Genomic DNA, 144,179 nt, shown 5'->3' with positions numbered 1-144,179 from the left:
CTTCTCGTTCTTTTATACCAATGGCAAAACGCTAGACCACATATTTTACTCGTGTAAATTTTTTGACAGCTTCCTGGACGAATTGCATAATTTCTACAAAGATTTATTTTCCTTAACGAGAGACCTAACTTTCATGATGTACTTTTTGGAGTCAAAGATGATAAGTTATATACATGATTATCTCATACTTACAGCAAAACGACCATTCGGTACTTACTAGCAAAATTGTCAACTTACGAAATGAAAATGAATGATAGGAACAACAAGTTTAACGAAATGATCACCTACGAAATTATTCTAGAAAAAGACAAGTTAAAGACACCTACCACCAACGATATACGATAATAGCAAACTGTACTGTTAAACCTTTCTGACAAGCACTGTAACTCTCCTTACGTTTACCTGAACAACATTTTCGAAAATAAATAAAATACATTAAAATATCGACAAATATTATTCAAACAATTGCAACCATAAACATACACTGTGTGTAGTCTAACGTCTGTTGTATTTCTTAATGTTGCTCATATTTTAGTGTGTGTTAATAATATCAAAAGTGAGTTTACACAGTAGGTTTTGTTGATTCCGTATGATAGCTATAATCTATGACGTTGACAGAAAAATGTTTTTCTTCATTTTGCGGTTATTATGGAAACGAATTTGTTTACAAAACAACTTGCCATGGAGTTATATCATTCATATCATTTAGGAAAAATTAAGTTGTTTCAGTATCAGCTCGCGTACTTACTAATTGAATCATATCTTCACATGACGAATATTTACAAGATATAGCAATTCTTTCAAAACGCGGCTGAACAGCGTCCGCCAATACAGGTTCTGTTTAGGTGACTACATACATTAAAGCTTTAATATGCAAAAATCATTTTTTTTAAGTTCAGGTCATGAATAATCCAAACCGCGAGTAAAGAAAGCGTTCAATTAATTTTCTTATAAAAATCAACCGAAAATCGGGTTCCAGCGGTGGGACGGCTGTTTCACACAGGCCGCATATTGCTTAGCGCTATTCGCTTATCAGCTCCATGGGTTGATGGCATAACAGAGGTCATAGCCTAGTTGTTATGGAAAATAATAACTATATCTAGTATTTATTACTAATAAATACCACAGGGTGAGCAGTGAGTCCCCTGGGGTGGGAAAGGGGTGGGGAGGGATATGTTTCTGTGCAAAGGTTTACTTTATTTGATTTTATTAAAGGGACAAAGTCGGCCATTTTTCATGAATTTTGTTTGATGCAAGCTACTACTTATATTGTTTGACATGTTGAAAGATACTGAATGAATGGGTTACCATGCATATATTAGACCCCAATTTTCAACAGATTAAATGAAACCATCGCGAAAATGAATTAATGGCCTTGACCATTAATTCATTTTCGCGATGGTTTCATGTATCGTGTCTAAAACCGGGGTCGAATATATCCATGGTCACCCATTCATTCAGTGTTTTTCGACATGTCAAAAAATATAAGTAGTTTCTTGCATCAAACAAAATTCATGAAAAATGGCCGACTTTGTCCCTTTAATTTTTACTGTGGTATTTCAAATAAAGATTTCAACTTTAAACGTCTGACTGCTTTCTTTTATTACAACAAGTATGTAAATTGATTTTGACTGTGGTATTTCAAACAAAGATTTCAACTGCAAACCGTCTGACTGCTTTCTATATTACCTACAAGTCCTTATCTCTTCTCCAACTGGTGTATACACCACTGCAATTGCTCCACAAACATTGCCAACTGGCTAATCAGCTACTCGTATCAGCGGATTAATTGATTAAGTCAAAACCACAGCCGTCACACATGTCGTAAAATAATATCCAATAAAGTTGTCTATCAAAAAATATCCAAACTCTTTTTCTGTACAACATGTGAAATTTTCAGCGAACATACCATAGAATCGTATTATTTACAGGGGCGTTTGCTTATTATATGCAGCGTACGATATTGTAGTAGGATGATTGTTGGAAATGCTACGTTATCAGTAAAAAGAAACTAAGGCTTATGACCGGAATCGATAATATATTTGTTTTCGATTTGTTTCTTCACTTTTGACAACAATGTCTTTTACGCTGTCACTTTGGATTGTTTCATGATGACGTCCACTTCTTTGCACATGCGGCATATTTACAAACGGCGACAAAGACAGAGAGTTGAATTAATTGTTGACATCGGTGAAACCTACCAGAACAAAGAAAAATATATCTTCATAATACATTTTACAAGAACTTGAATGTAGCAGCATGAACAATATGACGTTATCAACATGTTGAGTTTACACAAAATACGAGAAAATAAAAACAAAGGCGGTCAAACATGTTCTTATGAATTTTTCATAATAGCAACCAATTGACGCTGTATCAATTTGGTTCAGTTTATATCTCAACAAAATCAATGTTACGCATTTACCTTACAGCCATCTTGACGCAAATCGCCTGTATTTTCTTCCATAAGGAGACATCCATGTTTTTTAACACTGATGGTAACATATAAACTTTGAGAGCGATCTACACCGTAAAAGAAAGAAACTATAGGAGCGGTATGCAATATTACACAATTTATGAGAAAAATACTTTCACTCATTCGGAACGCATCCATCTATAAAATCAATCAAGTTGAAATCTGACTTCTACGTGCATTGCCATATACGTTCCGCTACGTTGTTTGATATTTGTAATCAACACAATATTTATGCTACCTCATCAAATACTCTAAGCAATACAAGTTAGTAAGACTCACCATTCAAAAATCCGAGGCGAAAGTTGTAACTTCCTGTCATGCTTATCTCAGTTTCAGGAATAAAAATATGACTACTCATTCCGTTGAATGCAATCTTGGTTTCGAATTTGCAGTCTGCAGTAGGTGTTGGAGAAATAAATTCCAACATGCAAAGTGTTGAATTTTCCATTAGATGTACATTTGAAGCCAAACCAATATGGACAGCATGCTGCCCTCTTAAGTCCTTAGGATACAAAAGAGTAAATAAATAAAAAATGCAAAATGTTATAAGATGAAGAGACGAGAGATGAAGGAGACATAAAGTATGGAAAACATGTGTCCCAGAACAATGTATATTGTACTGTTTCGTGAGTCTCAATACTGTTTTTTACTTGCGACAATTTCATTTCATAGATGATAGCTGATCACTAAGGCATATATGTATGTGTTTGTGTCTATACATATTATACACACACACACACACACACACGCCACACACACACACATATATGTATATATATATATATATATATATATACATATATATATATATTATATATACATATATATATATAATATATATATATATATATATATATATATATATATATATATATATACACCAAAACTTGTTTTTATCTTCTCAGAGTGGTAAAGTGCTCGGTGCAGGGGTGCAGAACAATATTACAATAAATATGAGAACACATCAAGTATGTTTGGTACCTATTACTCGAGTTTCACGCATTGACGCGATCGGCAGATAGGTAGATTTTATTTTGTGAAATTTGCTTGAGGTTCTTACATATAAGTATCAGGTTGGGTCAAACCATTTGGTGTGGTTGGTTGGATTGAAATTTGACAAGTAAAATTTGTTTTCGTGTCGGCACTTGGAGACCAACTCGGAACGCTTGTTAAAAGGCTAGATTCATCTGCATTGATTATGAATAGCTTCTCTGTAAGGCAAAGGTTGCATTTCTTTGACACATTGAGTAACTGCTTGCTTTCGATAGGATTGACCATGATATATTAAATGGTTTGTCCGGAGATTTCAAGTGACAGACATATTTTGACAATTCTGTGCTGTTGGCGTATGCCTTACTTCGGAAAGATTGGACATGATTTGCATATCATGTTTTAAATGTGTTGTCAGTTAGACCGATGTAATGTTTCGCCTCATTGCATCGCTTCTAACAGTAGCTTTATAGATTATAGATTTAGACTGGCAACCCCCTGGAGTGGGTAATTGGTCTTGATGCAGCATATACATACGTCAGTGAGTTTTCTATCATTGCGCTGGTTGACCCGTTTGTTGTGTGATTTTATAATACTGTCCATGTTCTGCATGCAGCTTTAGCTTAATTTTACTGTATTTCTGTTAAGAACTTTGTGTAATTTACAATCTTTCGGGAAATGTTTCTAAAGAAGACAGAAGAATTCCTTTCCGACATTGGTTTTCATACTCTTACTTTGATAATTTAAAGATAATTGCCTTCTAATAATGTTGTATATACATTAATATTTAAGCAGTAATTTTTAGAATTAATTTCAATGTCATATCGGACTCTATGATAAATTGGTTGGCACATTGCACGATTTGAACTAATTTGGCATAATTGGATGGTGAAGTGATGTCGGTATAATCTACAATTGTAAACCCATCTGTTTTATTTTTACGTTATGCACTTATTTTATGAGTAATTTGTAATATTGCAACATTCAGCTGTAGAGCACCTTACACTTTTGAGGAGTTTGAAAAAATGCGAAAGTCCAACTATCTCAAATAAATTCCGATCGTGTTTATAAGACCTGTTATATGACAACTCCACTTTTCAAATGCACATTTCTAGTAGTATTGCGTCATCTACGATGATTTAATCTGAAATAATTAACACAATACTGGTGTCGAAGCCACAAAATATTGACTAAATTTACTATATATACTGCGGCAATTCGTTAGCGACTAAAATATATGCCACTAGCATGTCCGGCAACTGTTTTCGGAAGATGAATTATAATATAGAAAATACAAACGTTTCGACCACAGTTTCTGACAAACGAATCAATGAAGTTGACCTTGAATGTAGGAACATTGAATGGGGAAGGAAAACACAGAAAAAAGGACTTTCATATGAGCGTCTCTAATTAAATTGGGCAGCTGTACATGTATTCTGTTAATCTACCACAAATGCTCATCCAATTGACAGAGAATTCTGATCTTAAACAACAGCTACAATGACGGGGTTTTAGCTAGGATAACTTAGGCAGAATTTTACTTTTTCCCGCTATCGACTTTCGGTTTCATTCTTTAATAATACATGTAATTAGACAAGGTTTTCGCGGTTATGAATCTTTCCTTTATACCGTTCTGATCGTCTGGCAACGTTCGTTTGTAATTCAAGATTCTTTCATTTTAAAATGCAAATGCAGTGCCTCGTATTGAATGTGTTTTTAAAGTCCGTTTAAAATGGTTACCTTTCTTGAAATAGGAAGATAAATCAGCAAAGAAACTGAGTTTAGCTTTTGATGCGGGTTTGTTTTGCGTGACATATATGTTGGGGTTCATTGTTCTCTGGCCAGCAAAATCTACAGCAATCAGATCATGTTAATACCAAAATAAAAACTACCTGTGCTGTGGTATTACCTTACCATACTATTGCATCAGAAAACATTTTAGTATATTTCCATTCACATAATTCATACCATTCATTAAACGCACATACTTTATATTTACGTTTGGGGAACAAGTTAGGAGACAGATAAACTTTGACCCCAACACAGCTATTTGTTACATATATGATTTTTAATACAATGTAAGATTAATGCAAAACATGTCCCTTCAATGTATATAGAGACCTTGCTTATTAAATTGCAAAAGCAACTGCAATTAGTTTATCAGCTAGGGAGTCCTTCGCACCAATAATGCCCATAGTTGTGTTTGGCTTGGTGCTGATTAAAATCATTCTCCGAAACTCATCAATTTTTATCTCTTTAGAAGAAAACAACTTCTAAACTGTGAATTGTATATTAAATAATTGACAGTTTAATTTAAATCAACGTAAAGAATGAATAGAGAGTCTGAAATTATACATGTAACATGACTCTGAAATCATGTATGATATAAAAATATAATGTTCAAAACAATTGGAAATAACTTGGGATAATGGGATTATGAATTTATGTCGTTTTAATCTGCAAATGTAACTCATCTGCTTTTCTTTTTATGTTTTATACTTGTTTTTAATAGTAATTTGTTATATTGCAACATTCAGCTATAGAGCACCTTACACTTTTGAGAAATTTGAATGATATGAAGATCAAATTCTCCCAAATTTATCGTGTTGTTCATAAATTCACAAACGGTAAATTTTATAGTGATATTTTAATAAGTCGGTTGTCAGACCTTGGTGTTTCAAAAAATGCGCTTAATTGGTTTCGCTCATAACTTTCTAACCGTAGCAATTGTGTTGTTCTCGATACCACTAAATCATGTTTCCGTCAAATTGATACCGGGGTTCCACAAGGGTCAGTTCTTGGCCCTATACTATTAAATGCATATATATATCCTTTTGGGAAATTAGTTGCAAGTCATGGTTGCCTGTATAGTTTTAAAGCCGATGGTTCTTCATTATATGTGTCTTTTAAGATCAATGAAGCTTCTGTGACCTCTAGCAATTTTGAATTATGTATTTTACAAGTTAGGTCTTGGATGTCTGCAAATTTCCATTGTTTGAATGATGATAAAACTGAATTTGGAACTTTCTCTGCATCTTTCAGCAATGCCTCGGATGATAAAATATTGGGGATACGGGTCGGTGACACCTAGATTCCTCTTCAATGTCAGGCAAAGAGTCTTGGATATGTCCTGGATTCTGGTCTTACGGTGTATTCCCATGGCAACAATATCTGCCACTCAGGTATTTTTCACATACAATGCATTGCAAATATTCGCAAATATCTTTGTAGATCAGTCACGGAACAGTCGATTCACGCTTTTGTGACATCTCACATTGATTCATGTAATCCTCTTCTTTATGGTCTTCCGAAATACTCTGTCAATTGCATAACGTATTCAGAATATAGCTGCCAGAAATGTAACTCGTTCAAGAGTCACTGAGCATGTCATCCTGATTTCGTTTCAGTTGCATTGGCTGCCTGTTTCTCAACGTATTGTTTTTAAGATTCTTATCTTCACCTATAAATGTATCCATTCATTAAGTCCATGTTATATTTTTAGTATGGTTAATTTGTACGTCCCAACCCGTATCTGAGGTCTGCTGACCAAACGGGTCACCCAACGCAATGATAGAAAACTCACTGACGTATGTAGTGCCGCATCAAGACCAATTGCCAACTCCAGGGAGCTTGGCAGTCTAAATCAATAATCTATAAAGCTACTGTTACAAGCGATGCCAATGAGGCGAAATATTACATCGGTTTAACTGACAACACATTTAAAACATGATATGCAAATCATGTCCAATCTTTCCGAAGTAAGGCATACGCCAACAGCACAATTGTCAAATATGTCTGTCACTTGTTATGTAGGTCATTTACCCCACACTCATCATGACCTGAGTTCAATTAGTCTAGAACATTCCCAAGGTCACTGCCCTTGGACCTCACAACCTTGAATTCAATTAGTCATGTTTGGAATGTTCTGGAAAGTTGATTAGTTGTGTAAGGGAGATAATTTTAGAACAGTAATTAGCATGTCAATAAAAGTTCTAGATTGTTCTTATATGCCTTTATAAAAGGGACGTGCACAGCTTCCAGTCAGACTTTTGGGATCGTGTCTCTTGTGTGTTACTAAACTCCAGCAGTGTCATTCTCAAGACTTTTCAAGACCTTCACTGCCAACGCTGGATTTATACTGTGGACTTTGTGCAGCTTCAAGCCTGCAGCCAAAGGACTGTTCATTCATTTGACTGACTGTTACAACTCTGAGACTGGAGCTTTGCCGTCCCAGCTGAGATAAGTAGTCTGTACACTTTTAAAGCTTGTACTCTATCCCTGACTTAGCAATAAGTTTTATTTTCGTAATAAATTTTGTTTAAACGTTAACTACTGAGTTCACCCTTTTGTTCGTTTTCTCTGCACGTAACAAATGGGGGCTTGTCCGGGATACGAATATTTTGAGCCGTTTGACAACATTTTGACAGCCTTTTCAAAACTACTGTATACTGTGAACTCAGCGAAATTCAATCATGGCGGAATTCAAGCCAGACGAATTTATGGATGACCTTGATCAGGACACATTTAATTCCCTCAGAAAAGACAACCTCATAGCACTGGCAAATTCCTTAAAGTAGATGTCAAAAGATCTATGCGCAAGCGAGAAATTCAGTTCAAGATTGCAAAACATTTAGTTAATTCTGGCCATTTTGAAGAGTCTGCCTTAAAAGATTATGAGCCTGAGTCTTCCTTCGAACTCAAAAAATTAGAATTAGAAATACAGGCAGATTTGGAGCTTAAGAAATTGGAATTAGAAAAGGAAAAATTACAAATGAAAGGCAAAGAATTACAAATGGAAGAAAGACAGAGAGAAAAGGAGAGAGAATTGGAAGAACATCGACTACAGTTAGAAATGAGACGTTTAGAGCTTGGACAGTCAGGAAAATTCTTCCCTTCAGACAAGTTTGACATCACTAAGCATTTCAGGTTAGTTCCCCCTTTCCAAGAAAAGGATGTTGATAAATATTTCCTCCATTTTGAGAAAATTGCTCAGAGTCTGAATTGGCCTAAGGAGTCCTGGTCTATGCTTTTGCAGAGTGCTTTGGTGGGTAAAGCCAGAGAAATTTACATTCAGTTGTCAGTAGAGCAGGCTTCAGATTATGATTCTGTGAAGGAATTAATTCTCAAGGGCTATGAGTTGGTGCCTGAAGCTTACCGTCAGAAATTTAGGGATTGTGAGAAGGCGAAGGATCAAACTTATGTTGAATTTGCTCGAACAAAAGAACAACTGTTTGATCGTTGGTGTTCTTCTGAAAAGGTCAGTCAGAATTACGAAAAATTACGACAGCTTGTTTTGATTGAGGAATTTAAAAGGTACATTCACAGTAAAATCAAGACGTTTATCAATGAACAAAAGGCAGATACATTAGAGGTTGCTGCACGTTTGGCCGATGATTATTCATTGACACACAAATCTTCATTTCTCAGCAAACCATCCCAGTCCTTTTCCTACAGAAACATGCAGGTAAATTTAACTCCTCCTTTTCATCCAAGAATTTTTCAAAGGAGAGTAGGAAATCAAATGACAACAGTTCACAAAATTCAAGTAACACTTCCACATCATCAGATCCCAAGTCTCAATCTCCTTCTGACAAACAGTTCGGTACACTTTCTTGTAATTATTGCAAGAAAGACGGCCATTTAATGTCAGAGTGTTTCAAATTGAAAAGAAAACGTGGAGGTCAAAGTGGTCAAAGTGGATCTAAGCCAACCGGCTTTATTTCTTCATCAACTCAATTAGAGTCTAATAATGTGTGCAACACATTTTCTGAGGTTAAACCCCTCTTATCCCCAATTAATGAGGTCAAGGTCAATTCTTCTCAAGATAGCATTATGGGTATTTTCGAGCCATTTATTCATAATGGTTTTATATCACTTTCTAGTGATTTCTCTTCCGCTACCCCTGTCAAAATTTTAAGAGATACCGGGGCTTCCCAGTCTCTTTTGTTGGCAGATACCCTGCCGTTTTCTGAAAAGTCATTTTCAGGTTCTAAAGTTCTTATTAAGGGGGTAGATTGCAATGACTACATTCCTGTTCCTCTCCATAATGTCTACTTGTCTTCGGACTTTGTTTCTGGACCTGTGGCTTTAGGTATTAGGCCTTTTTTGCCTTTCGAAGGGATTCACCTTCTTCTTGGAAACGACCTTGCTGGGGACAAGGTCATCACTAATCCACTTGTGACTGATAATCCTAGTTTAGATCAGGATCCAGAGCCAATTGAACAAGAGATACCCGATTTATTTCCTTCGTGTGCAATTACTCGAGCCATGTCAAAGAAAACTTCCGAGAATCAAAATACTCTCAAAAATAATGTCACAGATGTTGACTTAAATGACACCTTTCTCAGTCAGGTGTTTGACACGGATCATTCCGTTATCCCTCGTGGATTTGAAACTTCCAGTAAAACTTCTGCTGACCAAGTCAGACATTTTCTAGATCAAATCTCATTGCAGAACAACACAAAGACCCAGATATTTTGTCTTTGTTTGACAGGGTAGATGATGAAGGTAAAACTTCAGATAGCTCTGTTTCCTATTATACAAAATCTGGTATTCTCATGCGTAAATGGAGACCTCCAGATGTTTTGGTTGATGACGATTGGGCTATAAAACATCAAATTGTGGTTCCAAAGCCCTATCGTGCTGAAATATTGCGCCTGGCCCATGAAACCCCCTGGGCTGGTCACTTAGGAGTCAGGAAAACTTATCATAAAATTCTCAGTCACTTTTATTGGCCTAATCTCAGGCAGGATGTAGCACATTTCTGTAAAACTTGTCACACATGTCAAATGGTAGGAAAGCCAAATCAGACCATTCCAAAGGCCCCTTTACAGCCAATTCCTGCATTTCAAGAACCATTTAGTAGGATACTAATAGACTGTGTTGGGCCCCTACCAAAAACAAGATCAGGAAATGAGTATATGTTGACAATTATGTGTACATCAACCCGGTTCCCAGAAGCCATACCACTGAGAAACATAAAGACAAAGACTATAGTGAGAGCTTTAGTCAAATTTTTCACTTTATTTGGCCTCCCTAAATATGTCCAGTCCGATCAAGGCTCCAACTTTATGTCTGGAATTTTTCAACAAGTAATGGATCAGCTAGGCATTAACAGTATAGGTCATCCGCCTATCATCCAGAAAGTCAGGGTGCTCTTGAGCGATTTCATCAAACTTTGAAAAACATGATTAGGACCTACTGTTTTGACACAGAGAAGCAGTGGGATGAAGGAATTCATTTTTGCTCTTTGCTGTTAGAGAGTCAATTCAAGAGTCTCTTGGTTTTAGCCCATTTGAGCTTGTATTCGGACATACAGTCCGTGGCCCACTTAAGCTCATTAAAGAGAAATTCCTATCAGACGATGATGATTGTCTGAATATTTTGCAATATGTCTCAGATTTTCGTACAAAGCTCTCTAAAGCATGTGAATTAGCCAGAGAAAATCTTGAGTCATCTCAGCAGTCAATGAAAACCAAATATGATAAAAACACCTCAAAACGGAAGTTTGAACCAGGTCAAAAAGTTCTTGTTCTACTTCCAATTCCTGGCAAACCACTCCATGCTCGTTACTTTGGGCCATACCTAATTGATAAGAAATTGAGTGATTTAAATTACATCATAATAACACCTGACAGGCGAAAACAAAAACAGCTATGTCACATAAATATGCTTAAGCCATATTTGGATAGGGATAATCCTACTATAACTCAGCCTGTCAGTGCAGTCAGTTCAAACCATTATGAAGATAGTGATACTGAAACTGACTTGAGTGAAAATACTCTAAACTCAAAGCTGGGCTCGGTCAAGCTTCAGAACTCAGAAATCCTGGAGAAGCTGGAGTCTACAAAGTTGGCACACCTCCAGCCAGAACAACAACAACAGGTGAAAGAACTGCTCCACGAATATAAACACCTGTTTCAAGATGTTCCAACGAGGACAAACGTCATCTATCACGACGTTGATGTTGGGGACAGTAAGCCTGTAAAACAACATCCATACAGACTGAATCCAACAAAAGCAAATATCTCCAGGAAGAAGTCAAATACCTGCTGGACAATGACTTTATTGAACCCAGTAAAAGTAACTGGAGTTCGCCGTGCATACTTGTTCCCAAATCAGATCACAGTTATCGTATGTGCACGGACTTTAGGAAGGTCAACACTTTAACAAAGACAGACACTTTCCCAATCCCGAGGATTGATGACTGCATCGACCGAGTGGGAAAAGCCAAGTATGTGACAAAATTTGACCTACTGAAGGGATTTTGGCAAGTCCCTCTGACGGATCGTGCTCGTGAAATATCCGCCTTTGTTACACCAGACGGATTGTTTCAGTACAAGGTGATGCCATTCGGAATGAAGAACTCTCCGGCAACGTTCCAACGGATGATCAACGACGTCATATCCGGGCTAGACGGGTGTGCAGCTTACGTTGACGACGTCGTCCTGTATAGTGACACCTGGGAGGAACACATCAAGCTCATGCGGAAGTTCTTTGAGAGACTGAGTAAAGCAATGTTGACTGTCAACCTTGCCAAATCTGAGTTTGGTTGGGCGAGGGTAACTTACCTCGGACATACTGTAGGACAGGGTGAGGTAAAACCTGTTGATGCCAAAATCAGTGCCATTTCAAGTTTTCCCATACCAAACTGCAAACGACAACTGATGCGCTTTCTCGGTATGGCTGGTTACTACAGAAAATTCTGTCCAAATTTCTCCACAATTACTGAGCCTTTGACTAACTTACTTAAAAAGAAAGTAAAGTTTGTTTGGTCAGAGCAATGCCAACAGGCATTTGATACACTTAAAGCCATACTGCAAAGTGCCCCAGTGTTGTCTGCACCAGATTTCACTTTGCCATTCAAATTAGCTGTAGATGCTAGTGATACGGCTGCTGGTGCTGTTTTATTGCAAGAGGATAGTCATGGTATAGATCATCCTGTTTGCTATTTTTCACGCAAATTTAACAAATCCCAGAGAAACTACTCTACAATTGAAAAAGAGTGTTTATCTTTGATATTAGCTTTACAGCATTTTGGAAGTTTATGTTACTTCTTCAAATCAGCCAATAGTGGTTTATATTGATCACAACCCTCTTGTTTTTCTGCAGAAATTTAAAGGCAAAAATCAGAGATTGCTAAGATGGAGTTTAATGTTACAGGAGTTTAATCTTGATATTAGACATATCAAAGGCAGAGACAATTTAATTGCAGACTGTCTCTCTCGTATTTAGAGTTTATTGTGTTCACTTTCAAGAAATTTTACTTTAGAAAAAAAAAAATTTGAGTACTTAAATCCTTTTCAAGATTACATTTGTAAAAGAAAGATTTTTCTTTGAAAAATTTTCTTTTTTTGAAGAGGGGGTGTGTTATGTAGGTCATTTACCCCACACTCATCATGACCTGAGTTCAATTAGTCTAGAACATTCCCAAGTCACTGCCCTTGATGACCTCACAACCTTGAATTCAATTAGTCATGTTTGGAATGTTCTGGAAAGTTGATTAGTTGTGTAAGGGAGATAATTTTAGAACAGTAATTAGCATGTCAATAAAAGTTCTAGATTGTTCTTATATGCCTTTATAAAAGGGACGTGCACAGCTTCCAGTCAGACTTTTGGGATCGTGTCTCTTGTGTGTTACTAAACTCCAGCAGTAGTCATTCTCAAGACTTTTCAAGACCTTCACTGCCAACGCTGGATTTATACTGTGGACTTTGTGCAGCTTCAAGCCTGCGAGCCAAAGGACTGTTCATTCATTTGACTGACTGTTACAACTCTGAGACTGGAGCTTTGCCGTCCCAGCTGAGATAAGTAGTCTGTACACTTTTAAAGCTTGTACTCTATCCCTGACTTAGCAATAAGTTTTATTTTCGTAATAAATTTTGTTTAAACGTTAACTACTGAGTTCACCCTTTTGTTCGTTTTCTCTGCACGTAACACACTTAAAACTCAGGACATACCATTTAATATATCATGGTCAATCCTATCGAAAGCAAGCAGTTACTCAAATGTGTCAAAGAAATGCAACCTTTGCCTTACAGAGAAGCTTAGATGAATCTAGCCTTTAAAACAAGCGTTTCGAGTTGGTCTCCAAGTGCCGACACGAAAACAAATTTTACTTGTCAAATTTCAATCCAACCAACAACACAAATGGTTTGACCCAACCTGATACTTATATGTAAGCACCTCAAGCAAATTTCACAAAATAAAATCTACCTCTCTGACGATCGCGTGTATGCGGTGAAACTCGACTTTATGTATTCTCATATTTATTATATATATATATACAATTATATATATATATATATATATATATATATATATATATATATATATATAATTTCCCATATTTATCCCAGTATTTTCACTTGTGTGACGTCATCGAAGGCGAGGGTTTCCCCTAACATAGCGGCAGTTTCCCTCCGAGCCTTTCGTGTGACGTCATCGAAGACGAGGGTTTCCCGAGCCTTTAGGCGAGGAGGGATACTGCCGCTATGTTAGGGAACCCCCGTCTTCGATGACGTCATACGAGTAAGAAATACTGGGAGATTATATTTTTGTCACATGCATAGACCAACTCAAATTTATTCCTGATAAAAACTACTTTTCCGTGCGATGTAATTTGGACCTTTATTGTGTCTGCGTGGCGGATTAAGTTGTTCGGCTTCAGCTGATTCGGGTCACGGACGCGCGCTCTCGGTGAGAATGCTGAAGTTTTCTGAACGGTCTTTCTCTGTGGGATATTCTCGCAAAATTTGAATGGATATAGTGAAAGGACGATGATTAGTATCGTAAGATGCAGCATTTACGTGAAGATAAAGTGATACTGACAAAAATTGCTTCGAAATTTATAGTGGCCGTGCAGTACACATCGGCGATTGTTTTCCCCTAGTCACTTGTACTGTACTGCATGATCGAATAATGTGATCGAATACTCGATCATGAAGTCGTCATTTTCTTTTCGCCGTTTCAACATTATGTCAAATCTTGACTTTTAGAACAACATGTGAATAAAACCCCAATTAAACTGTACATCACATTGTTGTGTGTCGTTACTTATGCAACGTTAGTGCACCTGTGAAAATTAATAAATGACGTGGAGTGCGATGCAGTACCAACATCTTGACCGATCGCGTTCCCAGCTCATAATGTTTGAAACTTTTGAGGGTTGGCTCTATACTGCGAACTTTATGAATGGATCAAAATAATGAACTTAACATTAAACAATGCAGAACAGCGAAACGTTTGATATTTTCCGCTTCATGTTCATTCGGGCCAGCTATTCGCTTGTGTCATGTATTTATCTGTGAATGCACTTCATCTCGTACCGTGGCTCGAATCGAGGAGTACACGCACTTGATAAAGCCCCCTACTGGAATTTAACGTCAATTAAATCCTCAGCCGATGCTAAAAGTTTTATAAGGTGCTTGTGCTCGACAGCATTTACTTGTGTATTTTTGTATATTCATTTCTTACTCTTCGGTTATAAATTATATAAATTCGTCAATTTTGGTAGGTGACTGAGCGATTTACATATACTTCTACAAGCAGAGTTTTCAATTTTACGAGATTTAGAAACAGAGAAACTGTCACTATCAACGTAATCAATATGTGAAGCTTTAGCTTTTTATATGTTTATGATAACCTAATTCCGCCAAATTTCAGAAGAACCCAAGCTTATTCTATTTTCATCTAGAAGCTAGGCATTCATACTGTCGACAAAAAGTCGATATCCTATCAGTACAGCAGTAGAAAACAGTTCCGACCGTATTACCGTACTTCTGACGTCAGAAGTAGGAGAATAAGGAAATCCTGTAAACCGTATTACTATTGTGTGATGTCACACCGAGGGAATAACAGGGTCTATTTATGTTATATATATATATATATATATATATATATATACATATGGAGCACTATCATTCCAAATAATACCTTGTATAATAAAACAATCATCTTGGCATTACGCTTTACTTGATTGGAGACATGAAAATGACAATTTAATGCTCACTGGCACTTAAAATTATGCCACAGGGCCTCATAAGTGCCTATTTAAGTCAATATTACAGCGTTTTTCTTTCTTTTTCAATGTTACAAATAATCCAGCTGAAGAGCACAACACTTGTGTAGCTGTCTTTTGTGTAGCGTGTATTGGCATGTATAGTGCGTCCTCGTAAATGTGACCTTTAGTTCCCTGACCTCTAGGCTCTAGCCATGCCTACTTCCTGCCCTGCCCTCGCTATGCTTACTGTACTATTATTACAGTAAACACAGCGACGTCTGTACGCATGGCCAGTAGGCATGGCCAGAGGAATTGGCTAGAGGTCACGGAACTAAAGGTCGTATTTAAATATGATCACATTCCCCATTGAGGGCGCACTATACATGTCAATACAAGCTACACAAAAGACAGCAGCTGGTTTATTTGTAACATTGAAAAAGAAAGAAAAACGCTGTAATATTGACTTAAATAGCCACTTATCAGCCCCTGTGGTTATACAGCAATATAATGACTCGAGAAATTTTTTAGCATCAAACGTCTTATGTTTCATTAAAAACCCCGATGCTTCGCCTTTTGAAGGGCACTGGAGACATCATATTTGGCTAAGAGTGTTATGTTCATTAACAAAGTCTACTCACTTATTTAACTTCTTACGTAATTACCTACTTACCTACCTACTTACTTACTTACTTACTTACTTACTGACTGACTGACTGACTGACTGACTGATTGACTGACTGACTGACTGACTTACTTACTTACTACTAATACTAACTTATTTAAATTTTTATCCGTTAGCTTGCTTGCCAGCTTACTTCCTTACTCACAACTCACTCACACGATCACTCGTTTACTTATTTTTGATAAATACTTGTTGCAAGTGTTGTAATGGCTTCTTCATAATAATCTACAGCATCGCTACAGAAGACAATCGTTTGTCTTTTGATTTGTTAAAGTATATGCAGCTTGCATTGATATTTATTGCATCTGTATTTTTTCCAACGACTGAGAAATGTGATTTATAATAGCGTATATAACATCTATATGGCCTAATAATCTTACATTAACTTGCCAAGAGTAGAATGTGACCTCTTCTTCAGGGTCGTAATGGCCGACGATAGTAACTGCATCTTCCGGGAGAGTAGATTGTTTACCAAGCCACACCTTCAGATCTTCTTTCATATCATGCACTTTGTTATAAAAGAATAAAAATGCCCCTTGTCATTTAAATGAATTGGCAAAGTCGACACAACGTTGTTGGTAAACGTATGAGACACCTGCTCATCTTGTTCCGTAGTTATACAATTTTTTTATCACGTTTTTTTGTTTTTTTATTCAATACAAAACTGTAACTTAAAGGCAAATTTTAACTTAATTACTTTAAAGGTTTAATCATATTAAAAATGTATTACAAACATTCACAGGAATAAATCCCAGTTTTTTTCGATTAAAAGTTTCAACACAATGGCATATTCAGATAGTAAATGATCGTATGGAACTGTTCGTACTGAATTATCATTGAATGCTACCTTACAGTCACTAATTGTTATGTTTTAAATGTATGAAACACATTTGCGTCGGTACTAATCTTTATCAATATTGCTTTAAAATATATAGCTCTGCATGATTCCTTGGAAGTAAAGTACATGCAATTATAAGAATTACCTTCGACATCAGTGCCGTTCAGAAATTCAGGGAGAGGCTTACAAAATCATAGATGAGGCCTATCTCTTGCGTCACACTCAACACGCTACTGCCGAATCTGAAAGACTTTGAATCACATTCAAAAGCTGTAAATAAATCAACTGGGCTAATCAACTAAAAATGCTTTTCTTTTTATACATACCTCAAAACGTTAAACATAGTAGTAGTAGTAGTAGTAGTAGTATAGTAGTAGTAGTAGTAGTAGTAGTAGTAGTAGTAGTAGTATAGTGAGTGTGAAATTGAAGTAAATGGTTTAAACTCAGTACAGCTTGCGACTCATTACTGTTATGACAAATCGAGAGGATGTGGTCCAGTAAAAAAATTCTTTCAAAAGCCAAAGTATCTGCTACTTTATCGTGTTTTCATTCTAAAACAATCGCTAAATTTCGCTATTACTGGCTCTGTATGACCAATGTTAGTAATATAGCCTGTCTCACAGTGCGTTGACATATCTTGCCAACACTGATCAAAGAGTACCATGAAATCATTTCCAAAGTAATAAGAAAAGTCGCGTTTTTACAGTACTCTCACTGTGTTCTATTACAACTACCTAAAATAATAAACTATAATGTTACTATTTTTCTGGTCAGTGAATACAGAAATGTCAGTTTAACTTACAGCTTATTTTACTGACTACAAAAATAATGTCGAAATTATATGTAAAGTGGTATATATGTGCCCGTATTCTACGTGCGCCACGAGGTATTATGGTGCACGTTCAATCAAGTAATTTTAGTAATTTAAAGTGGCACTCCCACTTGGTAACAATTTTAAAGCACATATTTTTAATGCAACGTCGATATTTGAGGTGGCGACTGCGCGCGGATCACGAGATATCGATAAAAACATGTCCTCAAAAAAGTTAAAGTTTGAATTCCGGTGGCCCACCTAAATTCAGCTTCCGAACATCGAACGTTCGGCACTGGGGCCATTGTCAACTAAGCTATGGAGTACGAGTCTACGCTTACGCTGCTGTATGCCACAGTACCACTAGCGTCGGTGATCGGTCATGCCCCCCGGGGAAAGCCGAGTCTTACTGACTCTGAGAAAAAACGGAAAACAAAGTTTGATTCCACCAGAATTCGCATAGGTGACTAGCACAGTTACGTGCGGTTGATATACAGCGGCCGCCAAGTGGTATGCATAGACGCATACCACGCGCGCGGCGTACTGTGCGGCAGACGACAAAATGTAGTCATCGGAGGCGGCTAATATTTGACACCTAAAAACTGATGTTTATGTGGTATTGGTTAAAAATATAGTACAACTGATTTAGAATAATGAAAACGACAAAAACTAAGGAGAAATTTTACAAAACTTACCTGAGGTAATGGCATAATGCTGTATATAAAGTCTTTGCAGTGGGAAGTAAATTAATTGCGTCGTTCGAACTTATTGTAGACTCCCTAGAATATCGTCAATCAGCACAACAACAAACCTTCGGGGGATTTCGGGTCAAAATCAGAAACGATCGTAAAACTTCGGGATGTGAAAAATACGCTCGGGAAATGACATGTTTTTATCGATATCTCGCGGTGCGCGCGCTGTCGCCACGTCAAATATCGACCTTTGGCATTAAAAAAATGTGTTTTAAAAATGTTACCAAGTGGGAGTGCCTCTTTAAGGCATACATTACCGCTACAATGCACACACACTTCTCATAACAAGATTACAAAACCACTAAAATACATGTTAGAAAATAAGTTCTAAAGCCTTTTGAAAAGTTGCAGATAATGGGGTGGTTTCCCGAGGGAAATAGTCTTTCAAAAATACCCTTTGACGTCACTTTTGTCGATTCTGTTGGGAATAGACTTATCTATTCCCCCGTCACTTGACTATTCTGGCGAATCGCATCACGGAATGAGCATGTGGCGTGTTATAATAAGTTCTATGATACTCACGATCAGATTCAGGACCGTGTCGTGAGTTGTATTCCCAAGAATAGACTCTACAGATGGAATTTCAAAACCACTGTGGTCACTCAATGTGATGGAGGAATCACACAGTTCCCACGCAGTGTCTTTCTCAACATGTAAAGTGAGGGATGTTGTCTTTAGAGTGATAGCCCCCCCCCCTACCGGGCTCTGTTTTCTTCAAGATTATGTAGAATTCCATGTGAAACTAAAAGCACTTGGCAAAATGCTTGATATACAACATATATATACACACACACATGCACTGATTCTGTACATGTGTCAAATATGTTAAGTATACACGTATGTATAGTAACAAATGCAAAACTACAGTGTACATTTGGTGTGCAAAAATCTGCATTACGTATACTTATGATCTGCATAGACATACGCTACACATATTAACGTATTTGAATGTTCCATATACAAAGATATACAATACGTATTCAATCAATATTGTGTTCTATATACATCAATATACGTAAATATACTGATCGTATATCAAGCATTTTGTCCAGTGAAGTGCGTGGAAACGGGTTGTAGCGAGTACGTAGCATTCGTCTTGCGATTTGAAAGACATAGCTTTTTTATTAGTGGTAAATTGCATTTATATATTTCTAATATAAAGTTTCAAATAATTAAAAAACCCTTCGTAAATACTTTTATCCCATGAACAAACATAACTTACATGTGTTCTGTTAAAATTACTTATGTTCCCATTCGTTATGTTGGCTATTCTCTGAAGAACAGATGCTGAAAGTAACAAAAGAGACCATTTAGAATATCACTGCAGCTCAAAAATTACTGGATAGTCAAAAGAGATGGAGTTGCAGTCGTTGTTTGATCAGAAAGAAAAATTAAAATGCAAAAGAATTTCAATTCACGTTTTCGTTGCTATGAACTGTTTATCATAAATGCATGTTGAGACAGATGAAACTCGGTTCAATAATCATAGAAATGTCAAATAATTCTATAATACGGGTAAGGCCCCTTGCCTTCATGGCGAATATTTGAATTTGTAATTAAATTACAAGAAACCTCATTTACTCCAAGAGCTGAAAGAATAATAAATTCTACACTCACCATCACTTGTGTGACTTGTGGTATGAGGTTTGGTACCTGTAAGGTTGTGAAAAGGAGCACTAATTATTAATGGTTTATACGGCCAATGTGAGCAGACAGTGGAACTGACAAGCGAAGACAGCAAGACGCTTAAAGGGATTTACAGAGATTACTGGTACGGAAGTGATAACTACATCAACTCAACTATTTTGAAGGCAACAAAATTAGCTGATACCGATACATGGCCAATTATACTTCTGAATGAGAAAGAGAGAATGGCGTTAGAGGTAAAATCCTCAGATTATGACCAAATTATAGTCCTGCATTAATTCAAATGAGTCTGTCACATTACAAATCTCATTTTGAAATAAAATATTATTAAAGTAATGATGTTGGTTGTCGTAGAAAATATGAAGAGTTTAAACTCCTGAAGATGAAAAGAAAATCAAACGAAGATCGGTGAACCTTTAAAATTGCATTGAGTGAGTCAAACTTACCCAATGTTGTTTGTGTTTTAGTATCTAGAGGAAAAACCTTAGGAAGATTTAGTGAAATGTTTCGGTTTCATTTAAGGAATAACGAACTGTTTTTAATATCTGCATGGTAGTTTATGTCATAAGGCGTATTTTTGTTATAATGTGATTTGCGTCCCCCTATCACGTCATATCTTTAACGATAGAAAGGAATTCGGGTGAAAATAACCAACTTTCAGCTGTACAACATAATCATTCTTTCTGTTTTTAGAGAAATATTCAGTTAAACGCCGCTTACGTTCAATGAATATCAAATAAGACCATACTCAGACACATTGTGGTCAAGCATTTTGCCTTCCTGATGATTTCCTTTAAATTCTAATCGATTAACATTCCTCTAAATTTCACCAGTTTTACACTCATAGCGGACAGAATACTAGACAATACACTTGCTTTCAGTGGTGTTATTAGTGGTCTGAAGTGTGGTTCCTGTGAAAGTTGAAAAGGTCATTTTATAGATCGTGTATAACCAAATTAATATGGACAGACAAAGTGACAGACAGGCGAAGACATACAAATAGATGGTTTAAAAGAATTAACAGAGGTTGATTGCTTGGGAAATAGTGACATTTCACGAAGCTATGTCGCATTGTTTTTCAGGAAACGGATTTTCCTTTTTTGTATCATTAATTCAGCTCAACTGTATCAAAGACAACAACAGATAAGCTGATACTGAAACAAAGATAAACTATACTTCTGCTGGAGACATGGGGAATTGCGTTGTTATAATTCTCAGATTATGACCAATCACGGGCCGGTATTAATCCACCTGAGTCAGTCATATAAAAAAGTATATATGTTTGTCAATTAAATATTTTTAATGTGCCAGAGTTACCAGTCACATAATGGTTTGCTAAAGCTTCTAAATACTATAAAGGCATAATTCTTTGCAAAAAATTAGAACGAAAAAATCGAATGAATATGAGTGCGCGGTCAAAAATTGCATTGAGTGACTCAAACCTGCCCAATATTCTCTGTGTTGTAGCATCTGCTTAAGAGTAAAAACATTCGGTAAATTTGGTAAAATCCCAGGTTCTCGCATTAGTGGAGTTCCCCTCCCAGTCAAACGCTTGGCCAGTACGATGTTTGATTTCTATAACATTGATTACACAAACTGATCTCAACCTTTTGTCACATTTTGCTAATCCTGCAAACAGAGTTTATGCAAGCTTTTGATTGACGGTCGGTTCAAATCGCTAACGGTCATTGATTCCCCACCACAAACGCTTGAATTTCCTAAAAAATTGTCTTCCAGTCGCGTTAGACTTTGAATATAACCACAGAGTTCGATCGGCAGCAACTTCGCGCTGACCGCTTGGTAGTCTGTCTGTGTTTTTGCGGCCGGGGAAACTAAAAAGTTGCATTTTCTGGAGCGTGTGCCTGCGTGTTGCCTGTTTGATGTCCACTTACACAATGAACGCCGCCATAACTTTGCGTCCTTTTAAAGGGAGGCTCCGCCTTTAAGTTTCATTTATGGAACGACGTACATATTTTTAATGTCTATAGGTTATGTCATACACAATCATTCTATCTGCTTTTACAGTATTCTGTAATATTTGCTAAAGATTCGAACTCTCAACCTATTCATCGATCAAAGAAACTATCATGATCGATCGAATCAACATGACTACATTAAGGCATCTTATGCAGATTATTCAATAACCAAGGTAATTGCTACAACTTTGCCAACAACCCCTCAACGCCGTTTAAGATCATTGAATATTGAACGAAAACGCAACTTAGACACGGTGTGGTCAGACGCTTTTCCTTCGAAATGATTTCTTTAAAACTGCAATCGATAAACCTGCTATTTTAACACTCCCAGAGCTAGCAGAATATAAATTCTACACTAACCATCAGTTGCTTGAATTATGGTCTGAAGTGTGGTTCCTGTAAAAGTTGAAACGGCGTACTCTTTATTCATAGATCATGTATAGCCAAATCAATTTGCATAGACATGGGGAAAAGGCAGGCAAAGACAGCTGAAAGGTTAATAAATTTATGGCTTAGGAATAAGTAACGTATCACTAAGTTATGGTGCACTAGTTTTATACTCAACTGTACCAAAGGCAGCAAAAAATACGCTGACACTAAGACATAACCAAACTATACTTCTGATGAAGGTAGAGGAATAACGTTATGAAAATCCTCAGATTATGTCCAATAACAGTCCTGTATTAATCAACCTGAGTCAACCACATAAAAACGCCTGTTTCAAATATGATATAATATGATACATATTGCGTTGAATAATTCATACTTACCCAATGTTGTTTGCATTGTAGTATCTCCTTTAAAAGAAATAAAAACGTATGAAATTTAAGCGAAGTGGTCATATTTCTTTTACAAAATGATGTACGTCTTTTTTCATGTGTGTAGTTGATGTCATACAGTGTGTGATCGTCTTCCCCTATCACGTTATGTCTTTGACAATTTTTAATGATCGTGCATTTCAACGTTAAAACGAGACCTCAGATTATTTTCAATAATGCACTGAATTTTACAATACCAGTGAAAGTCAGTATTAAATGTTCTAAAAATTGGCCTACCATTGACAATTTTACATTTACTTTCAGCTTCTAGAATCTCTGACGGTGACAACTCCTTCTCATATATTTGCACACATGATACCATGGCAACAGTGTATCTGTCGTCGAATTCTGTTTTTCCCATTCTTGCTTCGTAATTGGTAGCGAGTTCTATGATGCCAATGTGTAATGATTGCAGTACTTGATCCATTTTCCATAAAGTAGCATATCCGGTTACTCTGTTGTAACTGGCTCCAATAAAGTGCCATTCATTCAAAGAGAGTGCGTTCGCAACGTACAGTTCATCAGTGAATGCTAGGGTTCCACGTTGGCAGAACCGTGCAAAGACACCTTCATTGCCTGCAAATATATGAACTCCGTAAGCAGCGCGATTGTATTGGAAAAGTGGACCGAAGTTTCCCTGTGGGTATACGTACATCAACATAGTTATCGAGAATCGTGTGTCGTAGGCACCATTGTTAGGGAATTCGATGTAAGATTTCTGTGTACCTGTGAATCGCAATGCTCCATTCAACGTACCACCGGCAGTCGGCTCCATACTAAGTTCATCTCCAGCAGTTCCGTGATTATCATTCCCGGAAGTATCCATCAACTGATCTTCGCTGTCGAGGGGCCAGAATGCCACTGGATCGGGAAGTTCTGAATAACGTAACAAATTAAAGTACTGGATGATGTGTAACAATAGTTATTGTAATAGTTAATCTCTCGCACATGGACACACATGGGAACAGACAGACACATGTATGACACACATGATGTTGATACACACATACATACATACATACACACATACATACATGCATGCATGCATGCATGCATGCATACATACATACATACATACATACATACATACATACATACATACATACATACATACATACATACATACATACATACATACATACATACGTAAGCTGCTCTTATTTACGAGGATAAACCAGCTTACATTTCACTAAAATATGGTTCGTATAGTCAACTGATATGGCTACACTAATGCGGTGGTTTTGTTCGAGTAATAAAATCCAAAATCCAAAATCCAAAGTGTGTCAATGAGTATATGGTATTTTCGAAATGGATCCTTGACAGTAGCCTTTGGTTAAACGGTTTTTTTAGCATTTGCTAGAATTCTAATGAAAGTTTGCATATATTAGGCTGATAATGATGCATAAAATGTTTATTACGTTGGCTTAATGAGGCCGAGGGAGTTTATTTCATACCTGTAATTTTTGCATGTCTGTAAGTTCTGTAGTTTAGGGAAATAATTAATAGGGATACTTGTTAGATTCAAGAATGCAAAATTTGGATGGAAAGAAGGATTTTGACACAGGCTGAAGTTGTAGGTTCAAAGGTCACTAAACAAAATATGACAGGCCTGAAAAAAAATATTATAGGCATAAAAAATCTTACAGGTATCAGAAAATTAAACACGTTTGAACTAATAAAGGATAATTGGATCTTCACATTTTTCAAATTTCGCAAAAGTGCTTGGTGCCATATACCTAAATGTTGCAATGTTACAAACTACTCATAAAAACACGTGTGTAACTTTAAAAGAACAGCAGATGAGCTTACATTTGCAGGTTGAAACGACCTTTCTTCACCATCCAATTATCCCAAATTAGTTCTAATCGTGTTATCACAATACAAAGTAAATATTTACTCCTGTGGCCTCATTAAGCCACCGTAGCTTATAGCTGTTTCTGTCAGCCCTGAAGCTAATTCATGCCTGTTGTTTTGGGAACATATTACTGGGTTGCTTATGAGTCAACATTTCGCTTGTAAGCACACCCGGCGTTTAATCTAGTTTGGTGTTTTAGCCATTGGGATTCCCTTAGTGGGGCATCCAGGCGTTAGAGCTCCCATGATGATCTTGACAGTGAAAGAGTTAGTTACAAAATATGAGGCTTAACAGCACTTTTGGCAGAGTTTTTGATACCAAAGCAGAGCTAGGTAAACTGCTATTTGATAAGGAGAAACCAGTTTGCATTATCACTAAGACTTTGTTAAATTTAATGGTTTCGATTGCGACAGAATAGCTCTTCTCGGGCAGAGAAAAGTTCCAGTCGAAGGCAATTTATAATTGTTATCTCAGTTGCTCTATGTCAATCATGTGGCGATCATGGCAATTTTGTATAATAAATTAAAATATTCCATGATAGTAATAAAAGCCTCTAATATAAAAGAGGTACTGCATATTTGTTTGTTCTTTTGTTCTCTTGTTCAGATTAATGTAATTAGATCCAAAGTGTATTTAGAAGCAAAGGATGCCATTTCTTCAATAGCTATTACTTCACATAGGTTATTCTTCAATAGCTATTACTTCATGTAGGTTAATACAATGCCAGTTTTTCGCGAGTGGTTTGAAAATGACAAGCGGATGGGCATTGACAGCCTGTTACAATAGATAACGTGCGATATTGGGTTAATTGTAATTATTTGCATGCGGCATTCCATTCAAAGTCCCCTGTTCATATTTGTCATTCTGTACATATTGTATTTTTCATTTTTATTATTGTTTATTAATGTTGTACTGTTTGTTTGTTTGTTTGTTTGTTTGTATTTATTTTCGCGGAGTCTGTTATTTGGCATTGGGCCTTTTGACCCGTCAAAATAGATAAATAAATAAATAATAAATTCACATGTCAGGTTTCAGCATATGCAAAGTTTGTGCGATTGTTATCAATAATTATTTCAATGGGCTCTAATTATTCAACGACTTTTATTCAAAATGACAAATGTCTTTAAGGTAATTGCTTCATGATAATATTGTATAGACATTGATGTTTGAGCAGTAATTTTTATAATTAGTTTCGACGTCATATCGGGCTCTATGATAAATTGGTTGGCACATTGCACGATTGGCACTAATTTGTGATAATTGGATGGTGGAGTTGTGTCGGTATAATCTGCAAATTTAAAACCATCTGCTTTTCATTTACGTTATACACATGTCTTTATGAGTAATCTGTAATATTGCAACATTCAGCTATAGGGCACCTAACACTTGAGACATTTGAAATAATACAAAGATCCAATTATTTCAAATAAGTTTCAAGCGTGTAACTAGGACCTGTAATAAGCCAAATCCCCTTTTCCAATGGTCATTTCCAGTAGTATAATGAGTCATCTTACATGATTTCATCTTAAATAATTAACACTGGTGTCGCAGCCTTCAAAATGGACTAAATTTATTACATTTACTTAGTCAATTTGAAACAAAAAATGCTACTAACATGTACAGCAACATGTTTTCTGAAGATGAATTAATAGATATTAGACACAAATGTTTCGACCACAGCTTCTGACAAACGGATAAACAAAGTTGACGTTGGATGTAGGACAGTTTACTTGGGAAGGGAGACACTGAAAAAGAATTTCATATGAGCGTCTCTAATTAAATTGGGCATTATGTTATTCTGCCACTAATGATCATTCTTCAATGTTACATGTAATTAGACAAGGTTTACGCGGTTATGAATCTTTCCTTTTTACCGTTCTGATCGTCTGGCAACGTTTGTAATTCAAGATTCTTTCATTTTAAAATACAAATGCAGTGTCTCGTACAGAATTTCTTTAAGTCCGTTTAAAATGGTTATCTATCTTTAAATAGGAATATAAATCAGCAAATAAACTGATTTTAGCTTTCGATGCGGGTTGTTTTGCGTGACGTATATGTTGAGGTTTCTTGTTCTCGGGCCAGCAAAATCTCCAGCGATCAGATCGTGTCAATACCAAAATTAAAACTACCTGTAGTATTACCCTTACCATACTATTGCACAAGAAAACAGTTAGTACATGTCCATTCACATAATTCGTACCATTCATTAAATGCACATACTTTATATTTACGTTTGCGGAACAAGTTAGGAGACAGATAAACTTTAACCCCAACACAGCTGTTTGCTTTATATACGATTTTCAATACAGTGGAAGATTAATGCAAAGCATGTGCCTTCAACGTATATAGAAACCTTGCTTGTTGAATTTCAAAAGCAACTGCAGTTAGATTATTAGCAAGGGAGTCCTTCGCACCTATAATGCTCATAGTTGTGTTTGACTCGGTGCTTATCGCCCCTATACTGATTAAAATCATTCTCCAAAACTCATCAATTTTTCTCTCTTTAGAGTAAAACTTGCGAACTGTATCAGTAAATGATAGTCTAATGTAAAGCAAAATAATCAAGAGAGTCTGAAGTTATAAAATGTAAAATGACTCTCAAATCATGCATGATATAAATATATGATGTTCAATACGATTGGAACTTTATTTTTTGATAACTTGATAGGAAAGTAATGTCGGTTTAATCTGCAAATGTAAGCTCATCTGCTTTTCTCTTCTATATTACGCACTTGTTTTTATTGATAATTTGTGATATTCCAACAGTCAGCTATAGGACACCTTATACATTTGAGAAATTTGAACAATATGAAGATCCAATCGTCCGAAATTAGTTCCAATCGTGTTGATCATAAAATCACAAATGGTAAATTACATACTATGAGGTGAATTACGTGCATTCAATATATACTCAACTATGCACAGCACTAGAGAAACTTGCTCTTGCTCTGCAAAGTTAAGATATAAAGAAGCTTCCTGTGAGTATGAAGAAACTATCACGTTTCAAGCATCAAATGTGTATAAGGCACACCCAGCGACGATATAATACTCGATTTTGACCAATTCACGACATATGAAGTGAACTGGTCAAAATCGAGTGTTAAACATCATTTGGTTTGGTTTATTGCTATTAAATCATAACAGTGTATTGAAATTTTCGAAATGATACATAACAAAGGATTTTTATTCTTGCCAAGAGCTCGTGCGTGTGCAAACCATCATATATCGTGAATAGACCACGGTTCTTTTCACGTCTTTACCAATCAGGCGATATAAGGTTTTATATAATGCCAGTATATTAATGGCGCAAATACAGCGATCTGATTGGTCATGACGTGAAAAGTACAGTGGTGTATTCGCCATATAGCACAGTTGGCACACGAGCTCTTTGCAAGAGCAAACATCCGTTTTGACGTCCCATGCCTTAATTTAAATATACAGTAATGATATAATAGTAATAAAAAACACAAAGTGACGGTATCGCTCTTGTATATATGTCGTGAACTGGTCAAATTTTCGTGCTATACCGTCGCTGGGTGTGGTTTATTGCTTTTTTAATAATCACTGAATATCGTTGAACAGTCTTTTGCGCTGACTTAACGTCAAATTGGCTTGTAATACTGTAACATAGAAAATGCAATGACGTCTCACTTCCCACGATATCAGTAACGTTTGTTTCAGAGCAGGAGAGAAGAAAGCTACTTCGTTAAGTTACGTTAGTTAACCTTACCTGTTAAACACGGGTATACAACCAGTAAAAGAACCATTGCTCTCAGTATAAGCAAAGACATGATGCTTGGGGTTTCAAGACAGAAGCGTCCTGAATATAACACGAGAGTACTTATGTTCTTATAATACACCGATAATCACTTTTGAGCTCCCTATCTTGCTTGCCGTTATAAATGTTTGCTCGCCGTGTCTCGTTGACAACGTGATAAACTCGATCCCATAAGTGAAGAGCGCAATAAAATACAGTAGCCTTTACTGTAAAGAATGTTTTACTTTTAGTAATGTTATGATGTTATTTTATCATACAATTTCATCAACCTACATTTGAAATTACTTTACAATTTACGTTCCATATTCATAGTAAGAGTCAATATTTGATCTAGTGATTTTACAATGATCCCGCGAAACCATAAAAATAATTTATACGTTGGTATTTCGGGCTTGCTAACATAGGGCCTAGAACATTTTCATTTTCTAAGATAGAAAGTTACTGGCACTCTGGTGACCAGACTGGAGATGAATGTCTGAAGGTTTGCGGGAAGGAGATATTTCGTTCGGTATTGTCGTGTCTTCCTATTGCTATATTTCAATTACCAAGACATCCTCGAATTCTGTTGATCAAAGTTATCGCAAATTGTCGTTAAACGTCACATACCGAGGGATAAAGAACAAAAAGACAGTATTTTCTTGTGATAACTGTTAGCTCGTAAAACGTCAAAATAAATAACAAGGTTTAAAAAATAAGAAGTTGAGGGCACCAAATTACAATAACTGCCGTCGCATGGATATGGATTTGAAACTAAACGCTTCCCGGGAAGGTAGTGAGGTGTTTGGTATCACAACTAAAAACGATTTGTCATAGCTATATACGTACTTAAGTTTGTAACACAACTAGATGATGTTTGAGAAACATAGATTATAAATGTCATAATCGATCCACAGGCTAATTGCTTTTCCATGTTTTCTCTGAAGTTTCTCTTAACTGCGCGACTCGTCGCTTGACAAGGTAATTCATGTTAAGAGTTTCAATGTTGGAAACAACAGCTTCTCGTTCTTCCATAACCTACGGGAAATTACTTTGAATCGTTAACGACAAAGAAGATACCATGATAATGTTTTGCTGTCTGCATCTATCGTGAGTTTGTTTTCAGTTATAATAGTGTAATCATGTCCTATTTTGACATGCTGTCCCTCATGTTTGAAACCTTCAAGTTTCAATTGGATCGCTTTAATAGGTTCGCATACGTCCGAAAATATATGTTATCAATAAACCAAGCTAGTGACATTTATAGCCAAGGAGCCACAAATTAAAAATGAAATAACAAGTAATTGTGATATATTAGGCTTTAGAAGAGTGAAACGACTTTGAAATTCTAGGATTTAGAGCAACGCGAAAATAGAGTTTGCAAGCTTATTGCTTTTTGTTAACATTGCAAAATTTAAAATGAACGATTATAAATGAATGATTAAAAATTTTCTAAATTTAGGCGCACCTGACGGTTTTGTCATAGCAAGAGCCAAATAGTTTGTATGTTGATCAGAGATTGTTTTCATCGTTGCAGCACAGATCTTCCTTCAATTACAAATATCACGCTGCTGACCAAGTTAAGAACAAATGACGCTGCAAAATTGCCTACAAAGCTCTGCTCTTGAGGCCATTTGATTTCAATACCGCACTCCCTCTCACTTTTTCTTCGACGACCTTGACTTTTACTCCACTCGTTCCGTTATGCTGAATATATACACATAATTAGAAGTAGTTCTTTTAATTTTTCTTCATCTTTATAAATAATTACACTGCATGAACACCCAACAATTCAGATAAATTCACATTAATGAGTTGCCTGTATTATAGTATAATACACGTGAATTCACACGAATCCACATGAATACAGGCTTGCTGAATACAACAAATGGATTCTTGAATGTATTTGTCTGTATATGCACTCTTCAGCTAAAATACAGGCAATAATCCATGTTAATTCAGTACGTATTATAGGGTTTTTATGCAGTGTTAATGACTATCTTTATGTTGCCATGACATTCTTACAATCCTTGTTTGGTTGCCAGTGTATCTAATTTAATTATCATTATTAGCATGAAAAACAATAACATATCCTAAATGAAAATGACATTTCACGACCTTCAACAGGAAGAACGTTTTTTTTTTTTTCCTTGATGCATGTGACATTACAACTATTCAATATCTCTTTAAGGGAGTCGAGCGTTGGAACTCCGCTCAAAGGTCGCTTGGGACCCCTACCACCAATGTAAACACTGTATCCGAGGTAAGTTTGCGATTGGTGAAACAAAATTGCCATAACGTATATCGTAAATTTAAATGTTACAGCTATGTTGACATGATTCATCTATAGTGCATGAATATAATTTTGTAAACATGAAAGTCGAAAATGCACAATTCAGACAACGTCTTCCCTTTCAATAAGCTAGACATTTAAGTTGTTTCCATCGACCTTTTAGTGTGCACGCAAATAAAGGACAGTTAAGATGCATGTATCAATTACGGTTTTTAAGATAGCTCAATTTTAGCGATTATTAAATTACAAATCCACAATATGTCGATTAAAATGTAATTTAAGATACCCTAAACTATACAAGAAATTTAATTTAAAGAACCCTTGACTACACACGAAATGCTCCCTTTCAACCTACGGTTTGACAACAACATCAGCTGTAACAATGACGTCAAGTCTCGAGGATTTTTGATCAGGGTCCTTTGGAAAAATAGACCACCTTGTATAGTGAATTATCATTAACGATGAAATCTAAAATTACATTTTTGTACACACAAGCACTTCTTACGCGCCACTTGAAGCAAAGAACATTTACATGAATTATCACACACATTCGATTTGATATTTTTGGACAAAAGCATTATATCCGCCACATTTTGCCCTCTATTTGGAAGGGGACTTCAAAAGTATAACAAGTCAGAAGGGGGACTTGAACATATTGCGGGGTTTTTTTAGAGAGTAACAGGGGAGGGTCACTTATTTTCATGCACGGATAAGGGGAAGGTCACTAATATTTCAGCAAGAACGTTTGAAGGGTAACTTTTTGATGCCGCGGTGTTTCGAAAACACCGGTCAATCCCCCCCCCCCTGTAATTTCTGTCCAGTCCCTTATACTTCAATAACTCTTTCCCTGTGTAGTAGATAATCGAGCATATAACGAAAAAGTAGTGTTTACTGACTTACTTAGCGTATCATCATAGAAGCAGTAAGACATAAATGCATTTGTTACAGTAGTGCAACGATACGATCGATACTATCAAAATGTATGATTTAACATTAAGGTAAGTCATTGTCATGATTTGGCTATTTAAGACTGATAAATGTAAGATATTAAATTTGTAAAAAATTGGCCGACTAGCGGGAAATACAGTACTCGTTAAAATCACAGAGTAACATAAACAGAGTGGCAACACTTGCATGCCTTTGTTCCATGGTCGTCTCGATAGACTATTGGCTTTTCATATTAAAATGAGCTTCAAAGGTGTTAAACTTTTGGAGGCTTTGTTTGTGGTTGATAATTACACGAGATTATGCAAAACATATGACGAGATGGCATTGTACTGCCAGTCGCGTAGCAACCATAGTTACTTTGTGAGCTCTCAGGCCAGAAACACTGCTTCACACCAATCAAAAGATAACACGCCAGCAGTTTCATAAACATGTTCTTTCTTGACGCACGTGTAAAAGACGGTATGACTGACCGTAAACCATTGAGTAAAACCAGACAGTATCGATAAAAGACTTTCAAATTTGGTTCAAACACACTCATTATATATTCATAATAATATGAGAGGAATTTGTAAAACGGTAAAACCCACTTTCCTGAAGCTCAAAACACTCCCGTTTTTGCCAGCACATCAATTCCGATCAGCACCACATGACAACAACAACACAAACTTTGTCGAACATACTTTCGCTTAACAATTGGTGAAAATCCGAAAATTACCGAAGGGTGCATGGTCGGCACTCTTCGGAAAAGACAAGAGCTTCGTGAGGCGAGGCAAACATGGATTGCTTACGTAACCGCTTCACGCCTTAAACAATAGCTGTTGCCACTCTGTCTATGATGTTACTCTGTGTTAAAATAAAGAGCAAAGTTAAAACAAATACAGTAAAATACTAACCGACCAGCGGGAAATAAAACACTTTCAAAGCAGAGACTAAAATGCGCAGACTTTTCGGGTGCAACCCTTCGTCAGTACTAAAACTTGCTAGAGAAACATGAAAACACAAAAAAGAAAAGTTTTTGTCGTTTTCATCATCCTCGATCAGTTGTATTATATTTTTAACGAATACCACATAGATATCAGTTTTTTACGTGTTAATATTAGCCGCCTCTGATGACTACATTTTGCCGTCTGCAACAACGTTACACCCGTGGCCACTTTAGTGTTGATCAAGGCTACTTGATACAGACAGAAATTCTGCTTGTACAAACGCAAAACTAGCTCTGTCTGGGGTTGTAAATGAGAGTTTACGATTGGCACCCTGTGTTCAAGATTGAGATACAATGTAACATTACCATGCACTGGTTCATGTACAAGTCTTGTTTATTTCAATTTCCCAGGACACACTGTCTGCATGGGACATACAATTTTACTTGATGCTATAGCAGTGAGCTCATAAAAGTGTGTTGCCTCAATAAATTAGTTATCGCGTAGAGGCTTTCATAAATGGAAGTGGTCTCTTATCAATCGATACATAGCGGCCGCCACGTGGTATGTGTCTATGCATACATCGCGGCGGCCGCTACGTATCAAACAAACGTAACTGTGCTAGTCACCTACGCGAATTCTAATTCTGGTGGAATCAGCAAACCTTTTTTCGTTTGTTTTTTTTGCCCAGTAAGTAAGACTAGGCTTTCTCCCACGGGACATGGCCGATCACCGACGCAAGCGGTACTGTGGCGTACAGCAGCGTCAGCGTTGACTCGCACTCCATTGCTTAGTTGACAATGGCCCCAGTGCCGAACGTTCGATGTTCGGAAGCTGAATTTAGGTGGGCCACCGGAATTCAAACTTTACTTTTTTGAGGACATGTTTTATCGATATCCCGCGATCCGCGCGCTGACGCCACATCAAATTAAATATTGACCGCTGGCATTAAACAATGTGTTTTAAAAATGTTACGAAGTAGGAGTGCCACTTAAGATGATATCATTGTTGCTGTTGTTGTTGTGTTTTCTGTAGTGCCAGAGATAACCTTTTAAACATTTTTTGAATGCCCTCATCTTTTTCCTTTGTTCATTCTCCTTCGTAAACTTTGTCACCGTTTTCTTGGTCAGGAATGCAAGATTTTATACTGGTAGTTCGTTTTAGGCCCGCCCTTTGATAAATCGTACATGTACTTTTGCACTTTTAAAGAGGAATCTGTGCTTTATCACAGATGTGTTGTGTGATAACACCTAGCTAATCTGCCTACCCTACATCTTCACCTCTGTTCCCTTAGCCAATCAGCTCTTCTAACTGTAACTCTTAATCTTCCTTCCCGGCCAATCAGCCACTTTTGCACACGACATTGCATCATCAAGCCTTCGTCTTATCGCTACCATTCATTAATTTATTCATTCATTCATCGTTCTAACTCTCATTTAGAAGCCCGTGGGTTCGGTTCCCGCCAAGCATCCCCCTTCCACTGACGCAATCCAGAACTTTTTACATCAGAAATGTCCTTGTGTCACGTTTTCCAACGGCTAGCCTCTTAATACTCATAGCGCTATACTGAACAATTGTCAACTTACAGTGTGAACACTCAAACACTTTTTACTGCTGTCTATATCGTCACTGCAAATCGGCCTCATTTTATTGCATTACCTAAATCGCATGTTACATGTCTTGTTGCGTTTAATCTTTTGTTTCGTCATTTTGCGTTTTCATCTTTTACTGTTCCTACATGTAACAGTGTTTCCACCACGGGCACTCTGTTGTTCTGAATTGATTATCTGAATGAACTAAGCAGCTTATATGTAAATACGAAGTTTGGTGATAGCGTTGATGATAACTGAGTAATATTATGAACTTTGATGATAACCTTGATGATAACTGTGTTTACTAAGAAATTTATAACAGAATGCCTTTGATATTGAAATGCCGAATTAGCTACAACACCAGATCAAGGTCGGACCGTGTCTACGTGAACGTCATAAGCGACCACGTCGACATGAAAATGACAGACATGTAGTAGATATTCAAAATATGAGCGAGGATAAATGCGTCGCTAATCCTGACTATGTGCGTTACAAATTGCCGTGCAGTGGCGACTTTGGATGTTCGAACGTCGCAAAATACGCTAATATAGCAAATGCCGTTCCGTGGTTTCGTCATGCGCAGAAGAAAGGACATATTTTATTTCATTTCGAAGTAAAAACCTTCCAATATAATATTCCAAAGAATAGCATTTTTAAAGTTGGGGTTTTTTTTCAATTTTAGTGAAAGCCTTTCAATAGAACCCGAAAGATTATTTCAACTCTGCATTTCTTATTTCTTATTTTGGTTGTCCTGGACGTGAACAAGCCTGGCAGGTCAAGGGTTACATTTTCACATTTTTTCTTTGTTTTCTTTCTTTATTTTACGTTCTATCGTCAGTGAGTTACATTGCAAAAATAAAAAAATTGTTTACCTTTTGCGAACGTTTTAGAGAGTAATAGTATCCCCCCCCCCCCCCCGTCACCCCTTTTTTGTAACGCACATCGTCAGGTTCAATCACGGGCTTCATGGCACAATGAAGCGAATTTAGCAGTACGCCCTCACCGACCAAATTTGCGTTATACATTCGTTTTATCCCGTGAACCCTGACCTCCCGTCGAGAAGGAAGTTTCCGGAACGCAGACGTCTTTCCTAAAGAAACCCAAAATAAAGTTAGCATAATAATCTCTTCTTTAGTCAGTACGTAAACACGATCCTTGCTTGTGTACACCCGCACAAGCATGCATTTGCCCACGTACGTCTCTACCAGGGTTGATCGACTACACCCGAGCTGAAATGACGTAATTTCAACCACAACTGAACACACACCGCCGCCGCACGCGACGGACCAGCAGACGATCTCTGGTTACTAGGGCCAAGACGCGTTTGTACACTGTATGTATTAGGATGGGTATGCAACCGCTCATATGAGTTCTCAGGACGTGCGTTACCAAAAAGGGGGGACAGGGGGGACACTTTTTTCCAGGGCAGTCACCGTCACCAAAAGATTAGTAAAACTCCATTTTTTAATTTAAGAGATGTTTTGAACACTGTAAGCTCAACAAGGAAAAAAATTGAAAAAGATGAAAAATTCGATGGCACACTCATTTGCATATACAATTACGTCATCACAAGAGCAAGACTACTAAACATGATTCACCTTTAGTTTTTTATTGTCTTGTTTATATACAGTTCGGATATACCTTGTGCATTTTTAGGCGTACAAAATCATAGTGGAACACTTGCAGTTCATGCATAAAGTTCTGCTGATGTACAGTCATTTTTAATTATCAAGAAAAACAAATTGTAACTTGGGCAGTGAAATCAAGGACTGATTTTTTTCTTCCAACATACTTGGAATACCAAATAATTTTATTATAAAGGACTCGAAACTCTTAGAACAAGCTATAGGCAAGCACAATATTTTGAGGCTTTTATAAATTTGGTAATGCAAAACCACTGAATCACTATTGAAGCAAAGTAATAGTTTAAATATTTAGTTTGAAGGAAAACCTAAAGAACAGTTTAAACAATATCCAGTTTAAAGGGACAAAGTCACTCATTTTTGATATTATTTTAGTTTAGTTTCTCTTGAAACATCATTTATTCAATTCTTTGACTGAAATATGCCAAATCACCAGATGATACAAGTAAACTCTCACCCTGTACATGGTTATAACACATGTATTCTTCTTCTATGATACATTTTTTATTACAAACCAAAAATTAAATGATGGAAGAAATCATGCATTATGTCGATGTACAGGGTTGAGCTGTGACAACCAGTGATTGAGCCCATTTCACTGTTCTGAACAAGAAAAGCAATATTTAGAAATCAACTAAAACTTGGAAATGAGCAACTTTGTCTCTTTAATTTCAAGAAAATGTACTGTAAAATTCTATATCAGATAAGGGAGGGAGAAGGGGTGGATCTGAGGAACAGGTTATTTTTTCCTAATGGAAATTTTTAATACAGCTTCCATATGTTGGTGTGAGTGTTTGTGGAGACAAAAAATATTGCTATGACAAATTACATGTATTGACTTTATTTTCATCTCAGATTTCATCAAACATTTGCAGTAGTGTCAGGTAAAATGGTCACAGTATCAGAGGCATACAATGTCTACTGCTGCAGCCATAATCATGGCATCACAAAAGATCAGTTTGGCAGGTGCATAATGTCTACCTTCCCACAAGTGCAAAGGATACAAAGAAGATTTGATGGTTCACGACGATATTCTGTTTTGTTCATAAAACAATTTTGAGCGAGTCCTTGTCACATGGCATAATGAAAATTTGATGTACATACACAGGACATATTAAGGATGTACAAGCGAAAAATTGATAGTATTGTCATTTCCCTAAATTGTCGATTTTTGGATTCTTTACTGTATTAAATGTGTAATTTTAAAGTATGGGGGTCACTGCGCTCAGTTGTGGGAGACAAGACCATGAATTTTTCACCAATGCCTTTTCTATGGGTGAAATCTTCCAATGCCATTTATCTCCACATAAACCATTGTGACCATTTAATATCATTTTATAACTATTATGTGTTTCTTTTGACTTAGCAATGTGCAAATTTTCATGAAAATGGCAATAGGAACTGCTTTTCCAGCGATTCTCAATGTAAACCTATGGGAAAGGATAAATTCCACCCGTATAATGCTTGTACATGCCTTTTTTTCTGTTTTTGTTGCAAACATACTGAATTAATTGTGTCCAACACAAATAGGAATGACTGAATTCTGTAGCTACCAGTCTATACATTACACTAGGTCACAAGAGGACAATCAGTTTGATTACATTCATAACAATTTTTGTCAGGCTATATGCAATTGAAAATTAATTATCAAACAGAGAAAAATCAATTATTTAAACAGTCATTTTCTGAAGCTTCACAGGCAGTAAAATCTCCAGACAATTGCATTGAGCGAATATTATGCCACTTGTGTTGACAGGATGAAAGACAATGTAAAATTAAACAAGTATGACATGAGATGAATATTTCAGGAAATCAAAGAAACAGTTAAGTAAAAACTTGTACATTATGTTCATTGTCAGTTCCAGAACCAGACATAGAAATCTGGCATTCACAGAGGCCATGTTATGAATAACAGGAACAGAAAAATCCTATTTCCTTACATGTTATATCAGTGTTTAAAATATATCAATAAATGATATAGCAAGGAATTGTCTGTATAACCAGTACCTCCCCCATTATTTGCAGTTATCTTGATAACGTAAACTCTCTAATGGCATAAAGGTATAACACACACATATGCAGTATTCGAGTAGTAGATAATCTGTGAAACATGTTTAACATGAAGAATATTGAAAAATTTCAAACAAAAAAGTACAAAGTCATAAAAGCAAGAGTCAAACTCTAGTAACAATCAATTTGTTCAACTTAACCCAGTCTTGGGTGGTTCTTTTGAAAATAGAGGCTTATTAAAGGTACAAAAGTTCTACATTTTTGTTTTTCATGGTATTGTGATGATTTCATTTGAATCAAAATACATTTTCATGGTGTTTAGCTCACAAAAGGTCCACAAAGTGTAATTTTTGGCAAAGTCTTGATTCTAACTTGTTTTGAATCTGAATTAAGTTTTGGTCCAAAAAATACCCTTTACACTACCTTAAAATATGCACAGTGAAGTATTCCCATCTAATGCTAAATTTTGCTAGGTGAGTTGAGCTGACCCAGCTTATGAATGTATATCTCACTAAACTTGCAACATGAACTCCTTTTCAAGTAAAGCAATTAAAAGATTTTCCCCAAGATTGTCTTTATTTAAAATGAAGGATTTATGTTTATAAAAGTGTCAGTGCAGTGCAGTGCAGTGCAGGTGAAGGAATTTCTTAGAGCATGAATTCTCCTATAGCACCATTTTTGTTATGAACCAAAAGCTGGATGGAACCAATCATGAATTTTCTCTATGTACATGGTGCAAGGTTCAGCTGTGTCGGAGGTTTTACCCATTTTAGTGTGCAGAACAAAACTTATTCCCAAGTTATACTAAATTTTGCTTGGTGTCAATTATCTGTTCCAGCTAATGACTGCAAATTTCAATATCAACTCTGTATACTACTTTTTAAGTAGAGCAATGACATCTTTCAAGATTTTCTTCATCAAAAATGAAACAATAATTTATGTTTACATTATATCTCAGGTCATTGTGCAGGAATTGTGTAAACAAAGATCACAGCTGGCCACCTGGTTAAATATTACCGGTAGCGGTAACTATTGTTTTAACAGCATGTACATGTAAATAGTAATTTTAAATTTTACTTGGTAAAATGAGAATACCCGAAGGAACTCCCCCCCTTAAATGAAAGTTATTAGATTAACTCTTAGATTAACATATTTAATTTAACCAACAATGGAAAAATTTCTACAAAATACATGATGAATTTAAAGGTGGCCTAGTCTGTAAAGTGGCCTAGTCATAGCTGCACTATGACATTGACAATACTGTTTGATTATCAAATTATCGTAAAATGTGTGTAAATAAATCACATAGCTTGTGCCTTTCAATGGACACTATACATGTATATAGCAGCACTTCACTTACCTACAGATTGCTGAATACAGATCAATTTTACTACATGTCTACAACAGACTTTGATAATGTTTGTAACAGTGTGCCTTCTATGTTAATAAAACCTGGTGATCCATATATAACACACAATAGTGTTACTGTTGAATAGAAAATTCTCTACTTTAATTGATACAAAAACTCACAATTCATACACCTTTAAGGGTAAAACTGGTATACATCAGAAAGTTGTACAGTTCCCTTACTTATATCACATACTGTTACCTCAATCTGTCACTTAGAGAAAGTGATGAAATCACACCGAATGGTGAGGGAGGATTCAGAGACCTTGATTCACAACCCTGTAAAGGGATATTTGCAGAATCGTGTACCGCTATACAATTGAGAAATGATGCAATATGCAAGGTTGAAAAACACGGCATAGACGACTGTCACTTATACTCAAAAAGTTGTTGCAGTATGGTCCAAAATTTATCGAACAGATGCGAGGCTTCGGCGGCTTGCAGAACACTGTACAACTGTCTGAAGTCAGCACGGTATAGGAGACGTATCAACTGCGAGACAGATGCATCTGGCCAACCAACAACATCCAGTGTCCGGTGGACCTACATGACCAGAAAACAGTTGATGCAGGCATTGAAGGAGAAAAACCAGCTGATAGAAAATGAACAGACCAAATACTATGCAACGTGTGTTGACAGGATGAAAGAAAATATAAAAATCCAGAAGCTTAGATACAATGGAAACCCTAACGAATAAGGTTACCCGGCATTAAAAAAAGTGCTCGGCTACAATACCGAAGGGAAAATGACACATCGACACTGTACACAGCAGTCAGCAGAACCATGCCATCGCATGAGACTGTTCATCACCCAACTAATCGAAGTTGTAAATGCGATAAAAATGACTGAAAAACCTAATCCACCTTCCAGAAACTTGATAAATAACAATGGTACATTATCTAATAGACTAACAATAAATCTACTTAGCTGTATATTCCGAGTACCGGACGAAAACGGTAGACGATCCGACACGTCCACCCCTGTGCTGTGTGTCATGCTGCCACCATGCCACATACTGATGCAGTCGCGCGAAATTGAACGACGCCGTTCTTCAAGATGACGTTTTGCGGTTAATTTTGCGACAGTCCGATTTACCGTAAAACGAAGTTTGGTAACGCACGTACCGAGAAAAAGTGACTCACATTATTTCACCATTCTCTCGAATGTTCGCCTAACTAGTGAAAAATAAACAGCTGCACGTTAGTTTTCTTTGTGTTCTAAAACGTAAACTGTGATTGGGGTGGCGTATTTCGAGGTCTATACAGGCTATATGGGAGAAGGGTGAAAATGTGTTTCATACCCTGGTATATCTAAAACCTTCTCACTCGCTTACGTGAGGCAAGTCGAACGAACGCGCGCGCGCGCGCGACCATAGTTACACCTGAAGACGAAACAGTCTCAGATCTTCGTCGAACGAACGCGCGCGCGTCCATAGTTACACCTAAAGACGAAACGTACACTTCAGATGGTCGTTGAGGGCGTCGCATATGCCATCTTTTGCTTTTATTGTTCCAGGACGCCCGTGGTTCAATGTTCATATGAGCATACCCTTGTATATCTAACACTTCTGAGGCCGGGACAGCAGACGACAGTTCAGAGGCTCTCGCGTGCATGGCTGTCGTCGCGTGCACGTTCCATACCAAGCCACCGCGCTCATGTATACGGCAGTCATGGCAACGGCATCGTCGTCACTCTCCGCCGCACTTCGAATAGGCGCTTCACAATTGCGGTAAAAACGCACTGGTAAGAACTCTGCCGTGCATGCCGCGGGCCGCTGTGCAGAATGATAGGGTGTGAAAGAAAGAATAATCGATTGGGTGAACCAGCAGAATGCGACTTTTTCTATTGCCTTTTGTATTAATGATACCTTATTTCTGTAGAGGCTATATTTTTATTTATATCACGATGTACTATAGAAAGCTCTCCGGCGGCAACAGAAACTAAAATACGAAAACCTGTTATATGCTTATACACCATCATTTAAGAACAACAGAATGCCCGTGTTTCCACCTGGGATCGCACAGTTTACCTGTCCCCCAGGATCCCCTCCTCTAAGACGTATCACCACCGCGGTGATCCCTTGGGCGCAGAAACCCTCTGCTACGGCCATTATTAAATTCCTTAACTTCTTTTGGGGTCACTTCAGTCACACTTCTTTCGTTGGCGTTGAAATCTGTGTTTTATCAACGATGTGTTTTGTGATTACACCTAGCTAATCTGCCTACCCTATATCTTCACTTCCGTTCCCTAAGCCAATCAGCTCTTCTACCAGTGACTGTTATCAATCTTCCTTCCCGACCAATCAGCCACTTTTGCACACGACACTGCATCATCAAGTCTTTGTCCCATTTATTCATTCATTCACTCATTCAGCAGCTGGATTCATGTCACACCAGCTCGGTCCATCCCACCGCCATCCCCTTTCTCCTCCTCTCTTTTCCCTTTCTCTCAAGTGTCCGGGCTTTGGATTCCATCCTGACCCCCATTGTTTCCATTCTTCTTTTTGCAATAAAGCCTTTTCTCTTTCTCTAAACGTAGCGGTGGTGTATTCACAAATTTTCTTTTTATGGCAGCAAAAATTGCAATTCATGTGACGAGACGAAATACAATTAATGATCATGATCCCTAAACTGGTAAAATGTTTGTTCTCGCATTTTAGAAGAATTCAATTACTTTACGCTTAATTCAACATAAGTGCTTTCAAAAACAGTTTGTGTGTTAATGACATTGCTTCCGTGGACATTGATGGAATAATTACTATTGATTCAATTTTGTTATGAACACTTCCTTCTTTTATGTGCTTCCACCTCTAAGCACACTTTCCCTTTCGCCAATACCTAACTCGTCCTGGGCACCGTACTTCTCGGAATGAGACGGGGTAGTCAGTTTAGAAGATTCTTTGCTGGCATGTCTTTTCTATAGGCTGTTAGGCGGTATTTTCTGCTAGATTTAAGGTGTTCTTGTTCTAATTCTTTGCAAATCTCTGTTTCTCTTTTCTTGCTACGGATTTATTTTGATCTCTCCTATTCAATGTAGTTTTTTATCACCTCAGATCTTGCCTTCTGTAATGACAAAATTGTGGTGTTTTTTTTTAGATTTCATTGGTATCTTTCCCCTTGTTGCAAGTGATAAAGCTACCTGTTTGCCTTTTCACCAGTTCTCTCCGTCTCGCTCAAGCTTCAGTGTCATAGCCATTTTGCAGTTTTTATTATCATCAACATCTTGAGATCATATGTTTTTTGTCAAGTTTTGATCGGAATTCCCTTTTTGTCCGTCAAAACGATATCTTGGGCATTACAACGTGGCAGGTCACTTCTATGTAATGGGTAGACTGAAAAAAAATGATCAAGTACAAATGTTATCAGGTTGGTAACCTTTTGAAATGTAAAATGACAGTGCTTATGTTCAGAAAATTCGAAAACTACCATTTTGCGAACGTCATTTTTAGAATTTGGCGCTGATCTTGTACAAGGTGGCATATATTGCAGGGTATGTCAAATAAATGTTGGCCTATTATGGTAGGCGTTTTTTATGATATATTTTTCCTATTATACATTTAAAATTGAGGCGATGTGCATTAAAAATTGCATCTTAGCTATAAGTACAAATTCTATCATCAAGCAATGTAAAAACTGTAACTGACAACACACATGATAAACTGGTATAATAATTAAGTTGAGGGATGTATGTAAAGGCTATAATATGCCACTAATAAAATATTTAAAAAATCAATACTGTGTGTACGCTGCACAGTAATCAAAGTATGTTTGATTTTGAGCTGTCCTATCAAATTTTATCACATCTCTCCTTTTGTCATAAAGGTAATGCATACCCCTAAAACAAGTTGTGAACTGCAACTTTAAAGGTTGTGCACATGAAATAAGCCATAGGGTTCGAAAAGACCCTCATCATGGTGTGAAATATTCGCGTACCCTAAAATCTTTCACTTTAATGATGATTAAAATTTAGCATTCCCTCCTTATATGTAAACGTCTGTGCACACTTCATTTATATGCAGGTTCCTCCTGTAGAATTAGAAAAAAATATATTGGCTGTGTAAGTACAAGACGTTGTTGTAGTTGATCGACCCGACTGAGAAACAGGATAATTACCCAAGGCTTTTGTTGTACTACAATCGGAAACAATAACGACACAGGATATAGTCTGTCACGTAGAAGGTGATTGTTTTGTCCGTAAATAGTTACAGAGGGCGTGTGTTAACACCGTAATGGAAAACTGTTCAACTAAAACTCATGTTTTCAGTGGAAATTCATTTACCTACAACACTCTATACCTTCGGTAAAGTTACCTTATGTGAAACACTGTGGAGTTTTCTTAGTCAGATTGGCTATTTTGTTTCTCAAAAATCGCGTTATTGTGTCAATACGTACCTGTTTGATCGGTCGCCAACACCGTTATAAGAATAACTTAATTGTGAAGAATAAATGTGTCATTGAATATATCGGCTTACTAAATTTATTTGTCTTGCCTGTAGAAATCATTGCCCCATACAAGAAACTCCACGGGGGAGTCGAGTTGTTGACCAGATTCCAAAAAGCAAGTAGCAAAAATTTACGACGTGTCCTGAAAGACAGAGAACTGGCAAGAGCTGATAGAAAATGAGTCTACGAGTATGATACAAAGACAAAGCGTACGTTATAATGACAATAATTGTGATTGAAGAGCAAAAGCATTTAATACATTGTATTTCACAATCACGCACACTAACATAAATCCGAATATCTGTTCCGGAGGTGCGGTCTACACTATCGTCATCATTTTGTTATGAGTAGAATTGGTGTTACTGTTCTTAATTTGTAAATGAAGAACATATTCAAAGATGTAAAGAAACCAATTATAAAGATAACAGGTGGTTACAAATGTGATACACAACAATTAACATTATGATTTCTTCTACTGAAAACGTGATTGGATCAAGGGGCGTAAATTGCTTCAGGCTTTTACGATTGGGAATGAAACAAACACATTGTCCGCACTGCTTTGTGTGTGTCTTTTTTATAACCAAATACCTGTCATATGTTCGATTGAACTTGATAATCAAAGTAACCTGGCGTATTGTTTTGTCATATAAATGTTGTTTACGACGAAAAAACACTATATTACAGTTTTATGCGTTAAGTTAAGCACTCATTGTACTTTCGGCCTGTGGATTAAACAGAAACATTCATTTTATTTCTATCAAAATGACGATAAAGTGACATATTGTGCCAATAGTGATGTAATCTATCCTATCGCAATTAGTACGTACTCTTGGTTTCGCCCATATTTTTCTCTTATTAAGACGTGGTTCGGCGTTTACATCGCCGTTACTGTCGTTGCTTCGGCTGCCGTTGCTTTGGCATCAGATCTGTACGGACATTTAGTGTGCGTATGATTGCAAGATAGAACAAGTCCCAATATATTCTATCCATTGTCAGCATTGTTTATTGCGTGTTTAGGACTTTAAAATTATCTTATTAGTGATGGTATCAACACATATATTATATGTGGTAGCCTGTTCAGGAAAAGACTTTTTCTGAATGCTTTTAAAGTTTTCTCTGTCTGATATTTTTTATTTCTGTTGTGTATTAGTTTTTTATAGATTGTGTCCCCCCTTTTTTACGTATATTTTTTGTGTATGAACTGGCTCTCGAAAAAAAAAAAATTCTCGCAGAGTTCATACTACCAATACAATGATATAATAACGGCCAGAATATTTCACAATATTAGAACAGCCAAAGCGTTGAGAACAGTCTCTGCAATGACAGACTAAATGGTGTTTGTTATAGAATCATAGAACCTCATACATCAAGGACCTTTGATAAGTGACTATACCTCAAGGACCTTGGATAAGTGACTATACCTAAGGGACCTTGGATAAGTGACTATACCTCAAGGACCTTGGATAAGTGACTACACCTAAATGACCTTGGATAAATTACTATACCTCAAGGACCTTGAATAAGTGACTGTACCTCAAGAACCTTGGATAAGTGACTATACCTTAAGTACCTTGGATAAATGACAATACCTCAAGAACCTTGGATAAGTGACTATACCTAAAGGACCTTGGATAAGTGACTATACCTCAAGGACCTTTGATAAGTGACTATACCTAAAGGACCTTGGATAAGTGACTATACCTAAAGGACCTTGGATAAGTGACTGTACCTCAAGGACCTTGGATAAGTGACTATACCTAAAGGACCTTGGATAAGTGACTGTACCTCAAGGACCTTGGATAAGTGACTATACCTAAAGGACCTAGGATAAGTGACTGTACCTCAAGAACCTTGGATAAGTGACTATACCTCAAGGACCTTGGATAAGTGACTATACCTCAATGACATTGGATAAGTGACTATACCTCAAGGACCTTGGATGAGTGACTATACCTCAAGGACCTTGGATAAGTGACTATACCTCAAGGACATTGGATAAGTGACACTACCTAAAGGACCTTGGATAATTGACTATCCTACTTCTCGGCCATTACTCTCGTCACTAACATGAATTTCGTGGCGAAATTTCCCAAGTACCAATATTTCAACTTCTGCTCCGGTCGAGCTGTCGAACAGGAAAAATTGGCGATATGACCCATGTTGTCCTTTTATAGGAAAAAACGTCTTTTGTTGGTCTGTCACTAACGACGTAAACTGTTAAATTATCCTAAATTGTCAACCATGTCGTCTGCCACTGCACTGTAACCGTCTTATTTTGTAGTTCCGCTCCATGTGCTACTCAACGCGCCATACGATGATATTTCGCAGCAAACACAATCGGCAACAATCGCATATCGCATTTCGTATGTCATTGATACACATAGAAATGAAACGTCCTTGCGTATTTAGAAAAGGGAATAACCACATGTTATTGAGTTAACTCATTTCTTTAATGTTTTTACATAAAAGTTCCACACACAACGCGTTCATTGAAATCGGGAAGCAAATGCTCTAATATACGAATTGAAACATGTTTTAGATGTAATGTAGAAAATACATTATGAGTTCATATTGATTGAGCAAGTCGACAAGAAACATATATCTCGAACAACATTAACAATATGTAAATGTGTGTATATCTTATGTAGCAATGATTTAATTATGATACTTTAGCGTGTTTTAGAGCGGTTTAAAGTGCGGTCACCAAAGCCACGCTTCCGGTACGTTGACCTCCAGCTTAAATGGCTACTGTCTTTCAACTAGATCCTGTCTTAAAGAACATTAAATCAACCAATTTTGAATGAAGCTACGATCATTTAACTTCTTAACTATCCGCCTTTCTGATCGGTCTGGCCATCACATACGCGAAAGTACGTCAACAACGAATTCAAGAAAAGAAGACCTGTTCCTACAATTGACATCCAGCCTATTACTCTATCGAATAACAAAGCGTCATTTAAGAACCCTACTATTATGCTCACATTCATTAAAATATACACCTTTCTCACGTCCTTCAGCTGTAAAGATCGATTGTACGCCCGACAACACAACAAGTAAAATCCTGCCATACACGAAAAGTAAACAATAATCAAACGGTTATTTTGTAAAGCGTCATAGACTGATCTGTTGCTCGTGAAGTACGACACAGGCATACCAACGAACAGACCCGTAGCTCCGTTGAACAACGCAATCATCGAAACAGGTACATCTTCAACCATCACCTTTAAATAGGGATCAATACATCGTCATTGCAGATATAAAAATAGCAAGAAGGTAACCGTAGGACCGAGATTCCCCTTGTCGAGAAATCGACGATCCGAAGATGAAATCTGGTCGACTTATGAGCAGAACACCAAGGGTATTGATAAGAACAGAAGTGACGTCTGCTAGACCGTATTTTCTCCAAGAAAAGTGAAAGCTACCAGAGTTCCAAATACGGGTTTACAGCTTGCTGAAATAGCCATAGTTTCTGAAATTCCTATTGCATCAATTGCATAATAGAATAGGATATCTCCAGCGTTTTCTACCACCCTTTGGCGACATTAAGTAGAATATCCTGTACACTGGGCTTGTAAATATTGATGGAATGGTAAATTAAGATCAGTGACTTAATAAAACCATGACAGCGGACTTGAACATCATTTGTTGGGATGGTGAAGTTCCACAGTGGATCCCCAGTAACACGAAGATGTCGGTCACGGCTAAGAACACTCCAGAAAGCATGGCTAACGTGACACCAATGAACGACTTAAAGCAGTCACTCACCAAAATCAAGCGTCGCCGATTACTCGTGCCACTTTTTCCTTGTTGTTGATCTGGGAGTCAGCATTTAGATGTTGCCGCTCGACATCGTCCACCATGATGAAAACCGGTGAGACCAATCACTTGGTCTTACTGTGTCTTACTGTTCATGTAATATGTCGGTTATCGTCAATATCTGCGTTTTGCTGAATATATGTATAGGTTCTCCTTACTGTGAAAATAGCTAGTCACGTCTGTTATGAGGCACGTATAATATATTCGGCTCATTGCTCGGACTATATCACACATATTGATTATTGTAACACACAAACCAGTTCAGTACAATAGACCGTAATTCCTGTAAGAGATGAATTACTAGAATAGAACAATCTAAATTGCGATATCATGTTTATTTCTGTCTACTCGCAAAAACGACAAAATGCAAAAACAGCCATAGCTGTTTCGAAAAGTTTCGTCTTTTGGCCCCTAAAATATCCAGATATGAGAGGTGCCGATACTCTTGTTTAGTTTTATGGACGTCGCTTCCCTAAATGCCCTTTGTCCTTTAAAATAATTATGTATGATTACGACTGCAACGGTTAAAGATGATAAATTCTATGATACTGCGCCTCGGTCACAACCTACACAAAATATCAACTATGTCGTCCTTTTTAAACAAATCAACTAGAGTTAATGTCCAAACAGGAGTTCCTCTTTCATTTCTTCAAATTTTGGCTCTGCTTTCATTCATTCAGAAGGGCAACTTATTTTATAATTGTGTCTCTTCAGAAACAAAGCTCTTGATAAAACAATAACAGTCTGTTGAAATATAGGGGGCGCTCGCCATGAAGGCGTATCCGCCTGCTCACAAGGCAATGCATATATGAGTTTGAAAGTTTATCTCTGTTCTATTCAATCAAATCAATTTAGATCCATAATGTCGTCAGCCTTAAAAATATTTTTTATTTGGATCATTCCGCCGTGCCTGAACAAATTATATCACATATTTGAATACAATTTGCAAACAATAGACTATTCGCATCTTAACTTTACTTCGGCAGATGTCCTCGTTGGAAATTTCAGTGTTCGTTGCTAAATGCAGAGCGTTGAAAAAACAAAAACAACCTGCAATGACAGTGAATAATTAGGGATGATTTAGCTCAGTCAATCTTTCTGGATGCATCAAACTTAGTAACATATGTTATAACCTAAATTCTTTACTTTTTAAATTTTTACTATACGATTACAAGCCGAAAAAGGGATGTGTTAAGAATGTTATCAGGATGCAATGCATGTATGTGCAGCGAGAATCCTGAAAGTCATATAGGGCCAGAAAGGTGTGAGCTACTACAAAATATATTTGATAATCTAGCCGATACACAGTCGATTGTACCATCGCTGAGAGTTTATTTATTCACATATATATCGAAACAAACTCTTTAAGCTAAATCAATATATAACAAACAAATATATAGAGGAGTTGTACCCTACTATGTACCCTACTATACTTGTCAAGTCAGAAGTGGTTGCATGTTTTCCTTGATAAGTGGTGTAGCTGTATTTGGTGAAATTGTAGCTGGGACACTGTCGAAAATAGAGAAACTTTGATATGATTCGTTTTCCTCCATTTTATCAGAGAACACGGACATTATAGGTAATTAGGTTAATTATTATAGGCTAACGAGCCAATGATTACAATTTAAGGATTTCAGTTAGTTGTCACCTTGTCGTAAGCCGTTTATCATCATATTTAACCAACAACACCACAAAATGTAAGCTTTCTCCTATTATTTGTGTAACCGGGTAATTAAACTGACAATTAACTTTAGCCAGATAATTAAACCCGACCCAAGTTCATATCACACAATCAACAAACCAGGAAAGAATGATTATCGTACAATTTGCGTTGCAGTTTATATTAAGGTTTATTTCACTACAACTAAAATCTCTACTACTACTAATAATGATAAAAGAATAAAAACACTGGTCTACAATGATTAAAACTAATAGCAGTATTACTGGAAAATAATTTCCAGGCGCAAAATCTAAAGTTCATCCACCATAATAAAGTTCCAGGTAATTCTAAAATGGCTGTTGTCTAGGGTTTATTCACTTAGCTATTGTTCATATGGCTGTACAATGGCTTCTCCTTGAGTTGTAGGTCAATGTCCGTCCTGTTGCTATGACGATGACAGTCTATCCAATAGGAAACTACGTTACACACACAGAGTCCTTCCAGACGATTCTCCCTGGGGATTTTGTATTCCAACCCTGGTAGCAATAATCGAGTTGATGATTGACACGAACAATTCCAGGCACTCCTTGCTGGCTCCTCAATCAGGCCACACAATAGGAACACACGCAGTGTATCCGTAATTCATTAACTGGATCTCCTCTGTAAGCACAGTCATGTAAAAGACCAATGGCAATTATGTAAGCGTTTCCTTCTGTTTACACAATCTCATTCAGGATGAGACTAAGTCAACATGATAGCAAATACACTGTACAAAAATCCCATTGAAACAAAGAACTAAAAATCACAGAAAATTTCCTTCAAAATCAGAAAACCCAAATTTCAACATGTTAAATAAAACTTCACTACTATCATAAAGTACTACTAGAATCAAACTAACTACAGGATAAAACTTAGAAACTTTTCCACGTTAATTGGGAAAAACACATGGTCCTTCCACGTGAGGGTGGGTCTCACACTCTGAGACTTTTAAAAGTTCATTGTTTCCAATACCAAAGTATTCAAATACACATATTTGTAAGCACAGTCATGTAAAAGACCAACCACGTTGTCTTGGAATTTTTTCTCGGTAGTAAAACGGATGATCCTAAACGTACATCCACACCAAAGTACTGTCTTCAAGCAGTGAAAATCAGTAGAGCATTGCAATGCATTGTGGGCGAAGACGCTATCAATGAAATTCCACACATGTGTCATCACACTCAAACAACACGCAGTCGACCTGATCACATGACTCACGATTGTAACCGGGGTTACATTTGTAAAATTCTTGGCATTGGCAAAATCGTTTATTACCAAGTATCGCCTTTTCCTTGCATGGAATCAGCATTTGTGTCCTTTGTGCTGCATCAGACAGACGACTTTGTCTGGTGTCTGACGCAGCATGTATGACACAGTGACTACATACACGAATGAATAAATGAATGAGTGAATGAATGAATGGACGTAAAACCGATATCGTACAAGGTCAATACCCGTTCAGTTGAGGACAAGAAATCTCCTGCCGTTACGTGTACATGATAATTTTTAAAGGCATCAGATCCGATAATGATGCATTTTATGCAGTGAAGAAGCTAGCAACATCATTCTACGATTTCGCAAAGAAGCGTTAGTTATCGTTTACACTAACAAGAACTCAGCTTACATGCTTAAACCTGGGGTTAAACAACGGTAAGTTATCAGTGTCAGATTTGTCGAAAATGCGTTAACAATTATTCATATGAACACAGTTTCACTTTACAATAATAATCTAAGTTACTTTTATTAATTCTTCATCAGTTACAAATTTAGACAAAGTTACATCCAAATAAGTCAAAATAAGTCTTCATCGTACGTAAGCTAGGTGACATGAGGTCTCAAAGTAATGGTCACTGAAATCTATTACATTTATGATGTATTAACATGGCAGTAGGAAACTTAATCTCTAACAACCACTGATATCTCAATTGTCAAGAAAGAACATACAATATGCATGTGCTTACAATAACTGCGACGTAGAAAGTTGAGTGAGTTAACAGTCCTGTGATTTCACTCAATATAGCTATGCAAATAATCTTGCCTTTACTTGTAGAATTGTTTGACGTTATTTTTGACTCTGTATTGTTCCTTGTGAATGGTCAGTAACTATTCATGTAAACGATCTATGACCTTTACAGAGTGAGTATGGAGCGGACAGCCAGCCCTCCTCTCATTCTTTTAAACCAATGGCAAAACGCTAGACCACATATTTTACTCGTGTAAATTTTTTGACAGCTTCCTGGACGAATTGCATAATTTCTACAAAGATTTTCTTTTCTTTAACGAGAGATCTATCTTTCATGATGTACTTTTTGAAGTCAAAGGTGATAATTATCAACATGATTATCTCATACTTACAGCAAAACGACCATTCGGTACTTACTAGCAAAACTGTCAACTTACGAAATGAAAATGAATGATAGGAACAACAAGTTTAACACAATGATCACCTACGAAATTACTCTAGAAAAGGACAAGTTAAAGACACCTACCACCAACGATAAACGATAATTGCAAACTGTACTGTTAAACCTTTCTGACAAGCACTGTAACCCTCCTTACGTTTACCTGCACAACATTTTCGAAATAAATAAAATAAATTAAAATATCGACAAATATTATTCAAACAATTGCGAGTATAAACATACACTGTAGTCTACGTCTGTTGTATTTCTTAATGTTGCTCATATTTTAGTGTGTGTTAATAATATCAAAAGTGAGTTTACACAATAGGTTTTGTTGATTCCGTATGATAGCTATAATCTATGACGTTGACAGAAAAATATGTTTTTCTTCATTTTGCGGTTCTTATGGAATAAATTTGTTTACAAAAAAACTTGCCATGGAGTTATATCATTCATATCATTTAGGAAAAATTAAGTTGTTTCAGTATCAGCTCGCGTACTTACTAATTGAATCATCACATGACGAATATTTACAAGATATAGCAATCCTTTCAAAACGCGGCTGAACAGCGTCGCCAATTCAGGTTCTGTTTAGGTGACTACATACATTAAAGCATTTAATATGCAAAAATCATTTTTTAAGTTCAGAGCATGAATAATCCAAACCGCGAGTAAAGAATGGGTTCAATTAATTTTCTTATAAAAATCAACAGAAAATCGGGTTCCAGCGGTGAGACGGCTGTTTCATACTGGCCGCATATTGCTTAGCGCTATTCGCTTATCAGCTCCCTGGGTTGATGGCATACAGAGGTCATAGCCTAGTTGTTATGGAAAATAATAACTATATCTAGTAAAACTTCATATTATATGTTCTCAATGGTGTATATATTACTAATAAATACCACAGGGTGAGCAGTGAGTCCCCTGGGGTGGGAAAGGGGTGGGGAGGGATAGGTTTCTGTGCAACGGTTTACTTTATTTGATTTTAGGGACAAAGTCGGCCATTTTTCATGAATTTTGTTTGATGCAAGCTACTAGTTATATTGTTCGACATGTTGAAAGATACTGAATGAATGGCTTACCATGCATATATTAGACCCCATTTTTCAACAGCTTAAATGAAACTATCGCGAAAATGAATTAATGGTCATGGCCATTAATTCATTTTCGCGATGGTTTCGTGTATCGTGTCTAAAACCGGAGTCGAACATATCCATGGTCACCCATTCATTCAGTGTTTTTCGACATGTCAACAATATAAGTAACATCGCGTTCAAATACCATGATAATAAACCACCTCGTAGTTTGGTATAATTCCTCGTCTATCCTCAAAGATCACCCAAATCATGATAAAATGAATAGTTTGAAGAAATCTGCTGCGTGTAGAGAGAATGTCCATCGTTTTCCATGGTCGCGACATGACGAGCGACGCAATGCAACCGCGATCCCTCATGATCGGCACAAGCCTTACGAGTATGGCGAGAGTGTCCGGCCTTCGCAGCGTGTTGAGAACAAGAGTATGTTTATTGCCTTCTGCCTATTGGCGTATTGTCTCGCTGTCAATCACCGAGAGACTTTCCATATTTGTATTGTACCACGCCCTCTTTCACGGGCACGTGTGTTCTGAGACTTTGGCGGAATAAAGCTGAGTTGAGTTTTGCTGTTGCCAACTGAACACGTGCGTCCGTTCGTTCTGTTCTCTGGGTATCTACGAACCACCTCACCCCAAGCGGTCACATTTTGGTGCCGAGACCAGGATACAGGTACTCTGAGACGAGATGGATACGCCAGAACGAATAAAACTCAGTAGAAGAGCACACCGCGGTCAAATGACCAAAATACTGAACCAACTAGACGAATTCATGGAGACAGCAGAAGATGGGCTGAACGAAGCAAAGTTGGACAAGATCCAAGCGAAGCTAGAGTTGGCTTCCGCCAAACTTCAGCAACTACAAGTTCTAGACCAAAATCTGATCGACAAGACAGAAGATGCCGATTTAGAAACCGTCATCGTCGAAGCAGATGATTACCATAGCGCTAATAAACAAAGGTTAGTCGTTTGCGAAAGACACTTGAACAGACTGTCCGACAAATTTACACAAAAACTCGATCCATCAGCTGAAGAATTCAAGCCAACATCTGCAATGTTACAAAACTACAAACATGTCAAGAACGTACAGCTACCCAAACTAGCTTTAGCCAAATTTTCGGGGACATTCTGAAATGGCAGAGCTTTTTTGATAGTTTTCAAGCCGCTGTACACAACGATCCGTCACTGGACAATATTCAGAAATTTCAGTATTTGCGAGCCCAACTATCGGATGAAGCAGCCAGGGCAATAGAAGGACTTTCCCTCACCGCCGCAAATTACTCAAATGCTATCGAGCTGTTGGTCAAACGCTACGGCCAACCCACATGGTAAAGGCTGCCTACATGAAGGCCTTGTAGGAACTACCAAGACCGAACGGTGATCTTGCCAGTTTACGTGAGTTCTACGACGCCACTGAAACTTACATCCGAGGATTACAATCGTTGGGAAAAGACGAATCATCGTACGGCGACCTCCTCGTACCAATCATCATGGAAAAACTACCGAGCAGAATCCGCGAACTCATAACAAGAGATCATGGTACATCACGAGAATGGTCACTTCAGGAACTGAGAGAAGCTATATCTAGGGAAATAGATGCGAGTCTAGCTGGACAGCCGCTATTTGAACTATTGAAAGGTTCATCTAACCATGGAGATACTCAACCCCGCGCAACCGCCGCATTGTTAACCAAAGTGAGACAAAACCGCCGCCACCGCGAAAATGCGCCTTCTGCAAGGAAACTACACATAAACCGCTGAACTGTATCAAGGTCAACTCGCCAGAGCAACGCTTAGAAATTGTCAAGCATGACCGCCTCTGCTTCAATTGCCTAGGAAACCATATGGCTTCTGATTGCAAATCGAAATACCGCTGTAGAAACTGTAAGAGAAAACATCACACATCGTTATGTTCACCGTCGCAACCCACCTCCAAAACGGAGGACACAAAACCAAATTCAGTAAAACCTGCGCCCGCAGAAGTCCACGCGAAATCAGTAACAACAGGTATCCGTGACGTTACCCTCGCGACCTCATCCAATGTCGGAGCTGTATTACTAAAAACTGCAGTCGCTCAAGTTTCAAGTCGGTCGGTAACTACATCAGCAATGATTCTCTTCGATGAAGGCGCGACGAGATCGTTCATCACACAGGACATGGTGGAAAAGTTACAATTGGCGCCAGATAGCTCGCAGATAATTGAACTTGCCGCGTTCGGAGACAAAACATGTCAAACAAGGTGTCTGAGTCAAGTTACTTTCTCGCTACATACTACATCCGGGACACAAGTAGACATAACCGCATTGATCGTCCCCAAATATCTGCTCCCATGCGAAATCTGATAAATCAATCAGTATTAGATTTGCCACATTTGAAAGGGCTACATTTCGCTCATCCGCGCTCGGACACTGACACATTTGAAATAGCTATACTCCTTGGCGCAGATTATTACTGGCAGTTGATCGAAGACAAGATTATTCACGGAAATGGTCCCACCGCTGTCAAATCTAAACTGGGATACCTTCTGTCCGGTCCAGTTCACTCCCGCGGTACAAAGACGAACACTGTCCTTCACGTCGCTACTAATCTCAAACAAGAGAAACTGATATGAACTCATTTTGGGAATTAGGGACGACCCACAAGCTACAGAGAGTGCAGTACCAAAATAGAATTCCAAGGCAACCGGTATGTTGCAAAACTTCCCTGGAAACCGGACCATCAACCGCTCCCGACAAACTTCTCAATCAGCGAAACGCGCACTCGCTCAATGGTGAATAGACTCAGCGGTGATCTGCGCAGTACATACGACAAAATAATACAAGAACAAGAGCGCAAGGGCTTCATAGAGAAAGTCATAGACAATGACACGTCACAAGGACACTACCTACCGCACCACCCGGTAAAAAAGGACTCAGAAACAACCCCCATACGAATCGTATATGATTGCAGTTGCAAGGCAGGGAACGGAGTCAGTTTAAATGATGTTTGTCAACAGGAACGCCGCTACTAAACGATTTGGTATCAATACTGATTCGCTTCCGTGTTCATCGCTATGCCTTGTCAGCAGATATAGAAAAGGCATTTCTACAAATTGGATTACATGAAGACGACCGCAACTTTACGAAATTCCTATGGTTATCGGACTATAATAACCCAAGTAGCGATTTTGATGTTTACCGTTTCAAATCGGTGTTGTTCGGAGCAGTCTCTTCGCCGTTCATTTTGAACACAGTTGTCCGTTCTCACCTTGAAGCAAATGGATCCGACGTCTGTCAAGATCTAAAGGAAAACATTTATGTTGACAACGCAATGAGCGGAGCACAAACCAGAGAAGACATACTGAATTATCATAACGAAGCGAATGAAGTGATGTCGAAAGGCGGATTCAACCTCCGTTCGTGGGCTTCAAACTGCACAGAACTCCGCGACCTTGCTCGGGAGCAAGGAAACTTAGACAGCGAAACGACCGTGAATGCCTTGGGTCTACTTTGGAATACAGAGTCGGACAAGTTATCCTACAAACAGAAAGTTATGGAAGACGGACATTTAGTCACAAAGAGAGAAGTCGTACGGAGTACCGCAAGCATATACGACCCGCTTGGATTTCTCGCGCCAGTTCACGTGACGGCAAAATGCTTTATCCAAGAACTCTGGAAACGTGATACACAATGGGATGAACCGCTACCGCAATCACTCAGTGATAGTTGGTGTACTCTCCATGCTGAATTTTCTGCCGCCGCAAGCAACTTTTCCATCGACAGGAAGTACTTTGGTTGTACGGACTCTTGCAGAGAACCCTACGAGTTACATGTATTTGGAGACGCCAGCACCAAGGCTTACGGTGCTGTGGCCTACCTTCGCCATGAACAAAATACCGCCTTAATTATGAGCAAAACCCGAGTCGCACCGATCAAAACAGTAACACTTCCGCGCCTCGAATTGATGGCCACATTGATTGCTGCTAGATTAGCGAAATTCATCCGTGAAAGTCTCGCAAAACTCGTGAACATCACGCGTTGCGTATTGTGGTCAGACAGCCAGATAGTAATTCACTGGGTCAACAATAATAGTCAGAAATTGCCTGTCTTTGTACAAAACCGCGTAAGAGAAATCAGATCAATTTCTGTCGACGCACTGATGTATTGTCCTACGAAAGACAATCCCGCGGACATAATCACAAGGGGCATCCCCGCATCTAAACTTCAAGAAAATTCACTGTGGTGGAATGGTCCCCGTTGGCTTGGAAACGGTAACTGGCCAACTTGTGCTATGAATGACGTCATACCACAGTCAGATGTTGACACCACCACACGCGACTCAGAAGAAACCACGGCTGCGTTTAAAACCATCACATGTCAACGTGACACTTACGATAATATCAAGAATATTATTGATCCAAGCCGGTACAGCTCATACAACAAACTTCTACGCGTAACTGCGCTCGTGATGAGATTCACATCAAATATCGCAAAGCCTAGCGATAAAAGAATGCTCGGACCGCTATCCGCTACAGAAATCCAAACGGCTGAAACTACGTGGATTAAGAGCATTCAACGAGAACATTACAAGAACGAAATAAATACACTGCAAACGAAATCTCAAAAAATCGGATCATTGTGCAGACAACTTCTCTTGTTTGTAGATGAGCTTGGTTTACTTCGCGTCGGAGGCAGACTACACAATGCTCCTCTAGACTTTGAAACTAAGTTCCCATTGCTTCTGCCGACACGCGAACATTTCACACGGCTGTTCATATCAGAAGCGCATCAAAATGTCGCGCATGCAGGACTGAATGCTACAGTCACCTATATCCGTAGAAGGTTCTGGATTACCAAGATACGACAAATCGTAAAATTCTTTTCTACACAAGTGTGTTGTGTGTAGGAAGATAAACAGCAAACACTACAAAATTCCGATACCAGCACCACTTCAATCGATGAGATTACTAGAAGCGCCCCCATTTACAGTGACTGGTGTCGACTTCACCGGGGCACTTTTCGTGCTGGGTGAAAAGCGTGAAGAAAAGGCCTACATATGTTTGTTTACGTGTTCTGTTTCTCGTGCAGTTCACCTTGAACTCGTACATGACCTCTCCACTCAAACTTTCTTACGCGCATTTCGTAGATTCTGTGCAAGGAGATCAATACCTCGCTACATGATTTCAGACAATGCCACAACTTACGAGTGCGCAGCAGATGAATTGAAAACACTGTTCAATTCGCCAGCGGTCAAGTCCTATTTAGCAAATCGCAGAATCGATTGGAAATTTATTCCCAAGCGCGCCCCGTGGTTTGGGGGTTTCTATGAACGCCTAATTGGCATAACAAAGATCGCTCTGAAGAAGGTACTCGGACGATCATACGTTACGTTCGATGAACTACAAACAGTAGTTACGGAGATTGAAGCGATCATCAATGATCGGCCTCTCACGTATACATCTAGCGAGTTCGGCGATCCTCAGCCTTTAACGCCGTCACACCTCCTACATGGTAGACAACTTACTGGATTACCTTACGACACGCCGGATATCGAACAGTTGGAAGATCCGACATACGGTGTGACAAAATCAGCTCTCCAGAAACGATCGGACCTTCTCGCGAAATTGCTTAGCCACTTCTGGCAACGCTGGTCAAGGGAATATCTCACCTCACTTCGTGAACGTGACAGTTTGAACACTACGAAGGGAACAACTGAGAATGTCATTAACGTTGGTGACATTGTTCTAGTCGAGGACAATCGTGTACCGCGAATGAAATGGAATCTTGCTGTCGTCGAGAATTTGAACTATGGTAACGACAATCTCGTACGCTCGGCAGAAATCAAAACAAAGTTTGGTCGCACAAATCGACCTATCAAGAAACTATACCCAATTTTGGAACTGGGTGCGGACATCGACGGCAACAATTTGTGTGATCTCAATAGCTCTGAACCAATGATGAGCCAACGCCGGATTGCAAGGAATCAAAGACTGTTACACAGCCGGACAAACTCACCCGCGCTGCTGCCAAGAAAGCGCGTCAATGTATAAAAAAGTGGACACATGATCTGTTGAAATAGAGAGCTATTTCATGAGATCTATCAGTATAATACTCACCATATGAACACTGACTTTAATTTCACTTGTTGCGAACATTTGAACATTGTCATTGCATAACATTAGTATTATCGAGTTTTCATAGAGTCTCAGTGAACATTTATGTGATACGTCACAGTATTAGTGTTTTTTTCAAATCGGACGCAAAAACGTTGACCTTTCGTTTACAGGTCAAAAAACATTTGATTGCCATGTTTTATTTGCAAACTTTAAGGAGTCATTTTTATCATCGTGTTATTATTGTGTTTACAGTTACAGTTTAATTCAGTTGTTCAGTAATTGCAGCACTTTCGCCGGGCGGAGTAATGTTGAGAACAAGAGTATGTTTATTGCCTTCTGCCTATTGGCGTATTGTCTCGCTGTCAATCACCGAGAGACTTTCCATATTTGTATTGTACCACGCCCTCTTTCACGGGCACGTGTGTTCTGAGACTTTGGCGGAATAAAGCTGAGTAGAGTTTTGCTGTAGTCAGGTGGCTAAACAAAAATATCGTTACACGAATGACAAAAGTGCCAAATTTGCTACAGATGTTCGCATATATGTGTAGATCAAAATTAGCTATTGCTCCGAAAATTTGGGCTACCGTAAAGGCTCGATGACGTCATAAATTCAAAATGGCCGCCATTTTATTGCTTAAAATGGTAAAATACGGTTTATTCGGCCAGTTTTCAATATTTTTTTGAATAAACTGACATGAACATTCTCAATTATAAATATAACATTAAACTGATGCAAATCAATTACTGTGATGACGTCATAAAGCCATAATGGCCGACCAGTTCAGATATCCACCATAATATCATGTGATAATGTTCAAATACAGTTATTTAAGCTTGTGTCAAGCATTTTAGTGCCTGAACTGAAATTCACACTCTAAATTACGGACAACACATATAATTGATGCAGATTAATTATTATGATGACGTCACAAAACCAAAATGGCAACCAAAAATTACAAAATGGCCTACTTTGAAGTCCAGTGTGCTTTGTACAATAGCCCATTTACGTGAAAAAAAATATAGTTTAAAGGTAGTATACAATTTGTCTTGATGATTCATAAACTCAAAATAAATGATAAATGTACCAAAACTTAGCCAATAAGTTCAACGCAAGTTACATTGAAACTATTATGAATTTATCGACTATTTAACAATGGCTCTGTCTGAAAAACTTAATCAGTGTAAAGGAAATGAGGGCAACTTTACGCATGGTTCTACCTTTGCCGGAAAGTGTTACGATATAGTGAGTAGATCAATAGTAGTGTGATTTCATGATACCGAAACATGGCGAGAAACCGGTGAATAAATCATGCCTTGACCTGGTCTTGTAACTTTGGTCCCATAAAAAGGTTTTACGTTTGTGATTTTGGTCTTTTGCTTCCTTTGTTTGAGAAGCTTGTTTCTTTTGTTGAATTTTCTGTTTTTTTAATGTCTCGATGTGTCGTGACAGACACATAGTTCTGTGTTACAGTCGTTCTCTTTTGGAGGATGTGCTGGCCTAAAATGACCGTTTCGTCAGGGTTTTATGAACAAAGAGAAGAGTCTGACTTTTTTGTCTTTTAATTTTAAGCCAGCTTATCTTGCTTTTTTGCAGCTTTCAGGAATTTTATGAAAAGCGTCTTTGCCTTTTGTTTTTCGTATCGTTTGCTGTTTGGAAACCAAAACATAAAAAACGCCAGGAAGAATATAAACGGAAATTCGAAGATTAAACAAAAACAAGAACTCAGAAAGATTCTCAGATTCATCAAAAATCTTGCAAATCAAACCTTACAAAATGTTGAAATCAAAGCATTAAGCAAAGGCTTGAAATTTATTCCCATTCCGAAGTGCCTGTACAGAAAAATTGTTCTATCAGATATCAACAAATTTATTCGCATCATAAGATTGTGCAATATCATGAGAAACAAACGATCAAGCAATCAATCAGACATCTGTTCTAAGATAAGTCGCGGAAAGCCAAAATTCTAAAACTGTCTCGAAGCAACTTAGATCGATAGAGGAAATTCCATTCGCAACCCACACCAGAAAGAACATAACTCTAGCAGAAAAGACTGCCCTGAACATTCTGTCTAAAAAGAAACAAATCACAATAAAACCCATTAATAAAGGAAGAGGTATAGCAATTTACAGCTGCGAAATGTACACTATTACTGTACATTTGCGACACAAATTGTATATGAAATCATTTATCTGCGACAAGAAGATCATTGACAAAGTGATTTACAGTGTTCCCATTCCCATAAGCAGAATAATTTGTACACCACGATGGTATCTCCTGCCAAAATACACAAAACCCAAGCAGAAGGAACAATCATCATCCATCGTCTCAATAGAAATGGCTGCTCGAGCCTAATAAACCAAATCTCGGAATTTCTAGACTTTGTCATAAAACCAATCGTGCAAAGACGACTTACATATGCCAGGGACACAAAAACTTTTCTAACTAGTTAGAAACAATAAAATTACAAACAAACTCTATTCTGGTGACATCAGACGTTGTATCAATGTAGAAAATATGCCAAAAATGAAGCCATAAATGCAGCGATCGTAGCGTTGGACTCTGAAACAGTACCAGCCAACTGATACGATACAAAAAACCCACACACAAAGTCCATGAAAGCCTGACTGTCGAGCATATTTTAATTCAACTGAGAAAAAACAAACAAATCTATGGATGCAGCATGGGCTCACCAGAAATAGCTGATATCACATACCATGAAACGGAGAAAGTTAATTAAATCCCCAATCCGGTCAAATATTCGCATGGGAATGTTGAAAAGGTGACATTTTCATAATTTACTCAGGAACAGAACATAAGCCTATAACATCCAGAACATTTGTTGGGGAGTGCAACACCCTGTAGCCTACGTTCAATTTGGGAATTCATAATTGAACATTCTATCGACAAAACCTCATACCCACTGACCTTGTGATCTTCAAATGCCAGAGACGCAATCGAGAGAGATGGCTCGACCGTAAAACCCACACCAAATCATCTGACGATATTATCTGCCACGAACCTTTAAATGCTTCATTAAAAGTGAATTACTCAGATATGTTGGCACATGCAACAAAAATATGGACTTCATAAAGAAGGTCATAATATCAACGCAAAAACTTTGAACTACGAGATTACAAAATGAAAGACATAGCTTGTATCAAAAAGAAGTTAATATAACAAAACGTGAGCCTTCCTTAATCAACAAAAATAAGAGTAATGATGTAACAAAAAAACTTCTCAGCACAACCTCATCAAAACCAGCCTAATCAAAGCATGTGATAAGAAACTGGAAAATAATAAAGGGCGATTATACGCTGGCCATGGTTTTCAAGAAATCCTATAATAAGATATAAAAGGAAGAAAAACATACAAGATATCCTCCTTCTAGCAAAATTAAATGCAAAGAGAGTACAACTGAACGATCTGAGCAACAATTCATGCAACAATCAGACCACAACATAATGATCTTAGCATCTCTCTTTGATGACTACCAACAAACTAAGCATGTTGGAATACAAGATAATTCAAGTGACTGAAGTAGGGACCCAACTTTGGCCCGCTAGCAGGAATCACCAACATAAAACCTTTTTTGCTGGGACCAAGGTCACATTACGAGGGTCAAAGCACTATCGATTCACTAGTTTCTCATCATGTTCTCCTATAACGAAACCACATTGATCTACTCACTATACCGTATCACAAACAAAGGTAGAACCAGCATGTGAAGTTGCCTTCATTTCCTTTTATATCGATTCGATTTTTCAAACACAGATCATTGTTTAATAATAAATAATCTCATAAGAGTTTGTTACTTGTGTTGAACTTATTGGCTAAGTTTTGGTATATTTATCTTTTCTTTGAGTTTATGGAATATTAATACACAATTACATTAAATTACCTTTAAACTATCATTTATTCACGCAAATGCGCTATTGTACCAAGCACAGTTAATTTCATAATCGGCCTTTTTGTAACTTTCGGTTGCCATTTGGTTTTATGACGTCATCACAATAATAATTTGCATCAATTATATGTTTGTCTGTAATTTGGGGTGTTAATTTCAGTTCAGGCGATAAAATGCTGAAACACGCTAAATTAACAGTGCTTTAACAATTTAGAAAATGTTAGGACGGACATTTTGAATTCGGTCGGCCATTTTGGCTTTATGACGTCATAATTATAGTTGATTTGTGTCAGTTTAATGTTTTATTCATAATTGAGAATGTTCATGTCAGTTTATTCAAAAGAATATTTATAACTGGCCGAATAAGCCGTATTTTACCATTTTAAGCAATATAATGGCGGCCATTTTCAATTTATGACGTCATCGAGCCTTTCCGGTAGCCCAAATTCTTGGAGCAATAGCTAATTTTAATTTACACATATATGTGAACATCTGTAGCAAATTTGGCACTTTTGTCATCCGTGTAACGATCTTACTGTTTTTTGTTGCTAAGCCACCTGACTACTGTTGCCAACTGAACACATGCGTCCGTTCGTTCTGTTCTCTGGGTATCTACGAACCACCTCACCCCAAGCGGTCACACAGCGCCAGACACTCTCACTATACTCGCAGGGCTCGACCGGCACATACAAGACATGTCGATCCCCATTGCTGAAAACTTTATATTCACACAGTCCAATATATGGAGCTACGATATTTCTGCAGTAGCCTATATACATAGCTCTGGGTGGCAGGGCTGTGAGTAGCCCTGCGTACAGGTCTGTGTGTTCCCGGCGTTATACGGCCTCCACCACAGTAGTGGAGGCCGTATAACGCCGGGAACACACCGACATGTACGCAGGACTAGGCTGTGCGCTACCGGCGTTATACGGCCTGGCCGTATAACGCCGGTAACTCACAGCCCTGCCACCCGGAGCTACAGTATACGGAGAAATAGCGGCTGCTTGATCAGTGTTTGTCAAGTCGGGCGCGTTCGTGTTCTACCTGCACTAGTGAAAACGTTGCCTCGAATCTAAACAGTGTTTTAATTAGCCTGAGTATTTTTGCCTTTGTCACACTCCGTTTAGAGGCTAAACCCACGGTTACGTGTGGTTCGATGCTCAGCGGCCGCTGCGTGGTATGCAATTTCACTATGCATACCCACACGGCGGCCGCTATGTATCGAACCACACGTAACCGTGGGCTAGTGACTAGCAATCGTTTTGTTGCGGTAGGACTCCATGGTTTGGGCTGGACTTTCTATGGTTTGGGGGAGGCGGCCCTACACTGTATAGCGAGGGGATCGCTGGTTGCCGATGTGTAGGCCTACTGTACTAGCGACGGGACCGCCGGCCGCTGGCTTACCACCTCGAGTGTATATTGAGGCACGCCATGAGCGAGGGGACCGCTGGCAGCGACTTTCCACCACGAGTGTTTTGTCCACTTGTAACTGTTTAATATAGAGTGGGACGTGTCGGTAACTTGGACGTCCATGAGAGGATATTGAAGACTAGAAGCTGAGAGTTATCGCTGAAATACCCAAAATATCTCGTCCAACATTCGAGTGTGAGGATCCAAAACCCCCTGGCATTAAATTGTAACAATCATGACGTTGACAATTATTCAATTTTCATGTTGGGCTTTTTCTGCGGGGTGTCCCACTCTGTTTCTTTTCTCGAACGGGCCTCTTTTTTTTCTGCTGAGTTTTTTTTTTTTTTGTAACCTCGTTTTGGTTTGGTTTTTCGGTTTTTTTGTAACCTCGTTTTGATTTTTATTACAAGCTGACCTCGTTTTGGTTTCTTTTCAGCCTCAACGCCGGCGCGATCTCGGTCGACTTTTCAATGGTGATTCTCTTTCTTTTTTTAAGTCAGACATGATGGTGATTCAATTGGTTTTTGGTAATAGTGCAAGTAATATTTGTGGTTTTGTTTTTAATCATTTCAATATTTTGTGTGTGTGCTTGATTTTGTTTCTTTTTCCCTTATAATCAGCATTCATTGTACCTTTATATCAAATACACGTGTATGTGTACGTCAATAAGTATGGGAGTGTGGTGTTTCTAAATTTTTGCAAACAGTTTCTTTCTCATTACGGTTTAAAGAATATTTTACAATTAAGCATTACATAACATTCTGCCCTTTTTGCAATAGTACTTTTGTCGTTTATTTTCTTCCGTAATTCCATCGAATTTTTATTTCAATCGAGAAAGACGGTTGCACGTCATCTTTATCTGTACAGACACATTCAAATATTTAATGACACATATTTTCAAATGAATGCTATTTTTATGAAAAGTATGCAATGATATGGACGAAAAAACTTTTTCTTTATTATTCATACACGTTTAAGACTTTTTTTAGAAAGAAAATTTGACAGTTTATTTTTACTCTATGACGATAAATATTTTTGAAACATTTGGCGCGCCGTAGTACACCACTGTAATTGCTCAACAAACATTGCCAACTGGCTAATCAGCTACCCGTATCAGCGGATTAATTGATTAAGTCAAAACCACAGCCGTCACACATGTCGTAAAATAATATCCAATAAAGTTGTCTATCAAAAAATATCCAAACTCTTTTTCTGTACAACATGTGAAATTTTCAGCGAACATGCCATAGAATCGTATTATTTACAGGGGCGTTTGCTTATTATATGCAGCGTACGATATTGTAGTAGGATGATTGTTGGAAATGCTACGTTATCAGTAAAAAGAAACTAAGGCTTATGACCGGATTCGGTTATATATTTGTTTTCGATTTTTTTCTTTACTTTGGAGAACAATGTCCTTTACGCTGTCACTTCGGATTGTTTCATGATGACGTCCACTCCTTTGCACATTCGGCATATTTACAGACGGCGACAAAGACAGAGAGTTGAATTAATTGTTGACATCGGTGAAACCTACCAGAACAAAGAAAAATATAACTTCATGATACATTTTACAAGAACTTGAATGTAGCAGCATGAACAATATGACGTTATCAACATGTTGAGTTTACACAAAATACGAGAAATAAAAACAAAGGCGGTCAAACATGTTCTTATGAATTTTTCATAATAACAACTAATTTGCGCTGTATCCATTTGGTTCAGTTTATATCTCAACAAAATCAATGTTACGTATTTACCTTACAGCCATCTTGACGCAAATCGCCTGTATTTTCTTCCATAAGGAGACATCCATGTATTTTAACACTGATGGTAACATTTAAACTTTGAGAGCGATCTACACCGTGAAATAAATAAACGACAAGGACGATATTCAATATCATACAATTCATTAGAAAAATACTTTCACACATTCGGAACGCATTCGTCTATAAAATCAATCGAGTTGAAATCTAACTTCTACGTGCATTGCCATATACGTTCCGCTGAGTTGTTTGATATTTGTAACTAACACAGTATTTATGCTAACTATTATCAAATGCTCTACGCGATACAAGTTAGTAAGACTCACCATTCAAAAAACCGAGGCGGAAGGTGTGATTTCCCGTCATGCTTATCTCAGTTTCAGGAATGAAAATATGACTATTCATTCCCTTGAACTCAATCATGGTATCGAATTTGCAGTCTCCTCTCCGTGTTGAAGATTCGAATTCCAACATGCAAAGTGTTGAATTTTCCATCAGATGTACATTTGAAGCCAAACCAATATGGACGGCATGCTGCTCCCTTAAGTCCTTAAGGGACGAAAAAGCGGAGAAAAAGATAAAAACAAAGTGTTACTAGATTTAAAATAGATGACGAGAGATCATAATGCATCCTGTACATCTGTTTCATGACTGTATCTTTATATCAGTACTGTATTTTCTTGTGATAATTTCGTTTGAGTGTTGTGAGCAGTAAAAAATCGGACTTAGCTGAAAGTTGATCGCCAAAGCGCATATATATATATATATATATATATATATATATATATATATGTGTGTGTGTGTGTGTGTGTGTGTGTGTGTGTGTGTGTGTGTGTCCTTTACTTCATTGGACGAATGAGAATAGAAACGCATTTGTAACATACATTAATAAAACGAGCTACAAATGTGAAATTCGCAAAAATACAGCAATTACATAACTCGAGACATTTTTGAACATCGAACGCTTTATGTTTCATTTAAAACCTTGAATCTTCGCCTGTGAGGGCCGCTAGAGTTATCATATTTGGCTAACTTGTTAACTCCTTTAATAAAGCCTACTCAATTACTTACCTTCTTACTTACTGACTAACTGACTTACTTACTTACTTCTTTATAATTACTTACTACTAATACTTATTTTTTATTTTATTTTGTACTCGCTTGCTTCCTTACTTACTTACTTTCTCATTCGGTTCGTTCATTTACTTACTTGTGATAAATACTATAGTAATAGTAGTTGCATGTGTTGTCATTGGTCGTCCTTCTTAATTATCTTCAGCATCCTACATTAGGCATTCCAATTTTTTAGCGTTTGTATGGAGATAGACATTTGCTATTTATATCAACTATATCATTTCAAACGACTGAGAAATGTGATTTTTGATAGCATATATAATAATATATCTATAAAGCCTAATGATCTTACATTAATTTGCCAAGAGTAGTATGTGACCTCTTCTTCAGGTTCGTAATGGCCGACGATGGTAACTGTATCTTCCGAGAGAGTAGATTGTTTGCCAAGCCACACCTTAAGATCTTCGTTCATATCATTCCCTTTGTTATAAAAGCATAACAAGGCACCTTGTCATTTAAATGCATTGGCAAAGTCGATACAACGTTGTTGATAAACGTATGAGACACTTGTTCATCTTGTTCCGTAGTTATATAATTTTGTATCACGTCTTTTTTCAATACAAAACTGTAAGGCGAATTTTAACATTTTGACACTAATTACTTTATGTATTACAAACATTCACAGGAAACAATCCCATTTTCTTCGATTGAAAGTTTCAACACAATGACATATTCAGATAGTGAATGATCTAATGGGACTGTTAGTACTGAAAAATCATTGAATACTACCGGAGTTACAGTCACTAATTGTTAAGTTTTAAATGTATGAAACACATTTGCAGCAGCATTTATCTTAATCAATATTGCTAGCTCTGCATGTTTCCTTGGAAGAAGAGTGCATGCAATTGTTAGAATTACCTTCGACATCAGTGCCATTCAGAAATTTCAAGGAGAGGCTGACAAAATCATAGATGAGGCCTGCCTCTTGCATCACATTCAACACGCTACTGCCGAATCTGAAAGACTTTGAAATGTGAATTTTATAACTGAATCAATTTTGCTCATAATCTAGGTCTGCTACTCTTTTTTAAAACATAAATCAAATTGTCAGTCGTATTAACACGCTGACATACAGTACTTGCAGTGTTTTATTGAAGTGAATGGTTTAAACTGAGTAGAGATTGCGAGTCATTACAGGTTATGGCAAATCGAGAGAATGTGTCCAGTCAAAAAAATTCATATTTGAAAAGTTCAAGTACCTACGACTTTACCATGTTTACATTCACAAACTATCAGTCAATTCCACTGTTACTGGTCGTGCATGACCAATTTAGTGATAAAGCCTGTGTCAGAGTGTGTTGATATATCGAGCCAAGACTGATCAAGGGGTACCATGAAAAAATTGAACAGTCATAAGAAAGTAACTTTTTAACAGTGCTATTACCACGTCCATATTACATAACATCTACCTAAACAATAAACATTTAAATTAAAGTTTTGTTGGCCAGTAAATATAGAAAAGTCAGGTTGACTAACAGCTTCTATGTTATTTCACGGACTAGGGATATAATGTTGATATTTGATATGAAGTGGTACATGTGACTATATTCTACGTGCTCCACGAGATATTATTGTTTAGGTTTAATCAATTAATTTAAATAATTGTAAGCAAATGTTACCGTACCAGTTTTACACAACGGGTACATTCTTCTCCTTACAACATTACAAAACCACCGAAACACATGTTTCATACGATTGGAACTAATTTAGGGAACTAATTTGTTTGAATAATTGAGAGTTGAAATATTACAAATTACCCATAAAAACAGGGGAATTGCAAAGTTATATGATCTTAAATTTGCAAATTAAATCTACATTACTACAATATCCTAGTTTTCGAAATTAGTTCCTATCGTTTATGTGTAGTTGTGAAAAGATGCGGATACTTAGGTGTTAATATTTTGCTTTTGCATTTGATTGTCATAATTGCATTATAGTAAATCCTATAATACTCACGATCAGGTTCAGGACCGTGTCATGAGTTGTATTCCCAAGAATAGACTCTACAGATGGAATTTCAAAACCACTGTTGGCACTCAATTTGATGGAGGAATTACACAGATCGCTCGCAGTGTCTTTCTCAACATGTAACGTAAGGGATGTTGTCTTTAGAGTGATTGCCCCGCTGCCGGGCTCAGTTTTCTCCAACACTGATGTTCCAATATCGTCAGCAATGTTTACGAAGGTGTCGATTATCATCTGAGTTTCACTAATCGTGAATTTATCTCTTGTGCCATCGACACCAATACTGATTTGTGTGATCTCTTCGATGGCGTTCAGTATATCTGCAAGAAAGTATGCTCGTAATGTGACCTTGAATTATCTATCACTCAAAAGAGAGAGATACAGGCTTACATATGACAGACAGCCATACGAAACACAGGGAAAAAGATGTGAAATCTGTATTTTAACTTTGCCAAATGATCGACCATTGAAATTATCTGGAAACAAGTTCTAAAGATATATAGTTTTCAGATAAGGAACTCTACGCGTAAAGAGTGACATTGACCTCACCTTTTGCTTGTTCAATCGTTTCCTCGTATTCCCTGCTTGTAAGATTGGATGTAAATTTTGCCAAGTCGTCGACTACTCCAATGATCTGCAAATAATGGATAACTCGAGCTATGCAACTGCATGGTGCGTGCTTTCAGGAAATGACTTACACGTATTTGCATAGAAAGTGTATTTTTTATGGAGGACATTTCACCAACATGTTTTTCTAAAATTCCAATTCCCCGCCATTCACTATGTTCTCCGGAGTCTTGTCTACTGACACTCTCTATGAGAACTTTCCCTTATTTTTGTTTAGCCATATGTTAGGTATCAATATCGTAAAACATTACGAAAGGCTTTAGAACTCTTGGTTAACACTGAACAATTTCACAAGCAACATAATTATAATGGGTCATGCTGCTGCACATAACAATAGGATTTAATTTCGCTGTGGAAAACAATTGTTGTTATAATGATGACCCGATCCACAATACCTCTGGTACGCCGACATTGTATTTAATGGGATGTGTATGAATTGGATTTTTGTGAAAAACCACTAAAAGGAAACATACCATTGGTGGCAAAATGTAAAGATTCACAGATACGCGTATTTGCGCAGCTTTTAATTGCAAGAAAAGAAGTCATCCCAATATGTCAATTCAAACTTTTTTCTTCTTATCACAGAAAAAATCAATGCATATTCCATCGCAGAGTAAACACGTACATAGCAAAAAGTACGTAAAACTACGTACAAGTGGTTAGCATTTGTCTTGCGATTTGAAAGACGTAGTTTTTTATTAGTAGTGAATTGCCTTTATATTTCTAATATAAAATTACAAATAATTAAACACCCTTCTAAAATTACTTTTATCCCTTGAACAAACATAACTTACACGTGTTCTGTTAAAATTACTTATGTCCCCATTCGTCATGTTGGCTATTCTCTGAAGAACAGATGCTGGAAGTAACAAAAGAGACCATTTAGAATATCACTGCAGCTCACAAATTACTGGAAAGCCAAAATGCGGCGGAGTTGCATTGGTTGTTTGATCAGAAAGGGAAATTTAAGGGTAAAAGAGTTGCAATTCACTTGTCCTTTGCTATGAAGCTGTTCAGCATAAATGCATGTTGAGACAGATTAAACTCGGTGTAATGATCATAGGAAATGTCAAATTAATCTATAACACTGGTCGGACCCCTTGCCTTCATGGCGATGGCAATGTGATTAGCTTCTCCCTATCACGTCAAATATTTAACGATAGAAAAGACTTCGGGTGAAAATAACCAACTTTCGTGTGTACAACATAATCATTCTTTCTGTTTTACAGCAATACTCAGTAATACTCAGTAACACGAGTGTGTACAACATAATCATTCTTTCTGTTTTACAGCAATACTCAGTAATGTTTGGTTAGCTTTCGAACTCACAACCTACTCGACGAGCAGAGATACTATCGATCGAACCAACTCTACTTTAACCTAAATTCCGATTATCCAATGACCGAGTTAATTATTAGAACTTTGCAAACGACCCTTCAATGCTGCTTAACCCTTTGGGTGCTGTAATTTTTCCCACCAAAATGTTACTGCCACGTTTTGCCAATTTTTATGAATTTTTCTCAATTTTTTTGATAATTTTGGACCAAATGGACATCACATTTCATTGGCTACAGTTTATTTTCAAAATTTTAACAATAATTTGAAAAACATGACTGGAGTATATTTTCTAAAGGTGACAAAAATACACTTTGGCGCTCAAAGGGTTAAGTTCAATGAATATCAAATAAAAAGCCGTATTCCCACACATTGTGGTCAGGTATTTTGTCTTCCTGATGATTTCCCTAAAATTGTAATCGATAAACGTTCCTCTAAATTTCACTAGTTTTCCACTCATAGCGGGCAGAATACTAGATTATACACTTACCCTCAGTGGTGTGACTAGTGGTCTGAAGTGTGGTTCCTGTAAAAGTTGAAAAGGTCATTCATAGATCAAGGAAAACCAAATCAATGTGATCAGACACAGGGACAGACAGGCCAAAGATAGATAAACGGTAAAAGAATTAACAGAGATTGTTGGCTGAGGAAGTGACGAACAACAAAGTTATGTAGCATTGGTTTTCAGGAAACGGATTTTCCTTTTTTGTATTATTATTTTAGCTCAACTGTATCAAAAACAACAACAGATAAACTATACTTCTGATGGAAAAATGGGGACTAGCGTTATTTAAATTCTCAGATTATGACAAATCACGGGCCTGCATTCATCCACCTGAGTCAGTCATATTAAAAAGGTATGTTTTCATTAAAATATTATTAAAGTGTTAGAGTTCTTAGTCGAACATTGGATTTGTAAAGCTTCTAAATACTTAGAAAAGGCATAATTCTTTGCAAAAAATTAGAACAACGAAAGAAATCGAATGAATATGAGTGCGCGGTAATTGAGTGACTCAAACTTACCCGATGTTCTTTCTATTGTAGTATCTACTTAAGAATAAGAACATCCGAAAAAGTTGGTAAAGTGGATTAGTTTCATTTATGGAACGACGTACATCTTTGCAATGCTTATAGTTTATGCCATACACAATCATTCTGTCTGCTTTTACATCAGTTTCAAGTAACATTTGGTGAAGGTTTGAACTCACAACCTACTCATCGATCAAAGAAACTATCATGATCGATCGAATCAACATGACTGCATTACGAAATCTTATAGAGATTTTTCAATGACCGAGGTAATTGTTACAACTTTTCCGACTACCCTTCAACGCCTCTTAGGTTTATTTCATATCAAATGAAAAATGTTTAGACTCAGTGTGGTAAGACACTTTGCCTTCGTAATGATTTCTTTGAAATTGCCATAATAAACCTGCGCCTTCTAAATTTCACTATTTTAACATTCCCAAAGCTGGCAGAATATAAATTCTACACTTACCATCAGATTTGTGAATTGTAGTCTGAAGTGTGGTTCCTGTAAACATTGAAACAGCGTGCTATTTATTCAATTTATCGCAAAGGTTTATTAAATTTATGGCTGAGGAAGTAGTGACGTATCACAAAGTTTTGGCGCACTGGCTTTCAAGAAACGGTTTTTTCATATTATTAATTCATCCCAACTGTACTAAAGGCAGCAACAGATACACTGACACTGAGACATAGCCAAATCATATTTCCTGATTGAGACAGCGGGAGAGACGTTTTGATAATTTCCTCAGATTATGGTCAAATGCAGTCCTGTATTGATCCACCTGAGTCAGCCAAATAAAAAATTATGTTTGAAATCAACATATTTAAAATGGTAGAAATGGTAGTCGCTCAGAATAGATTTTTCTAAAGCAACAAGTAAATATTCAAAAGGCAAAATTCTTTGAAAAAAATTAGAACAAGACAAAGAAGGTAAAACGAATATCAGTGAACGGTTACAATGTAAATGGGTATCATCATAATGTAAATGGACATCATCATAATGTAAATTGACATCATCAAGATGTAAATGGACATCCTCCCTAAGACAGTGACGGCTTTCCATATACATACATACATACATACATACATACATACATACATACATACATACATACATACATACATACATACATACATACATACATACATATCACATGAAAAGGAATCATCATACATACCGACCACAGGAGCTACAGTAGTGACAACGGCCGCGACTGTTGGGGATGCCGCAATTGGTGGCGGTTCTGTAGTGGGTGGTGGTGACGACGGCGGCAGCGCTGGTGGTTGTCCCGCAATTATAGGTAGTCTTGTCCCATCTGCTCAATTACATACGACGCAAATGAATTAATTAACATTTTCAGTAAAATTCCGCCAAAGCTTTACACTCGGGAGCATCTTCACTAAAAACATCATGCTTAAAGAAGGTTCTTATCTTTGTGATTTTAAAGACGTAGTTTTTTATTAGTAGCAAATTGCCTTTTTATTTATAAAGTTACAAAAATTAAAACACCCTTCAAAAATTACTTTTAATCCTTGAACAAACATACATACATGCATGCATGCATACATACATACATACATACATACATACATACATACATACATACATACATACATACATACATACATACATCCTGTAAAAATATAATATGGCTACACCTTTCGGGTGGTTGTTTCAAAACGAAGAAATCCCATTGATGAAATTCAATTGACGAAATCCAAATTCCATAGTTTCAATTTCAATGTGATATTTTTGGAAATAAACCCTTGACAGAAGCCTTAGTTTTAACGTTTTTTGTCACTTGCTAGAGTTCCAATTTAAGTCTGCATATATTAGGCTGGTAATGATAACATTATGTTTATTACTGTGGCTTAACGAGGTTAGATTCAAAAATGCCAACTTTATAGCGAAAGTAGGATTTTGACCTAGCCTGCAGTGCCCTTTACTTTTAGGTTCAATGTTGCTAAACAAAAAATACACGCCTGAAAAAATTAGAGGTATGAAGTAAAAGTTAGAGGTATAAAAGATAAATTACAATACTGTCGGTGGAAACTAATTCTTTCCTGTGTTATTGAAACCTCTTTCTTGCATGGGTATGAGTCAATATTTGTAAGCACAAGTTCAATCTTATAGTAGCAGGACTAAGTCAAACAGGCAGAACAATTTGCGATCGATATCTATATGTCCCGTCTTATATATTCTCAATCAAACGCTTAAGGTAATCCCGTTGTTTTACCGTCTGGGATTTCCTAGGTGGAGCATATGAGGTTTTATAGTTTTCTCGTAAAGCGTCTACTTCATCCTCAACCCGGCAGGAAAGATTGATTGGGAATGCGTGGAAGTAAAAATGTAAAGGAATGGGAGAGAACAGAGACAGAAGGCGGGAAAGCGCCAATGCATTATTGTCGGGCAGGGTTACAGAGTAGCATGGGGAGAACGGAACACTATCGAAACTAAATGTCGATTTAATTCACACACTTACACACTTGTTTTTATGAGTAATTTGCGATATTACAACATTCAGCTATATGGCACCTAACACTTTTGAGAAATTTGCAAAATATCCCAAATTAGTTCCAATCGTGTTACGGGCGGATAAGGTAGGACACGACGGACAAATGACGGGAAAAGTTTGTATGCGAATGGCAAGAAGTAAGAGTATTGGGATTAGGGTAAAAGTTCGCGAGCTGGTGTAACGTACTGGCGGCCACAGAAAACGGGCTGAGGGAAAGCAGAGACTTCAAGATAGGCCGGTGCACAAATGTCGGGCGGAATTGAAATAAATGTTAGGACACTGGACCGGCTATAGAGTCATCGGAAAATACAGGGAAGGCGGTGCCATGATAATCTGGACAGTGAAGGAGCTCGTTGCACGAAAAAAGTCCAAATTTATCTTTGGCGGAGTATTCGATACCGAAGCAGAGCTAGGCAAACTGCTATTTTTACAATGACACACAAGTATTCATTCTCACTATGAATACATTAAATTGAATGCGACAGAAATTTCTCGGCTAGAGCAGGGGAAAAGTTCCAGCTGATGTTGTTCGAATCCCTGGGGTAACATACAATGCTTTTTTAGCTGCTGTATGTCACACGTGCGACGATTGTGGCAAGTTTATCTAATAACGATATTCCAAGATAGTAACTGACAAGAGCATCTCACATAAAATAAGTAGCGCAGACTTGTATCTATTGATTTGTTTTCCAGTTCAGTTCATTGTATCCAAAGTATATCCATATGCAAAGGAAGCCATTTCTACAATAGCTATTACTTAATATTAGTTAATACAATGTCATAAATTTGCGAGTGGCTTTGAAAGTGACAAGCAGATGGGCATTGATACCCTATTCCAATAGATAATGTGCGATATTGGTTTAATCGCAATTATTTGCATGCGATACTCCACTTCAAAATCTATTCATGTCCTCAACAGTCAGGTTTCAGCACATCCAAAGTCAATGCGAACCTTATCACTCAATTATTCTTTCACCGGGCTCTAAATTATTCATCAACTTGTATTAAAAATGACAATTATCGTCTTGAAAGATATTGCTTCTGTTAATTGTATACTCATTAGTGTTTGAACAGTAATTTGCAAAATTGTTTTCTATATCACATCGGCCGCTATGATTGAACTAATTTTCGATAATTGGAAATTGAAGTAATGTCGGTTTCGAACACAGCTTCTGACAAACAAATCTACGAACTTGACGTTGGATATAGGGACGTTGAACGGGGAAGGGAGACACAGAGAGATACTTTCCGTCTCTTATTGAATATGGCAGGAGTACGTGAACTCTGTTATTCTGTTAAAAATGCGCATCAAACTGATCTCAAATAACGGCTACTGTGTTGGGCTTTTTGGTTTTGTGTGACGTATGTCTTGAGTTGTTTTCTGTTATCGCGCTGGCAATCTACACACACCAGATCTTGTTAATACCAAGATCAAATTACCTTTAGTATTATCTTAAAACGATGAAATTGCACCAGCAAAGTTTACTACATTTCCATTCACATCAAGGTACTGTTCATTAAATGCACATACTTTATATTTACGTTTGCGGAAAAGGTTGGGAGACAGGTAACCCCAACACAGATGTTTGGTGCTTATGTTAGAGTAGCTCGATACTTTGTCAATAATTGACCACGAAATGTCAAAGACTTGGTCCTAATTTTTTAAGTTTCATACAAACTTTGACGATTCTATACTGTTTTCGTAGTGTTCGATACCATAGCAGAGCTTGTTAAACTGCCATTTATACGAGGATAAACCTGTTTACATTCTGGCTACGAATTTGTTAAGTTGAATTATGGTTTCAATTGCGACAGAAAATGCTCTGCTGGAGCACGGGAAAAGTCCCAGCTGATGTCATTCGAATCCCTGGGGTAATATACAGTGTTTATCTTAGCTGCTCTATGTTACACATACGACGATCGTGGCAAAGTGGTAATTGAAAATATTCCAAGATACTAACTGAAAGTTTCTCACATATGATAGGTAGCGCAAATTTGTGTCTGTTGATTTGTTCTCTCGTTCAGTTCAATGTAATTAGATCCAAAGTATATCCAGATGCAATGGAAGCCATTCCTTCAATAGCGATTACTTCATATAGGTTAATACAATGTCATACTTTTGCGCGTGGGTTTGAAAGTGACAAGGCGATGGACATCGATACCCTATTCCAATAGACAATGCACGATTATGGGTTAATGGCAATTATGCGACATTCCACTCAAAATCCCCTGTTAATGTCTTCAACAGTCAGGTTTCAGCATATGCGAAGTTAGTGCGACAATAACACTTAATAGTTCTTTCATTGGGCTCTAGAATACTAATCAACATTTATAAAAAAAATGACAAATTGTACCTTTTAAGCTAATTAATTTCTGATAATATTGCATACCAAAAATATTGAGCGGTAATTTTAAGAATTATTTCCATGTCATATCGGCCTCTGTGATAAATTGGTTGGCACATTGTATAATAAACACGATTGGAACCAATTGGGGACCTTAATGTTTTTCAAATTACTCATAAATGTTAGGAAAGCCTATAGCTGAATGTTGCAGTATTAAAAAATACTCCTAAAACTATTGTATTGCTTTAAAAGAAAAGCAGATGAGCTTACAACGAGATTAAACCTACATTACTTTACTATCCAATTATCCCAAATTAGTTCTATGTGTTCTATTTCACATGCGTATTTCAAGTATTATTGGTCATCTAAGATCATTTCATCGTAAATAATTAACACAACACCGGTGTCGAAGCCTAAACAATTAATTAAACTAATTTACTAGAAATACTGCGGCAATTCGTTGGCGACAAAAAATGCAACAAATGCCAGTAGCATGGATAGCAACAAGGCAAGCCTCGCCCGTTAATTTTTGGTTCAAGCACAGAGTAATATCATAGACAGAGTGGCAACAGCTATTGTTTAAGGCGTGAAGCGGTTACGTAAGCAATCCATGTTTGACTCGCCTCACGAAGCTCTTGGCTCTCTTTTACGAAGAGTGCCGACCATGCACCCTTCGGTAATTTTCGGATTTTCACCAATTGTTAAGCGAAAGTATGTTCGACAAAGCTTGTGTTGTTGTTGTCGTGTAGTGCTGATCGGAATTGATGTGCTGGCGAAAACGGGAGTGTTTCGAGCTTCAGGAAAGTGGGTTTTACTGTTTTAAAAATTCCTCTCATATTTTTATGAATATATAATGAGTGTGTTTGAACCAAATTTGAAAGTCTTTTATCGATACTGTCTGGTTTTTACTCAATGCTTTACGGTCAGTCATACCGTCTTTTACACGTGCGCCAAGAAAGGACATGTTTATGAAACTGCTGGCGTGTTATGTTTTGATTGGCGTGAGGCAATGTTTCTGGCCTATGAGCTCACAAAGTAACTATGGTTGCTACGCGACTGGCAGTACGATGCCATCTCGTCGTATGTTTCGCATAATCTCGTGTAATTATCAACCACAAACCAAGCCTCCAAAAAGTTTAACACCTTTTAAGCTCATTTTAATATGAAAAGCCAATAGTCTACCGAGACGACCATGGAACAAAAGGCATGCAAGTGTTGCCACTCTGTCTATGATATTACTCTGTGGTTCAAGGCATCGCCCATTATTTCTATAATATCGCCAGCAATTTTCATGTCATTTTTGCTGTGTTAGAGAATCAACATTGTCTCATTCGGACGCAGCACTGGTGACACTCATGCTAACATGACACAGTAAAAGGCGATATTGGGTATTATATCATAGCTGTATATTGACGGCGCAAATACAGCGATCTGATTGCTAAAGACGAGAATAGAACCGTGGTGTATTCGCGGTATAGCACAGTAGGCATACGCATGAGCTCTCGGCAAGAGCAAAGTCCTGTTTTTAAGTCCCATGCCACAATTTCAATGTACTGTTATGATATAATAGCAATAAATCGTATCCAGCGACGGTATACCACTTTGGTTTGGCCATTTCACGACATATGCACTCGCTATTGCTCGTACATACATTTATGTCATGAACTGGTCAAAATCTTGTTCTATGCCTTCGCTGGGTGTGCTTTTTCTTAAATAACTTCTGAATATCGCAGAATGGCCTTTTGCGCTGACTTAACGTCAAACTGACTTGTATAACTGTTATGATAAAAAATGTTGTTGTGTCTTACTTCCCATGAAATCAGTAACGTTTGTTTCAGAAAAGGAGAGAATAAAGCCATTTCATCGAGTTAGTTTAGTTAATCTTACCTGTTAAACACGGACACACAACCAGTGAAAGAACCATTGCTCTCAGTGTAAGCAAATACATGATGATGCTTGGGGTTTCAAGAAAAAAGTGTCTTTGAAAATAAAACGAGAGTGCTCACGTTCTCAATACACAGCTAATCACATGCGAGCTCCCTATCTTGCTTGCCGTTACAAATGTTTGCCAAGTGCGTCTCCTTGACGACGCCAAATCTCGATCCAATATCACAGAGCGCAAGAGAATGCACTAACCTTAACTGTAAAGCATTTTTAATTTTGCTATATTAGGATGTTATTTTATCATACAGTAAAAATAGACCTGTACTTGAAATTACACTTTACAACTTACATTCCATATTAAGAGTCAACATTCCATGTGGTAATTTTACAATGATAGCGCGAAATCAAAAGAAAAAATAGCTGTTTAAGGTTTGCTAACGGAAGGCCTAAAATGTTTAGAGAGACAACTTTGAATGGCCGCAACTTTATAAAAAACGAGTCCGATTTCCATGCGACTTGCATCGATCGAATCTTACTTACATCAGCTTTCTAAACGTGAAGCATATCCTTTTATTTGTCCACCCACTCCACAAATTTTGAGTGGTAGCGACCCCGATCTTGATTTTTCCCACCAAACAAGTACTGCACATTTTCAACAAGCACGGCTCTTTTTTTCTCAGTATCCTTTTATATCTCTTCTTTTTTCTGACATTTATAAAACTACTGATATTTTGCATCATGATACACTCGTATTCTTCCCAAAGTGAATGTTGATAACCTCCCTTTTTTCTCTCCCCCGTGTTTTTTTTCTTCAGGATCTTACCAATTTTATTTGCCCAACACTTTTGAAACTGTACTTTTATTTTGTATCCTCAAAATTATCTAACCAACCCATTTTTTATTTACAACAGCGCTAGCACCCCTCGTTTTGTAATGACACAAACGATTTTCTTAAATTTGGATCTACCACTACAATAGGACCCTGCCCCCGTTTTTTTTACCCCAGCGATTTTTTCAGGATGTTACCCCCTCTTCGTTTTTTCAATACCCCAGATTTTTTTCTAGATTTACTCCCCTTTTTCTACTAACCCTAGCGATTTTTTCTCTATCTACCACAGTACCCTCTCCGTTTTTATTTACCCCTAGCGACTTTTTTAATCTTGGATGCCCCCCCCCCCGCGTCTTTTCAACCGAAGCGATTTTCTTTCTTGATCCTCACAAATATTTAAAATAATTTTGAAACAATCGGCGCGCCGTAATACGTCAGCTTGAAGAAATCATGGAAACGTGTGCAAATCGTTTGAAGTGCCACACAGTTTTGTGTGTAATAAAACCTCTGTTCACACGTGATTGATAACTAGGCATTTAAATCGGTGAAATGAACATTATGTTAGGTTGGGCTGGTATGCCCTTTGACCCATCAGATGGGAAGTTATTTATATCGGCAAAGAAAGTATCACACATGAGATTTACGGGAACGTGGAATGTTGCAAATGTCGTTTATTGCTCTGATATTTAACACTTGAAAACAGTGGTCTGTTTGAAGATATCAGATTCACAACTAGGCGACATACTAAAAGATGTTGCTGTTGGCAAAAAAGTCAGTACAGATGTTTCTTCTTTTTTAAGTCATTAAAACTGAAAATTTATATCGGTACTCAATTTTCAAAACAAAAATTCATATCTCTGTTTACGTCAAATTTAAGAAGATTCATAAAATAAACAGAAACACAGCCGCGATGTGCATAAGGATCATCGACAAATGAAACGGGGAAGATCTCGTTGACTTGGAGACATCTCCTGCGTAGTAAATCTTCGGCTCGCCTTTCCGCAATGTCACTGTAAATTTCCCATCTGCGACGATCACTTTGTCGGAAGGATCGAGCACGTTGGCTAAAACTGAAAAGCAGATTTACAAAGTCAAGCTATCAAGAAACATACCATAGATTAAATAGAGCAAACAAGACATGTGGCACAACGACAGACCCGCCTTAGGTTCACTGATTATCACAGACAAGCGCGTCAATATATGACGCATCCCGTACTTTCAAATGAATAATATGCTGTTTTTTTAGAAAATGCAGACTTTTGTAGATTTATTTGTCTTTTTATTGTGGTTTTGCTGTAAATCGTTAACTCGTTTATCTTGGGAGACGACCGGCTTTTTATCGTTGATTTGCATCTCTTCCATCAATCTGTAGACTATTTGTTGATTTTTAATAATTCTTAATAAATAATTGAATAAATTAATGAATTAAATGAAAACGTTCATCAACCCTAATGTAAACATGTAAACCTCACACACTGGTAGCTGTACATAAAAGCGCACAATACATACCTGTTCCATCGGCAAATTCTCCATTGCTGATGGTTCTTTCAATATCAGGAAATTTACTTCCTCGGTTTGTTATCGCAATGAATGTCTGGAATACAAATAAATGATTATGAAAATATCGTTATTATATGTAACTTGAATTCAATTCTAATGAAGGTATATGGAAAAAATTAACGCCGGACTATTGGTTGCTTTAATTCATTTTATTATTGGCGACATAAATATTTTCATGAAAGAGTTTCGTAACTTGAAGTAAATGAAATGTGTTCATATCCTGCTACTTCGATTTGCTGACCGTTCTTAGTAATTTGTTTATAGCAACGAAGTCTGAGTCAATTTTGGGTATTATAGTTTGACTCACCTCGGACCTGGTAAAGGAATAAAAATCACTGTCATAGAGGCTCTCGGTCTGTTCACTGTCGATGAAGAACTGTCCAAGGCTACTGCGAAACTCGTTGACCTTTGCGATGAACTGAGGTAAAATTCAAGATAAGAGAAATTGAGATTCCTTTAGAAGGTTAAATATTCCCAATCTTTTACTTCTCATATGAGTTTGCCGTAGCCTGCGTGCTTTACTCCCCGGCCACAAATGAAATTCTCATCATCAGCAAAATCCAAATATATTTTGCGTTTGGTTCAATGCAACGTCTATGAAAGCCCGTAAGGGACATCTTGTGAAGCACACAAAAAATAATTATCTCGTAAACACGAGAAACTTTATCGTTAGCACAAAATACTTTTTCCTGCTCACGAGAAAGTTTCCCGTGCTCAGGACATTTGTGCTTTACAAAATATCCCTTTAGAGCTTTCATAAATGTCGCCGTGTTTGTGAATTAAATTTAGTGTTATTTTAAAGATAAGACTCTCAAAGGTGGTTTGATAATTTTCAACAGAATTAATTGGAGAGATGGTTCAAACTGTCGCCATATCGATACTATCCATGTATGTTGCATGCCAGCATTTTTATCATAAAAAGATATCGTCCTTTCACACCTTATAGATTTCATGATTTGTGTCAACGTGAGGCCACATCGACTCTCTGTCATTCGGATCATGTCCACCATTGAAGCCAAGTTCTGTGCCGTAATAGATTATTGGAATCCACTGAAAAAGATTAGGGGAAAAAACTCTCAGCCATTGTTGGACCGATTAATGCTTAAAAGATTTGTATGTATAAGTGAGGAATGTTAATGCAAGAGAAGCTAACACTAGATTTTCCGATCTCGGGGCACGTTTAGAGATACATGTATTTATGTGTATTAAACAGTACATTGAATATTCTCAATTGTTAAACACTGAAATAAAACTCTTCATTATACTTTGCAAAAAATATCGATAAGGCATTGCGCTGAGGTGCAAGACAACTAAATGAAGGAGACCTGCATGAAGATATAGACCAGTGTGAAAATGTGCAAAATTTATACCGAGTAACTGATCTGCGTATATATATATATATATATATATATATATATATATATATATATATATATATATATATATATATATATATATATATATATATATATATATATATATATATATTAATGATAAATGCAGAATCATATTGAGTCAAGGATGCATTTGATAATTGAAAATTAAAACTATGAAAATTTAAAGTTATTTTATTTTAACGTTTTTTATATTCTTACCCGAGCCATCAGCAAATATACAAGTGCATTCTTCAATGCTGTGACATCACTGTTACGAAACAGAAACCTTGGTTGGTCGTGGTTGTCAAGGAAACCACCAAGTATTGTAGTGTCTTGATATGCGTCGGCCTATTGCACATGTGATACAAATGAAATTGCGATGACTAAACGGAATATTTTTAACATTATTTCGTCGTAGTAGCTCTCCAAAGTATCGGTTGCGTACCACTATGGGGCGATCATTTTACTTCACACTATACTCTGCTAAACTTTTCTCTTGATATCATTTTTTAACTTTCAATCACAATGGGACCTCAATGACTCTAGTGAATATATGTATGAAAACAGACAAATTAATGATTGTATTTATTTATTGATTGATTGATTGACTGATAATTAACAAATTCATTAATTGATTGATTAATCAATTTACAAATTTATTTGTTAGATAATTAAGTAATCGGACTCACACCTATTCATGAATGCATCCGACAAATAATAAATCAGTTTAGATTTATGTCACACTTCAGGCTGAAGCTTTTCATCTTTGTATGTATCTGTCAATCGGTTGCTAGCTTGTCTGCTCTCTCTCTCTCTCTCTCTCTCTCTCTCTCTCTCTCTCTCTCTCTCTCTCTCTCTCTCTCTCTCTCTCTCTCTCTCTCTCTCTCTCTCTCTCCCCTCACACATTACCTCAAGAACAAGCTGATCGTGAATTTTGCTCATATCGCTACCAGCAGGGTCAACCTGGAATAAATCTAACAGGACGTAGTACATCGGAAAAGACAAAGCAGAATCGAGGGGTCCTTGATAGGGAGAAACAACATCTAGTCTTGCATCAGCGGCCTCGCCTATCGTATAGCTCTGACAGGCGTCGTCAACATCACTCCAGAAGTCCATAGATACCTGAAGAAATATAAACACAGCAAAAGATGTTTCATGAGCAAAGACCGATGCTTGTCATTCGACAGGTTTGAAAGCTGCCCTAAGCTGTTTTCACTTTGAAAGAGTACTATGTGCATGAAACGCAGAAGTTAGACCGAGCTTGATATCGAAAGAACACATCACTTCGTCGAAGAAAAAAGAACACTATAATAACTAAAACTCCAGATTCAGGGAGGACTCCTCTGTGACACCTCTACTCCTATATAGCATTTTACCGAGATAACATGAATTTTGAAGAGTGTAAGTGATGGGGAAATGAGGAAGAATATTACAGACCCCTTTAACGAAATCCAGACGATAACCATCAAAACCATACTCTGTATTCAGACCTTGGATCCAGTCCAATAACGTTTGGCGTACTTCAGGGTTCGTTTGGTTTAGATCGGGCAAATAAGCCAACCAGCATCCCTGTACCTAAAAGCAAAAGGCAATTAAAAAATTCGGAGAGACTGCTTACACACACGTTTCCTTACAATGCTTGGGCTCCCGGTGATCATCAAAAGTTACAGCCACTGACCCTTTAAACAGCAGTTACTTAGTGGCGCACTTGCTTGTTTGTCTTCTCTGCCATTGCATGTGAAGTATTAGAGAATGGTTTCTAGATAATATTCCTTATTGGGTAACGGTTTTTTAGGAAAATAAAACTCACCAATAGAATACAAAGCTGTTCAGTTAAATTACCAAACCGTCTTTTTTGAATTCCTATATTCAAGTAGGGAAACGATTTCGGCCTGAGGAACATGAGGTTCGGGACTTTTTAGTGTACAGCGCCCTCAATTGTTTCACTATTTTTAAAGGCAACTACAGGTTCCCGTTCTACTCCTCAAAGCATGTCGAGATGCACGGTGTTGAGCGTTTATAATTCAACCTTTACATGTGCAGAGTCAATTGTTTTTGTTAACGAGTGAATTTGGTCCGGACTAGATTTCACTTGTAAACAACTTATAGAAAGTGCATTTTACACGACACACTATGTTGACAAGATATATAGTTGGTGTAGTTGTTTCAGCATGCTCTTTGGAGTAGATCAATAACTTTCAATTGACATACAAAGCAAAAACGGTACTTATAAACCCCAAAAAGTTTCACCTAGTGGCTGTTTTAGTACAACGTATACTAACATTTTCCTCTCTTTCGTTTTGCCAGTCGACATCACAATACGGGTGATAGTATTTGGCATCATCAAACGGAGTGAAACCAGTAAAGTTGTCAGTCTTCTCAACGGGACATCCGGTCCAATGGCAACCCTCTTGATATCCCATATGGTTTAGAACACTGAGGGATTTAATAATAAATTGAAAAGCGCTTTCTCCGGAGAACTGGTACATGCGCACAATATATTGTGAAGGGTTTTAAGGTAGTATGCGCCCAGAAAATGAATGACTTGAACTTTTGCACAAACTTTCCTCAAGGAGGTTTTTATCCATTGGCTTCCAAAACAAAGGATAAAAATCGGGACTTGCCGTGCAAACGTTGAAACAAATTATCCAATCTTTACCGATATTTGAAATTCAAACATTAGGGGAAGACTGCATTAACTTGCATGGTACCTGAAACCCGAGTTCTTGCTGACCAACTCGGGTGACAAACAGAAGACTTTTAATCCCTCAAGGTGTGAATGATTCATTGTTATGTTTATCTAATCCAGCTGGTGCCATTGTAGTGCAATTGTAGGAAAGGCATGTCTGTGAAATTGATCCTCTAGGGAAGCAAGGGTATTCCTAAGTTAATGGAGCCTTCCCGTAATGAAGGGTTCGCCATATCCGTGTTAACTCCACTGAGAAAAATAAAATGTTCGATATTCTAAAAACTTTGTTGATGTTGATAGCAGCAGGCGAGACTCTACAAACATAGTATCGGACAAAATGTTTACTAAACATCAAAGTTCATCAGAACATGGAATTTAATCGTTCTAATGATGGACACAGTTCGCATGGCCAACTATTACCGACAAATGAGGAACTAAACAGACATATCGTCGACATACTTACAGATCTGCCATGACCCAGATATCTCTCTCGTGGCAAGCCGCTATCAAATCTTTCAAGTCTTGCTCAGTTCCAAAATGGGGATTGACTTCGTAAATATTCTTCGGCCAGTATCCGTGGAAACCGAGCTTGGTATTTTCGGTGATTGGTGATATCCATATCGCATTAACACCTTTGCAAAGATGCATAAATCGCTCATTATATTATATTGTGTGTGAACTATGCATATGCGTCGTTCTGATTGGATGAGAACCGAAGGTTGCTAGATGGTATATTATTTACTATAAAATTTTCCTTTTTGTCAGACACTCTCTGTAAAAATATATGTGATGTGCAGTTATTTTTCGCTGTGGAGGTTTTTGTGCCTCAAGTATTGTAAGGCTGCAGCAGAAAAAGTATAATATTACGTATCTCATCGATCTCATCTGATTACATAAGTCGCATAGCGCTACATATTAACGTTTTTGTTGCATTATTTTTATGTCGGTACTCGGGTACTGTTACCACAAAAAAAATTAAATTATAAGAGCGTAATCCGCATAAAGTTTTGAGAAACCTTGAATGAGAAACAGATTTGTGCTTTGATTTTGATTCACTATTATGCTTCTTGATGTTCTTGTATTCTTTTCTTAAGGTCATGACCCGGGCATTCTCCACTGATGTTTGCCAGACTTTCTGTTCCACTCGAAAATGACGTCATGAAAGTATTATTGCGTTCAGTTACATGTATTCACGATCTGAGTGACAGCACAATGATAAAGTACATGACCGATGACCGATATTTCAGTCAACAAAAATGACTTTCCGTAAATGAAGGAATTTAGAGGAACTTTCGTGTTACCAAGACGAATGTGCACGGGCTTGATTTGAAAGTGATTCTTAGGTTTACGACAAAAAGTGTCTACATTTTATACAACTAGAAACGGTTTAGAGTTCTCACGTATTGAATTTTCTGACTACCCTATCCGTCCGATCATAAGACAATGCTTGAGTATGACATATTTTCAAAAATGCCACACATCCTTGTGTAAGAACCCACCCTAGTTGTAGTCAGAAATTCACAACTCAAAAATTGACGATAGTTTTCCTTCAAGAATCACGTAAGGAATCCCTGCTGACTTCCCGTGTAAACTTTCTCTTTCTTGATAAAATTTCTCTTTCTAGTGGATATATTTTCCTTTTGATATAGACAGCCACGATAGCCTTAAATGAACTTACCGAGTCCAGATATGTAGTCCAGGTTATTTTGAATTCCTTTAAATGTGCCACCACAGTATTCGTAAAGCTCCTTGCATTCCGTGTCCGGGGACTGATCAGCGTGCGCAAATCGGTCTGTCAAAATCTGGAATATCAGTTAAAATGTCTTTTTTCCGATATAATCAAACATCGCCAGGGCCACATCAAAAGACATAAGTAGTGGCAGTAATACGTGTAAGTATTCGGCGAATGTGATGACGACGTGAGAATATTTAGTCAACCATTGACTCAGTGTGTAAGGGTAAAACTGTCGTTTTGTATCGGGAGAGTATTGATCAAGAAACTGCATTTGTAATCTCTCTCTCTCTCTCTCTCTCTCTCTCTCTCTCTCTCTCTCTCTCTCTCTCGTATCGACAGTTATGCTGTGTGCGGTCGTGTCATATTGTCATGTTCCGGAATCTTGACCAAATAATTTTTGCTGGCATGCGTAAATACTGGCTCGCGATTTAATTTATTACGGCAAGATAACAGTGCAATCATGAGACACCACCTTTTTCGTGTTGCAGGGATATTATCTGACTTAGATATGACTGTTGACTTTTACCCAGTAACGTGTGCATATTTGCTGAAATAGCTTGGTTTTAAATGACTCAGCTATTCGACCATTTTCTTGGCTTTTTTGTTCAAGCAAGGTTTATTACACGCATTCCAAATGTTACGGCCGTGTCTTGATTCACACCCTCCGATGTGAACAACGTAAATTCATTACATTTGCATACGGAGCTTATCTGTTAATCATGAACGATACATATATGAGCCGAGAGATGCAATGGTTGTAGCTTAAGAATAGTTATGACTGCTTGGCACAACGACTGCCATTGACATGCTCACCTGATATATCACGCGGGATTTCCACTCCTCGGGAGATTTTCCGAGAGTGACCCACACAGCAGCAAGCAATATTACCAACGGTATCCGCATGCTTAACACATGTAACACCGACGAACTGTGCGAGGTACTTCGTCTCACCAAATGACACACTGACAAATTCATGTCTCGCGTCAATTGCAACTCTCGCGTGACTTTGAATATCAGTGGTGACGTGACAGGTCAAGCTATATATAAGGCGTTGTACTTAATTTCAATGAAACAAGACATAATTTTTATGTGACACTGGGAAAGCCATGCAAAAGTTGACTTTCTTGCCTATAAAGTGACCTCTTAGAATTCTTTTAACTATTTACGATTGTAAATTAAAGCCGATATAAATATCTTCCTGCTAGTGAAATAGAGGTCTTAACCCTTCGAGCGCCAAAGTCTATTTTTGTGCCCTTATAAAATAAACCCCAGTCAATTTTTCTTAGAGTTTTGCCAAAATTTTGAGAAAAAACTGTAGCAAATAATGTGCAATGTCCATTTGGTCGAAAATTATCAAAAAATTACAGAAAAAATCATAAAAATTGGTAAAAATTTGCACTAAATTTTGGCGGGAGAAAATTACAGTGCTCAAAGGGTTAATATTCCACATATTATGTTGAAGTGTCCAGCGTTCATCTTGTCAATACGTACACTCTGCATGTATATGGTGTCAATTATTATGGTTGCTGCAGGACAAAAGTTTAGTCCTGACTAGAATATATTTATCGCAAACTTCGCTTAGTGTATACATTTTATGGCCTTTTCCATTTGTGTGATTTTATAATTTATTGTTACATTTACTTTTGGGAAAATGGGCAAAATTTATTTTAAATTAATGAAATTAATAACATGTTACCCAAGGCTTAAAGTTTTGATATTATCTCAAATCGTTACGATTCCTACTTTTCTTTCACAGTTTGCAATACCTTTGTATCAAAAGCTTCAACATTTGAACTTAAAAAAGATGCCACATCGGGCTAACATTTAATGTTTTACTGCAGAGAACGTTGCTAAGCCGATCAGAAATATCGACAAAAGACAAGGAGACGATTTTGTCGACTTGGAGACATCTCCTGTGTAGTATATCTTCGGTTCTCCTTTACGTAAGGTCACTGTGAATTTTCCATCGTCAACGGTCACCCTGTCGGAGGGATCCAACACGTTGGACAAAACTAGAAAAGGAATGTACATAGAAAACCGACAAAACCCATGTCAATCAAAATAGACAAATAGAGCACTTATCAACAGAAAAGATGAACAGTACTTACGCGTACTTATTTATTTATTTATTTATTTTACTTTATTTAAACAGGATAAGTCAATTCATTTCCCACACTTAGATAGCTACATACATAGATACATAGATACATAGTTACAGACAGACAGACAGACAGAGAGACATACAGATAGATAGACAGATCACCAGATAGACGCCCAGACATACCTGTTCCATCAGAAAATCCACTATCACTGACAGTACGTTGAATTCCAGAAGCCCCGCTGCCGCGGTTTGTAATCGCGATATATGTCTGAAAGAGAGTTGTCAATAATAGTTGTAACCATCATTATCATCATCGTCATCGTCGTCGTCGTCAATCATCATCATCATCATCATCATCATCATCATCATCATCATCATCATCATCATCATAACCATCATTATCATCATCGTCATCGTCGTCGTCGTCGTCGTCATTACGTGATCCATTACCACCATATTGCGGTCATCGTATTTATCTCTTGTATTACGAATTAAAATGTTGAAATAACAACTCTTAATTTCACTTCATCATTCTACCGGTGAACTGTGCTTTTTTCAGGTCGACGTTTGCTTCTATTTTCAATTTCGTTTTACAGTTTTGGGATCGAACAGTTTTTTTAGTAAATGCCTTATCACTTTCTATTTACATGTCTTCGTAAAATTACCAATATGGTCCGCTTTCTTCCAAATCTTACCTCATGTCTAGTGAAGGAATAAAAATCACTGTCATAGAGGCTCTCGGTCTGTTCACTGTCGATGAAGGATTGTCCAAGGCTACTGCGAAATTCGTTGACCTTTGCGATGAACTAAAATTGACAAAAGTTTCATCAGGTGAAGTGATAATCACAATCAAATGATAGAAGTGTAGCAGTAAGTCAAGATGTCAGAAATATATGAATTTATCCCAATGATGAAAGATGCTTCACTTGTGTTGCAGACCACTTCACACAAATACACTGACATTCCGTCCAACATGTGGTATAATGCAATAAAACGCCGTTGAACACTTGCAATTTAGATTCCAAATTGACCGAAAATGAACGTTTTTGACATATTTCAAGTCTGTGATTTACGACGTGACTGCTTTTCAAAGGAATGCATATCTCGTTCACGCTCTACAATATTCCTTCTTGTTCTGATTTTATTTTCTCTATAAATTCTAATCCCAGGTCAGACGACACTCTGATTGTGTAGGTAGAGCAGTGTGTTTTGATGTCTAATTATGGTGTGACACTTTGCCGATCATTGGTTACACGATTACGAGTTTAAAGGAACCCTCCCCTTTTTAGAAAATCAATTCGTTCCTAGCGTTGTTCCACCAAGTATGCACTACAAACATTCATAGACTGGGTGAGGCATATATTACACTTTTTTTGGAAATACTCGTATCACACCTCTCTATTCCTAAAGGCAGCCATACTAGTACTTTTGTTACTACATGCAGTCAAATTGGCAGTTTAAATCCCACCCTTGGTGGGCCTTGGAGTCCATTTATTCTCAATAGTTAGCAACTGAAAGTAGAATTTTACCTTGTAGAGTTCGTGTTCCGTGTCAACATGAGGCCAAAGAGACTCGCGATTTTGTGGGTCGTTGCCTCCTTTAAATCCAAGTTCTGTACCATAATAAACAAAAGGGATCCACTAAAAAGGCAAAAAAAAACACGGAATAAAAGCGCTATTCAACATACAGATCATAAATTAAGTATTGCTATGATAAATGGGTTGTGACACCTTCATACGATTTATAAAAACGCACACGGGAAGCCCACATCGGATAGTTCGTAACTGTTTCGATCATCAGGTTCATGAACTTATAATTATTTTATGATACTGTTACTTACCCGCGCCATCAGCAGATACACCAGGGCATTCTTCAACGCTGTGACGTCACTGTTTTTTGATAAGAACCTCGCCCTATCGTGGTTGTCGAGGAACCCGCCGAGTATTGTAGTGTCTTGATAAGCTGTGGCCTTTGGATTTGAACAAAGTCAAATATTAATAATTTCGTCATATGCAACTGATACACCCAAGCCTTTTGTAGCCATTAATACACAACAGTATGCATCACAGATAAAGGCAAACTTTAAACACAATATCCTAGCCATATAACAGCGGACAACCCCGGCGGACTACACGTAAACAACGTTCTTGAGTCTCCCACTCGCCAAAGGTGAACCCATAAAGCACTCTAAGTTATTTCAAGGTCGCCAGTTGTTTTGCGCTTTTATTGGTCTTCGGATACCAGTGCACTGACTCGAATGATAAGCAATATATTCAGACTTTTGCTACCTGGACTGCACGTGACAAACGAACACCAAATTAACCTGCTCACTACTCCTGTGAATCGCAACGATGTAGTATGATTTGGTTTGGCTACTGCAAAATGAATTGCATCCTAATTTAAATATGTAGATTGATAAACCGTTAAAGAAACCTGGTGAAACGTGGTGCATTGTCAAAAAGTAGAATACTTTAGATCAAAACAATACGAAACTTAAAAAAAAAATCGTCAAACAAATATCGGCCATGACAGAAACATACATCCATGGAAACATATTTAACCCGTCCTTGTATACTTTTTGTTCATACTTTACAGGGCAAGCACGTGGATTGCTACATTTTGTTCTTCAATGCATTGACTGAAAATATAATCACATGAAAGCAAGAGTCTTGACTTACCTCTGACTCAAGCTGTTCATGGATTTTTTCCATGCTGCCCGTCGAGGGATTGTTTTGGAATAAATCTTCCAGCACGAAATACATCGGGAAGGATAAAACTGAGTCCAGGTTACCCTGGTAACTGGCGACCACATCAAGATTGCCGTCGTAAGCCTCACCGATCGTGTATTCTTTGCAAGCTTCGTCCACCTCTTGCCAGAAATCCATCGAGACCTGAAACCAGAGAAGTCAAATACATAAACGCCTCTCCATCTGTATAGAATTTGAATAGAACTCTCTGCATACTGCCATTAAAATGGAGTTCTCCTCAGAGAAATATATGTCACTCACTTCTTCCGCCTTTCCATATACGTTTTGCACCCTCACGTAAACCATATGCATATGTAACAGTTTATTCAATACGCTTGATAAAAACAAGTGAGTTTTTCGTAAGCACTGAAAGATGAGTGGCGGCTGTAAATGTATTTTGAAGAAGCATCGATGAAGGCGATGTAGCTTTTCAGTGTTTGCGAACAAAATGTTAAACTTCCTAAATCGTTAATCATTACACATCACTCTCGTTCCCAGCTCACGAATTTATGTTTTCATGTTATTGACATGACACCACTCGTAGCATACATATTATAAAAGATGTATTTTGTTACATGTGTGTTTGAAAGAGAAAGTAATACGAACCCCTTTCACGAAATCCAGACGATATCCATCAAAACCATACCGTGTAGTCAAATCTGTCGTCCAGTCCAATAGGGTTTGTCGTACCTCGGTGTTTGTTTGATTCAAATCAGGCAAGTAAGCCAACCAGCATCCTTGTACCTAAGAGGATACGGAATAGGTACAGCAACTGTGCTCTTTGATTTAATGGTTAAAGTAACAAAAATCATCAACATTTTGGATGATTTTAGTATAATTTATTTTTCGATAGTATAGTTTCTGGAAACGGCTAGTTTATCATTTCATGACGAGTTGCTTGATGTTATCCTAAGACCCGGTTACGACCATGGCACGCTCATAAGTTCAAGGACTGTGCCTGGAATTTGACTAACGACTATATACAGTATTTCAACCAAGGTGGCGCCATTGGAAGGATCACGCCGACATGGCTTCAATTCAGTAAACTTAAGTCTAGCAATTTCCTTCTGCATATATAAATCCAGATAAAACATATCCGATTCTTAAATAATTGTCATCTTTTACATTAAATCACCGTTTCCTCCTAGATTTCCTCCTTAATGAAATAAACGGCAATAAACACAATTTGCAAGTTGTTAGAATGCCAATAGTAATTAGCGTGTGTTTCGATAGGCAGACATGAGATGTCTAACTACATTGACTTACCATTTCAAATAATAAATCTCATCAATAGATCTAACTAATTTTCATGGAAAATAACATACTCGAAAAAGTTATTCTATTTCTTCAAATTCAAAACATAACTGTTTTCTGCCTTGCGATGACGATGGCAGCTAAGTGACCACTAAAACCACACATTAAAATATGGACTGTACAAGCTACTGTCTATGACAAGAATATCCAAACATCATTGTCGTATGTATGTAAAATGCTATCGTTTATTTTCTTGTAGAAGAATTACACTACCTTATATATCACTAATAGGCTGATAAAATTTAGCAAATATCACCTCATATGATATTTTTTGTTCGCATAATTATTTTTTGTTGAGCGATGAAGTTTATATTTCGATTAAAAACAAAAACTTATCAAACATAAGAGTTACGAAGCTAAGGATATATATTTTGTCTAATTTATGTTTAATACTATAAACATTAGATACATTTAATTATTTTTTCTTTGGTTTCTCTATGTAATCAAAATTTTGCAGCTATGACACCGCAATAAATTTTATATGTAAACCGATAATAGATGAGGGGAAGAGTTCTTTGGGTTTTTTCCTTCCGGTTGTTTTGTAGCAAAATGGTAGGAAAAAGGCCATACATCTATGAATAAATTAAGCAAACCAAAGAAAAGTGTTGAAAATAACAACAAATAAAACCAGACATACGTTTTCCGGTTCTTCCTTCGACCAATCAATATCACAAAAGGGATGGTAGTGCTCAGTCTTGTCAAACGGAACGAAACCAGTAAAATTATCAGTCTTCTCAAGAGGGCATCCACTCCAGTGACAGCCATGCTGGTATCCCATGTGATTCAGGACTCTAAAAGGCGTAAAAAGAGGTATGTGATTTTGTAAAGCTATATTTTATATACTACAACACGGCCAATAGCCGTAACATCGCAATATTTCATTTTTCTTCAAAGAAATAAAACCAACACTTGTTCTTATACTGCTACCTAGAATATGTTGTAATTCAAAGACATGGGTTTGCTTTCACATAAAACTAGTAAATATAATGTATGCATTTATTTAACAGTCAAATTCTACAGTTGAAACTTTCGTCAACGGTGCATTACATGTGAGGGCTGCATTTTAAAATCGAGCACTAGGCTTTGCAGCATAGTATTTTAGCCACAGTAAGAGAATACTTTTCTACAAAAAGCAAGAAGTATATTTAAAAATATTAGCAATTACAGCCAATGATGAAAATCATTATTACTAGTACAGTTCGAGTTAACTGTCTTCTTCAACTTTACCGGTAAGTATGTGATTCATATTTTGTCGAGTCTCTAAATGCATTATTTTTGGAGTCTATTAATCTAATTATGCTGATAAAATCTTTCCTCTCGTATTCAAGTTAGGAAAGGTTTATGTGAGAGGAAAAAAGTATACACAGCAAGTTGAGGCTGATTGCTTTGACCTGTTTAAATAATAAATATGTAAATAATATGAACTTAGATAATAATATAAACTTTATCCAAAAAACACTATTATCAAAGACTTACAGATCTGCCATGACCCAGATATCTCTCTCATGGCAAGCCGCTATCAAATCTTTTAAGTCTTGCTCAGTTCCAAAATTGCTATTGACTTCGTTAATATTCTTCGGCCAGTATCCATGGAAACCAAGTTCGGTATTCTCGACGAAAGGTGAAATCCATATAGCGTTAGCACCTGTGGTACAATGTCACAATATATGAGTTTTCATAAATTGTGGTCGTGTGGTTTCAAAGGAAATGACGTTTGCACTTAGATGAGAACATTGACGAAACATTTACTTTTGCATAATTTGCCATGGTTTTAGATTTCCTTAATTGAGACATTAATATAGATCAAAATTGTACATAGCATATTCAAACTTAACAGGCAAACTCTTTCCGACAAATTGAAGTGTTGATCAAAACGAGAAAAAATGATTTAAAGTATCCATACGTGCAATTTTATCGTCAGTTCTACATATATGATAAGTCATTGGCAGAAACTAACATACAAAATTTGAACGTTATGAAACTATGATTTGTCACGGAAAATGATGTTTTGACAAAACTTGAGAAGGTTACTCCGATGTACACATCCAAAGTCTCCATCATAGAACAAAAGTTGAAAGCTATTTGACGAATGAAATGAGAAATGCTTTGACAGAAAATGTATAAATGGAAGCTACAAAACTATGGAGCTTAATGGGCTTATCACAACTACACTATAAAGTTAATGTCACCAAATTCTTGACGATGATAAGCATTGTGAAGATATTAACAATGTCAAAAAGGCGGTAAATATTTGAAGCCTCAGGCCCTTGCCAACCGAATCTTTTCGGTTTATTATGCTTGGTAACAAAATCTTTATTATAAGTCTTTGATGAGTCTGATCAGCGTTTTTGAACAAAAATAATTCACAGACAGATGGCGGTACGGCATCAGTACCATGTGTAAGACTACTCAACACACATCACAAAATATCAAAATACAGACACCAGGGAGGACCACCAAAATGTTCATGAAAGGTTTAGTCACTGTTTTTACGGATTACTGAGAGGGAAACGGTAAAAGTAACAGTCTGGTGGGTAAACTTTTATCCTTGTGTTAAAAAAGGGGTAAAGGGTTGGTCGGGAGTTTGATGAAACTGCAACAAGAAATTGTCAAAACTTTAGGAAAACATGAACTTTTGTACAGAGTAGAGGGCAGTCTGAAGGTTTGTGTAATGTTTTCATGGTGGTGAATGGGAAAAGGGGTTGACAGCGGCCGGGATGGAAAAGGTTCATATCGTATACACAGTCGGGGCCATATTTGATAACATCTGTCTATCTCAACTCTTAATCTAACTTGATTCCGTCAAATACGTTACAGCATATATTAAATTGTAGGACACCCATGTTTACAATTTCTCAAAATTGGCCGGTTGGCTGTCCCTGTCACATACGTACCTAGGCCAGCTATGTAGTCCAAATTATTTTGGATTCCTTTCAATGTACCGCCACAGTATTCGTAGAGTTCCGGGCATTCCGTGTCAGGAGATTGTTCGGTGTGCGCAAATCGGTCTGTCAAAATCTGCAATGCCAAACGAGATATAATTTATTCGCAAGATCGACGAATATAGATACTGTCCTCAAAAATTCGGAAAACAATGGCTCGGTCTATTGTGTGTCACACGTATTGTTGTAAGTACCCTTTGTACAGAGTAATAATCGGATGTGATTGTCACAATCGCGAAGTTGATGGGAAAAAAAGATTAAGCCTAGAACATCTTAGTATCGCTTGGAATGTTAAGCATGTGATGAATCTGTATAAATCCAAATCTTATTTACATATTTCCAGGTCTAGCCTCAATATTTTGTTACAAACCACCTAATTTTATGTCTCCGTGATAAGTTCATACTGCGGTCAACTGACCTTTTATCAACGAACAATCAGTCGTTCTAAGGCGGTCCAAGCCATATGACCTGAGGTCAAGCTGTTGTGTATTACCTTCGGGAATCAAAATGTAACGAGTGTAAATGCTCTCTGAGATTTGATTTACGTTCTTTATCATCAAGAAGTTAGAGGCGCTATATTTACTTTACCAACTTGGCAAATATATCATTTGCCAACACCGATAAGACGGTTATAGCCCGGCAACGTCCAGTGCGCTATCAGAAGATGTTTATAGAGCATTGCAAACTGATAAGGCAGACAGAGATTGTTAAGGCAAAATATATAGTACAGCAATCAAGACTATTAACACAAAACGTATTGAAATTTGTGTGATAACGGAATTTTCGTCAGCGAAATGCAAAGAAACGGGCTACTATTGACCATACAGTGGCGCAAAAGAATATTTTTACTGCCTGCATATGTTATAAAATGCGATTGTCTTATGCAAACGTCCTTGACGTCAATTGAAACCCGTGAAATACTACTTGTTTAAAACTTAAAACAATGATGATTGTCATACCGGAAAGATGAACAGTAAAGAATTGGCCCGGGAAATTATGATTATTGTAGCCATAACTTGAATCACGTAATGAAGTATGATAAGACACGCGCTTGTCGCTGTGTCATGATTATGTCACTGGGACCAAACAGAAATCACGCTTACCTGATACACGATTCTTGTTCTCCATTCTGCAGGAGTTTTGCCGAGGGTTACCTGCAAGATAACAACTACCACTGCTGCTCTGAACATGACTTTCAGCATACACCCGTAAACAGCTACAAGTGGCAATCTTCAACACCAGTCACCTAAGGCGAAGTTCTGAGGCAGGACAAAAACTGCTACTCGGACACTCTCGCGAGACATTCAATTCGCGAGCACTGCGAGACGTCGCAAAACAAATGTCAGTAGCAATCGATCATCGCTCTCAGCGCAGTAGATATCAGGTGCCGCCAACTAAGCTGTTCGTGCAAAAAGGTGTTCGTGCGAAGTTTTTTAGCGGGCGGGCAAATTTCAAAACTAATCAGCGGGCGGGGAGAAAATATCGATATTTAATGTGGGCGGGGAAGAAATTTCATTACTTTCAGCGGGCGGGGAGAAAATTTTTGACAGTGAGCACCGGAAAATAGGTAGAGGGAGGGGAAGCGGCGTGCTTGATAGAAGTTGAGGAGAAATTAGGTGCCTAACTTAGAGGGGAGCAATGTTCCAAGTATACTGCTAACTACTGGCATGGTTTGGTGTAGATCTGGGTTGCCTAGTGGGCATCTAGTTGGCAATGGGAAATTTCAGTAGTGGGGAGAGGGCAGTGGGAAGCTTGAATTGTTGTGGGGAGCGGGGAGCGGGCAGGCTGTAGATACCGGAGGGCATTGGGCATCACAATGCAGTGGGAGGGCACATTTTCAGAGTATGCCAGTGGGAGGGCAGTTACGAACAGCTCTCACTTTCCCCTCCAAATTTAATGTCAAGGTCAAAAATCAGAAAAATCAGTATATCAGCCTTCAAAACATGTATTGTGATGATTTTGCGAAATTCATGAAATTTACCCGTTGGCGGCACCTGAGATATGCATTATTGTGGCTTCAATACAATGCTGTCCCATATGTCACAATGTGGCGTTTCGCCATCGTTGCATTTTCGTAAAGAAAGAAGTCTAAGAGTGAAAAATATGACAATTTAGCACAGAAGAGATATGTGCTGTTGCATAGAATCAAAGAATAATGTGATATAGTACTGTGTAGCTTGGTGTACAGTATGTCATGTTTCGGCGAAAAATCAGGGTCTGTGATTTTATGAGTGAAGAGTGGAAATATCCATATGCGAGGCGTAATTTGTAATGGCAGTCGTGTAAGTTTCAGAGCGTCGCCCCTTCATTTGAATACAAAACTCCAGCATGCATACGCACATGCCGTATGCATAAACGGCTTTTTCCACCGCCAGCTGCGCTGTGCTGATTACTAACGTCAAGGGTACGACTCTCTGATTGACACCGCGAAAACACCGCCCTCTCGCCCAGTCCTTAAAATGATGTTTTAAGATAAGAAGACCATTACTTACGCTTTCTATTAAAAGGTCATATGCAGTTCAAATTTTGATCTCATTAACATATATTATCTTCGCGAAAAGTAATTTGGCCAAACAATGTTAAGTATCATCCAATCATACCTCAATCAGTAGGATGGAGCAGTAACTTGCCACATCCACCGTGGTAGAGTCAAGTGGCTTACACGTGACAACAAAACTCGCACAAACTCATGTATCGTGTAAATAAAATTGTGGCTCTCTGGACGTATCAGTGATCGTGTTTTCGCCGTATACAGATTACAGTCTGTCGATCTATTGAACAACACAAAAGCATAAAAAACAGCACCAAGCTTCCTTGAGGGTAAAAAAATATATATTTAGTATGCCTATTTTTGCCTTTTAATAATTCAGACTCCACAAACAACCCACAGACTTGTGCAGTAAGTCTACATTAGTTCAAAGTTTATGATACGCGTTGACAATTAGCGGCGGCTTTAAAGACAATACTCGCGCATGTGACCAATCAAGGTCCCCTTGCTGGTATGTGGGTCGTAAAGTAGCTGCGTGACAATGGCTTAGACACTTCGAGGCAAAGTATTTGATAGCGCATGCGATATATAACAAAATGCAGTGACATTTACTTTTCTTTTTCCTTGACTTTTTTCTAATAAGTAGCCGTACTTCCCATATCCTCCTTGCCGCACAGGTATAATGATATCACGTGATCTTGATCTGTGCCCGAACTATATATAGCGTGATATAGATTTCGGAAATGACATGGCATTTGACAATCATTCGTACAGTTTGTGGTTTATTTTAGGTAAACTAATGATTTTTCCGGGAAAGACACTTTATGTTCAAATTATGCAGATAACAGACATTTGTCAGTTTCTTTGTTGTGATGGCGGGAGATGACTGACAGGATGACAGAAAGGGAGAGATAACAGTGTGTTTTAAGAGAACTAAAGAACCGACAACAATGAAGAGACAGAAAGAGTACAATGTAGGTTTCAAAATAGAAAATGGAGTAAAAGGAGACGTGCACGATTTCAGTGAATTTCAAAATAGCTTGGAATTACAACGTGCTAAGGTGATAAGAAAAACGTTTCTGGCAACAGAAAATGACAGCACATGCATTTATTACAAACGTTCTCCTTCTATAAATTATGCAACAATTGAAATCCAATACGACGTTCACTGTGCCACAGTCAACATCATCAGTGCTGCTGCGCTCCCAATAAAAAACTCACTCGTACACTGACTGCTTGAACATTCTTATATTGCCTTTATTTACCGCAGTGCACAGAATGCTAGCGATATGGTGTTTCGGTACAGCGTGTAAGGGTCGGTACAACGATTGGTGTTCCATACGCTGAACCTGTTCTAATTGTAAAAACAGTGGACGCGTCGTTTGGGTTGAATTGTTGCAAAGTCTATCAAAGGTGAATGTTTGCAATGGATGCAGTTGGCTTTGTTTTCTATCGCCAGAAACGTTTTTCTAATCACCCCAACACGTTTTCGAAGCTATTTTATTATTCACTATAATACAGAAGCGATATGGAGCACTTGTGGACTCGAATAGAAATGACGCGGAAAGAAAGCTAACCTTGCATTCAGCCCTGTGTTTCCGTAAGATAAGCACAGTGAACGAGGTCATATCTGAGGAAATAACTTTAACTAGGACGCAAACTGTATTCGAAGTCGGCCGTGTTTCCTTGTGGGAAATTGCTATTTGAGTCATTCAGTTGATGGTGTAGTATTCTTTTAGTCTAACGGTAGTGTGAGATTGTCTCAAGTAATTTCAACGTTAAATGTGTAATTTTCGTAATTGTTTTCTTAAAACTTGCTTGTATACCCATTGAACGGTGACCATTCATAGGATAGGCTGTGCACTTTTTCTTTTGTGTCTGTTCTAAAAATGGTTTCCACTGGACCATTTTGTGCATTAACATCTGATACAGTCTCGTGCTAGAATGTTTTGAAAACGTCGATTGTTCGAGTTAAAATATTTTTATAAAAAGCTGACGTTGTGTCTACATTTGTAACATTTCAAAAATACCTCATCTATGCCCCTGGAAGTACCAAAGGTTTAGGTCGCTGCACCCATGCCAAAATCTGAAAAAAGAATAGCTTGGGAAAGTTTTGCAGTATATTTTTAAAATAATCTTATCATCTATGAGTGAGTGTACTGGACAGGGCAAGAACTCATCGCTAGCAACAGTCAACGAAAGGTTGTGAGTGCGCATCAGAGGATACGATGTAAATAATATGTACGCGCTGAGAGAGAAATCTTGAATGAGCAAATAGGAGCAGTATTATATGATGTTACCTCGGAACATAAACAGCTGTGCCTGTAAAGGTTTAATATTGGCCTCCAAATGCTGTCACAAAACACGTTTTACTGTTCGAACATCTTCTTCGTCAACCAAGAGAAATAACGCGACTTATCTTGAAATACAAGTGGGTATCTATGAAGGGGTTTTTAGCAAAAAATCTCCATTATCTGATGATCCCGCCAAGGAAAGTGATCATATTGATTTTAAATTACATACATAGCCATCCCTTAAATTCTCGAGTTTTATGCTCTTTTCCAAGATCACCCTATGTCTATCAATTATTCTACCTAGCCGTCGTAAGCTTGCTTCTTACAAAGTTAACTTCCGACATACGCAATAAGCTGATAAGGTAAATATGTTTGCCTCTTTCTAATTGTGTAAAATGATCAGGGAAGATGCCTCCAAAACACTTCATGATAGCAGCAGGTATTGATATGATAATTAACTAGTCGTTAGGAAATACTGTTAAACAAGTCTTTTTAGTTAGCTCCCTTTTTAGCAAATTTAAGTAAAACTTCTTTTTAAGTTTAAACTTTCCCAAATATTTTCCATGGTCAAAATGTCTTTTCAGGTAAATTAAAAACCCGCTGATTGCAAAGAAAAGTAGATCGATGATGTGGTCTTTTCACGTCGAATCTACAATTATGTTAAGTAAATCAACCTATGTTTATTTAATGCACATCATAAGGTCAACGTAATTAGGTTTACATCATGACAACACCTGATTTCTCTGAGTTGATTAGTTTTACCTTTGTAATATGAATACACTATATATAATTTAGGTTGCTTCTTTTCGATAACATGTGACGAGATCGAATCATTAGTCATACAGAGAAGAAAAAGTGCCTCCCGCTCTACAATACAAAGTACAAAATATGTTTCCTTCACAAATGCTTGTGCATAATTACTTCATATCTTATGAAAAACCAGCCTGGAAACAGTCGACGTACAGTGAGATACTGATCCACAGGCATAATTATACCTTTCTTCAATGCTTCAGCTACATCGTTCGATCAAAAATGCTTAACTTAACTTTAAGATCATTTGCAACGAGCATTTTAACGCATGAAAGAAATGCCAAGACCAAGAGTTTACTTGACAAATGGAAAGTCATTCTCTTAAGGTAAAGGACGACGAATTCGGACGCGCACACGCTTTAGAACGTTTCTGCGCAGATTTAACTCCAGCTCGCCGCAAATGGGTTATTTTGTAGCGCATGTGTGTAACATCACCTGTCATTGTTAAAATTGCGCTTTCACCTAATTTTTTGACCCAGTCTCTTAGAAATACATGTGACCTATAACCTTGTCATATTTTGACCCCTAGGAAGCTGGTTTTATTCAATATGAGCGAAAAATTAACATTTCTCTCCCATTTACATGGCGCATATTACCCATTCACCTGGAGATATTGTAAAAAGTAGCGTGGTGACACCCTTTTATTAAAAGTGTAAACTAAATGGTATTATGTCAGGATTTTATTCGCCAAGTTTGGTCAAAATGACACCATTCAAAGCGACAGGAAGAAAGTTCAAAAATTATGTAGTGATATAATTTCGATATCGTCATTTTGTAATCGATACTTATGTTAAAATTTCTTTACAAACATCATGAAAACTATACATTCGATAGATATGGATCTTAAGTCTTGGTATTTATTAAAATTAACTCATTTGTTAAGTGTTTTATAATTGCTTTCTTTAGTTTAAGTAAATTATATCATTTTTATTTATTTCTAACGGCGCCATTTTAACGTCCGTTTCCATGGAAACGAGCGTGGTGACCCCAGTTTTTATTTCATTTTTGCACTTGCACAACTTCCAAGAATATTTGTGCAAAGTTTCAAGAAAATGACACCACAACCTAATTTTGACGTAATTCGTAGTACTTCACCTTAAGCAATGTATGACAAGTTGCCCCTGACACATCGAAAAGGAAACTCCAATCGAGTGGATTCAATTTTGCAGCTTCAACAAATAATTCGACACAGGGTATGATAATTGGTTGTGTCACACGTACATATATCATTGATACTAGTGTTTATTGAAGCTTAGAATAAAACATGGAGCTGTAATCCTCGTACGATTCTAACAAGACTGCACGCAGCCTTTGTCCACTGCATTACATCATTCTGTATATTTATAGTAAAAGAAACCCGAGTAACCCCAAAAAGTTCAAGTAATGAACAATACATGAATATTACTGACTCACTCTATCATATACGTATTTGCTTTTCAGCGAATCAATGACATTTTCTCTTGTCTTAAACATTTCCAGGGCATGTACGTTTATATTTATAAGAGTCATGATTGGCTAATTCACGTGTACCTACCCTGAATCGCTTCTTCCAAAGAAAAATTCGAGACATAAGAGGCAGGCAGTTGAAGCTGCCCAGTACAGTCTTTGGTGAATTTGATAACTGAAAAAAATGGAAACGTCAGTGTCACATCACTGTTTTGTGTCCTTCTTTTGGTTCACGTCGCTACCGTCAATGGCTGTAGAACAAGTTCATCATCATGGTCTTCCTGGGCAGGCTGGCTTGGTTGTAACAAAGGGTGTGGCGCCGATGGAGAAATGCTGCGATTTCGGGAAAGAAAGAGTTTTGGTAGCTGCATTAGGCAAAATGTGTATAAGCAGTGTGGTCGTTCTTGTCGAAATGGAGGTACAGTCGGTACGTATGGATGTCTCTGTCCGGGAAATTACGGTGGAGAATGCTGCGAAATCGGTAAGCAGAAATCAGCTTAGTATGAGAGAGAGAGAGAGAGAGAGAGAGAGAGAGAGAGAGAGAGAGAGAGAGAGAGAGAGTGTGTGTGTGTGTGTGTGTGTGTGTGTGTGCGTGTGTGTGTTTAATGTTAGTAACAGCCTATTTTTAAAATCAGTGACGATACCGAAGCTATGAATATTTCAGCAATACGCACCACTGCCAGATATAAAAACCGACAGTATCCACACTTTTAAGGATCAAATGTATTTTGTAAGAGCAAAGCAGTGCTGGTAAACATTTGAAAGAATTATCAGACGCCTTATTATTTCAGACACTGTTCTGATTTTGTGTACATTATATTGAATTACACTACGCCTAACAATAAATGACACCACAACCATTTGACGGGCCGATTTCTATGTTCAAAATAATAGAAAAACGAAAAGGAAAGTCCAAACCTTAGTATTCTTGTTGTCATAGAAAGCATTCCCTATTAGCATTTCATGTGAGGTAAGAAAACATGACCTTTATTGGATTATTAGTACCACACAAGTTAAAACCTTAAAACGACAGTTAAGGTAATTTACTTAATTGAATTGCCCGTATTGTTGCTGTTGGGTTTTTTGGTTTGTTTTTTAGGTTTCTATTTATCCGTTTTCCTCCAGTGTAATTCATAATAGCTTGTTTAACTTAGTTCATTACATTGAAATTAAGAAACCACTAAGTGGGCAATTTATACTAAGAATAATGATAAATTTCAATTCAGGAGTCTTTTGAAATATTATCCGACAGAGAGTAAATCTATTTTAATCAACAACGAAGAATGAATTTCCGTGCTTTCAAAATGTACTTCCTTGTGTAATTGATTCTTTCCCGCAAATGGAAAACACTAAACCAGGAAAAGTGATCACAGTTTATACTTCGACGAGATCTTATCGATTTTTGTAATCTAAGGAGGTACTTTTCTCTCTGGATGACCATCTAATGACAACGACAAAAGATGAACCGACTGTAGGGAGTCGTCAGTTTTCAGCGTTGTAATCGACGACCGTTGTAGGAATACCACAGTTCAGATGAGCTTTAATCGATTAAATCTGATATATAACGAGTTTAAAGTAAAGCTTTTAATCCTTGTTCGAATTAAATCAAGCGAGCACCTTCATTCACATTCACCTTCATATGCAAATATAATATTTTCAGTTTTTAAACAGAATTGCTATCAGAATTTTCTCTAACACCTTATTTATTCATTTATTTGTGTATTTATATTAAACACGATTGGAACTAATTTGGGATGATTGGATTTTCATATTTTTCAAATTTCTCAAAAAAGTTAGGTGCCCTAAAGCTGAGTATTGCAATATTACAAATTACTCATTAAAACAAGTGTTTAACGCAAAAAGAAAAGCAGATGAGGTTACATTTGCAGATCAAATAGACATTACTCAACCATCCAATTATCCCAAGTTAGTTCCAATCGTGTTATTAGTTTATTTGTATAATACATTTAGCTTATCTGTTTATCTTTATCTATCTCTTTTATATTTACTTCGCATTTTGACAGTCATACATTTCAATATGCATTGTTTGCACTTACACAGTCAGGTATTCTTACATTTAATCATTTCTGTCCAGATAATCCAATTTCCTTAATATATTTAGTGTCTTCCCAAGGGTAATTAATCATGGTGCCACTACTCTTTAAAGCCCTGTAGCTGTAATTCTTAACATTTATCGACCTGTAAAAGGCTTTGTATTTCTCTGTTTTTTTTAAATTCTGCAAATGGAAAGGTTGTAGTCTTCTACTACTGAATAATTGGACAAGTAATTTTAATTTTAAGCGTTATTTTGATTTCCCACCATTTTTAAAAACTGGTAATATTACAAAGAAAACAAAGCATATGATGTCCCAGTGGAAGCACTATGCATTATATTGGACTACTCTGTTGGTTCTGTGAAGATTCCAATGCATATATGAACGACGTAGAGTGTTTTTGCTTTATTTTCATGAGGGCGCCATTTTTCCGTTTTGCAAACATTTATTATTCATCTTGCTCAAAATTGCACATGCAGTCCCAGTGGGCAGTTTATTATACTCGTATAAACACCCCTCAATGAGTACATTCCCACGAACTTGTTTTAGTTTGGAAGTAAAGTCACAAAAATAATGCTTAAAAGATACAGCTATTGGGCCTTTAATTTGATAAAACAATAAAAAGGCATTGACATAACAATTATAATGTTACGCAATCAGCCGCTATGCTATCAGAAATTCCTAGGGAGAACACTGATGTCTCTTTTTAATGCATACGGTAATGAAACAGGACTTGCAAGAGGGATTCAGTCACCTTGTGGACTCATACCAAAAGTAGTATGTGTGGTCAAACACTGGTCATGAAATTGACCAGTATTATTTGTCTGTTCATTTATAGCATGCAACCCTATTGAAAACTGTGATGATGTCCACTGCACAACGACAAATAACAACTTCTGCCTCAAGTGTGCATATACCAGGGATGAAACTGTTAAGGCGTACGTTCCTGCTTTTAGTGAATATGGCGACTACCCTGGAACATGCCAAAGTAAGTACCCCTATTCACGAATGTTCCTATTACAATTTGAAATTATAGTACCAACTCATTATTCTCGGCGTCCCTGTCCTTCGGCATAAAGGATGCTCTGTGAATTTTTTCCAAATAAATTATTTAGCACAAAAATGTAAACATGCTGTAAGGCATTTGATGGAATCTAAAAAAATGACCATAATGATTTAATATACCGTTTTGCAACCAGCCTAAATACTAAATACTAATTAAGACCATTTATTGATTAAATTTATGTGACAGTCAGCTTGTTGCAGACGATACTACAAATTATATTGCGTCTTTAAATGGGATGATAGCTACCATTAAACGATAATTATTAAGGTAGTTCACGCCTTTAAGCCGAAATACTAAAACTTTTGTTCATTTAGCAAAGAAGTTGAAACCATTCCATTCAAAATCAAGAATAAAAATCAGCGGGTCACCACGCAAAAATCTTATGTAAAAAAACACAAATTACCAACACTTCAAAACCAAAACTGCCGCCATCCTTGTGTTAACTCTAAGAGAAAAAGTAAAAATCTGTTTTCGATTTTCACAGAAATAAGCCAGTGAAAACTTTATTTACTCTATCAGTTTAAACCTGAAGCCCTTGAAGGGTACGTCAAGTATTGTAGGCGTTTAAGAATTCAAATATCTCTCTGCAAGACGCATTTGACCTTAGCAGAAAACTGCGATTGGAGGCATCGCTTGTTTTAAATGTGGCATTTTCTGTGTTACAGTCTGCTTGAAGGGATTTCACGTACCGAGCCTTAAGATTTAATTGAGTGGCATTCATGTGCATACAAACTGCTTTCTTTTCCAGAGATCTGTTCTTGGCGCTCTGATAGCAAATTCTGCTATCCCGGCACCTGTGGTTCTGAACAGATTCCAAGTTCTTGCGTATGCGATAGTAGATTTGGCGGCTACAACTGTCTACAAAGTAAGATAATCATATAAATATGATTAAATCATATCAGTATATTGATGGCGCAAATACAGCGATCTGGTTGGTTGAGACGCGAAAAGAACCGTGGTATATTGGCGATATACCACGGCTGGCATGGGCGCGAGCTCTCAGCTTGAGCAAAAATCTGTTTTTGTCGTTCCTCGCAAGAATTTCACTATAGTGTTATGATATAATAGCAATAAATCACACCCAGAAACGGTATATACTCGATTTTGACCAGTTCACCCCATATGTGCACTCGCTATCGCTCGTGCATATATGTCGTGAACTGGTCAAAATATCGTGGTATACCGTTGCTAGGTGTGCTTTATAGCTTAAATATTGCACACCGATGTCGAAATCACGTTTGTTGGGGATATTTAACCCAATAACATGTGTGAAATATCACTGATAGGGTCACCTGTTAAAAGATGCAAGAATGTTGTGTTTCACTGGAGGTTATGAATATAATTAGAAGCTGGTGTCTGAATTAGGATATTGTGGCAATGTTTAAAATATCTTTATGTGTAAGATTTCATGTATTTACATCATCAAATGCAATTGCCAAATGCAATTTTGTTACACTTAGGCATTGAATGATATATAACGTTATGTAAAGTATGCCTAACACAGACGACTTTACAATTTGGGTAATTCGATGGGAGCTTTCTACACATTTCTAGTAAGCAGAATAAACAGTAGTGACAATTTTGGAACATTCTAGAAGCGTTCGTCAATCATTTGGCAATACAGACAAGTATTATTCCTATTGTATATTCATGTCATATTTTCACACTGACCAAACACTTTGATATCTATCCCAAGAACGCAATGAAATGGATTTAAACCCTTGACAGCACTGTGCATTTCTCATTTCAGTAACCGAACCACCGTCCGTTGATAGATGCACGGCGTCATTCAGCCCCCTCGACAAGACTAGCGATAAACATGATATTGATTGTCGGTTGACTTCATCGACAAGGTACTGCCCTCTGCGTTCGTCGACGTTAACGCTGAGCTGGGTGGTCAGCTTTGCTCCATCTTTCAACCATTTGGGAGATGCGCCGTATTACGTAAATGAAACAAAGTTCGGAATCAGCGAAGCAACAATCGAATGGAGTTTGTCGAGAAGTAAGAAGTTAAACTCTTCTTTTTTTTCAAATAAATAAGAAACCTTGAAAGTACAGTCTGTAAGTTAAACAATAGACAACAAGTATGCGGCTGTCTGACAGTGTCTGTCTGTCTGTCTGCATGGGTAGATGGATGGATGGACGGATGGATAGATGGGTGCATGGATGCATGGATGGATGGGTGCATGGATGCATGGATGGATGGGTGCATGGATGCATGCATGGATGCACGGAAGGATGGATGGATGGATTGGTGGAAGGATGGATCTGTCGATGTACATATAGTCTATGTGATCAGTCAGTGCATTTCTATTTCCTTAACTACATACCAATGTATGCTTAGGGAAAATTGATTTCGAGTAATGAATTCATGGTTTTCCACAGTTAGGGAATAAGCCTACGACAACGAACTTAATTACCGATGTGAACTTTCCCTCGATTTTATTTCGATCAAATTGTGAAGGCAATTCTGCCCTTGAAACTAAAAGAGAATGACGTTTCATCAAATACGACAATTGATTCAACTTGCCTGTCCTAATTAATTGACCATATTTTCCCCTTTTGAATGTATCACTCAGAAAATACCCGAGTAGACGCTGGAACGGGCTCTTGCCTATCAAGAACCACAGCCACTCTTATTCCGTCGAACGAATTTTCAAGAAGAATATGCAACCACACAATCAAACTCATTCAACCAAGTCAAGATGGTGACACGTAAGAATTTATTTGAATATTATTTTGACATATCGAGTTGGTCATCATTATTTAATTAACCTTATGATGAATTCAATTTTTATCAGTATTTTTACCTTGTATATCTGCAACCGATTCTTAATCAGAAGATATAAATATGAATTGTATTTTAGCAATAGGAATTGTGTTACAAAATATACTGATATTTCTAGATTTTTAGGTCGCTATCTCACTAAGAGAGATGACACCCCTTCTTCATTGTACGTTTACCATATATATCAGGTAATAAAAAGTATATTCTATCTAAATTTCTACGGATAACACTAGGAACACGTTTGCAGTGAGCCTTCAAAGATACTGTCTCAGGTTTGCGATAGGAAAAACGTTCAAGGTAGAATGCGCCTCGAGGACAGATAATTCGGACTCTCAAATGTTTTCAGTTCTTTTTATTTATCAACAAGTGCAGTGAGCCTTCAAAGATACTGTCTCAGGTTTGCGATAGGAAAAACGTTCAAGGTAGAATGCGCCTCGAGGACAGATAATTCGGACTCTCAAATGTTTTCAGTTCTTTTTTATTTATCTACCACTTGTTGGGTTCATTTTAAAGTTCCTGGTGTAAGGGAACTTTTCATCGACTTAGTTTTTCGAAAATCGAAAATCCTATTTTCTCCTAAGAGTTAACAGACGGGTGGCGGCCATTTTGAATTTCAAATATCGGTAAGTCTTGAGTAATTTCTTTCTCTGGTACCAAACCTTGCACGGTGACCTCGACTTTTATTCTTGATTTTGAAAGATAGTTTTTGAAAGATCCTTAAGGAAAGTTTGAGCAAAAGTTTAAGTCTTGTACTTTCGAGGCGCATACTGCCTTAAACAGTTTTAAAAAGTTTTGCAAGACATCATTTGCCTTTTAAGACTTTCAAAAATTCACCTTAAGAAATTATTGATCTGATCAGAAATTTATTGCTTGTTTGAAGTAAGGTGGTGGTATCTCATAATCACTTGTGGGGAGCCAGAAAAACCTGACTTTGTTGATTTTTAATCTTCAAAAGTCATCCTAGTCCAAAACGATAAAAGCCGTACTTTCCCTTTGTACTTTCCTCTGGCAACACGTAGTGTTTCTTTTATTACCCTCCTTTGAATTATATGCTTTTTTTCTCATAATGATGGTTTATTCTGCTTACAATTGTATTCCCACGGTCAGTAAACTATTTGATATGTTCTGATGCCTCAAGATTCCGAAAGTACGATCTTGAAGAAACTGAACCCGTGATAGATATGGTACTTAGGAAATGAATCACAAATGCATAAATTATATACCGACAGGCTTACCTTATCTGTAAAAGCTAAAAATGGAGGCTTCATAAAGATCAACAATTATGACCATCCGACCATAGTAACAGTCGACTCACCGAAGTTCTACAGTCCAGCGCAAAGGGTAACAACGACGAATATACGCTTCGATTTTAACGCCCCGTTCCACTGTGTTGGTAATGACATGCCATGTGACAAGAAACCTATCGACATCGAAAAACCATTCACAAGATCGGTAAGAACAATGATATCAGGTGGAGTAGCTCTCACCATTAATTAATTTCATATGTTAATTAGTGAGTCGGAATGGAGGGGTTCATGTTACCTTACGCAGTCACTATTGTACCTTTTGCTTTGCGTTAATCCGGTTCAAATTACAATTGATATTCATGTACAGCTTTTGCATAATCAGCTATCATGTTACATTCACGTTCGTTCCTTGACGGTTTAGGGTCTTTGCTAGAGCTCATAATTGCGTTACAAATTCGACCTTTAAGCACCATATTCAATCAGTTGCAAATGCATGAACGGTCACCTCACTAGACTATATATTGGCGTGTGATCATTTAAAGATGTCTAAAAGATATTGGTGGGACTTAGCAAGCTTATATAGCATTGAACTTCGATTACTTTTATTGATTTTCCGTTGATTTCGGAAGATGAATATAAAGGTTAAATTAACTATTCAAAAAAACTTTAGACGAGAGCCAATTTTAATTAGCACCTAGTTTTCAGTTTTCCAATAAACATGATATCGTAAATGGAAAAAAATAGTAATCGTAATACTTTATACTCCACTTTGAGTTACCATGCAGAAGATGTGCCAATTACTAAATTGAAAAATGGAAATTAAACGAAAGAAATCACATTAAACATATATATAATTTATCATATTGTATGCAGAATGTCACCACTGTTAAGTGGAAACCTGAGGATTGGAACGACAATCTGGCAGGCATATCACATTTCACGTTATCCGCCTATCGCTTAAGCAGTTCAACCTCAGGGACACTCACGGAAAGGTCAGATAAACCTGACATTTATTTCGCATATCTACCACGAACCATTCAGCAGGCGACGATAGAACTACCGAGTCAAGGTATGATTATTGAAATTATTTTGATTATTATCTGTTATCCTTTCTTTTATTATATATATATATATATATATATATATATATATATATGTGTGTGTGTGTGTGTGTGTGTGTGTGTGTGTGTGTGTGTGTGTGTGTATACGTATATGTACGTGTCTGTGTCTGTCTGTTCTGTGTGTGTGAAGCATATTCTGATTATTATTTTTGCACAGTCCCTCTTTTTATTTCTCATTCTCATTTCACTTCTTATTCGCCATAAAGTATTCATCGAATTGTCCATTACAAATGGAACTCTCTCATCGCGGATAGTTGTTTCCTTGCAGGGGTTTATTCGATTGTCCTTGGGGCAGTAGACCATGCAAGTAATGTTCAAAAGGCAAGAAGATTTGTTATGTTTGATGATGCAAGCTTCGTCGCCATTGACGCTACAAGACCAATTACTGCTAGGGAGGCGACAATAAATATGGGTATACCTTGGCTAGGTGTACAGAAAGGCAAGGTTTGTGTTTCTCTTATGGATATTCTGCATACTTGATGTGTCTTTATTTCCTATCTGCCATACTGCATCGAATAGTGCACTCCCCTGAAGAGACACACACAATTTACATACATCATGCATTCCTTCATACAAACATACACGCATGCATGCATGCATGCATGCATGCACATACATACATACATACATACATACATACATACATACATACATACATACATACATACATACATACATACATACATACATACATACATACATACATACATACATACATACATACATACATACATACATACATACATACAAACTGACATACATACTTACATACTGACATACTCACATACTCAGATACTCACATACATAATGACATACTCACTGACAGACAACCAGACAGACGTATAATAATCATATGATGTTTTCTGTTCAAGGTAACCTTTACGTGGAGTGGACATTTCTTCAACGCATTCCACAGAGATAACAAACTACTCAATAGCATCCAAGACTTTAATCCATCATTAAGGACGGGTTATGACGAAGATACAGGTCAATATCCTTTGACTAGGTCACGTGAGGAGATACCAAATGACGAAGGAATCATCAGATACCAATTTGAATATTCAGATAGTCGTGATAAGACAAGCCCTTACCAGTGGATCAATGTTAGAGCACCAAAGGTAGGTGAAGGTTTTGATTCGGAAATAAAAGCCATGGTATTGAATGGGCTTCCTATCAGTGAAGAAATGCATAGCGATGAAACGTGGATTATTGCTTACGTAAACGTCCTATCACTGGAAATTGCCCTGAAGGGATCCAATAGGGTAACCATATCCTGCGTTGAAAAGCTGTAAAGGTAAAATGTATACACAATTAGAAATGACTTGAAGAGCATATAGACTGCGGATACACATTACAAACTCTAGTAATAGACAATATAAAACTTGTTATGCATAGCCATCAACATAGTTTCGTGAAACCAGTAAGCACTATAGAAGTATTACTTGAACAACTTTTTAACTCCTTTTTCAAAACTTTCATGAGCCTCAATTGTGCGGAAATTGTGATCATTCCTGTGCGTAATATTTTTGGAGGTTTTATGCATGGATTCTCCTAATGTTCGTCAACAATTCGTTTAAAGGGAGGGAATCGTTCGAACTTCGCTAAAACGTCGTATGGGACCCATATAAACAATTTCAACTCTGTAACCAATTGCAAGGTACGTTGGAGATCGATTTAAGTAGACAAATATAGTGAATTTAAAATGGTACGTGACGTGATGCTTATAGATATCCTGCATAAAATACATTTCTGTAACAAAGTAGCACAGGCGCAGTTCCGACGATGCCCTACCGTTAACAAAACAATAGAAACATATACAATGTGAGGACGTACGACAATGTTATTTATGGAAATAATCAAACTTTAGTAGACAAGATATTGAATTCTCATGAAAGTAAAACTTCCACAAATGATGTCAAGTGTAGATGGGATTACGTTTCTATATTACACATAATGCTGCACGCTCACTTTTACAGTATAGTCTGTTTGGTTTTTACCTCCGGGTTCACAAAATACAAATGAAACAATCAAAGTAATAACATTTTCTACTAAACCATTCACTTTATTCCTTACAGACAGAACAAGAAATATCGATATCGGTAAGAGATACTGACCGCGTCATTGTGTGGTTAAGAGCATATGATGTAATGGGGAACTACAGCCAAGATAAAACGGAATTCTTGGTTGACAGATCGCCGCCTGTAATTAATTATGTACGGATGTTAGACGTCGATAACAAAAATATGTCGATCGGTGCCAAGGCAGTTGATTTCTCAGATACGCGGTGAGTTTTCAGTTTCATGAGAGCACAGATTGTGCACTGTTTATTTATACATTTAGAGCCTCTATCTGAAATGCAAGGATATTTTACATTAAATAGTAGCCACCTAAGGATACGTGAGAATACATGCACGCACAAGCGTGAAATACTTATAAGGATATTTACACTGTAACTTTAATTTCCATATAAACGGAGAGACTTTGTGAGTGAAAAAAGGTGATTTGTGCATATGATGGTAATGTTGAATAGCTGGACATACAAAAAGTAAAACAGACAGACAGACAGACAGACAAACAAACAGACAGACAAACAAACAAACAAATAAACAGGCTAGCTGGCAGGCAGAAATTAATAGATTGATTGATAGACAGATAGATCGATAATTTATTATATATATATATATATATATATATATATATATATATATATATATATATATATATATATATATATATATATATATACACAATGTATACAATGTGCCATATATATATATATATATATATATATATATATATATATATATATATATATATATATATATATATATATATATATATATATACTTTTTCTGGTGATTAACTCTTTACTTTTAATGTACTATTTATTCACCTTTTTCTTCCTTTTACAGTGTAATGATTCGAGCATACGACGCAGAGAGTGGAATTCATAAAATTAAATGGGAAGTCTTGGATGGTTCTACGAAGGATATGTATGCATATGGAGAGGTGAATACGACCACCACTGAAGTAAGTGGATAGCCGTTTGCCTATAACTAAAAATGTACATTTTCCTCAGTTAACTTGCACCGAAGCGCCCGCTTTAAGTTACTACTGGTATTTCCACTGCAGTGCAATACCATCAATGATTTGTCATAACCTTGTGTTAATATGTTCTTGTAACTGGGATTTATTTTGTTTGTAAACAACTTGTTCCATATAAACAGAAAGTAAATGTTCTTCTGCAACAGTAGCTTAAGACAGTAGCTTAAGACGATGGTTCATCTTTTGCGGACGGAGTTGATTAACATGTAACTAGAAAGCATTTGCAAGCAAAAGCGAAGTTCCAGAGACCAGAGCAGCGGAAGAAACAAGAGAATGTGTGACAAAGATAGGTGCAGAATGAAAGAGTGCTTTGGATTTTAATATTCAAGCACGTACATAGTTAGTGCTGCTAGCAGTAAACACCATAATAGAACTAAAAGCAAGGCAGTCCACAGATTACAAATGCCTACATGTACGGTAAAAACGCAACAGATACATACGGGGCGACAACGCACGGAAATGTATATCAGACGACATTCTCGCGAGCCAGAGCAATAATTTTCGCTCCGCTGACCTACGCAAAAATCAATCGCTTGACGGGTAGCGCTGAGTTGTTGCCGTAAAGAGGCGCATGGTTTACGACGATGATCAGACGAGAGGAAACATCGGACCTAGGCCGTTGAAATTGAAAACCGAGGCCACATGCATTTTCATTTGATTAAAAGCACAGACTAAAACAATTTTCATTGCAATGTCGCTGTTTTCACGAGATACTGACCGTTTGATCTTGGAAAGTTGAGCTGCTTTAACGTGCAGCCAACGCATGCCGGCGCCGGTGCGGTGACAGGGCTGTGTACATGTGTTACCGGCGTTAAATGGCCTCGCAGACTGATATAGGAAAAACCGGTGGTGGCTCCTCAGAAATACGGCGGGCAGTTTCTCCGCCAAAACAGCCGATTTTGAATCCAAATTTGCATTGACCTTCGTTTTCGAGCACACCCACCTCGCCTAGGTACACTATGTACCCAGCCGCGCTTGTAAACTTGCGGAAAGCCTACTTTTCTGTCTCTATGCGGCAAGCGAAGCCATCTTATGCGACGCCATTATTACATTCGGGCGAAACAGTATAGCGCCACGTACGGCGAGTATTTAGAGAAAAATAAAATCAAAAAGCAACAAAAAACAAAGCGAAAGAAAGCTAGAATTATTAATAGCTGAACGCAATATGATAGTCGAGCAATGCAGAATAAAAAATAAATAAATAAACACACAAGAAATGCCCGTAAAACCCGTCCGAGCTGAGCGATGACGTCATAAGCGTGTCGCAATGCATTCTGGGTAATTAAGGTAAAATTTGTGTGTAGCATGTTCTATGATAGTAATACCGGAAATAGAGAAAGAAAGAAAGAAAGAAAGAAAGAAAGGAAAGAAAGGAAGAAGAAAGAAAGAAAGAAAGAAGGAAAGTGAGCAAAAACTAACAGTCCCAGAGCTGGTCCCTGGAACTAATTAAAAAATCGTTAAACATATCGATTTTGGGGTTGACCACATCGATTTTATTGTTGTTCTTATCAGCTTTTCGATACTCTAAAATGCATTTGGTTGTATCTTTTGTAGAAATGCAAGCTCTCTTTGATTCGTCGTCTACTAGATATCCCACTGACTTCTCGCCTACAGTTTCCAGAACAAATAAATCACACACTGATGTACTCAATATATTTACTCGGTCGCTATAGCACTTTAACTCCATGAATCAGTGATATTAATCGATTTGATTGATCTTTCTAATAGAAGGGTTGTTCACCACTTGAATGCCACTGCTTGTCAAGTGTTGAAATGTGCTATCCTTTGGACTTCGTCATATCGGCTGAAAGTATCGATGTTATGCAAATGCCCGACTATGAAGTCTCGTCTGTAATGCGGCTTTCTGTAGTTAACAATGCCATGATGGAGGACACTACGGACATTGAGGTAATTTCGTCTTTCTCTCTAGCCTCTTTTTTTCGTTACCTTTGGTACAAACTTATTCTTGGCATTGTAATAACACGAAAAACAGTGTCAGCATTTTGTGGTGAACCGCTTTTTCTTTTAATCTAGCAATCAATGAAACACATTAACATTTGTACACTGTGAAAGGTCGGTGGCTGTAACTTATTGATGATGTTTTCGTCGTTTATAATCCTTGAAGTAAGTACATTTTTTCTTTTTTACGGGAGCATATATAACCAAATACACGGTCTTAGCCTAGCAAACAAGATGTGCATCGTACAATATCGCAGGGGGGAGCTAGAGTAAATGCACATGTACATCTTTCATATTTTCTTACCTTCAGAAATACTGAAACGTAAATTTGCATTTATATGATAATTAAATGTAATATGTTACTTTTTCATGTTAGAGTATTCTTAACAAACTGAAAGAACATTTTGCGCCGTGAACATCCCGGAGTTGTTCAAATGGTGTAAATTATATTTTCGACAGATGGCTGTTAGTCCGGAACAAATTCACTGGTTAACAATAATATTGAACGTTACATATACTATGGGGTTTATTATGATTTAGGGTGTAAAACGAGTGACTATACTTACAAAAGCAGCACTTTACAAAAATACATTACAAGTTAAAAGACGACGGTACTCAGGAATAGTTCATTATTTCACAAACTAACAAGGGCAGATGATAAACAATTCAAATGTTCCTTGTTACTTTTTTATCGGGAAAGTAGGCATAGAGGAAGAGATAAGCTTACGATTGCCAGTTGAAGATGTTTTCTAGGGCGACAGCACTTCATATTACATGACGACGTTGTTTTCTTCATTAAGGAGTCTTTTACACATCGTTTCATGTTACTTTGTATATCACTTGTTTTGTAGTTTCTTCTTGCTTTAATTGAAGTTTATGCGTGGAAACATCACATAATTTGTTTTTATGATTCGATAAGGAAGCAGTCACGTTTTGTACCCTTGCCAATATAGTTGATGGTGAGAGCTCCCCCTGGAGCAAAAGCTAGTTCTGGAAAGACTGCAGGGGCGGTCGCTGGTGGCGTTATTCTTGCTCTCATACTATTGGTGGTCGTGCTGTTCGTTGTGCTCTGGAAGACGAGAAAGCTGCCAGGATTCATTTACGTAAGCATACCTATTGGTTGTCACCAGTATTGTAAAAAGTATACCGTATGGTTTCTGAAATGGGGCGGTTGTATACAAGTATGCGGCAATTGTATGATCAAGATATGTATATCTGTATTTCTGACTCTCTGCACACTATAGTATAGACTTGGCTCAAGTCGGTGAATATTTAAAGAATAAAATCACAGTTATCTTTTCTCTTGTATGTGTCCTATTTAATACAAACCTATTTGGAATTTAGCAGCCTAGGCAAGGTTTCCCGAGCGATTGAACTCGTTACCTTTGAGCCTGCGCAGTATTGAGTTAGTTTCTGCCGGAAACTCCTCTGTATAGCCTTCACCACTCATCTCGTTCACCCAACTCACGCGTTTCACATGAAAACAGAACAAAAATCATTGCTTTCAGCCCACTCAAACAATCACAAATCACAGACTTGAACCAAGTCTAACTATAGTACAAACCACACAGCCGTGATTGTTGCTGTATTCGGTGGCATAAAATACTAAATCCAGTTAGAATAACCAGCGCAGCATATCATGTAGGCCTATATAAACAAAACACTAACACAGCAGATTTGGGGGAAAATAACAATCAAATAATAAACAAAAACTTTGCAGATCAAGTGAGTACACTGAATAAAGCCAAGTGATTTGTTCGAAAACTGTCTGTTTCCTTGATTCATGTGGAAGAAGGTAACCCATATACGCTTGTTGACTATGTTCTACATGTTTATTTGATAGGCCTCGTGTCAGAGAAGCCCCGCAAACCCTCCCTCTGCATCAAAATCCAGCAATACAGTGAGTATTGTATGATTGTATTTCAAGTTATAATGCACACCTTCTTCGCATTTGGCTCTTCAAGCTTCCTCTTTCCAATCCCAGGTATCCGAGTCTATAAACTATTTCAGAGAGGAAACGTAATAATGGCCTGTCAAAATCGTACTGGGTCGTCATGAGCGCATGCGCCAGCATGATCTTCTGTTTAATAAGAATGCGCCTCGGAGATATATATTCCGACTCTCAAAGTTTTACAATACATTTCAGTCTACAGTTTTTCAACTGGAAATGTATTTTGTTCTGTAGGGTTAAGTTAAGGCTGGCGGCCATTTTGAATATTATGAATCAAAGTGTATATAAAGAATATACCTTAGTCTTCAGAGGGCATGATGTACATTTCACTTTAGGATAATTATATGGGATATGTATCAGCCTCTATAAGCGTGAGAAATTGTTGTTCAGGGAACTTGTCTTGAGATATATACAACGTAAAACACTTTTCATTATAAGCGACTCGACAATATAGACAACCAGCTTCGTTATATACTTTGGCAAATTCGAATCTGGTATTTGTGAGCTATTTCCGTCTTTATGGTATGCATGTATGATTATTTTTATGATATATTTGTAAACATCCCGGATGTAATATCTGCACAGGGTTACGGCTACAGAGCTAATGTTGAGCATGAAGTGACTCCCCTGAAGGGAAGCCGCAGTGGCGCATACCCTCCCTCTAGACCACCCAAGTCAAGCAATGTATACAGCCCTAAGCCGAAGCAAGATCTCGCTACTGTCGACCTGAAACCGCGAAGCAAAGAAGATGTTGAACTGTCGACGTCAAATCTTGAAATTCTCGAACTGCTGAAGTCCGGTATATACAAGGCGAAGGCAATCGACATTACTGAATGCCAAGACGACACTCTAGTCGTTGTAAAAACACTCAAAGGTAAAATAATAATATAAAATCAACTCATATATATTGACTGTGAGATGCTTAGCAAGAAGACAATTTAATGTTAAGAGGACTGATTCGTTGTCTTTTGCTTTTTTTTCCTTTTAACGATCAGACAAGAACAGTGCTGTACAGAAGAAAAATCTCCTGCATGAGTTAGACATCATGTTGTCGATCACTCCCCATGCTAACATCATTCGTCTCCTTGGATGCATAACGGAATATGGATCACGTGAGTGTTGAGAGACCATTGTATACCCTCTCCCTTTAAAAAGCATGCTAATGTGCTGAGACAGACAAAATTATATCCTGAAAGGCACTGATATAAATGACAGATAAAGAGGAAAATACATTCTATCAGCGCACAAGACATTTGTATACCCTCTCCCTTTAAAAGGCATGCTAATGTGCTGAGACAGACAAAATTATATCCTGAAAGGCACTGATATAAATGACAGATAAAGAGGAAAATACATTTATCAGCACATTAGACAATTACTAAATTTTCATGAAATGATTGGCTAGACAGTTTGTCATAATTTGTATATAGATATCGCCATCATCGTTGTCACCGGGTATTTAAGCCATTGATCACTTTATGTAGCAAGCAGCGTGATTTTGACATCATTCATAGAGAACAAATCACATTTTGGGTACTTTAATGTTTTGCCGAACAATCAGCATTCTGAACCATACATGCTGATACAGTATGTGACAGATCCTTCTGATACATTTTTGCAATACTTAAACTTGAACAGCGAAACCAAGCATCGTCATGGAGTACGCCTCAAACGACACCCTCTGCGAGTTCCTTCGTCGAAGCCGCAAGGGCGACTTGGGAGGGCCACTGCAAGATGAGACTCGGCCAGACGGTCTCTTTGAAGGCAGTGACTCTCTGACGTCAAATCAGCTGATGCTGTTCGCTGAACAGATCGCCTGCGGCATGGAGCATCTTTCCAACATGGATATCATCCATCGAAAATTGGGGGCGCGTAACATCTTTGTCAGTGAATACTACGTCTGCAAGATAGGTTCCTTTGCCATGGCTGTTCGTTCATCTGAAGTTAAAGGGTCTAAAAGTAAGGAGGTATGTTTGTTTGGCATTCACTCCTTATGTTCATGCCGATATTTGACAAAATGGTTGCATTGCGCCCTCTGTTACCTGTTCTTATCAAGTCACTCAATATTGCTAGTTAGGTTCCAATGTTAATACCGTGTCTGCATGCGAACACACTCTTCCATACCTAGGAAGAAGAAAAGGGTAAAGGCACACCACTAGAAAATCTTGCTCAAATCTTTCCCAAGACAATATGTTAGACGAATTTTCATTAATCTTTTTATTTCTTGTCAGGAACTTTTCAAGGCTTGTCTGGTTGTGACTTTCAAATAATGGCTTTACGAAGTGAATTAGCACGAAGTTTAGCTTTGAAAAAGTAATGAAATGGGATTGTTGAAACGACGGGTTTTTCAGAAAAAACACACATCAAGGGTATTCGAGGAATATGATAAAAATAACCATTTAATTTTCCTAAAAACAATACTGCCCATGATTCACACCGAATTGACAGTCCAGAGTCGTTTTATGTATACGTCCACGCACAAGCTATACACGGCAACGATTAAGCTTTAACTGTTATGATTTGTTTCAGAGTCGCCTACCAATTCGATGGATGGCACCTGAATCTATGACAAGGAATGAGTTCTCCACAAAATCTGACGTCTGGGCCTACGGCGTTGTCATTTGGGAGATAATAACCTTAGGTAAATTGGTGATTATATCTGGGTGTATGTTTTAGTACACTTACATTCGACTTTGCCTTCGCTGCCTTGACGGAAAAATCTTCTCATCTAACCATTGTTTATTTGCATCTATCTCGTCTGTTATCAATCCATCTATTGTCAATACTTTTCTACTCAGCTAGCTTTATGGATAGACAGACATACAGCTAGATAGATAGAAAGCAAGCTAGCTAGCTAGATAGGTAGGTAGGTAGATAGGTAGGTAGGTAGGTAGGTAGGTAGGTAGGTAGGTAGGTAGGTAGGTAGGTAGGTAGGTATATTTAGAGAGACTGGGAGATAGATGGATGGATGGATGGATGGATTGATGAATGAATTTATGGCTGGATGGATGGATGGTTAATAGTTAGAGATAAATAGACATCCAGCAAACTATTGATGTTCCATCGACGTTTTCGCACCGTCACATCTATATTTCCATCATTCATGTTACAATTGACCATTTTACTATAGTCGTTATCATTTAGTGACAGAGGTGCGGTGGGGACATCAACCCTACAAAGCGCGGCTTACGACTTGTTGGTTCAAGGACAGTGAAAGCCCTCGACACTATTTACTGACACAAATCGAATTTTAACATACTGCAGATAATTAAGTACTAGAAAAACAATTTACGCAATAGCTTTCGAAACTTGAAATTTAAAATGGCCTCAAACTCTGTGCATGGAAAAAGGTGAAATTTTCGATTTTCCCAAAAATGAGCAGATTTGAAGTTACTCCATGTTCTTCGTAATGAACCAAACAAGTGGTAGACCAAAATATGCATCGTAAAAGTTCGGTAGTTTGAATATATATCTCCGAGGAAAATTACACCTTACCTGTTTCATAAATGTGGGGAAGTCCGGTTTCTCCATACTGTCGAGATATGTATGACAGTCACCCACTACCTCTTACAATATTGTTCGTCCACGTGTGTAACCAATAACTTCAAACATGCAGACATATTAAGGCAGGCACAGTTCAATATGACAAGAAGTTTGTCTTGCCACAGGTGCGCTGCCCTATCCTGATTTGAAGAACAAAGAAGTAGCGGAGAATGTGAAAAGCGGATATCTGATGGACAAACCACCACACTGCACTCAAGAAATGTAAGCAAATTACAATTGAAGATTTTGACAAATATTAAATTTCTATGACAATGTTGTGAATTTATGTATGGTAATATACAACACTTTTATTATGGACTAATGCGCAAGCGCATTGTCGTCATTGAAACTGACACATCAGGCAATTGGTTTCCAGGTTCGCAATTACGACTTCCATTTATTGTTGAACTACATGAATGCCATATCAATTTAAATAGCGCTTTGCTTTTCTTTAAATCAAAGTCTGGTTCACGAATAAGTTAGGAAATTGAAAATATGATTATTTAATCCTACAATATGCTGTAACATTAATTATATTTGCCTTCATTTCCTTGGCAGATACACCCTCATGCTTCGATGTTGGGACCCGGATGTCGTCGATAGGCCAGATTTTGGACAACTCGTAAATGACGTGCGAGAAATGAACAGAAATAAAGAGGTGCGTCTAATCCTCAATCAGTTTAATATAAATATCAAAAGCCATACCATCTTTCAGTTCATCAAGGGACACTCTGTCTCATCTCATTTGTTTTCTTATGGAACAAATATTTAGTGTAAATGATATTTACATGCATAAAGAACAGTGTGATAAAATACTTATGATACTTAGAATCGGCATACGCGAAGAGATAATAGTAGTTGACGACGGTTGATACAATGGTAGGTGTCACAAACTACAAGTTTATACAGTGCTAATAGCTAGACTATTTTGTTTTATTTTCTTCAGGTGGTTGATCTGAGCCAGTATGATGTTGACTTGTACGGTGACGTCAACGAACTGTAAGACCATGAAGTCGGGCTTTCATTTTGGATCGACGTAATCGCTCAAGGTCACAAGTTGGTCGAGTGATACGTTTGGGCATCACTGTGTTTCTTCTACCATGATGCACCGTTACTGCAAACACTGTGATATCTTTTAAACGGATTATAAGTTTCATGAAAAATTACATACAAAGCAAGCACTTTCATGCCAATGCCTAACCGAGATTTCAATATTTTTATGACTTATTATATAAGTTGATTTTGACTTTGCAGTAATGATTTACGCTATAACCTGGCATCTTTCAGATGAAAAAAAGTTTACACTAAATTTCAGTATATGGTATGCAGAGAACTTAAGAAACATCGACAACGTTCATAAAAATGTAAGCATACTTTACTAACCTAGATTGTAATCAGGTATATAAACAATATAGTGATCTATCGTTGCTTATCTTGATTTCGATGACGTAAAGATTACGTCACTTAAAGAAATAATTATAACCCTCTATATGGCAAGAATAACAGAATAAAACCAAACAATGGGGACAAAAATAACCATTTAGCGACTATCATAAATGATAACAATATATACGTAAACTAGAAACAGCAATAATCAAGAATAATCGAAACTTGACCAAAGGTATGTCAAACTATTCCAGAATAAAGACTGTTGAAGTTTTCATGTTGCTGGTTCATTTTAGGGTGGGAGCTAAGATTGTTTAAATCATTATACAATGCAAGATCCGAGGTACATGAATATTCCACATTGATTAAGGGTCATTAGCATAGAATGTTAATACCGAAACAATGCTCATTAATGTAATCTGCATATTTGAATACCATTATACCTCGCATCTTGCACTAATAGTGAAGTTATACGGTAGCATTTTCATTTTTGCTTGTTTCGATGCTGTTTTTATCATTATTGATGTACCGCTTGAACAAGACAGTGAGGGATGACTCTGGACCAGTACAAATATAGAGAACACGATTGGTACGTGTGTATCTATTGGGTCTGACGGAAAGAAACTGCAAGTATACCAGATTGATGTTTTGTATGGTGATGATCAAAATTTCTGACAGCTGTTCAACTGTTTCTTAAATTGTTTTAAATGCTCATGAAAGTGATAGCACATTTACTAACCTAGATCGTGTTCAGGTTTATAGACAATATATTGATATATTGTATATATGATCCATTGTTGCTTATCTTGACTTCGCTGACCTAATTCAAAAGATTACGATATTAGTCAAAGAAATAATCGTTAACCCTCATGGCAAGAATGAATCAAAACAAGAGCTTAATAAAATTATCGGATGCTTGAAAAGACTGTTGTTTGTGCTTTATTTACTCTCTTCGAAACCGTGAGAGAGAGAGAGAGAGAGAGAGAGAGAGAGAGAGAGAGAGAGAGAGAGAGAGAGAGAGAGAGAAGAGAGAGGGGAGAGAGAGAGAGGAGAGAGAGAGAGAGAGAGAGAGAGAGAGAGAGAGAGAGAGAGAGAGAGAGAGAGGAGAGAGAGAGAGAGAGACCAAAATTGATTCACAGCAGGTCAGCTGTGTGATGACTCTTCCCAGTATTTAATCGGGTCAAATGAATGGTTGTTGAACGAGCAGTGTTTAACTTCTGTTTTATTTATTTTTTACCTTCTTGACGTCTCCTTTAACTTTCCTTTAACTTTGTTATACGAATCGTGACGTCCAAGTACGTCAAAGTGAGCTGTTTGTACACCTTCTCCTATATTCAGAGAGAAGAAGGGTTATTGCGCAAGTGCAATCATAAACCGATTACGCAATAAGCGATGACTAGTAGTTGCTATTCTAGGTGTGTCCGTAGCTGTGTATCTCCATCGCTTTTCACGCATGGAACAAATAGATCAACAAAGCAAACGCTACGCTGGTCTTTCACTGCCCTCTGCCCATCGACCTGCCGCCTGCTTGGTTTAAGGTAGTATGCGCCTCGAAAGTAAAAGACTGAAACTTTCGCTCAAGGAATCTTTCAACCATTACTTTCAAATTCAAGAATAAAAATCGGGGTTAAAAGTCAAATTTTGGTACAAGAGCAACAAATTACCCAACGTTGACCGACATTTCAAAATGGCTGCCATCCCTGTGTTAACTCTATAGGGAAAATAAAACTTTCGATTTACAAAACACTAAAACGGTAAGAGTTTTTCTTACTCAGAGGGCTTCAAAACGGACCCCACAAGTGGTAAATCATGGAAGAATTGACAATCTTTGAGAGTCCGAATATCTGTCCCCGAGGTGCGTCCTTCCTTAAGTGTAATTTATCAGCCAATGAATAGGTCACAGTGTCACAGACATGCCCCAAGTCATACAAAGGCTATTTTAATATCATGACGTATCACTGGTATGCTCAAATCAAACAAAGCAGAGTTCAGATTGTAAACACTACTTATTCGTCAACTGTTAAAAATAACCCAGCTATATAATAGCAGCTGCTAGGTACACGAAGACTTCATAATAATAGAAAAATCAACCGGGACAGATCCTATTTTCTTTTATTATTTTTAATACAATGGAAGATAGAGACGATACTATTATGGTGCACATATAATGGACTTAATGCGATTCGGCAATCAGCTAGCAACAGTTACAGGATAGGCCGTTCCCTAATTTGAAATCGAATAACATTCGCTCAATGCATTTGGATTTCATTTCTTTATAACCCACCATCCGATTTCTTTCACTTTCGTTAAATCAAAAGTCACCGCACGTACACGTAGGTACGATGGGTTATAGCTTGATCTCAGTGGATAGAAAGGTCATCGCTGAACTTTCAACTCTGCTACGTCTTCGACCTCTACTGAGCTGTGATAAACAAAGGCCCAGCCGGGCTACCGACTTTTGAGAAATTGTACTCTGAAGCGTTTTACACGTAAAAGTACAGTTACGATGTATTTGAATAACACTAGGTTTACATGGGAACGTGAAAAGAGTTGGAAACTGTCCTTACGCTGCAAAATTTTATTGATGACAGATATTTTCCTTTTTGCCCTTGCCCGGAAGTCGCTGCCCGGAAGTCGCAGCACTGATGATAAGCACCAGTGGCGTATAAAACATAACCTCGATTGAAAGGCAGAAAGAGCAGTCCTGGCGTGGCGAGAAGCAGAAAGACTTTAAAGGAGAAGACGTAAGATCCGAAAGAGAAATAAAATGTGTTTCTTTCGAATGTGGGCAGATATTGCGAAAAAATGGTTAATTTGTCTTTGGTCAGCAAGAGCGTCTTTTCAGAAACCCTTGGGCCATCCCTTTCTTGTTCCTTTAAAGGGTCACCAGTTCACCATTGTTCCCTTTTATCCTTTTGAAAATTACTAATACTCCTATAATACATACAGATAGTTCAGCGGGCAGCATATGTTCTTCACTTCGCACAGGAGTTTGGGTACTTTTTCGAGTAAAGACGTCTCATAACTGAGGTAGTGTTCAGGGAATGTGTAGTGCTTGCCCTTGATGACTAAGTGTGACTTTACTTGAGCTAAGCTCCAAGATTAAATGTGTATTTTCTGTCTGGAGAGGATTAAACAGCAATTACGTAAAATTGCAAACAGAGGAAGGAAGGAACTTAGTAGCAAAGCTACAAACATTCGTAATAGCGTAGAAGTAAAAAAAGAAACTTCACAAACATCACTTTTACAAAATGTCAAAGACCAGAACAAATATTTTCCTTAGGGAGGACACAATTGAGGGAAAAACTGCGTCTGCGAAGCTTTAGTGTGTCTCTTCCAGATCACGAGCATATGCACATGCGACATTTACCAGGAAGAACAGGGATGGTTGAAATCACACTTTAAGGGCGGCTGTAGACGAAATATAGGCACGAGTATTTCTTTAAATTCGAAAAGCGTCTTTTGCGAAGAAGTGCTAAAGTACACAGCCTATTGAAGAACTTTAACCTAAGTTTCATTGGTAGGTTTTAACAGCCTCCTTTTCATCAGTACACGTGCAGAATACACATTACCCTTCAAGTGGGAATATGCGACACAAATCAGAACGCTTAGAAAACATGTCAGAAAGTCAGGGAACGTTACTTCTAAGACTTGCAAATAAAGAAATCAAGATATCGCAAAGTTCTGAGATCATCCTGCAATACCGATAACGGTGTCGACAATGTTAGATCTATTGTACTTTAAAAGGCGCATGCTTGTCACGTGTGCGTAAGTCCAACTATTTTGTACAGTAAAGGTAAAGAGAAATGCTGCGCCATATTTTGAGTCATAAAAACCGTTCGCGAAGGATAAAATTCAGTGAGGAATAATAGCCGCTGTATTTTTATCCTTTGTTACTTATCGTGACTGTTGTATCTATAGTCTGTATTCACTGTCATGACATCATCGCCAGCATTAAGCAGCACAGTAACTCCGCCTTACAATAAAATCACTACAGCCTGCTCTTTACCAGTGACCTCCTTACAATATAAAGGTCGCTGTTGATCACCTCGGTCATACTGCCTTTGAAAGGCCCTATTCACTTCGTAAAATAGGTAACTCAAACGTCTTATATCAGGTACGAAAATAGCTCAGTGCTGAACTTTCTCCTCACATGGTAGCAGGTCACACGGGGAGATACATACGAACTACTTCGTCCCAACGGGTAAACAGTGACATTAGGTCATTAGGCCTATCCCCTAATAAGTAATATACTCAATGTTTATTTCACAAACAAAGTTGAACTTGATTGGTTGGATGACTAATCTTTGTCGTTCACCAATTTCCAAGTGCACCTTTCGAGTTTCAAATTCAATAGTACTTTTGATTTTTACATATGCAAACATTTTACTAAATAATGACACCGCAAAAATTTCTACGCGTTTCAACGTGTTCCCCCGGAATCTAAAATGAAGCGGGAATAACTCCAAATGGTCGTGGGACTTTCCAGTTTCGAGGTGTCAGTCAGAGATACATCACTTGTCAAATAGGAAGCATGTCAACAAACGTCTAATGTACGCCAGTGTATGTACAGACTTGATTGCTAAATCTTCTATATCAACGACGCTTGTCGATTTCCAGATGTTCTTTTGTCAGCTGAACTTAAGGGCTTCGCGGGTGTTGTCCCGGTTTGTCTTGTTTTTCACTAAGGTTTTTTCCGTCAACTGAAATTATTTATTTATGACTAAAGGCTTCGTTTTGATTGGCTGATATTGAATGGATCGTGAAAGAAAGTGGCGATGTCACTTTGCTTCATGGCAGGTAAACACGTAATATTTGAATTAAAGAGTTTGACAGCTGTTGTGAATAAGAACGTGGTCATTCTCCTAAATTGCATTATTATTCTCAGCTTCTCTTTCTTATGAATTTTGATGCAGTGATTAAAAAAGGCTGATTAATATGTTCATCAAAGAAGGGTCCGACTCACCTATTGAATTTTAAGTCTGGTCTCTTCCAGAGACGGGAGTACCCAAAGACTGCAATGGTTTGTGATATTTGGATCTTCATGTTGCATTTTATTAGGTTCGGAACAAGATGAAGCGGTTTTAACCTTTGCTTATCTTTTTTGTCACTTCATCGATCTGTTTTGGCTGCCGCTCGAGTTCTAGCTATTGGAGTTCATGGGCTAGCTGGAGTGGCTGTACCGGGACATGTGGTGGCTGGGAACAATGTTTCGATTCAGGGAAAGAAGAATATCTGGTATCTGTACACGAGAAAATGATGTCGCAACGTGTCCAGACCGATGTTTTAACGGAGGTACATTTAACGGAAGCCAGTGCATCTGCCCTGCTTACTTGTCTCAAACTTGTTGCCTTACAAGTAACTGGTTATCCTTTCTTTGTATACTCATTTACGACACCTATTCCCACTGACTCGACGCATAGAAATTATCTTTACGGATCACGTTTCCTTTAATGTGATATTGTATATTAACAAAATCTTCTATTCTCAAGAGAATCAATATATAATTTTGTTCCAGATTTCTAGACGATTTGTTACTGTTCAAGATGACAAGTGTACCTTAATCAATAACCATTCTAGCACAGCAAATGCAGGTCTCTACGAATTAAAAATTTGCTATTGTTCAGATCATATTCTTTTAGCGCAGAATGCACAGTTTTAAATTATGTTAAACTTTTTATCAATATGAAACTTCCCATGTGTTTTCTTCGTTCTCTGTCATGTAGCAAAAACAAAATCAAAACGACAAGAAAACGGAAACATTAAAATATGACGTAGAATATAAGGTATATTCAAGAATTTATCAGATTGAAACTTTCGAGAAAACTTAAGGTAGCAATACCCATCGAATCCGTGTCTGCGATTTTTTCTCCGAATTTTCATTCAAATTATATGGCGCGGCAATTTCAATTCATTGAAAAGCACCCTCGTCTAACACTTTCAATATTGCACAACTAAAAGGCAATGAAAGGAACTCGCAGATTTGGATTTGGAGGGTATTACCAGGGCTTTTTAATGCATAAATTTAAACCGGAAATCGTGCAGCGTGTTCGCTACAGCCAGGAAAAACCGATTTTTAAGGTTTAGCAAAACGTTTGTCACGTGACTATTATATAAATAATGACAGTGTACTGTGCACTGTTAGACTTCCCACGATCAGGACTTTTAGAAAATATATACTTTTTGGGACTTCTATAACTGAGGAAGAAAATAAAAATCTGAAAGTGTCTATAAGGTATCTAGCTACCATAATAACCCCAAATGTCCAATATTTTAACGGATGTTTGCAGCAATCACGATCGCAGAAACATTTGTAGACATTATAAACAACCGCGCAACGTATTGGCTTGCCGCCAATTTAACTACTTTCACACAATGGTTGTCTTTGCCAGACTACGACGCCCACAAACCACAGGTGTACCCTTTTGCGTAACATTTTATGAGCTTTATCTATGTGAATTATATTTGAATAGCGCCTCAAGTGGTGAAACGGCGTTAGAGCATATATGATTACAGAGATGTTTCTTGGGTTCGGACACATAATCGTATACATTATAGTTAACCACTGCATATAAAATCAGTCAAAACTTCTGCTTTGTTTAGTTTTCTGTTTCTTTTAATCCGTTCACTTTTATTCAAAACCATACCTATTATTCTATAAATTGTTTTGTTTTTGTTGTTATAAGAGCGGTGCTCCTGGCGACCTGACAGCAGGTTCTGTTATCCTGGCACCTGTCCAGGTGATCCGAGTACGTGCGTCTGCGCAGAGGGCTTCAGTGGCCCCAACTGTCTGAGGAGTGAGTACAATAAAATTCTGTCTTACAGTCTTCCTTCAATATTTGACATACCAAACAGCATCGTTTATCATCTTACAAGTCTCTGTACCTTTAGTGCAAGGAGTCTCTTGTTTTCTTTCATGGACAAAATACTTTCCTCGAATGATTGGTCATGTGTGGCTGCAAGCAGAGTTCAGGTTGTGCACAGTTAAACAATATTTCAGCATGTTTTATCATAAAAAATTAACTGCTGTTCATATCGAACAAAATTCATTTCGAAATCTTTAGAGCAACATGAATAATAAACATAAACAAAAATACAAACAATAAAAACCGGATTTCTGGGTTCCCTATAGTGCAATGCGACACGTGTGTTCATGTAGCATTAATTTATCAAAAAAAACAAACAAACAAAGGTGCTGAACGAAAGTTAGAAAAAAGAAAATGCAATTTTGACCCAATCGCTTGATATCCACACGTTTTAAACACAGATCACTAAAAATGCGTCGTTCAATTAGTAAATCGGCGCGCAGATTGGACTGATGGAAATGCTTAGTAAATTGTTTATGTACTTGTAGTTTTTGAGACAATGTCAATGCCGATATTTGTCAACTACTGTTTAACATAACTCTGTTTTTTACCTTCGGATTTGGAATCGTGAAAATTCCTTGACAATGTAACGTTGTGGATGATTGAGACGTACAATACTTACCACTTGGAGTGTTTACGTCTGGCAACGAGGCCACTTGGACCCCCTAGTTGTAATACCCCCCAGCAAACTCATTGAAACACGAAGTTTAGCATACTTTGCGAAACTGTTAGTCAAGATGGCAGTACTCAAATGATTTTTTAACCTCCATATAGACACAGTAATAATGTTATGAACGCAGATATTACGAGTAAAAACACGCATAGAAGTGTTCTCCACTTTAATATATTCAATATAAGAGTATAATAAGCTGAAGGTGAACTTTTCCTTTAATATATATTTGTACATTTTCTCTTCAGTCGATACAAACCCCACCATCGACCAATGCACCGGTACTTTCACTAGATCAGGTGTTGGCTATTTACCGAGCACACTTGACTGCAGTACTGGCGCGCCTCAGTACTGTCCTATTGCAGCCGAGAGCGTGGTTGTTGATTGGGTAACGAGCTTCGTGCCCGATTTAAGCAACACTGAAACACCAGCTTACGTGAACGATACTGTCTTCGGTATTATTAACGCTGAACTGCAGTTGACTCTGAAGAGAGGTGAGATATTAATATATTTCGACTAAGACAGACATATGCAATACATGGAGACATATACACTACGAATGGAAATAAAATTACGTAAGTTTACATTAACATGCAAACACATAATCTATGTATCAATACATTACACATTCACTCATACACATACATACATAAATACATACATACATACATACATACATACATACATACATACATACATACATACATACATACATACATACATACATACATACATACATACATACTGAAGTACGCCTGTATTACACATTTCTATTGGTTGTTGATTCTCATTGATTTCTGTAGGGCATATAACTATTGATAGTGGCTCAAGTAAATGTGTGTCATTCGAAGATCTAAACATAGACATTTTTGACGTTCCACTCGATGAAGTACAAACGAGAAACTGTGAACATACCATAACCATCACCGCAGAAATCAACCACAATGATTTGTAAGTAATGATGTTTTGTACATTACAATTACCGAACTGTTTTCATATGCAAACCGTTACCCATTTATTAAACATGTTTCTCGCGCACTTTTCGTTCAGCAAAACTAGAGATGCTGGCGGGAGGAAAGACAACATATCCGAAAGACAATCAAACACAACAGTTTGATCACAATGTAGTGATTCTGGCCTCCCTGTTTTGAGTGACAGAGCAAATGGTAACACGAGAATAAAGAGATCGAATGACTGATTAAAAGCAAAAGTAAGGATGAATCTTATAAAGAACCTTACACGTGACAGAAGCCGTGTGACCGAGATTCATGTACAACTTGTTTGTTGCATCATATCACTAACAAAATTTCATCGGTATGTGAGGCTGCTTGGGGAGACGATGGAGATTTGAAAAGTTTAGACTTTTCACAAATACGAGCTAAATCAAGACAGCATTTTGGTATGCCAATGTAAGGTAGAATGTGCCTCGGGCACAGATATCATTAAGGACTCCCAAAACGTAAATATTCGTTTCTGATCTGCCACTTGTTGGGGCTCAATTTAAAACTCTTGGAGTAAGAAATATTTTTGCCGTCTTAATTTTCGAAAATCGCACATTTTATTTTTCCCAATAGAGTTAACACGGAGACGGCGGCCATTTTGAATTTCAAGTATAGGTAAATCTAGGTAATTTGTTTTTTCTAGTACAAAAATTTGCACGGTGTCCTAAGATTTAATTCTTGATTTTGAAAGTGAGTGGTCGAAATATTTCTCGAAGAAAGTTTTAGCGAAAGTTTAAATCTCTCATTTTCGAGTTATATACTACCCTAATATTGAATCCGTCTATGCCTTCCCTCCACAGAATGGAGATCATCGTCATAGCAACAAACGGCGGATTCATCAGATTAAACAACTTTGACATTGAGGGCGTAGTCACGTTAGACCCTCCTCGAGAGTACGAGACGAACTATCTAAGTATAAGGACAGAAGTTCACTTTGACTTCCTTGCTCCCTATCACTGCGGTAAACCGTCAATGTCATGTGGCGCGTACTTACTAGATATTGGAAACCCATACAGAAAGACCGTAAGTCAGTTTTACCACATTTCGATAATCTGTTATGGATATCAACAAAAACTGATTAAAATTGAAAACGCTTGTGATGTCTAAGTTAAGTTAAATAACCGCTGGGTTGAATTGACAACAGAAAAAAAATAAAACAATGACTATGCCGTCTTGGTTATCAGCGGTTATCGGCGCGGCAGATATCAATAGTTTTGTTTAGTTCAAATCGACTACGCACAGCTCACAAAGTCAGCAGGGCTCTAAAACGAGCTGGTAAATGTAGACTGGCATCCACAGATAAACTAATCTTATAACTCCGTGACGAAATGTCGTGTCGTTCTACATGCCTATTGAAGAATCTATGTCCTACACTACCTGTTTGTGTTTTTCTCAGGAAATTGTTGATGTGAAATGGGTGCCCACGGACTGGCACGATGACCTAGGTGGTTTAAGCCACTACAAATGCGAGTCATACCGACTGACAGCGGGTCCCGATGGTAAACTTGAAATGAATGTTGCCGGTCCATACCAGGTCAAGGATAGCCTTCCGTTATCGTCGTCATTTGTAAATCTGATATTCAATGACAGAGGTATTGTATTTCCCTTTCAACATCTTATGTAGTAACACCCCTCACCAAAACTTTTTGTCGTGATTCATTTTATGGAGACTATTTTGGGCGACTCTCATGCCCTCGGGAAACGCATGTAAGCTTATGCTGTTACTCCTGTGGTTGGTCGATGCGTACAATACTGCCTGTAAAATATGAGATTTGATGTTTTCTTGGTTTAAAAGTAAATTGATACAGTATGAAGACAAATTACCAGATTTAATATAGTCTTACTGTACCATGTCAGATGTTATCACACATACCTATGATTCTTTTCACAAATTTCCGAGATACTCTTTAACTCATTTTACAATAAGTTAATATAAATGGATAGATCAAATTTACTAATATGACTCAAGCATCTGTGTCGGCGGTGACAACGATGTCGAGGAATATTGGGAAGATACAAATTCACGTTGTAAGGAATAAAAATCAAAAATATCTATCATGGCGTTTCGTCACGTGACACGGCAGAGATTATTTGCCGATGAGTATGACAATGTTGTGTCGCTTACATAAAGGTTCCGATGTTGGCACTTGTTCCCATGATGCAACTTAAAGTTGTTCTTCTTACATTTTGCATGCTTTTTACAAGGACGCTCGAGTTTCAAATGATGAACGTGGCTTTTCTTGTATAATAAGACACAAAGCTAGTTTATATGAAAAATCCAGTAACTTGAAATTCACAGCGTAATTTCCTCGTTGCATGACGCACTTCTAAACATTCGAGGAAAAAACTCGTTGAGCTTGGTTCACAATTTGGGTTAATTATCCACTGACCCTTTATGTTGATTGCGATGTCGTAAACATTACTTTACTGCTCATGCTCTCTCATGTTGCTGTCTTTTTCGACCATCTCTATATTCACAGGGGTATACGCCATTATTCTGAGCGTATTCGACAAAGCTGGAAACGCCGCCAAAGTTCGAAGATTCCTAGTGTATGATAACCAAAACTCAACGGAAATCGATAACAGTGCGCCAATTACCGCTAGAGAAGCAACTCATTATGCCAACGTTAACTGGCTTGCAGTTGAACAAGGAAAGGTACTACAGTTGTATTTTTCCGCTTATCTTGGAATGTATTTTTGTATCACAGACAGTTCTTTCAATCATGTAGTACCCGAAACCAGCGTCTTAAAATGATGAAATGATCTTCATTGGGTAAGAAGCATGAAGACCGTAGTATTTATCACTGTACTTTTGAGAATGCGGGTTGTCTTCTCGTCCTATGATCACGATCTTTAATTTATTTGCACTCATATCAAAATAAATTTCCATAAAATGGCAGTTTCTTGCTGCATCTCTTGTCACAGAAATCAACAATATGGCAGAAGAACTGTAGAAAATTCAACAGAGCCCCGACCCCGGCCTCGCAAATACTCCCATGCCTTGTCTGGCTATACCCCAGTCAATCTGCGAGATTTTGACATCAAACCCGCCACAAAATGCAACAGATTTTTTTGCTGCAGAATACAAGTTCGAGAGGTATTCAAAACAACGCATTAAAAAATTACAGGAATCTGCCTTCGGGAAATGTATAATTTGCTTAAATCAAATGTGACTGTCATTTACTTTTTGATAGATTCCTAGTGCTAAAAAATATACCAGAAACTTATTTATATTAGTAAGCAATGAGACATTGGCAACCATATTTAATTTATGCAAATCATCTGAGTGCGTTTGTGAAACATTAAACCCCAAAAAGTGTTTCTGCATGATCAAAACAAAATATTTTAACTTTAAAATTCATTGCAGTAGCCTGTTTAATACGAGGTTTATGACTAGAAAATGTCATTTGTAGGAATGTTGGCCTGCTTTTAGGTTTTATGCAAATTGATGAAGTGCCAGTGTGCAAAGCATTCTACCCTAAACATCGTTTGTACATGCCAAAATATATGCTATAACTTAAAAACCACTGAAATAGCTTGTTTTTATAGCTTGATATACAGACAAAAATGTGACTTTGTAGGAATGTTGGCAGTTGTATTTGAATTATGCAAATTAACACTGTGCCTATGAAAAAACAACATCTCCAAAATGATTCCCCGTGCCAAATAAGTAATTTTAGACTTTAAAATCACTTAAATAGCCTGTTTAACATGTGACATATGACCAACGATGTTATTTGCAGGACAGCTGGCATATTAGATTTATACAAATTAGACATATTTCCCTTATGTAGATTCCGGTATACTTTTAATATGTTGTACTAGATACACAAATGAATACGCATTCTTAAGAAAAAAATTGCTTAAGTTTGTGGTAGGGCAATTGTTGGGTTTTGTTGGTTTGTTTAGTTGGTTGGCTTATTATTTATCATTTCGTTTATTTATTTATTTATTTATTTATTTATTTATTTATTTATTTATTTACTGATTTGTTTACTTTTCTAGATCAAACTTACATGGAATGGTCATTTTGTCAACAACTATTACAAGGAGGGTAAGCTTTTAAACGAAATCGAGGAAATGCCGCCACCTTTGGACGACGTATATGACGAAGAAACCGGCCAACCGCCATCATCGAGATCACGTGAAGCAATTCCTAATGCCGATGGCCTGACGAAGTTTGAAGTTGGTCTGATCCAAACAAGTGCCAGAGACAAACGTGACGTGGAACCTACAACATGGCTCGCTGTTCCAGCACCAGCGGTAAGTGAAAAGCTTTTCTAAAATCTCGTCTCTCACAAAAGATACAAATAAATCTAACCTTAGCTAAAATTCACTGATTCCTACAGGACTCAGGTTTCAGCTTTTCCAGCCAAATCGACAGACGGTCGCTATTCTCCGATTTGCCCTTGTCACATAACACACAAAATCGCTGTGACAACGATCATGCAAGCAATCACGTGTTCTTTCCTTTTTCCTATCACTCATTTTAAATGTTATTCATACGTCAATGATGTTTCTAAAATGTAGATTCGCTGTCGTTGGAATCCTTATGTACTGCAACTTTATACAGCGAGGAAACAACCGAATGCCATGTCATAAATATACATAAAAATACAAGATATTGCTGTTTTTTAGAAGAAAATGCTCTTGTATTTGGACAGACGGAAGCAGAAATTACCATCGATACAGACCATGGAGATAAGGTGAAAATCTTGGTGAGAGCTTATGACGTCATTGGTAACGTCGCTGAGGATTCAGAAGTTTTCCACATCGATACAACGCCCCCTGCGATCAGTGGCATAGAAATGCTTGATGCAGATGGCAAAAACGTGTCGATGGGCTCACATGTCATGGACTTCAACGAATATATGTAAGTTTGCATTTGAATTGTATTCATTTAAAAAAAAAGACTTTGCCCTTTCGTTCCATTTATCTCTGTTACTCTGACTTCTGAATAAATTTGTATCACCTTTCTCGGCCCCCCCCCCTCCTCTCTCTCTCTCTCTCTCTCTCTCTCTCTCTCTCTCTCTCTCTCTCTGCATCCAATTGGAGTTGTCACATGTGTCAGTCTGCATTCGATGTCTGTCTGTCTGTCTGTCTGTCTGTCTGTCTTTTCCGTACTGAGGTCGAATTCCTGAACACGTAATTTAGCAATATATCCTATTTATTGTAGAATTTCGATAGAGACTTTCGACGAAGAGAGTGGAATATTCCGAATTCGGTGGCAGCTTATCGATATCACGACTAAGACGACGGTGTTTGCGGAAGGACACATGACGGAAACAATGAAACCTGTATGAGAATGTAATGCATTCTGTCATATACTATGATACGTGATTCATTACGATTGCATTTCCCGATCGGACAGACAAGCGACTGTGGTGAAACTTATGACTACTATTTGTACTTTCCTCTTATATAGTCTATATCATTTTGGAAATACTTTGCTACGACACAAACGATGATTTCAGAATATGAATATGTGTTGCTCAGATTTGAAAGAATATTTGAAGTCACCTACAAGCAATGTATAACAACGTTATCTTAAATGGGTAAAGAATGAGTTAGTCGCCAAAGCAAAATAAGTCATCCATTAATAGGCATTGTTTTTATATTCCTTTCTCTTAACGTTGAAGACGAGCGAATGCAGCCCAATATTATGTCACTGTCCGAATCATTTGAGCACGTGTTTTAATCTGAATTATCCCGTCACGGAAAAAAGTAGCGATTTCATGTTACTGCCGCCAGGTGATGTGGAATGCATCATGAAGATATTTGTTGTAAACAGCGCTCAGGTGCAAAACGTTGAAGAAATAAAGGTAAGGCAAGTCCTCAGCACAGTTCCTGTTGAGTTCAATGCTCCATTAGCTATGACTTTGGCTATTATTTCTGAATTCTGTGTATCAAACACTTGTTTGTCCAACTTCCCATTTTATATTACATTCAAAGAATATTGCTTGTCAAGACAGCCTATGCATGTGTAATTGGCATTGATATTTTGACAACTGTACTCTAATCCGGACTTGCATCCAATAAAGCTGATAGCAAACGACGTCTATTTCTGACATTGATATGCAAAAATTAATATTTGTCTGCATTTTCCGCAAATACAACCAAATAACACCTGCAAATGTTACAATGAATACTAAATCACACTTATACAAGGCTTAAACTTCAAGCTGCAACAACAGCAACGCATGCAACAACGAACTTTGTCCGATTTCAAGCAGTGAAATTTGACGCGCCTGCAGCTATATTAAGTAACAAACCTGAGATCGCGATCAACGCTATTTTCAACAATAGCTATGCTGCTGTTCACATTATAGAGGCTGTGTTGATAAGCTGAATACTCAACATTTCATAACTCCGAGGATTTGAAACAGAAACTTTGGTTGATACAAGGGCCAAAAATGCTGAAAAAACAGTCAAATAACTGCGTACGAACTATTTGGAGCATTCAAAAACAAACATTTCACTGTACCTGCTTTCCCTAGTGCAGATCCAATATGGTGATCAATCGCGGATTTGAATCGATTGTTACTCAAGTCGTTCTGGCTGGCAACAAATTGATGGAAATTCTGTTCCGTTCCACATTTGAAGCCAAACCAGTCAAGAATTGTTTTCAATCCGTGTATTATGGAGACCGCAACAATTTCCCGCCCATCATCCGACATAAAACTTGGTTTTGTTTTTTGTTTTTTTTTTGTTTGTTTTTTTTTTTGGGGGGGGGGGAATCAGCTTGTCATAAAACGGCCGATCGAACGTACGTTCCACTAGAGTGTGCTACAAGAGGAGGTACCTACGCACACTTTACGCATATATCACCCCTACTTGTGACACAAACCCAATTTGTAACAAAAGTTAACCCTATTTATAACACTAACCCAATTTGTAACAAACTTCAACTCTATTTGTAAAACAAACCAAATTAATTTTGTACCAAACCTTAACTCTGTAACAGTGTAACAGTGACCCAATTTGTAACAAACTTACCTATTTGCATCAATAACCAAATGATTGAAAAAACTTGACTATATTTGTTTAAATTTTGATAAAATTTGCATATTTGTATTGGGGGCAATTTTCCCGTTTTCCTTGTTGAAACTCATTTGTTCGGTAAATGCTCGTAAGATTGTTCTGAATTTCGGTGTTCAGGTTCCCAGGCATAATGCTCGTAAGATATAATCACGTGGTGCAGATATATGACAAATTTAATTTTCAGGCTATTTTCACTAATTTCGGTCATCGAATGTCAAAATTTCAAAACAATCTAAAACAATCTGACGAGCATTAAAAGTTAAACAAGCATGGCCAAGTTTTTTCACAAATTAGGTTATTGTTACAAATAGTGTTACGTTTGTTACAAAGTGGGTTAGTGTTACAATTAGGGTTAACTTTTGTTATAAATTGGGTTTGTGTTACAAATAGGGTTAACCTTTTTACAAATTTGGTTTGTGTTACATGTAGCGTTAACTTTTGTTACAAATTGGGTTAGTATGACTTGTGTCACAGAAGAAGATTGTTCACATTTTTTGACCGAAATTGGTGGACATTACCCAAAAAATAGAATTTGGCATATATCTGCACAACCTGATGATATCTTACGAGTATCATTCCTAGGAACCTTTACAGCGCAATTTAGTCCAATTTGACGAGCAGTTTTCGAAAAAATGAGTTTCGACAAGGAAAAACCAGTGAAATTGCCCCTAGAAATACAAATATGGATATATGTTGTCATAGTGATAATTCTGCTAATGTCTGTGTCAATTGCAGCGTGACCGGAGGTACCCATCAAAATTGAAACAAAAACGGACAACTTTTTTACAAGTTAGGTTGTTGTTACGAATATGGTTAAGTTTTGTTACAGATTGGGTTAGTGTAACAAATAGGGCTGATGATTATAAATAAGGGTGACACAACAGATACGTACAGATGAAGCGCACAGCGCGCCATATTTTCGAGCAAACGACGTGTCTGTTTTTTCAAATTTTGCCCGAAAACCTACCCACATGAGGACTGCAAACAAAAAATTTTCTTTGAGGCCTGTTAAGTAATTTTCGAATAATTAGGATTGTATAGCATGATAGCATTACAATCTTTGTTATATGCGCTTAGAGAGACAGAGAGGGAGAGAGGGGGAGAGATTTTTTATTAATAATTAAATGTTAATGTTGCAAGCCAATACAGCCGTGACTTTTGCTTCAAAAGCATGTGCAGTCACGTTTCTCAGAAAAATTAAATGTATTTTGTTCTATTGTAATGATCTTTCCAATGCAGTTAATGGTTAGGTCCCCGAAAGCCGAAGTAGGGACATGGAAATCGACCACCGGCGCTCCGGAAGCCGAAGTAGGGACAAGGAAATCGAATACCGATGGTATCGCTGCCGGCGTTGTCATAGTGATAATTCTGCTCATTTCTGTGTCAATTGCAGCGTGAACGGAGGTACCCGAATTTGCATAATTTTATAGGCGATCGAGCCTCGTTCTGTAAACAAGCAGTATGACGGAATGCATGTCGCGTTGTTCCAGCAAATTGGTCGTGAAAATGATCTCGAACGATCATATAGGTGATTATTTCATTAAAACTTGAATAGGCTAATCTACACTTTTTATTGAGTATATTTGTTGTATCTAGTCATTATATAAATAAATACTTATATGTCAACTGAATTCGTGAAGTGCTGTGACTTTTTTCACCTTTTTGCTGCGTGCTATTTTTAGAATCGTGACCCGAAACACACTGACGCATGTCTTGAACAAAAAATGATACTTGTTGTGTCAAATAACTTGGTATTGAAAGTCACTTGTGCCAAATTTTGTGAATTTCTGACCATGTGCCTATATTTGCAGCGTGATTTTTCAATGCCATATTTCCGTTCAAGGTCTAGGCCGATGGTACCGTACGCGTGTACAGCGTACGATGCGGACGGAGTTGTGCACTATGATGAAACCCGCCCTCACAACTTCGTCAACTTTGCATTGACGAGTTGAAACATGTCAACTGAACAGTAATAATTATTTATTTACAGAATAGAATGGCTGAAACGGTAGATCTACAAGTTGTAATCTACCTTAAACCAAAGAAAACAAAACAACAAATTTAAAATAGACCGTAGACTAACCTTAATAAGTGAAAAGGAAAACTGACAACTCAACGTTTACTACGATATTATATCTTGAAACGAATCTGTAAAATCATACGAGGAAACGTCCGACCATCACAACCTATAGACACAGATTTCTGACGGCGTAGAAGGATGTTGGCCAGATTTGAGCTCGGCTTGGCTGGTGCCTGCACCCGCATCGGCGATCATGACCAGGTGGGGAGGTTGGCCACTGACGCTGATAGGCAGAGAGACAAATTTGTCTCAAGGGACATGCTACGTCTGATAGTGTCTGGACGCTGGAAGGAGCAGTGTGGCGAGTCAACAAAACACATCTGTGTCAAAAACAAAGTTGACATTAAAACGTGTGTTTCTTCCCTTTCGTTAGTGGTACGGAAACTTTTAGAAACTGAAAAACAGCTTTCGGCGGCCACCTCTGAACACTTATACTTCCTGTTTCTGCAAATCGCTTGCGTAAAATCTAGTAGCTAGTATCAAAAATCGTGTTTTTACACATGAAACTAGTTGTTGTCATCGAAAGTAAATTACAATATACAACACTGGGGGCAGTTGTCATCGTGTAGTCAGGATTACATGTATGTACGACCGTACGTACTACTCTGAGTAGCCTATAGCTCTGCGTGGCAGGGCACGGTGTGTTACTGCCCACCGTAGCTTACCGGAAATCCCGACCCGAGTCGACCTGAGACGAATTTCGGACAACCCGACCATTTTTGACACATGCGGAACTTCATATTGCTACGTTAAGAAAGTTGCATTGCTAAACGTTTCTTTGCTTGTGTTCAGAGTTCCTGTCGTACTTGTGGCGGCTTTTCCGGTCACAAGCCCACTCATCACAGGCTTATAACCAAGCTCACAACTTTCACACAATTGGGTGGAACGACTGGAAACATGGAATATGGAAGATGGAAGATCGAATATCAGGGCCTGTGGCCAGACCAAATCGCAAAGGGGCAGAACCTAGGAGTTGGTAATTTGCATAAATTTACATTGTGTACATACCATTTGTATTTAACTAGCGAACAACATTAATGTAGCAATTATTATGTTTACACATCCGCTGAATACACATCCTCGTCTTTGCGAAACCTAAGCTATAACAATTATATAATTGATGTGTGTGATATAAAGGTAACGCCAGATACCAATAAGAAAATCATACAACATTGAATTCAATATTTTTCGCCAAAGTTTATAAAACCCACACTTTGATTTGGCATCTTTCCCTTGTGGCTACCATAGGTATAAACATGTTCATCACAATTTTGCTTATTTTTCAATCCTGATGAACACTTGTGATAAATAAGTTTTAAAAGAAAGTGTGAAACGATAATGGTGTATAATCTAAGATGGAACTGATTGGTTCAATATCTTGGTGCCCCTCGCAGTACTTTTTTTCTGAGTTGCTCTAGAATGTTTTTCATGACAACGTTCAAAGTTTAACCTCTCATAACCAGATATGAACCGAATATGCTCACGTGTTTTACAACAGGTTCATTAATCCCTTCACAGAACAATAAGATATATGTTATCACTATATGTAGCAGGTTTTTTCAACTTCGCACAGTACTCTCAGAGTTTAATCACTAATTACAAAACTTTATTTAATATGCAAATGAGCTGTTAATTAACTTGTCACTGCTTAATGCTTCATGGGACAATTAGATATCCATCAGATCAACATTTGTAGTACGTTTTATTTAATTTAGTGCTGTAATTTTAGAGTAATGTCACTAATTACAAAGTTCATTAAATATGCAAATAAACCCGAAATTAACTTGACACTGTTCAATGATTCATAGCACAATTAAATATTTATCAATCAATTTCTGTCGCACGTTTCACTAAATTTAGTGACGTAATTCCAGAGTTATATACCTAATTACAAACTTTATTAATATGCAAATGAACCCTAACTTTACACTACTAAATGCTTCACAACACAGTTATATATCTGTCGGATCAGTATATGTTCATGACATCTAATGCAGTTATTTCGGAGTTATATGACTAATTATAAAACTTCATGAAATATGCAAATGAGCTAATTCTTAAATTGACACTGCTCAATGCTTCTCAGTACAATTGGATATTTATAAGATCAACATCTGTAGCAAGTTTCATCAAATTTAACGCTGTAATTTTGGAGTAATATGACTAATTACAAAGTACATTAAATATGCAAATGAACCCTTAATTAATTATAGTTAGATATCAGTCAGATCAGTATCTGCAGCAGATTTCATCACATTTGGTGAAGTTATATCGGAGTTATATGACTAATTACAAAACTTAATAAAATATGCAAATGAGCTAATTGTTAACTTGACACTGCCAAATGCTTCTAAGTACAATAAGATATATATCAGATCAATATTTGTTGCAAGTATCATCAAGTTTCGTGCAGAAATTAAGAATTATCTCACTAATAACAAAAGTTTGTTAAATATGCAAATGAAAAGATAATTGACATGACACTCACAGTATCATTATAATGTTCTGAGACTGTCATCTGTGAAAAGTTTCATGAAATTTTGGTCAGTATTTCTTGATATATGTCTACACTGTGATTACCGTCTCCATAGGGAAACTATTGTACGAAAAAAAACGATATTGCATAACTTCATTAATGTGCAAGCCACACTAACCAAAATCTAATCAGTTCTTTCAAGTAGCATATAGATCCTGTGTATTAAATCTGACTTCAATCCGTTCAGGCGTTTTTGAGTTATCGTGTAAATAGACAGACAGACACACACACGCACACGCTAACATACACACACACACACACACACACGGACAGACAAACAGACATCGCTATGACATTAGCCCACGTGTTCACACACGTGAGCTAAAAATGTAACAAATATAGTGTGTACAAGCACAACTTCATAGTCGAATTTCTAAATACCTACGTACTAGATTAATAATTTTCTTCAGTTGGTTTTACTTGAATAAACATTAGCACTCTGTATTTTGCCCAGCTTTTAGTTCCCTTAATTTTGTCTGCCTTTGTTCTCCGCGATATGTTGAGAACCAAGTGCCTTGTGAAGTTACTCTTCCATATAATATATGTATCTTTAAAAACTG

At 37.4% G+C, this 144,179-nt stretch overlaps 6 protein-coding genes across 6 annotated transcripts; 3 read left to right on the top strand and 3 right to left on the bottom strand.

Annotated features, from left to right (window-relative positions):
• The first annotated feature begins 53,553 nt into the window (after positions 1–53,553).
• LOC139149657 (uncharacterized) lies at positions 53,554–58,892 on the top strand. Its single transcript, XM_070721514.1, has 4 exons — positions 53,554–53,825; positions 54,256–54,404; positions 55,860–57,267; positions 57,989–58,892. Exons 1-4 carry the CDS (start codon positions 53,554–53,556, stop codon positions 58,890–58,892), a joined length of 2,733 nt encoding a protein of 910 aa, XP_070577615.1.
• Positions 58,893–64,809: 5,917 nt separating this feature from the next.
• Positions 64,810–78,981, bottom strand: LOC139147755 (sperm receptor for egg jelly-like). The gene is made up of 13 exons (XM_070718952.1): positions 78,878–78,981; positions 73,308–73,445; positions 72,599–72,634; positions 72,124–72,147; positions 71,591–71,626; positions 70,560–70,624; positions 69,688–69,772; positions 69,130–69,458; positions 68,032–68,137; positions 67,466–67,593; positions 66,366–66,588; positions 66,034–66,131; positions 64,810–65,806 (listed from the first exon to the last, which is right to left on the bottom strand). Exons 1-13 carry the CDS (start codon positions 78,936–78,938, stop codon positions 65,753–65,755), a joined length of 1,383 nt encoding a protein of 460 aa, XP_070575053.1. The 5' UTR covers positions 78,939–78,981; the 3' UTR covers positions 64,810–65,752.
• A 1,361-nt stretch (positions 78,982–80,342) lies between these two features.
• LOC139118151 (uncharacterized) lies at positions 80,343–88,038 on the bottom strand. The gene is made up of 11 exons (XM_070681448.1): positions 87,877–88,038; positions 87,007–87,130; positions 85,792–85,960; positions 84,922–85,075; positions 84,077–84,214; positions 83,549–83,761; positions 82,859–82,987; positions 82,203–82,313; positions 81,571–81,681; positions 81,213–81,297; positions 80,343–80,773 (listed from the first exon to the last, which is right to left on the bottom strand). Exons 1-11 carry the CDS (start codon positions 88,036–88,038, stop codon positions 80,586–80,588), a joined length of 1,584 nt encoding a protein of 527 aa, XP_070537549.1. The 3' UTR covers positions 80,343–80,585.
• Positions 87,651–97,477, bottom strand: LOC139149650 (uncharacterized). Its single transcript, XM_070721501.1, has 11 exons — positions 97,271–97,477; positions 96,120–96,243; positions 94,702–94,870; positions 93,863–94,016; positions 92,518–92,655; positions 91,843–92,055; positions 91,005–91,133; positions 90,694–90,804; positions 89,860–89,970; positions 89,348–89,432; positions 87,651–89,075 (listed from the first exon to the last, which is right to left on the bottom strand). Exons 1-11 carry the CDS (start codon positions 97,367–97,369, stop codon positions 88,888–88,890), a joined length of 1,521 nt encoding a protein of 506 aa, XP_070577602.1. The 5' UTR covers positions 97,370–97,477; the 3' UTR covers positions 87,651–88,887.
• Positions 97,478–103,347: 5,870 nt separating this feature from the next.
• On the top strand, positions 103,348–123,608 carry LOC139118145 (uncharacterized). The gene is made up of 21 exons (XM_070681441.1): positions 103,348–103,686; positions 106,098–106,247; positions 107,074–107,190; positions 108,076–108,327; positions 108,905–109,040; positions 110,343–110,565; positions 111,234–111,429; positions 111,750–111,925; positions 112,354–112,599; positions 113,557–113,765; positions 114,394–114,511; positions 116,315–116,494; positions 117,499–117,648; positions 118,389–118,445; positions 119,082–119,370; positions 119,492–119,608; positions 120,135–120,463; positions 121,026–121,137; positions 122,165–122,261; positions 122,598–122,697; positions 122,986–123,608. The coding sequence occupies exons 1-21, from the start codon at positions 103,536–103,538 to the stop codon at positions 123,040–123,042; spliced, it is 3,462 nt and encodes a 1,153-aa protein (XP_070537542.1). The 5' UTR covers positions 103,348–103,535; the 3' UTR covers positions 123,043–123,608.
• A 4,934-nt stretch (positions 123,609–128,542) lies between these two features.
• Positions 128,543–136,291, top strand: LOC139118175 (uncharacterized). The gene is made up of 8 exons (XM_070681472.1): positions 128,543–128,783; positions 130,112–130,222; positions 131,210–131,455; positions 131,765–131,912; positions 132,763–132,985; positions 133,359–133,554; positions 134,443–134,618; positions 135,968–136,291. The coding sequence occupies exons 1-8, from the start codon at positions 128,615–128,617 to the stop codon at positions 136,244–136,246; spliced, it is 1,548 nt and encodes a 515-aa protein (XP_070537573.1). The 5' UTR covers positions 128,543–128,614; the 3' UTR covers positions 136,247–136,291.
• Positions 136,292–144,179: the final 7,888 nt, after the last annotated feature.

This window comes from Ptychodera flava, chromosome 2 (genome assembly GCF_041260155.1).
Source record: "Ptychodera flava strain L36383 chromosome 2, AS_Pfla_20210202, whole genome shotgun sequence".
NCBI classification, from domain to species: Eukaryota; Metazoa; Hemichordata; class Enteropneusta; family Ptychoderidae; genus Ptychodera; species Ptychodera flava.
Note: the sequence above shows the minus strand (reverse complement) of the source record. Positions and strands in the feature narration are given on the sequence as shown.

What these genes read in the sequence shown, in the direction of transcription:
- LOC139149657 (XM_070721514.1), top strand. Translation starts at nt 53,554, where the DNA reads ATGGATACGCCAGAACGAATAAAACTCAGTAGAAGAGCACACCGCGGT. An exon ending in CATAGCGCTAATAAACAAAG is followed by an intron (nt 53,826 to 54,255) that starts GTTAGTCGTTTG and finishes TGATCTTGCCAG; the next exon opens with TTTACGTGAGTTCTACGACG. An exon ending in ACTCATAACAAGAGATCATG is followed by an intron (nt 54,405 to 55,859) that starts GTACATCACGAG and finishes GTTTGTCAACAG; the next exon opens with GAACGCCGCTACTAAACGAT.
- LOC139147755 (XM_070718952.1), bottom strand. Translation starts at nt 78,938, where the DNA reads ATGTATTTGCTTACACTGAGAGCAATGGTTCTTTCACTGGTTGTGTGT. An exon ending in TACAATAGAAAGAACATCGG is followed by an intron (nt 71,627 to 72,123) that starts GTAAGTTTGAGT and finishes CAACTTTTACAG; the next exon opens with GAACCACACTTCAGACCACT. An exon ending in ACACGGTCCTGAACCTGATC is followed by an intron (nt 68,138 to 69,129) that starts GTGAGTATTATA and finishes CACATTTCAAAG; the next exon opens with TCTTTCAGATTCGGCAGTAG.
- LOC139118151 (XM_070681448.1), bottom strand. Translation starts at nt 88,038, where the DNA reads ATGAATTTGTCAGTGTGTCATTTGGTGAGACGAAGTACCTCGCACAGT. An exon ending in GGACTACATATCTGGACTCG is followed by an intron (nt 85,961 to 87,006) that starts GTAAGTTCATTT and finishes ATCTTTGCAAAG; the next exon opens with GTGTTAATGCGATATGGATA. An exon ending in TATATTTGCTGATGGCTCGG is followed by an intron (nt 82,314 to 82,858) that starts GTAAGAATATAA and finishes AATCTTTTTCAG; the next exon opens with TGGATTCCAATAATCTATTA.
- LOC139149650 (XM_070721501.1), bottom strand. Translation starts at nt 97,369, where the DNA reads ATGCTGAAAGTCATGTTCAGAGCAGCAGTGGTAGTTGTTATCTTGCAG. An exon ending in GGACTACATAGCTGGCCTAG is followed by an intron (nt 94,871 to 96,119) that starts GTACGTATGTGA and finishes ATTGTACCACAG; the next exon opens with GTGCTAACGCTATATGGATT. An exon ending in CGAAGGAAGAACCGGAAAAC is followed by an intron (nt 92,656 to 93,862) that starts GTATGTCTGGTT and finishes GTATCCTCTTAG; the next exon opens with GTACAAGGATGCTGGTTGGC.
- LOC139118145 (XM_070681441.1), top strand. Translation starts at nt 103,536, where the DNA reads ATGCTGCGATTTCGGGAAAGAAAGAGTTTTGGTAGCTGCATTAGGCAA. An exon ending in CGGCTACAACTGTCTACAAA is followed by an intron (nt 107,191 to 108,075) that starts GTAAGATAATCA and finishes TTCTCATTTCAG; the next exon opens with TAACCGAACCACCGTCCGTT. An exon ending in CGAATGGAGTTTGTCGAGAA is followed by an intron (nt 108,328 to 108,904) that starts GTAAGAAGTTAA and finishes TGTATCACTCAG; the next exon opens with AAAATACCCGAGTAGACGCT.
- LOC139118175 (XM_070681472.1), top strand. Translation starts at nt 128,615, where the DNA reads ATGTGGTGGCTGGGAACAATGTTTCGATTCAGGGAAAGAAGAATATCT. An exon ending in GAAATCAACCACAATGATTT is followed by an intron (nt 131,913 to 132,762) that starts GTAAGTAATGAT and finishes TTCCCTCCACAG; the next exon opens with AATGGAGATCATCGTCATAG. An exon ending in TCTGATATTCAATGACAGAG is followed by an intron (nt 133,555 to 134,442) that starts GTATTGTATTTC and finishes CTATATTCACAG; the next exon opens with GGGTATACGCCATTATTCTG.